Genomic DNA, 144,179 nt, shown 5'->3' with positions numbered 1-144,179 from the left:
ACATCCCCACTGAGAAAGCTAGCAATTCAATATGGGCTATATATGTGTAGTTATGCAAAAGACTTCCATAATAGTCATGTTGTGAAAGACTAAGTATATTTCTCTCCATCCTATCCTGCCCCCTCTTTATTCTACTATCTCTTTGACCTTGTCCCTCCCTTAAAGTGTTTACTTCTAATTACTCCCTCCTCCCATTTGCCCTCCCTTCTATCATTCCCCTCACTTATCCCCTTATCCCCTACTTTCCTGTAGTGTAAGATAGATTTTCATACCAAATTGAATGTGCATGTTATTCCCTCCTTAAGCCAAATGTGGTGAGAGTAAGCTTCACTCTTTCCCTCTCACCTCCCCCCTTTTCTCCTCCACTGAAAAAGCTTTTTCTTGCCTCTTTTATGTGAGATAATTTGCCCCATTCCATTTCTTCCTTTCTCCTCCCAATATATTCCTCTCTCACCCCTTAATTTTATTTTCTTAGATATTATCCCTTCCTGTTCAATTCATCCTGTGCCCTCTGTCTATATGTATATAATCCCTCCAACTACCCAAATACTGAAAAAGTCTCAAGAATTACAAATATTATCTTTCCATGTAGGAATGTAAACAGTTCAACTTTATTAAGTCCCTTATGATTTTTCTTTCCTGTTTACCTTTTTATACTTCTCTTGATTCTTGTGTTTGAAAGTCAGATTTTCTATTCAGCTCTGGTCTTTTCATCAAGAATGCACAAAAGTCCTCTATTTCACAAAATGACCATTTTTTCCCCCTGAAGTATTATACTCAGTTTTGCTGGGTAGGGGATTCTTGGTTTTAATCTTAGTTCCTTTGACTTCTGGAATATCATATTCCAACCCCTTTCATCCCTTAATGTAGAAGCTGCTAGATCTTGTGTTATCCTGATTGTATTCCCACAATACTCAAATTGTTTCTTTCTGGCTGCTTGCAATATTTTCTCCTTGACCTGGGAACTCTGGAATTTGACTACAATATTCCTAGGAGATTTTCTTTTCAGATCTCTTTCCGGAGGTGATTGCTGGATTCTTTCAATATTTGTTTTATCCTCTGGTTCTAGAATATCAGGGCAGTTTTCCTTGATAATTTCATGAAAGATGATGTCTAAGCTCATTTTTTCATCATGGTTTTCAGGTAGTCCATAATTTTTATCCTATCTCTCCTGGGTCTATTTTCCAGGTCAATTGTTTTTCCAGTGAGTTATTTTACATTGTCTTCTATTTTTTTCATTCTTTTGGTTTTATTTTGTAAGTTCTTGGTTTCTCATAAAGTCATTAGCTTCCATCTGCTCCATTCTAATTTTTAAAGAACTATTTTCTTCAGTGGACTTTTGAATCTCCTTTTCCAGTTGGCTAATTCTGCTTTTTAAAGCATTCTTCTCCTCATTGGCTTTTTGGACCTCTTTTGCCATTTGAGTTAGTCTATTTTTAAAGGTGTAGTTTTCTTCAGCATTTTTTTGGGTCTCCTTTAACAAGCCGTTGACTTGCTTTTCATGATTTTCTTGCATTGCTCTCATTTCTCTTCCCAATTTTTCCTCCACTTCTCTTACTTGATTTTCAAAATCCCTTTTGAGTTCTTCCATGGCCTGAGACTATTGTATATTTATTTTGGAGGTCTTGGATGCAGAAGCCTTGACTTTTATGTCTTCCTCTGTTAGTATGCATTGTTCTTCCTCATTTGAAAGGATGTAGGAAAATACCTGTTCACCAAGAAAGTAACCTTCTATAGTCTTTTTTCCCTCCTTTTATGGGCATTTCCCCAGCCAGTTACTTGACTTTTGAGTCCTTTGTCAAGAGGAGGGTATACTGTAGGGACCTGTAAGTTCTCATTTCCTCCAAGGTGGCACAATCAAGGGAGAGGAGTTTAATCCTCTCCTGGTCTGCACTCTGGTCTGGGAGCAACCACAATCATTCTTCTGCCCAGGATCTGCAAGTAGGGTTCCCTCTTCAGAGCCTCCACCATCTCCAACAGCCAGTGCTCCTCCTCACCCCAGGACCAAGTGGCATTTTTTAACATATTTTCTGCAAATCTCTTTAATGTCTAGCTTAATAAAAAACTGATGATATGACTTTTTCAGGAAAAAGTTTGGGGTCATTAAAAGCACCAAAGAATTCCCCAAATGCAATTCAGCCCACTGTTCTCTTCCTGTTCAATTCTGAGCCCAGTTCATTGTCCTTTCACAGTATCTGTCCAATGTACTGATGGACCAATCAATAGGAGCTCTCAAACATCTGCATCCAATCCGTAGCAATATATTGTTTTGGTTGAAATATATGAAGAAAATCCAGCCTCACATAGGCAGATGAAAAAGGGAGCAGTAAGCAAATGACATCTTAGCATTATTCTGAAAGTAGTTTTAACTTTATAGATTCTCTGAAAGGGTCTCAGTACCTCAGGGGTCCTTGGACCACATTTTTGAGAACCTCTATCAGTTTAGAAAACAGACATTATTCACAGTGGCAGCTAGGTGGCGCAGTGGATAGAACACTGGACTTGGAGGCAGGAAGACCAGCCTTCAAATCCTATCTGAGATACCAGCTGTGTAATTCTGGACAAATTTTTTATTCTCTCTGAATCTCACTTGCCTTATAACATGAGGGAGTTCTAATGATTTTCCTCATGTGGACTGGTAAGCTGAAGCATGTTGAGGAATTAAAAGTCTTATTCAGGAGACTAAAAAAGGAGATAAAAAAAGTCTATAGAAGAAACATAAAAACTACTAACCCATATGTCTACCTTCCCTTCTCTATAAAATCTTTTTTAAACTAAATGTTTTGTCAGAAACTTAACATTAAATGTTAATATAAGCAACTGTACTAAGTTGACAACTTTATTTTTGAAATTTTATTTTACTTTTTCAATGAACAAAAATTTATTTTCTCTCCTTTCTATATTCATCCCTCATAACAATGTCTACAGACATCCACCTGTAGCACTTTCCACTCCCTTTGGGCATTTCCCTTGAATGATGGACCATTGGCCTCATGACAATTTAGACAATCATACCTCAAATCAAAATTTAGAATAGTATCAAATTATAGTGCCTGAAGATTTTTACCTTAAATAGCAAAATCTAACTTATCACACTTTAAGACTCAGTTATTTCCCTCACGTTGCAACAACACTTAACAACGAACACATAGAAGGACATCCTATTTACCTTTCATTTATAATTTAAGAATAATTATATTCTGCAGTTTCACCCATATAGTGAATATTTGATAGTTAACTCTAAACCCCAGAAAAAAATGCTAACTGCAGCAAGTCTCTAATCTGTATTTCCTGTTCACCCCTAAGGCTACGGTGAAACCTTTGAACTTAAGGTCTATTGTTATTAAAGTTGGTTCCAAGATGTAACTTCAGTACAGACTTTTTTTTTTCAGACTATTTCTTAACAGATATTACTTCATAATTCTCATAAGTGATAGTCAAATAATCAATAAGATAAAAATCAACTCTACCCTAAGCAAACTAGAATTTCCCCACTTTGTCTGGGTGTGGTCCCTGTTTTTTAAATTTCAGCACTTCAGAATGTTACAATATGTGGTCAGCAGGGCTGATAAGATTTTATGACCTTGTGTAAGTAGAAAGTCCCCAGAAACCTCACAGATTAGGACAACTTAAAGACTTTGCTACTTTTCCTCTCAACAGTAAATTATTGCTTTAAAGCAAATACACCCCATTAAATATTTAAGTTTTCCACACATTTTCACCACATTCTTTTAAAAGCTCAATATAGTCTTAACAGCTTCCAGATTAAAAGAGAAGTTACTTTTCTAACAGCATTTCTGAGACAATGCTTTCCCCAACTTCATAATATAAGAAAAAGTGTTTAGAAACACACCAACAACATACATAATATCATGTATTTAACATATGAAACAAAACTTATTATGAGTCAGGTGACATCAATTCAGTTGAATGCAGTTCCAGATTATTTTATATAGAAAATCATTCATCTTATCACTTTTGACATTCAATATTAATCACATCTACAACCCAATATGGAGTAATACTGTATGAAGTAATTACATTCAAAGAAAGAATTAATAATAATAACCAGTTAACATTGATATAGCATTTACCACATGCCAGACACTGCATTAAGCTCCTCACAATTGTGTAGTCTTCACAACAACCCTGGGAGGTGAGTGCTCTTATTATTATTCTCTTTACAGATTAGGAAACTGAGGTAAATAGAGGTAAAGTAACTTGTTTAAGGTCACACAGCTAATAAATTTCTGAGACCAGATTTTAGTTCAGGTTTTCCTGATCTGTTTATTTTCTAACATATTATTTTAATGTTAAGTAGCAAATGTGGTATTAAGGTCTAATTTTACATAATTATTCTAACAGGAGAATGTGTCTCACTGTAAATGAGAATAAAAATGATTTAGCTTCAGAACAAAATTTCAACCAAATCAAATATAGATTTATAATCATTAATGGTAATATTTAAATCTCAGTTTTCCCAAAGGCCCACTGTTTTCAGTTAGTTCATGTTTGAGACATTTGTGGTGGCACTTCCAGATCCCCACAACTTTTTCTTTATTTCTTTTTAAATCACCCAAAAAACCAAATCAATTACTTTGTGTTCTTAATCCAGCCCGACACTTCACTGAGGTTCTTCAGTTGTAACTCCAGGAAGTTGTCAAAAATGACAGGGCATGTAAACCAAAAAAAAACCCTACTTATTAAAAAAGAAAGAGGATGTTATCCTCAAGTAATTCAAAGGTACAACATATTTCTATATTTTCCATACCATAAAATAACTTAGCAAAGTTTCTTATTTTCTTCTTATCTTAAGGGGATCAAAACCTCTTTCCCCAAACTCCAAAACCCTTTACTTTCAAACCCTTCATTCATACTCAATATAAACAGACTACAACTTTCTTTAGCTTTTCTACCCATTTCTCCTCTTAATATCTACTTCCTAAAACACTCTTTCTTTTCTTTTCACATCCCTCCAGTAGACATTGATTAAAGCCCTTCAAAACTGCATCTCTTTTTTCTTTCCGTATTTTGATTTGACACTTCTCTTACTTTCTTCTAGTTGCTTAATTCCGCTAGTCTTTATTTCCCAATCGTATCCCAGACTATCTATAGAACTAACCTTCACTCTACTGTTTTTTTCTTAAAATTTAGCATGTGTTTTTACTACACAAAACCAATTAATTGCAATACTGTTACTTTTGGGGCTCTGAAAAACTTACAAAAAACATGGTCTATTACAATATCTTTTGGTTGTTTTGCCACTAGTTTAGCTAAACAATTAAGTCTGTTATATATTATTCACCAAAGAAATACAGTGGTGAAACAAAATATTTTTCTAAATAAGATCTTACTTACTTTTATGTTGCTCCTTAAAATAAATAAGCTTCTATAAAAGAGTCAATAATAGGCAGTTTCTAAGTACCAGACACATTTAAAATGCAAGCCTATTTTTTTTTCACTTTGGAACTTCACCAATTCTACTTTCAAATGAGTTTCGGTTCTCTTTCTCTAATCAGTAAAATCACCTTTACCACTTGTACTAAAACAATAAGTCAATCAGCCTCCAGGGAAAGAATATTAGGAGGTCTAACCACTATTTTCATGTAACTTTCACTGAGTTTTGTTCTTATTTTTCCTTAAAAATGAATTCTGCAGAGTGATACCTCAAAATTCACTGAAACATTCCAGAATTTATAGAAACATTTTTTATTTTTATTTTTTTATAATTAATTTTATTTATTTTCAGTGTTGTACAATCATTATCATATAACTTAGATTTTTTCTCCCTCCCTTCTCCTTCTCTCCCCCAGACAGGATACAATTTTATATAGATTGTACACATAAATTCCTATTAAATAAATTTTCACTTATAGTCATGCTGTGTAGAAGAATTAAAATGAATGGGAGAAATCGTATAAGAAACCAAAACGTAATACACAAAAAAAATGATCTGCTATATTCTACAATTGAATTCCATAGTTCTTTCTCTGGATGTGGAAGGCATTTTGCCTTAAAAGACCATTGGAAATTTTTTTAAGTCCTTGCATTGCAATGAAGTTCCAAGTGTACCAGAAAAATCTCTCATACAGTGTGGTCATTGCTGTGCACAAAGTTTTCCTGGTTCTGCTCCTTTCACTCAGCATCAGATCATATAAGTCTTTCGAGGTCTCTCTCAAGTCTTCCTGTTCATCATTTCTTATAGCACAATAGTATTCTATTACATTCATATACCATAATTTATTCAGCCATTCCCCAGTTGATGAGCATCCCTTTAGTTTCCAGTTTTTGGCAGCCATGAAGAGTTCTGCTATAAATATTTTTGTACATGTGGGACCCTTTCCCATTTTTATGATTTCTTAGGAATGCAGTCCTAGAAGCAATATTTCTGGGTCAAACAGTATGCATATTTTTGTAACCCTTTGGGCATAGTTCCAAATTGCTCTCCAGAATGGTTGGATCAGCTCACAGCTCCACCAACAATGAGTTAGTGTTCCAACTCTCCCACATCCTCTTCAACACTTATCATCTTCCTGTTCTGTCATGTTTGCCAGTCTGATAGGTGTGAGGTGCTATCTCAGAGTTGTTTTGATTTGCATCTTTCTAATCAATAGTGATTTAGAGCATTTTTTCATATGACTATAGATATCTTTAATTTCTTTCCCCGAAAATTGCCTGTTCATATCCTTTGACCATTTATCAATTGGGGAATGATTTGTATTTTTGTACATTTGACTCAGTTTTCTATATATTCTAGAAATGAGGCCTTTATCACAGATACTAGCTACAAAAATTCTTTCCCAGTTTTCTGCATCCCTATGTATCTTAGTTGCATTGGGTTTGGTTGTGCAAAAACTTTTCAGTTTAATATAATCAAAATTATCCATCTTGTACTTCAAAATGCTCTCTATCTCTTCTTTAGTAAAAAATTCTTCCCTTCTCCATAAATCTGATAAATATACTATTCCTTGCTCCACCAATTTGTCCATAGTATCAGTCTTTATACCTAGGTCATGTACTCATTTGGACTTTATTCTTGTGTACAATGTCAGGCACTGGTCTTTGCCTAGTTTCTGCCACTCTGTTATCCAGTTTTCCCAGCAATTTTTGTCAAACAGTGAGTTCTTATCCCAGAAGCTGGGGTCCTTGGGTTTATCAAACAGGAGGTTGCTATATTCATTGCCTACTGTGTCTTGAGTACCTAGCTAATTCCACTTGTCTACCCTTCTGTTTCTTAGCCAGTGCCAAGTGGTTTTCAAAAATTGCTGCTTTATAATACAATCTGAGATCTAGTAATGCTAGGCCACCTTCCCTAGCATTTCTTTTCATTAGTCCCTTTGATATTCTGGACCTTTTGTTCTTCCAGATGAATTTTGATATTATTTTATCCAGCTCTAGAAAATGATTATCTGGTAGTTTAATTAATTAGTATGGCACTAAATAAGTACATATATTTTGGTAGAATTGTCATTTTTATTATACTGGCTCAGCCTACCCATGAGCAACTGATGTTTTTCCATTTACTTAGACCTGACTTTATTTGTGCAAAAAGTGTCTTGTAATTGTGTTCATATAGTCCCTGGGTTTGTTTTGGCAGGTACACTCCCAAATATTTTATAGTGTCTACCTTAGCTTTAAGTGGGATTTCTCTTTCTATCTCTTGCTGTTAGGCTTTGTTACTAATATATAGAAATGCAAAAGATTTGTGTGTGTTTATTTTGTAACCTCCAACTTTGCCAATGCTGTTTATTATTTCAAGTAGTTTTTTACTTGAATCTCTGGGATTCTCTAAGTATATCATCATATCATCTGCAAAGTGATAACTTAGTTTCTTCTTTGCCTATTCTAATTCCTTCAGTTTCTTTATCTTGTCTAATTGCTACAGCTAACATTTCTAGTACCTTATTGAATCCTTGTTTCACCCCTGATCTTATTTGAAATGCATTTAGCTTATCTCGATTGCATATAATGCTTGCTGAAGGTTTTAGGTAGATACTGCTTATTGTTTTATGGAAAGTTCCCTTTGTTCCTATGCTCTCCAGTGTTTTTAATAGGAATGGGTGTTGTATTTTGTCCAAAACTTTTTCTGCATCTATTGAGATAATCATGTGGTTTCTGTTAGTTTTGTTGTTGATATGATCAATAGTATGAATAGTTTTCTTAATATTGAAGCAGCCCTGAATTCCTGGTATGAATCCTACCTGATCATAATGTTATAGAAACATTTAAACCACAATTTGGAAATTCATAGTAGGGAAGACAAATTTTGTTTCTAATTAGTTTTACAATGTCATAAATTCCTGCAGACAGGGAATAAATGCACTCTTCCTTCTTATTTGTATAACTTGGTCAGAGTTAGGGAGGCAGAGAGAGAGAGAGACTTGCTTTCTCAAGACTCAGATCAATTTCTCAGAAAAGTTTTCACTTTTTTCATTCTTTTTTCTTTTGTCTAATCAGGCTATATAAAAACACAGAAAATATGACAAGACATACACATCAAAGAAAGTTTAATCAAAAAATCAGGGCATACAATTTTCTAAAAACAATCTCAAAGATGGCAGAAAAAAGATAGGAAGTTGTCTGGAGCTCTCCCTAGTTTCCCTCAAAACAACTTTAAATCAAGCCTCAAATCAAATTCTGGAGTGACAGAACACAAAAGGGCAAACAACTTTCCAGACTTACATAACTTAGAAGGACTTCAGAAAAGGTGTGTTTTACTTGGATAAAAGAGGAGCACAGCATAGTGCAAGTGGTTCCTAACTCCAGCAAAGATCTGCAACTAAGATCTTGGCCCAGTAGGCCAGTAGCACAGTGAGTCAGCAATTAGGCCATCAGTCCCAGGGCAGGAAGTGAACTGCCAGCCCTTGGCACAGGCAACCCCACTGCAGTGGACAAGCCAGCAACACCTAAACCCTGGCACAACAGGTAAGCCACCAGCCCCAGAGGCTCTGGCATAAAAAACCATTGATCAGTCCCCTGGCCCTGGAGCAAGAAGCTTGTAGAGTCCAATTTTAAAATAGGCTGGAAAATGTGAAAAAGAAAAAAAAACAAAGAAAGTCTGACCATAGAAAGCCACTATGTTAATAGGGAATGTTAAAATACATACTTAGAAGAGGACAACAATGTCAAAACGACTATATGAAAGTCTCAGAGAGAAATTCAAATTGGTCTCAAGTCCAAAAATCCCTCCTAGAAGAGCTCAAAAAGGATTTTAAAAATCAAATAAGAAGTAGAAGAAAAATTGGGAAAAAGAAATGAAAGTGATTCAAGAGAATCGTGGGAAAAGAGTCAACAGCTTGGAGAAAGAAAATGACTCTTTAAAAAGTAGAATTGGCCACATGAAAAAGGAAATACAAAAGCTAACTGAAGAAACTAATTCCTTAAAAATAAGGATTGGGCAAGTGGAAGCTAATGATTCTGAGACATTAAGAATCAACCAAACAAAATCAAAAGAATGAAAAAAATAGAAGAAAATGTAAAATACCTCACTAGAAAAAACAGCTATCTGGGAAAATAGATCCACGAGAAATAAGTTAAGAATTATTGGAGTACTTGAAAGCCAGGATAAAAAAAAAAGAGATCCTTGACAGCATCTTTCAAGAATTTATCAGGGAAAACTGCCCCAACATCATAGAACCAGAGAGTAAAACAGAAATTCAAAGAATTCGCCAATCACCTCCTGAAAGTGATTCCAAAATGAAAACTTCCAGAAATATAACAGCTAAATTCCAAGACCCTCAAGTCAAGGAGAAATTATTGTAAGCACCCAGAAAGAAACAATTTAAATATCAAGGAGTCATAGTCAGAATCACACAGGATTTAGTAGTTTTTACATTAAAAGATCAGAGGACTTAGAATATGATATTCCAGAAGACAAAGGGATTTGGATTACAACCAAAAATCAACTACCCAGCAAAATTGAGCATAATCTCTCAGGGGAAAAATGGATATTTAATGAAATAGGGGACTTTCAGACTTTCCTCATGAAAAGACCAAAGTTGGACAGAAAATTTGATTTTCAAATCCAAGACTCAAGAGAAGGATAAAAAGGTAAACAGGAAAAAAACCCCAATATATTTTTCAATAAGGTTAAACTGTTTACATCCCTACATGGGAAGATGATACTTGTATCTCTTAAGAACTGTATCTTTTTCAGGGCAGTTGGAAGGGGTATACAAAGACAAAACATGCTGGCATAAGTTGATTTTGATGGAATGATATAAAAAAACTGAGGGGTGAAAAAGAGGATTGCACTGGGAGAAGAGGGAAGGAAGAGGCAGAATGGGTTAAATTATATCACATGAAGAAGCACAAAAGACCTATTACAGTCAAGGGAAATGGGGGGGGGGGGGCAGTGAGCATTGTTTGAAACTTACTCTCATAGGATTTGGCTCAAAAAGGGAATAACATACATACTCAGAAATCTATCTTACCATATAGGGAAGTAGGAGGGGAGAGGGACAAAAAGTGGGGGAGTTGATAGAAGACAGGGCAGATTGAAGGAGGAGGTGGTCAGAAACAAAACACTGGTAAGGAAGGACAGGATGAAAGAAGAGCACAAGAGAGAAATATAAACAAGGGGGAAATAGGATGGAGGGAATACACAGTTAGTAAATCATAACTGTGAATGTGAATGAGATAAATTCTCACATAAAATGAAAATGAATAGCAGACTGGATTAAAAACCAGAATCCTACAATATGTTGTTTACAAGAAACACATCTGAAGCAGAGAGACACACACAGAGTAAAGGTAAAAGGCTGGAGTAGAATATATTGTACTTCAGCTGAAATTAAAAAAACCCATAATCTCAGAGTAAAAACAAAAATAGAGCTAATTAATAGAGACAAGGAAGGAAACTTTATCTTGCTAAAAAAGGTATCATAGGCAATGAAGTAATACCAATACTAAACATATATGCACCAAATGACAGGGCATCCAAGTTTATTTTTTAAAAATATTTTAATAATATTTTATTTTTTCTAATTACATGTAAAGGCAATTTTCAACATTAATTTTTTGAAAGATTTTGAGTTCTAAATTTTTCTCCCTCCCTTCCACCCTTTCCCTTCCCCAAGATGGCAAGCAATCTGATATAGGTTATACATGTGCAATCATACATAAATATTATATTTGTAATAAAATATAATATATATACATACATAAAATAAAATATAAAAACAAAATATATTTCCACATTAGTCATGTTGTGAAAGAAGAAACAAAAGGAAACACACACACATACACACACACACACACACACACACACACACACATACACACAAAGTGAAAATAGTATGCTTTGATCTGCATTCAGACTCCATCAATTCTTTCTCTGGATATGGATAGCATTTTCCATCATGAGTCTTTTGGAATTGTCTTGGATCATGGTATTACTGAGAAGAGCTAAGTAAATCAATTCATAGTTGATCATCAAACAATGTTTATGCAATGTTCTCCTGGTTCTACTCACTTCACTCAGCATCAGTTCATGTAAGTATTTTTAAGCATAAAGTTCATGTAAGCATAAGTTCATTTGAAATCCACCTGCTCATCATTTCTTATTGTACAATGCATTACATTACATTTATATACCACAACTTGTTCAGTCATTCTTCAGTTGATGAGCATTCCCTTAATTTCAAATTTTTTGCCACCACAAAAGAGCTGCTACAAATATTTTTATACATTCAGGTCCTTTTCCCTTTATTATTTCTTTGAGATACAAAACCTAGTAGTAGTATTGCTGGATCAAAGGGCACAAACACAGTTTGGATGCCCTTTGGGCATAGTTTCAAACCGCTCTCCAGAATGGTTGAACCAGTTCACAACTCCACCAATAATCCATCAGTGTCCTAATTTTCTCATGTCTTCTCCAATATTTATCATTTTTCTTTTCTGTCATATTAGCCAATCTGATAGGTGTGAGGTGTGAGTTGTTTTAATTTGAATTTCTCTAATCAATAGTGATTTAGAGCATTTTTTCATATAACTATAGATAACTTTGATTTCTTCTTCTAAAAACTGCCTGTTCATATCCTTTGACTACTTATCAATTGGGGAATGACTTGTATTCTTATAAATTTGACTCTGTTCTCTATATATTCTAGAAATAAGGTCTTTATTAGAGATATTTGCTGTCTGTTTTTCTTCTAATCTTAGCACTCAAATTTCTAAAGAAGTTACATGAGTTATAGAAGGAAATAGACAGTAAAACTATACTAGTGGGGGACCTCAACTTTCTTCTTTCAGAACTACATAAATTTAGGTGTTTTTTTTGCAAATAATAAATAGTATATGAAATATGAAAAATAATAATTTTATTACAAAATAAACAAGAAAGAAGCTAAGGGAGCAGAATTTTAGAAAAGTTAGACAGGATACACTTCTGGAAAACACTGAATGGGGATAGAAATGAAGATACCTTTTCTCAGTGGTACATGGCACCTGCACAAAAATCCACCACATATTAGGGCATAAAATCTCACAATCAAATGCAGAAAGGCAGAAATATTAAATACATCCTTCTAAGATCATGATGGAATAAAAATTACATTTATAAAGGGTCATGAAAATATAAATTAAAAATTGTTAGGAAACTAAATAATCTAATCCTAAAGAATGGTTAGGTCAAAGAACAAATCATAGAAACAATCAATAATTTCATCAAAGAGAATGACAATAATGAAACAACATGCCAAAATTTATGGTATATAGCCGAAGCAGTACTTAGGGGAAAATTTATATCTCTAAATATTTACATCCATAAAACAGAGAAAGAGCAGATCAATAAATTGGGCATGCAACTAAAAAAAACTAGAAAAAGTACGTATTAAAAGCAATTTTAAAGCCTTTTAATTTGCAGTAGAAAGTTCCTTCTTCAGGTCAAATTTAGGACCCATTGAGTTTTATTTTATATTTTAGACCAATTTTTGCATAATTTGAGAACTCTATTCTTAGTCATCCCCTTCTGAATGGGAGGTTTCCTCTGTCCCAGGCCAAATTTCCATAATGGAGTATCTATCCATTGACTTACTAGAGCTGCTTCCCAATGGCTCCCTCATCAGGGATCACTCATCCAACCTTCTGGATGTTGATTCAGAAGGATGTGGAGGGCCAGGGACAAATGGTCCTTTGCTGAAGAAGTCTATCAGTAGAGGGGACCATCTCCAGTTGTCCTAATCTATATTTTGCCACTGGACCTAGATGGTCCTGGAGGAGAAAGCAAAGCTTGTGACCTTGCACAGCACTCCCTCACTTAAATACTTAAATCCACTTACAAGTCATGGCATCATCTTCTGATGTGATGGTCTTCTTTGAGAATGAAGGACAAATAACAAGCATCAGTAGAAATCTTATTTAGGGTGTTCCTTAAGCAAAAGTTCCATCATTATACAGAGTCTCTCAATATCAATCCCTTCATAGTCACCAAAACCATTATGGTAGAATAAAAAAGTTGAATAATTACATCCGAGCAATGATTTATTTGCATGTGGTTGAAAAACAAACTGGTAGCCAAGGACCCTGAAGCTTAGATTCTCACAGATAATATACAGTTTGGAGGAAGTGAAAAATAGGAAACACAGGGGTTTTGGCATTTGAGAGTGCCACTGACCTTTTGTATTAAAATGCTAGCATTATTAATAAAATTATTAAATTACCTAGAAAACAAAAGAAAAATAGGAAACACAGGGTTATAGAGATTGAGGCATCTGGTTTCTTACTGAGGGAGGCAGGGGTTGGGAGACACTGAAATGAGAGTGAGAGGAATATTTTGACATTCTTTAAGCCAAATGAAAGTGGGGAGGGGAATTACTCTTGTGAAACCTTCTAAATCAGGTGACTTTCATGGAGTTGAAACTTAATTTCACAAAATGGTAGATAAAAGCAAAATGGAGTCATTAATGCTAATTTTAATATAATTCTTTTGGAGGGGTTAACTTTGCAAATTTGATAGGTTTCAGGTGAAACTTTAAAGTTTCTTTAATTTGCTTTTTCTAATTTGGTGCTTGGGAGCATTTTTTCATATGGCTATTGACAACTTAGATTTCTTGCTGCTAAATCCCATTCTAAGTAATTAAAAAATTCATAAAATATTTGAGGGACAATCTACCAAAACCCCCAAAATACTTATATAGATTCAATACAAAATGTTCCCTAAAGAAATAAAGAACAACTTATATAGTTGGAGTAATATTCAGTGTTCATGGTTGAGCTGTGCCAATGTAAGAAAAATGACAATATGAAAAAAATTAATTTTTGTCATATTAATTAATTTGTCATTAATTAATTTAATGAAACTATCAAAGAAGTACTTTATGGAACTTGATAAAACAATAACAATATTAATCTGGGAAAATAAAAAATACAGAATATCAAGGGAAATAACAAAAAGAGGGAGAAATAAATGTAGAAAAACTTCTAGGTTTCCAGCTAAATTATAAAGTAGCAGTCATCAAAGCCATCTAGCATTGGTTAAAAAATAGGTAAGTAATTCATTGGAACAACTCAGACAAGAGATAATCAGAAAAAAATGGAACTCAATAATGAAGTGTTCAACAAACCAGAAAATATAAATTATTTCGGCTAGAATTCTCCATTTGATTAAAAAATTGTTGGAGAAACTGGAAAACAGTTTGACAGAAGTCAGGCTTAGACTAATACCCTATGTCATTTTGTTTACAATACATTCCTAATAGATATGTAAACAATATTAAAGATCATACTATCAAAAAAGAAGCAGATCACATGTCTTTCATAGCTGTGGGTAGGAGATTTATTATTTTTAAATTTTTTTAATTAACTAATTTTTAGTTTCCAACATTCTCTTTTATAAGATTTCAGGTTCTATATTTTCTCCTCTCCCTCCCCTCCATGGTATGCAATCTGATATAGGTTATACATGTGCAATCATATTAAACATATTTTCACATTAGTCATGTGAAAGAACAATCAAAACAAAAGGGGAAAACCACAAGAAAGGAAAAAACAACAACAAAAAAGAGAAAATGGTATGCTTTGATCTGTACTCAAATTCCATAGCTCTTTCCCTGGATGTGGATGACATATTCCATCATGAGTCTTTTGGAATTCATTTAAATTATTACATTGCTGAGAAGAACTAAGTCTGTCAAGGTCAGTTATTGCACAATATTGCTGTTACTGTGTAAAATATTGTCCTTTCACTTAGCATCAATTCATGCAAGTCTTTCTAGGTCTTTCTGAAATCTGCCTGCTCATCATTTCTTATGGTACAATAGTATTGCATTACATTCATATACCACAACTTGTTCAGTCATTCCTCATTTGATGGGCATCCCTTCAATTTACAATTCTTTGCCACCACAAAAAGAGCTGCTATAAATACTTTTTACATATGGGTCCTTTTCTCATTTTTATGATTTCTTTGGGATACAGATCTAATAGTGGTATTGCTTAGGTAGGAAACAAGAGGAAAAGGAAATTTATAATTGATAAAATAGCTAACTTTGATTATATGAAACTTAAAAACTTCTACACAAACAAAATTAATGTACCTAAGATAAAAAAGGATCGTATGGGAAAAAATTTTGTGTCAAATTTTTTTGAAAAAAGTTTGATACCCAAGATATACAAGCAATTAATGTAACATATCTTCATTGTTTTTATCATGCTTACATGTACATGCATGTTTTCCAGTTGTAAAAAATGCATACACACACATCTGCTATTTCCCTGTTAACTCAATTTTTTTTCCTATATTCAACTATATATGTATTCTTCCCTCTTTTGACCAATTCAGATGTGAGATTCAAGTGTTCCCCACTCCTCCATCTCTTCTTCTTTGTATATTTTTCTATTTTTTCACCTGGTTGTGTATGATTTTTTTCCTTTAGTGGATTTCTTTCCCTTTTTCTTTCCTTCTTTTTTTCTTTATGGCATACTATCATGTTTATTTTATGTTACGAGGAAGCTGAGGCAACAAAGAAGGAATTTGCTTAAGTTTATACCATTAGTAAGTAATCAGAAAGTTTTGAATCCAGATCTTTTTATTTACTTCTTTAAAAAATTTTAATAGATTTTTAAAAAATTTCACATTGCCTTTATTTCAAGATATATCCCTCCCCCTTTCCCACTTAGAGAGCCATCCTTTCTAGTAAAAAAAAAAGCAAAACTAACTGATACAACAATTTAGTCCAGTAGTATACACAATGTTCTGTGCCTGTAGTCCCTGGCCTCAACATTTTCTTTCTTCTTTTAAGTCATCAAAGCAAAACAAAATCACTTTCAGACTCTCTGTCTTGTTTGAACTGATGAAATTTGGGTTCTCCCAAAGCTCCCTGAGCTCTACCAAATTTCTCCTCCAAACAACCTTAAAATAAACACTTGAGAAGAAATTCTGGATTGGTAGAACACACAAAAGGATGGAATGAAACAAATCCCCTCTAACACTTGTCATTTTCCTTTTCCTTCATATTTCCCTCATATTAGCCAATCTGATAGGTATGAGGTGGTACCGCAGAGTTGTTCTAATTTGCATTTCTCTAATCAATACTGATTTAGAGCATTTTCTTCATATAACTTGGATAGCTTTGATTTCTTCTTTTGAAAACTGCCTGTTAAAATCCTTTGACCATTTATTAATAGGGGAGTCTCATTTCTTTTCCAATATTTTCCTAGAAACCTCTAATTTTATTCATAAAAACATTTAAAACTTAAAAGGAAAACTCCTGCTTCATCTCAGGAATTGTAGTTGAACTTGTGTCAAAGGTGTTTGTTTTTTTTAATTTGAGGTTTTACTTGTAGATATTTTATAGTCATTCTCTTCTGGGTTTGTGTCTTGTATGTCCCTTTCACTATAATAGCTTTTTGTTTTAGGATTTGTTGTTGTTTTCTTGTTCTTTCAGCCTACTTTTGGACTTCAGACTTTGTTAGGGACAAACACAGCACACTCTGAGGGAGTGTTTGGGTTGATTTCATGTCCTTTAGGTTTCTACTATTGCTCTCTTGGGAGTATTAAGTGACATATTAGACTAGGATCTCAGAGAAATCTCAGACTGGAGACATGTAAGTTTTTAGTACTCCCCAAATGATCTGATCCAGGGAAAAGTATGAACACTATCTTCCCAGTATGAGCTCTGCAAGCTACTGACCTACGTTTGAGTCTGAACCAACACATCTGTGGTTTTGCACAGTAGACTGTTTCTGGACTCAGATACTATTAGCTAGCTAGGAAGCCTGTTCATTCATTTGAAAGAACTGCAGGTTCCCATTTGTTCTAGAATTCTTACTCTCATTATTCCACTTTAGGCTTTTGTTGGAAGATGGAGCTGAGATCTTGCTCTGCTTCTGGGATCAGGAGCAGCTTCTGAACTTCCTCCTTGTGTAGTACACAGTCTATGACCTTGTTCCTCATCCTAGAATGCCATCCTTAGATGCAGGATCCTTCTTCAGTCAGCTCTGGATCTATAATCTGAAATCTGACAGAGCTGCCCATTGGAACGTATTTCTGAATACTGCATAAAGGTAGGTCCCTCGATGTTAGATTTAGAACGTCTTCTTGCCCTGGCACACAGTCTCTCTCTGTACTGGAATGCTTTACATAAGCATTCCTGGCTAGACACCATCACCACCAAACATAGTCCTCTTTCTTTTTCTCCCTATGGAAACTCATGTTGGAAAAAAAAATGACTCGTGATTTTTTTTCTTGAATTTTCCAATCATGTCTCTGTCTGGTGCATTTTCCAAATCTGTTTGGAGGGCTGTTTGGGGATAAAATTTGGCTATATTTCTTTCTTCTATTCTGCCATCTTCGTCCACTTTAATTAATTTCTACATTATACTTTCTGTGTGTTTCTACCAATTCAGACGAGTGAGGTTCCTGAATTGTCCATTTCCCCATCCCTGCCTCTATATTTATATATTTTTCTTCTAATATACAACAATTATGATAAGTTATAATTTCCTTCATATGCTCCTTTTTCTTTATTCTCTTAAACCAAACAAAGCAGTACAAAACTACACCCAAGTCCAGAGATAGTCTTACTTTGTGCTCTCTTTGGATCTTAATCAAGTAAAGGGTTAATTACTGTCTTGTTCTCTTTTAGGATATAAATGCTTATTATCATTTAGTCTTTTCAAATTGCTTGAAGCAATTATTTTTCTAGGTTTTCCTTGTATTTTGAGTTTGCATTGAAAAGTTTCTTACCAGCTCTGGTTCTCTCAATAGGAAGGCTTAATGTATTGTATTATTCTATTACCAAATTTCTCCCCTACTGAATTATACTCATGTAGGATATGCTATTATTGGTTGGAAAACTTTTTTCTCTTACACTTTGATATATCATAATCCAAGACTTCCTTTCTTTTGAAGTAGTTGCTGCTAAATCTTGCAGGATCCTAAGTAAGTTTCCTTAATAGATGATCTTTTTATTCCTGGATGCTTGCAATTTTTAAAAAATTTAATCTGAAAACTCTGGACTTTGGCTATTATATTTTTGGGTGTATTCAATTTGGGATTTCTTTAAAGATATAACTGGTGGATTCTTTCTGTTTTTATCTCAAAATCTAATAGCTCTGGATAGTTTTTAAAAAATTATTTCTTGAAATATGGTATCCAAGTTTTCACTGGATTATAATTTTCCAGGAGTCCAATAATTCTTAGATTTTTCTCCTTTTCTTATTTTCCAGATCATTTGTTTTTGATTATTGATCTCACTCTTTATAACCTTTCAATTCTTTGACTTTGTTCTAGAATTTTTTGTTGCTTCATTAAATTATTTTAAAAATATATTTGCTCTATTCTGTTTCTTTATATGTTGACTACTTAGATAAGATTGCCCATTTATGTTCCAAATGTTTTGTCAGTTAAAAAAAAATCTGTTTTAGTTCTTAATTTATTTTATATATTTTTGGAAAACTTGTGGCCAATATAGTTTTTTTCCTTAACTCTCTGGTTCAGAGTTATTTTCTCCTTTTAAAGATTTATCTTTATTTTATCATAGCATCTCTTTTTTATAAGAGGGTTTTTCTCCTTTGTTTGTTCATATCTATATTGAATTAGGTTTTTGTTTTTGCTAGGGCCAGGCTCTGGCACTGCTTGCAATGTTAGATGAATTGACTAGGCTCACATCCTAACTTTCATTGTAGTCTTAGTGTGGGACAGTGTCATACCAGAGCTAGATCATTCCTCTGCAACAGTCTAGAGGTTGCTCTCTCTGATCTCTGAGTGGAAGGATGCCTGGAGGCAGGGCCTGACTTCTTCCACAAAGCTATTCTGTTATTAATATCCTGGTCTAAGGACAGGAGCTAGATGCACACTCACTCTGATTTCTGGGGCTTCCCCAACTAGTCATTCTGACTTTGTCAATTTCTTTAGGCAGTCATCTACTGGAAATTTATAGCTTTAGGCCTCAAACCTGTTGGTAGCCTGACTCAATTAGCAGGCTTCAGCCTGGTCCCCTGTAGAGTCCCAGGACCCCTAGTTATGCTAGTACTCATAGTTTTCCTGTTTAGTCACCAATCCAGAGGTATGAAGGTTTCAAGCTCTGGCCTGGACCTTAGCAACTGGAGTGGTCTCACCAAAGTTGGTGCTACCTTGAAGCTAATCTCCTAGGGCATCCCCAAATACCAGGCCATAACAATAGGCCAGTTTACCTGAGCTGTTTCCTCTTACAGGTCTCCTGGAGCTGCCTTACTTTAAGTCTTATCTCCTTGTGCTAAACTTTATGGGTTGAAAGACTTCAGTGGGGCTTTTCTTTGGCTTTAAAATTCCATTTGATCAAAACAACTCTGAGGTACCATATCACACTTATGAGATTGGCTAATATGACAAAACAGGAAAATGATAAATGTTGGAGAAAATGTGGGAAAATTGGAACACTAATTCATTGCTGGTAGAGTTGCGTATTGATCCAATCACTCTGGAGAGGAATTTGGAACTATGTCCAAAGAGCTATAAAAATGTGCATGCCCTTTGACCCAGTAATACCACTTCTAAGGCTGTATCCCAAAGACGTTATTAAAATGGGAAAAGGATCGATAGGTACAAAAATATTTATAGCAAATCTTTTTGTGGTAGCCAAGAACTGGAAATTGAGGAGATACCCATCAATTAGGGAATGGCTAAACAAGTTGTGGTATATGAATGTAATGTGGCATATGAATGTATGCTATTGTGCTATAAGAAATTATGAACAGGCAGACTTCAGAAAAACCTGGACTTATATGAATTGATGCTTAGTGAAGTGAGCAAAACCAGGAGAACGCTGTTCACAGTAACAGCCACATTGTGCAATGACTGACTTTGATAGACTTAGCCCTTCTCAGGAATGCAAGGACCTAAAACAATTCCAAAGGTCTTATGATGAAAAATGCCATCCACATCCAGAAAAAGAACTATGGAGTCTGAAGACTATTTTCTTTTTTGTTTTGTTTTTTCTTTCTCATGGTTTCTCTCATTCGTTCTAATTCTTCCATATAACAAGACTAATGTGAAAATATGTCTAATAGAAATATGTATGTAGAGCCCATATCAGATTGCATGCCATCTTAGGGAGGGAGGAGAGGAGAGAGGAGGAGAAAATTGTTTTAAATTTAAATACATTTTATTATGGAAGTGAATGTTGAAAATTAAAAATAAATAAACTTAAAAATAATAAATTTAAAAATAATTAATTTCATTTGGAATATGTTATTTGTTATTAATAGGTGTTTCTAAATAGAGGTAGGGTCAACTTACATACCTCTGAGTAGCCATTTTAACTAGAAGTCTGATTTTTGCATATTTCAAACACTTCCATGTATATATTCTCATTCAATTTTTATAGTATGTTAATATCCTGTATCACCAAGGCAATATTCACAACACCAATGGCAACTATGAATATGCTGATGTAGTTCTGAATCACAAAGTATAACAGACTCTCCATATAGAAGGCAGAAGAAAAACATTTATTTAGACACCATAAAGCCGAATGCCAACACCAGAAAGTCAAATCCATCATAGTTACCAAGAAGTCAATACACATTAGCACAGCTGGGGACATCATTCCCTAGGCTTCTTTCCCCTGCCCCCTCCACTGGGGCCTTCCCACAAACAAACACTCACAATACTAGCTGCCTGCTTGCCTGTGTCCTCTCTCTCTCTCTCTCCCTCCACTCTTAACTGCTCTCACCAACTTCCTTCCACTCTGTTCTAACCTTCCTGTTCCACTCATTCAGCAAGCTCCTCCCACCACATGTGACTTAGGCTTCCATGTTATTAAAGCAGGTCACAAGAGGCCTTTTAATGGATGGGAAAGATCTTCAAATTAAGCAAAAATATATTAACAATACATATCCCTATTTCACAGAGGAAGAAAATGAGAGAGGTTAAGTGACTTGATCAGAGCCATTCAACTAGTTAGTAGCCAAGTGTAGCTTGGAGGATACATCTTCTACTTGCAAGGTTCTTTTTGCTACATTATGTTACTTTTCCTTGTTACATTCTATCAGCACATGCATTCAAGCCTCTATCTTTTTGTTTATGTACTTTTCCTATAGGTAGAATGATGGGGGACTATGTTCTCTCAATATAATCTATATTGTATTTTAAAAGGGGCCTGGAGTCAGGAAAAATTGAGGTCCAATCTGGTCTCAGACACTTACTAAGCTGTGTGATCCTGGGCAAATCACTTAACTTCTGTTTGCCTCAGTTTTTTTACATATAAAATGGAGCTAATAATTGCACCTATCTAAAGTTGTTGTGAGGATCAAATGAGATAGTAATTGCAAAGTATCTAACTGGCACATAGTTGTTCTATGTCCTTTGTTTTTAAAGAATGACATCATGGATGGTGTCTTGACTTACCTGTCAATTGGATTTGTGAGGCAGAGTTGCACAAAGCTATCAAACTTACTCTCTCTTCCAGAGTTATTGAAGTCTAGCACACAGCAAGACAAAAATCAAGATGATTGGCAATAGCCCAGGACATGGTGGATGACCTTGGGTATCTTCAATAGGTTTATGGGGTGCTTAGGGAGGACTAGCACCTTTGGTGTGAGGGGGAGGGCTTTTCTACCTGCTCATCCACCTTTGATATCTACCTGTCACCCAGTTCTCTGTGGCTCCAAGAAGCCGTAGAGTGTGCAGCAGCCATATCCCAGGAAAATTCTCTTGGCAGATGGGCTAAACCAGGTGGAAGGTAACTGACAGGCCTCAAACCCATGGGTGAGTTAGGGCGATGTCTACCTGAGGCATGTGAAGACTTTCCCTGGCAGAATGTGGGATGGGAACAATTTGTTCCAATGCCCATGAAGACAGCTGGCACATGGTAATCACTATTGGCTATTATTAGCTATTGTTATTACTCTTTCCTTTCATCTACTCTGGGGGCTTCAAATATTACCTCTCTATAGTGACACACTGCTTTTATTAATTTCACTTTAATTTTCAATAAGTATTTTGGAAGCACTTACAGTGGATAGCACCATACTAGGATGGTGCTTAAAGCTTAAAAAGTATGCTACCCTTCATGATGCTTAGGGTCTAATAGGGGCAATGCCATTAATCTGCATTATTAAAATTTTCTCCATCACTTTCTTAAGTCTAGAAACCAATAAAACAATAAATCAAACTGTGATTTGTAGCATTTCATGATTTCCAAGGTATAAATGTTCACACAGAAAATTTAACAATTGGCTCTCTTGAACAGATGTGAGCTTATTTCGACACACTCCTGGATGTGGAGACATATCTTTCTCTTGGAGCCTTGAGTCTAGTATGGGAATAGGACACATACAAATAACTATAATATAAAAGAATACATGATATGATAAGTACATTAGAAAGATGCAAGTTATTATGTGAAGTCCAAGGGGAAAGAAAGGGCATTCATTACTTGGACATATCAGTGAAGGTTTCATAGAAGAAATGGTATTTGAATTACTCTTTGAAATGTAACAGGGGATGAGTAGATCTATAATTTTTGCTTATAGCTGATCATATATGCTAGTTCAATGTTTGGTTTCTTTGAGGTTAATGAAGTCTGTGTCTGCTTCTAGAACATCTGAGTCAGAACTGAAGGCCTTGGTTCTTTGCGTATGACAAAGTAATCTCTTTACTAGCCACTGAGAAATAAAAGCCACCTACACAGTGTAGCTTTAAAAGGAAATGACCTGCCCTCAGATGTCTCTTCTCTTTCTGTCTCCAAATCAAGGAAGGATTATTCAAATCTCTTCCTGTGGGGGTGGAAGAGTTCTGGTGCCCTTCTCTCAAATGATGAGAAATGATGCACTCTTAGTACATGGTAGCTAGAGAGGACACTTAGCTAGATGATCTGAACTTAGGCCTTGGTGACCCACACGACTTTCTCCTCTCTGCTCAGTCCCCCACTTTGTATTTCCTTTCCTGGGTACAGATGACTGAACAGTAATCTCAAAGGAGATAGTCAATTTTGGAGGCAATTCTGTGAGTTCAAGAGGTTGGAGATCCTGGGTCTCTTGTTCATATACGATTGACAAGAAGTAGATTATCTGCTCTTGGAGAAGATGAAATATAGCTAGGGGATGAACCCAAGTCTTTTATCTTCCAAATATGTGGACATTAAGGACAACAGTGTAAAGTTAAGGTGAAATGCAAAATGTCTATTCAGTAGTCATGAAAACTTCATATTCTGAAGTTTAAGTTCCCCTCCCCTAAAGAATACAACTAATTATTATTCCTGTTTGTTTAAGTTTCTTTCAGTGTCTGCTGAACATAGTAGTAATTATGATACTGAATTCTGTTTTAAATCCTTTGATCAATTTGTGCTTGTGAGCCATCTGTATGTTAAGTGTTTCTTTCATGTGGAGGAAATAAATATCTATCCCCAATTTGATTTACATTATATGCTAGTACTTTTCTACTTCCCCTTTTGGCAAGACCCTAGACATGGCAAACTTTAAAGTAATTCTTTCCTGGGGAGCTGGGGTGGGAATGTGACAAGCCCAAGAGTTTTAGAAAATGAATCTGACCCTTCTTCTAGGGTCAACTTTCCCCAGGACTGAATCTAATCCAGACTACATGTGTGGTTCTAGAACAGAGTAGTCAAGTGTCTTTAGAGACTATCTCCCCATACTCAGCAGCAGTTGTAAAAGGATTAGAAAAGGATAGTTGGGAGTTTGATAGGCATAAGGAGTGGTTCAAGAAAGTCACAGTGGTAAGAAAATACATATGGGGACAAAGAGTACTTCACTTTGTCTTATAGAGCACTTGGAGGAGTATAATATGAAATAAAGCTGAAAAGACAGAGTTATTTCAGATTGCAGAGGCACTTTAATGACAAGCAAAAGAATATGAACTGTGCACAGAGGGCAATCAGTAGTCTCTGAAAAGTTTTAAACAGGGGCATGACAATGTTTCTCCTTTCAGTCTTGACTCCTTAGTTAAGCCTTTCAGTACTACACTACCCTATACTCCTGAGATTGTGGCCCTCTTATCTTACTGCCAGTCTTCTTGTTGTTAGTTACAAAAACCATTATGGGGGTTTTCTTAGCATGGATATTGGAGTGATCTTTCTCATTTCCTGCTCCAGCTCATTTAAGAGATGACGAACTGAGGCAAACAGGGGTAAGTGACTTGCCCACTTACGTAGCTAGTAAGTGTTGATTCTCATTCCTTGCTAGATCTCAGCCCTGGGTTATTTCCATCATCTACTTACTCTACTCTTATTTGCATGTTGCTGAATGGAACTGGAAGAAGTCAAGCCACCTAGCTGACTGGGTCCACTACAAATCTGTTATCTAATTTAATTGACCTTCACTGCTGTAAGGCAATCATTTTACTTTTTCCTATTTGATTGTCTAGCACAATCCCCATGGTATCCATCGATGCTATTTTTATCCCCATTTTGCTGATGAAGAAACTAAGGCAGACAATGGTTAAGTGACTTGCTTGGGGTTACACAAATTTTAAGTGTCTTCCAACTTCAGTTCTAGTGTTCCATACACTATACATACCTAACTGGTTATTTTCTTCCTCCCTTCCTTTTCTCCTTTCCTTCCTTCCCTTTTCTCTCTTAATTTTTCTTTCTTTCTCCTTCTATCTTTCCTTTCTTCTTTCCTTTTTACTATTTACTCCTATTTTTTAAAATTAAATTTCTTTTTTTAATAAAAATACACTTTTTCTTTTATTTCTTCTCTTGTCTTCACTGAGTAAGAGAGAAAAACAAACTCCCTGTTAAAAAACATATATGCATAGTCAAGCAAAACAAATTCCCCAAAATGGCCTTGGCCACCTCCTCCCCAAATACCTCAGTCTATACTATGATTCTATTGTCTTCTCTCAGGAGGTAGGTAACTTGCTTTATTATGAGTCCTCTGGAATCATGGGTGGTCATTGCATTGATCAGAATTCCCAAGTTTTTCAAAGTTGTCTTAGCAATATTATTGTTATTGTATAAATTATTCTTTGGTTCTGCTCACTCAATGCTGCATCAGTTCATACAACTCTTCCCAGATTTCTCTGAACTGTTCCTTTCATTTCTTATAACATGACAGTAGTCTATCACATTCACATAGCATAATTTGTTCAACTATTCTCCAATTGATAGGCAGCCCCTCAATTTCCAGTTCTTGGCCACCATAAAAAGAGTTACTATAAACATTTTTACTGCCTGCTTCTTTCAACTAGTGCTTATATACTATGGACTCACTGCCTTTCACCATTCTGGTTGCCCTTCTCAGGATACTCTCAAGCTCATATTGAGCTTGCAGTCCACTAGAACCCTCAGATCTTTTTTTTAACTGCCATCTAACAATACTTCCTTAATCTTATACTTCTGAGGTTGATTTTTTTGTACCCAAGTATAACACTACATTCATCTCTATTGAATTTTATCTTTTTAGATCCAACTCAATGTTCTAGGTATCAAGATCCTATTGTATTCTGACTCCATCATCCACCGTTAGCTATCCCTCTTAGCTTTGTATCATCTGAAAATTTGATGAGCATGTCATCTATACCTTTATCCAAGTCACTGACAGAAATGTTAAACAACACACAGCCAAGGACAGATCCTTAGGGTACTGCATTGTAGATCTACCATGTTGACAATAAATCATTAACAGTTACTCTTTGACTCTGTCCATCTGACTAGTTCTGAAGCCATCTGATTTTGTTATCATCTAACTCATATCTCAATCTTTTCCACAAGAATAATATATCTTTTTTTTAATCAAAAACTTCACTAAAACTTTGGTAAGCTATATCTACAACAGCGCTCTCATCTACCAGTTTATTAACGCTGTCAAAATTTTAAATGTGATTAGTACAGCATGACCTGTTCTTGATGAAGCCATGTTGACTCTTTGTAATCACTGCTTTCTTAGCTATTGACCTACCATCTCTTTAATGATCTGTTCTACAATTTTCTAAGGAAATTTTCAGATTCAGTCTCTCTCCTGAGTGATATTTCCACATCAATTACCTGTTGGGCATTCCAAAATGGATAACTCACAGATACTCAAACTCCTCTATCCAAATGATTTACCAGTTACATACTCCCCTGATTACAATTACCCAGATTCAGTCTGGTCTCATGGTTCAGGTTTGAAATAGAATGAAATAAGCCAACTGTATACCATCTAACTTTTTTTTTTTTTTTACCACCTAACATTTAACAAAAAGGAAATTCAATGAACAGTAGCATGGAAAGAATATTCAGAAAGTATGCAAAACACTGGTTCAGCTAGATTTAGCCCTACCTTGTCTCTATTAAAAAGGTTTCTGCTCAGAAGAATGTGTTGACTCTCCTGGCAAAGGGAAATCTTTAAAGCAACCTGCATGTGTTAACCAGTTCTTTCAACCAATCCTCATGTTATGGACTCAAACAACTTCATGGGCACCAATTTCTCAGAGGCATCACTCTCTTACTCAATAAATTTCACCAACTCTCCATTATGTCTAGGGTCAAATATAACTTCTCAGTTTGACATTTAAAGCTGTTTATAACCTAACTCCAACCTCTTTTTCTAGTCTTAATATACATTAATTCATGAACCATACCTTTTGATGCATCTAAACTGGCCTTCTTACTGTTCAGCAGTTGGAGAATGAATTCAGGAGAGTTCAAGGCATAGCTGAGAGAATACACACACACACACACACACACACACACACACACACACACACACACATACTTCAGGTAGTCACAGAGAGACTGCTTTCAGGAAGCTTTATGGAGTGGGACCTCTAGTAGCCCATCTGCCCATATCCAACAGAAACACAGTACCCAGGGAGGACCTTCCAGAAGATTCTACAAGCAGAGGAAGGACATTAAAGCTCCTAAGAGCCAAAGGCAAGAGTTACTTTGGCCACATATTTTCTTTGTACATAGCCTCGCTTGTTGTTTTTTGTCCATTTTTAAAGAGGAGCCAATGACATCACAGGTAGTCTTGACTTGCACATGAATTGAATTGAAGTGAGACAGAGTTGCACAAAGTTATCAGTCTGACTCCTTCTTCCAGTGTCATAGAAATCCGGTGGCAAGATAAAACTCAAGGTGACTACCGATGGCCTGAGATGCAGGGAGTGACCTTGGCTTCTTTGCTGTCTGACTAAGCTCTAAGCACTTCACCTGTTTTGGCCACCTTTGTGGTAGTTGGAATGAATTGTTTTCATCTACCCATTCCATGGGGATGGGAGGAAGCTTTCACAGGCTTTGGTTAGCTATCCCCCTAGCTTACCAACTGATTTGAGGTTCGTTGGTTACTCTCAACCTCATTTAGCCTATCTGCAAGATAGTCTTCCTGGGATGTCAATGCTGTACATGCTACAGATTTTTTGAGACACAGGTGAGAATTCGATGACATGTGGATACTAAAGGTTCATGAGCAGCCTTGAAAAGGACTGAGCAAGCCCTCACATACTCCATACTCCCCCCATACCATATATAGGCTCACTCATCCCATTAACACTGAGTATATGTTCGGGAGGGTACACCCCAGCTTTACTGAAGAAAATGTTTTATAGATAATGTACATAATCCGGCTCCTTCCTGCCTTTCCAGTGTTTTACCCTTTACTTCTTTCTACAATCTAGTAACATTGAACTCTTTGCTCTTCCTCACATAAGACACTATATTTCTGACTAGATATTTTCACTGTTCCATGCCTAGAATTTTCTCTATTCTTACTCTGGCCTCCCGGCTTTCTTAAACTCAGCCTAAAATCCCATGTTCTGTAAGAAGCCTTTTCTGGTCCCCTTTAATGCTAATGCCTTCCCTCTATGATTTCCTCCAATCTATCCAGTATATATCTTGTTTGTAGATAGTCATTTGCATGCGGTCTCCCCCATTAGATTGTGAACTTCCAGGCAGGAACTGTTTTGGGATCTTAATTTTTCTTTGTAAGCCTAGATCTTGGCTCAGTACCTGGAACATAGTAGCTACTTAATAAATTAATGCTTATTGACTGGACTATGGTATCTTAGGCATTTAAACCTTTGCTAAGGGCTAATTATGTCAGTTAACTAATTGTTAATGGTAAGCACACCAGTGGAGGTTCTAGAATTGTAGTTGTAGGAGTAGGTACCCACAGTCTGTACTCTATAACTTGAGAGTACCAGCTATCCTTTGGGGACCCCAATCTCAAGTATGAATGCAAATTGGGGGATACTCCAGAGAGGATGTTACATAAATAATATTGTAAACCCAATTATTTACAAATTGTCTAAAAAGTTGTATACTTTAACAATATAATAACAAAAACGTCCTTTTTTGTTTCTATTTCTCCTTCTGAATCATTTTTTTCTCTTTAGTAATTTTTAGGCGTTTGCTTTTAGGCGTTTTGACTCTTTTTCCTTCACTCACTTTGTATCTGCCAATATTTTAAAAAATGTATAATTCCATGATGTTCCTGTACCACGATTTATTCAGTCATTCCCACATCTTTAGACATGTGTTATTTCCAGGTTCTCTTTTTTCCGATGAAGGATGATACTGGTATGCCCTTTTTTGGTACAGAGAAGCCTTTTTCCCCTATCTTATCTCTTACCATCCTTAGGGTATTCTCATAGTGGGCGATGTGTTTCTCTTTTCATCTTTTACAATTTCTAGTTGGGGCGATGTCAGGAAAAGGGGAAGGGGAAACGATCAAGGGTAGGAAAGAGTTACAAACCACCTCGAGAAGGCGAGAGGGAAGTCTGGAGGGCAGGAGGTGGCGTCTTTGCTCTGGTTCTGAAAACAGTTACAGCTTCCTTTAGGAGGTGGGGGAAGGGTGGATGCCTGACGGCCTGCCCCATGACACCTGCTCGGAGGCGGGCCGGGGGCCAGCGCCCGCGTGTGCGCCTGCGCAAAGGGAGACTCCGAGAAGGTTTCCCCCACCTGCTGGGCAGGGCCGGGGAATGAACGCTTGCGCTCTGGGGCCCCTTTTACTGGGTGGCGGGGGGAGGGGGAGAAGGAGAGGAAGAGGGAAGTCTCCCGGGGGGGCGGGGCCTGGCCGGGCCGACGGAGGAGAGGAAGTTCTCGCGGGAGTACAGCGGAGGAGCGGAAGCGAGGCGGCTCTGGTGCTGCGGCTACCGGGCGGCGGCGGGCGCTGCTCTGCGGGGAGCGCCGGGATCTCGGCGGCCGCTCGCTGCGGGTGGACGGGCCGGCGGGGCGGAGAGCGGGAGCTCAGCGCCACTGTGAGTGCGGGGCGGCGGGCGGGGAAGCTAGGGCAGGGCCCGACTCTTTCCCCACCCCCCCACTCCTTTTTCTTCCCTTTCCTCGGGGAGGCGGCCCTGAGGGGGAGGCCGGGTCCTGAGCTTCGGGGCCGCCTCGGGCTGTGGGGCTGTGGCACCTCTGCTGGGGGTGAAGGAAGAGCCGGTGCCTCCGTCCCTTCACCCCACCCACCCGATCCGGGAGGCAGCAGTCCCTACCTGCACTGACACCTCCCTTCGAGACGCCCCCTCCACGGGGGGGCTCTGTTCCGAGTGACCCACTCTTTGAGAACCATCCCCCCAGTCTAGTCCTTAGGGACCTCCCCTCCTCCAGCGCCCTCTCTCTCCCATGCTGGGACCCCCAGAGAAGAGGCTGTGCAGCTCCCCTGCTGGGGGATTCTTGATTTCATTTTGTGTCTGTCTTTGGCTTGAGCGTTTGGAGACCCAGGCCGGGGAGAAGCAGAAATCGTTTACTGTATTCTGGTAACTACTAAGGCAAATGACTAATAATTCTCTGTGTCAGACTTAATGCAGGAAGCAGGGGATTCAGAAGAGACTGCCAGGGCGGTGGGGATGTCCCTTCTCTGACATGCTCGGCACTCACCTCTGTGTCAGCTGCTGTCTGTCTGGTGTCAGGAAAGATTTTGATTTTTTATTTTTCCTCAACTTCGGAGAACTCACCACAAAGCCTGCATTTTTCTAGGAAGAGAGGATAAGGGAACCATTTGAAGTGCATTTGTTTCTGTTATTTTTTTAAACTAGCATCACGGTGGGGGGGAAGTATTTGGTGTGATTGAAGCAAGGAAGTGGGACGTGTAGGGAGAATAAAATCAATTACTAGAAATTTTCTTTGGAAAGCTTTTAATGTAAAACTGATTTAAACCATGTCCTGTTTAGAAAATAATTCTGGACATCTTCATCTATGGTAGTAATTTGAAATTCAGTTTGAAGAAGAGATTATGGAGTATGCATTAGAGCTTGGTTTCAGGTATTACTTAGTTTTAAATTGAAAAGAATTGACCAGGCATGTTAGAAAAGGAATTTCTAGGTTTTGTTATTTCAATTTTTATGAGTACCGCCTTTCCAAACAAACCCTTTACAGGCTGATTCCTCCCTACCTACACCTGTATCATGTAAATAATTTTGGTTATCCTCTCATCTTTAACTCATTTCTATTCAGTGCCCAATGGATATCTGTATTTCATCATTAACAGATTTCTTTTTGTTTATGTGCATCATCAATTTTCTGCTTGCTTGAGTTTTTTTTCTTTAGAAAATGGTCAAATTTTAACTTTGTTGTTCCTGTTCTTTCACCTATATTCAGTGTAGCAGTAACTGTCTTTCAGTTTGAGAAGGACCAAGCCAGATGCTATATACATTCCACTATATTTTTTCATTCAACCAGAAGGGTTGCCAGAGATGCATGTGAGACTCGGGCTCCCCTCTGGGGATTTAGTGGACTCAAAGGATTGAATTCATCCCTAAGTAATTGACACTGCCGTAGGTCATAAGTGTAGTTCTCTCATGTCATTTGTATTGATTTTCTTCTAATCTCTTTCACTGTAGCTTGGGCCTTTGTGTTTGCTGTACCCTGTAGGGGCCTTTCTCTATGCCTGTGTCAGACACCATTATATTAAGGATTATATTATTCTAGGGTTTCTGAGAGTGATATGGATTTAGACAGATTCAGCTGTGAATTTTTAAAAATGAAGGCTTGAGTTGAGGTTCTTCTGGGTCCACTTCAGTTGTAAAATCACTTATTAGAACTTATTGAAAACCTTAGTAGAAAATAACTTCCTTAGCCCAATGGTGAATCAATTAAAGTGTACCCCTTGGTAGTTATATTCGTTTATTTACTGTGATTAGGTCCTCTCTCTTCATATTATCATTATTTTCTTTGTCTTGTTCTTGAGAATCCTCTAGTCAGTCCTAGACAAGAAAAGAAATCCTGGAGAAACATTAGCTTTCTCTTTTGGAGCCGTAGTGTTCAAATCTTAAGATCTTTTGATTTGTGTACCAGATACCAGGACAAAGCATTTGTGGTTTCTGATCAAGGTCTAAAAATTGTGTCTTATGATCCATCTGAGGCTTTAAGATTTCATTGTAATACATGTATTTTTACTTAGTAATTGTAATTGTATTTAAATTAATTTCATGATACAAAGTATTATAATTTTTTCATTTGCTTCCTCTGTCTTCATCAGGATTCTTTGTCCATCATTCTCATTCACTTGTATGGTTGTGGTTGGTGTGTACTCCATTTTTCTGTTAACTTATGTATCTTGACCTACTACAAAATGCCTACCTTCCTAGGAGACAGGTTCTGCTATTAAAAATGCATGTATTTCACCTCCTTCATTTCATGAAAGAGGTTGAGGTGATAGTGGTTATGGGTATGGAATATTGCATATACTGTCAGGTGGATGAATTTTTGTTTAATTTTTTTCTTTAGATATGTTTTAAAACAAGGCATGCAGGGTAGGAAAAGAGTAGAAAAATACATTTGGAAATGAATGTGATATAAAAGCAAAAGGCATCAATAAAAAGGGATTTGTTAAAAATAATGTTAAAGCTGCCATTGCAACCTCTTTCTTCCCCTTACACCTTGGGGTCACCACTAGCCTTATAGCCAATCCCAGTTCTGGTTAGGACTATTTACATATCATTTTCATTGTTTCTTTTCTCTTGTTTTTAGATAACCAAGCACCAATAAGATGCTAATTGAGTTATGAAATAGAATTCCTTCCCATTGCTTTTTTGGTCTTAGGGCACAGATTGGGAAAGAAGAAAACTATTAACTTGGGAGAGAAAAAATGATTCAGAGTAGAGGTCTGATTTTCCTGTGGGACAAATTTAATCTCATTATTTACTTAATTCATAATAATTTTCTAGGAATGGACTTCTGCATAGGTTACATGAGATTCCTCATTTTTTCTTATAGCTGCTTTGGTATTTCTCATTTTTGACAACTAATGTGAAGATATGCACTATTTTTTTTGTCATGTAACACTTGCAGTACTTCATTAAGAGTGGGAGTTTTAAAATCTGCTTAAGGCATCCATATTAACTACCATAAATTATAAAGTCATTAAAAACTCTCCTGTGGAAATCAGCTTCATTATTTGGAATTTACAGTTCCTCCGTATTTGGAAATATTTTGAAACCTACTTGGTGTTTTTTCATTATTATGCATGATTACCTTTTGTACATTTAAATATTTCTTTGACCCTGTTACTACAGTGATGTGTTTTTTTTTTAATGCTTCTTAGTTTTTTTACTTAATTGTTATTTTTTTGCTAGTTAGGATTTTATGTTGTTTTTAACAAAAAACGAGGCTTCATCAAGGACCCAGGAACACTCAGATAAGGGATACGTTGACTCTTATAGGATATTTACTCATGGTGAATTGGACCTGATCATGGTACACGCTAAGCTCCAGGGATTTCCTTTCTTGTGAATTTGCAAGAGAAGGGAATGAAAGAAGGAAAAATTCAGCAAAAACAATTATGTGAACTTCTTTTGAAAACATTAACTGTATAATCATGTAATTGTACATGAATAAAAGTAATGAAACATTATTGTTTACTATGGTATAGGTAAGGTCAGTTTCAGAAGTATGTTTAATGTAATTATTAAGAGCTTAGAATTTAGTCTTATGTGTTATATCCATTTCCCAGGAAAATGGAATGATGATATTACAGTTAGGAAAATATTTCTCATTTAAGTCTTATTTAGATTCTAAGTCTTAGATTTCAGATTGCATCTATTTAGTTATTTAAAATTTTCTTTTTGCTTAATTGGGGGTGGAATTTTCCTTCCCATCTTCAGAAGGACACACCCTTTTGAATCTTTTTTAGCCAAGGAAAATTGGCTTACATTAGACAAATGTGGTATCATGTTGTTTACGGTGAATGTTCTAATAACCTTCACTAAACTTATCATTGTAAGGACCACACCCAGGACACTTCTCTAAATTTCATATATGGCATATACATTTTTCTTTGGCACATCAACATTAATGCTAATTGGGTTTGGTATCTTGTTTTTGTATCAGTCAAACCATATTTTACATAGTAACAATTGCTGGTCTAATTTGTGGCTTTTACAGTCTGCTAAAACCTTCAGGTAATTCAGACTAGGTAATCAGAACCAAAAATCAATGTCAGAAAGCAGGAAGAACAATTTCATGCTGGTCAAAGTGCATTGCAAACCTTAAAGCCCCATACAAATGTTAGCGATTATTGTTGTTTTTAGTCTTGAAATACTTTTAAATATGGATAACATTGTAGCATGCCCTTTGTTAAATACAGGCCCTTTGTTAGGTCTGGAATAGAACAGAGTGCTGGACTGGACTCAGGTTCTAGTCCTAGCTCTGTTGCTAACTAGTATCACTTTGGATAAATCACTTTATTAATCTGGGGTCTGTAATTTCTAAAATGAAGAGGTCAGACTAACTCTTTGAGGTTTCTTCCAGCTGCAGCATTCTTTGATGAATCAATTAGGGTTGGTTAGCTAGGCATGTATAATGTAGCCTTGAATTAGAGGTTGCCCTCCCAACTCAGGGTTGGAAATTATTCTTGAGGTCATTGGAGTAAATTGTCAGGTGTCTAGAAGAGGTAGATAAGCCCATTGCTCTGTTTACTGTGTGCAGTTATAGCATTGGTCTTTTGTTTTCTCCAAAATAATGCCTGTTTTCTAGGTCCTTGGGATCTTAACTTGGATCCATTTTTTAAGAAAAACTTTTAATTGAGCAAATCTTCCTAATATTAGCTTTTTTGGTGATGATTAGAACTCTTGCTTTTTAATTCCAATTCAATATAATCCTCCCTTCGCAGGCTCCATCTTTGTCATTTCCCTGCTTCTGTAAAAATTTCTTTATTACATGCAGCACAAGGTCTTTAGAACCCCCAGATTTTTATTTCAAGTTGACTCAGGCCTTCCTGATAACTTCTTCCATTTGTAAAATCCGTGGCCCAACCTTAACCCTATGTTAATATTCCCCCTTGGCGGGACTAGGCCAATTGTAACTGTGTCAGTCAGAATAATGTTCTAATTGCTAACTTGTAGGAGAACAAAAGAATAATAATCATCTTTGCCCCTCCTAAGAGCTCTCAGGGGTGCTTGTTATCTGATCTAGGTGTCACTATAAATATCTGTCCCTATTATAATTGTGGCAATGCCACGTGCTTTTTTTTTCTTTGTTATGAGCATAGTGACTGAGCAAGAATGAGAATTACGGTGTAAAAGGAAGCTTGTATTCTCCCCTGATCTCACAAAAGCTAAATTTTTATAGTGTATTAACTTAGCTGAGATTCACTTTCTCCTTAGAGGTGATATTCTAAAGTCCTTTCTACACTTGCTGTGGCAAAAGAACTGAGTCACTTGTTTAACTGCTAATTATAGTAACTATTTTATGCCTCCTTGCTCTGGGAAAAAAGCTTCTTTCTATTGGGACAATCCTGTGTGAGGATCTGATGCTTGGCCTTCTTCCACATTTACTCCTCCAGATGCCTGGAACCTCCAGTTTTGAAAGAAATCCATTTTGAATGTCAGTGGCAGCACCACTTACCCAGTACTCCAGGTTTGAAACCTTACCTTTCATACGTTTCCCTCATCTTTAATGGCCAAAGCGCATCACTTGGTCTTATCTTCTAATTTGATAATATCTCTCACCCTCTTCCTAGGCACACTGCTGCCACCTCTGTATAAGCCCACTTGTAGTAGGCTAATAGGCCTTCCCTTTTAACTTTCACCCACCTCATTACTGATAATTAATGTTATGTATCTGCAATCATGTCACTCTTTTAAACATCTTTCAGTAGTTTCCTACTGTCTTTTAAGTTTAAATTGATCTTCAGTAACACATTTTTATAGTTTTAAAGTTTGCAAATTGCTTATTTCAGAAATATCCTATGAATTGGATAGTAAGTATTATTTAGAAAGGTCTTTTGCAGTCTTCCCCTCATCCTGTTCCTTCTGCCCCCATGTTTTCTTTTGATGTTTTTTCACTATTCCTAGAGTATCCTCTCCCTTACTTTAATTTCCTGCCCAATTCAATCAGTATGTCTTTCATAAAGCCTTCCTTGTTCTCTTCTCTCCATCCCTCTCCCTTAGTTACTTTATACCTCTCATATGAGACACCTATGTGTTCTCTCTTCTAGAATGGAAACTCCATGGGGCAGGAATCTTATCTTTTGTGTCTTGTCTAACCTTTGTCTTCCCTAGTAGTTATCGCAGTACGCTATACATAGTAGGCACTTAAACAGTTGAATTTGGGTATTAGTCTATGTGGTCAGTTAGACATGATTCATTCCTTTTTTTTTTTTTTTTTTTTTTGGCAAGACAAGGTTAAGTGACTTGCCTCGGGTCACACAGCTAGTAAGTGACAAGTGTTGGAGGCTGTATTTGAACTCAGGTCCTCTTGACTCCAGGGCTGGTGCTTTAACTGCACCACCTGGCTGCCCTTAGACATGATTCATTCTTGCCAAGGAACATATTGTTTTCTTTAGGATGTTGATCCATAGCTGATTTTCTCAAAATGGCGGGTAAGAGGTACCTTGTAGTGGATGTAGTGGAAAGAGCATGGTAGTCAGAGTCAAAGAACCTGAATTGGAATTGCATCCCTGCTACTTACTTATTAGCTCTCCAGTATTATGCAAGTCACTTAACCTTTCTAGGTCCCTGCTTTCTCAGCTCCAAAATGAGAGGTTTGCAGTTAATGATCTCTCAGGTCCCTTTCACCTCCAAACAGGTGATCCTTTGAGAGAAGGACCCCAATCTCTATGGGTATTTTTTTTTGTTAAGGGAGAAGTGGGATGTTGTTCTGACTGTAGGTAAGAAATGGTACCAGGAAAGCAGTCTCTTGAAGTACCTTTTCTTTTAAACTTATTTAGGGTAAACTTCTTATTCAGTCTTCTTTCTTCACTTTCCAGTTTTTGAAGATAAGCTTAGCCCCTTCCTGTGGGGGAATGGGAGTGAAATAAGAAAAGCATTTTAAGTTTGAAATTTATTCTCTAATCTGGGTGTTGAGAAACAGTACCCAGCCAATCTTAGGTTCCTATGAGGTCTCACAGCTGGTTGAAATGAAGGAAGAGACAGTTTTGGAGAACAGACTCAGCTTGGGGATTGCTATTTCTTCTCTCATGGGAAGTTATTCATGTTCTAAATTTTAGGTGGGAAGTGGGATAGAGAAGGAGGAAGACTTGATCAAGGTTCCTAGTTATGTACACACCCAGCCATTTAAGAAGCAAGTCTGGTAAGGAGTAGTTTTAACAGATACTGCCATTGGCCACCTTATTGTCAATTGGGGCCCTAGGACTGAGGCTGAAAAGGAGGGGAATTGGAGTTTCAGTCTGGAGGGTCAAGTCAGAGGATCTGAAGGCTCAGTATAGTCTAGTGTATTGTCAGGTTGGGTCTACCATTGATGGGGGCCATTCTTGACTCTCACTTGTTGTCTTTTATCCTTCTTTCAGGGCAGAATCTTACATCTTCTCTACAGGCAGTTCCAGCGAATCAGATCTCAGGGAGGGAGGAGAGTCTGAGCCCAGATAGTTGGGCTGCTGCAGCAGGGAGGTCTCCATTCCCTCCTGCCCCAAGCTGCTGAGCATTTATAGCAGCTCTCAGCATGGAAGCCATTGCCAAATACGACTTCAAAGCCACTGCAGATGATGAGTTGAGCTTCAAAAGGGGTGACATCCTCAAGGTAAGGATTGATGCTCAATGCTAGTCTCTTCTCTAGCCTTCCAATCTTTCTTACCCAGAGATTCAAAGAAGCGTTGCTTGTTTTTGTTTTTTTTTTATTTTCACAGTATATTCATTTTTAATCTGGATAGATGGAGATAACTGCTGAATGAAATGTTTATTATCACTTTGAAGGTGGTACAATATGTTGTTTTTTTAAATTGCCTTGATTACTTCAGTCAGTTGATAAGCATTTATTCTAACTTTCTTATGTTGATATACGTGGATTTGACATCAGCAATTTCTCTAAGTGAAATCAAAGCAGTGTGATTGAGTAAATTGATTGTACTAGTAAAAATGGAAACATTTTTCACAGGTGCCTTAGAAAGATTTTAGTGGCCTAGGTTTGGAGGATTGATATCAAACTGAATTGTGCAGAAGCATCAAGTTAGCATCATCTTATATGATAGTCATAAACTTTGCTTTTCCATGGTACTGAAGTTTCAAGTACCAAGGAAAGCCTTTCCACTTGAGAAATTGTTTGTTCCCAGATTTTATGAAGGTTAGAATGCATGGCAGACCTTGATAAAAGAGTATTGACTGTGTATTTTCATCCCTTTAAGAGAATCGTCATCTTGAAGGGTAAATAATAAGGTAGTTAACGTATTCTTGCAGAAGTCAGATTTTTATTTTCTTGAAAGAAACTTGGGAAGCAATTACCCCATAATATACTGTAATTGCAGAAAAGAAACTTGCTGACAGTTTAAAAATAAGCTTCTACACGTTTGCAACTCATTTTGAGCCCCACTATTTACACTAGGATTTTCTTTCCACCTGGCACATGTTAATTATATTGTTTACACAATTGACTTTAGCAGCTTTGCCCTTTTAGATATATAATTTACTTTTACAGCTGTGGGTGTATAGAACAGTGTGTCACCTTTAAATGGAGAGATTTTTAAAGTTTAGTGTTTGGTCATTTGAGGGGGTTTTTTTTTTTTTACGTTTACTATATGTAATTTTTACTTCTGCTTATCTGAACTGTAGTCTTGTGCCTTGAGTGTTACTGGGAACTTGCCTCTCTCTACTGTGACTGAAAGAAACTCATGAAATTTTCTAAACAGGAAGAAAGTGATGATGCAGAAACATAGCCTCTTGTAAAAGTGCTTCAGGCTTTTTCAGTCCTGTGTGATTGTGGTTAAAATGATCTATTTTTCCCAATGTTCTCATTAGTCTAGATGTAAGGTTGAGCTTTGAGGTGGTCCTCACAACTAAGTTTTTCTTAGTTTTAAAAAAGTTAGGTTCAAATTCCATAGGAGCTTGTCCTTTAAAAAAGGAAGAAACAAAATTCTGAGAATAGGTTTTTTAAAAGTTCTTGTGAAATTGAACTCCTTGACGTAATTTAAATGATCTGCAACAAATAGCACTGCTACTAGAATTTAGAGTGACATAGATCTTTACCTTTTAGAGTAATAATTTTTTAAAGTCACTGAAAGTATCAGAACAGGCTTCAAACATTTATAAAGTAATTACTGATTTCAACAGATAACTTGTTTGTTAACTCAGTATCGTTAACTTCTTAAAACCAGCATTTCAGATTTGACAAAAATCTCTTTTGGTCTTTGGTTTTATTTATGTAAACTGTTAGATTTCTCAATGAAAACTTATTCTCAAGACTTAAACATGATTATCTGACATTCTGGATTACTGTCTAGATTCTGCTTGTTGCACATTCAGCACCGAGAATCAAAGAACTTGAGTCCTGTTTATCCAGAAAGTTTCTGAAAAGTTACATGTAATGACCTCAGCCATGAGTCAGAAGCATTTTGTTAACCTAGATGATCTATGTATCCCAAAGCAAGTGTTTAATTATTTGACCCTCTTAAAAGAGCAGCAGACTGATTAAAAAAGACAATGCTAGGGGCAGGTAGGTGGCACAGTGAATAGGGCACCAGCCCTGGAGTCAGGAGGCCCTGGAGTGCAGGAGGGCCAAGCACTTGACACTTACTAGCTATGTGACCTTGGGCAAGTCACTTAACCCCAGTAGCCTTGCCTTCCCCTCTCCAAAATAATAAAAAAAAAAAAACCCAATGTTGTTTGACATTACCCCAAGAGCATATATATAGAGTGTTTTCAAAGAGCTAAATAAACTTTTCAGAGAAATGTGTTTGGTATTAAAAAAGGTTAATCAAAATGTGTTAACTTTTTTCTTTCTCAAAGTACAAAAGTAAAAGATTCACATATTGTTTGTCATTTCAGTAGATAATTTGAATATGAAGTCATAGTGCCATTACTGCATAGCCACATACTCTAGTCTCAATTGAATAGCAGTTTGTTAGTAATCTTGTGGCTTAACTCCAAAAATGAATGAAGATGGTTGCCTCTTGACTCATAACTCTCTAACACAGCTGAAGAAGAAAATTACTCTCTCTTCTTTGGGAGCAATTAGTAAAAAGCATATAGTTTTTCTTTTAATTATTAAAAAATAAGTAGATCCATTTTAGCCATTTGGCTTTTTTTGTGACTTTAGCTTTTTAAAGATGTTTGGGACATAAAACAGTAGCTGGAATTCTTTGTGTACATATTGAAATCAGCATCTGTATGAACTTTGCTAGTAAATGTTGGGTGATCATATTTGATGAAATATGGAAGACCTTGGAGTTAGTAGTTGCTAACTGGACCTGAGAAGATAGAACTCCTGTCTATTATTTCTCGCCAGCTACCTCAGAGAATAATCTTGATTGTTTTTTCCTGTGCAATAGGACATCTTTATATACACTTATTTGGTGGACTATACTGCTCCATAAATGTCTTTTCAGAAGAGATAACCTTGATTTTGTGGAATTAATCCTGGCCTAGAGCTGGAAGACATATTACATATTCCTAGCTTTCTCACCAGGCTAGTTGTGTGACCTTAGTCAAATCATTTCACCTCTCTGGGGTCCAGTATTCACATCTGTCCGAAGGAATTAGATGATTTTTGAGTCTGTGAGGAGAAATGTGCCAACTCCCTGTCTCTCCCTGAAGGGTAGCCCCACTTGGTATGTATAAGAATGAAGGAAATTTATCTTACTCAGACTAGTTATAAACCCAGGCTTGGAAGATTACCAGGAAGCTGGAGAAATTTGGGTTTCTTTCCTCAGTCCTTCATAAGGTAGGCTCTGGATGGTCCCATAGCGTTTATATTAAATGAACCCTGGAGCAGATCCACATGTAGAACCTAAAAATTGTTTCTTTCTTCTAGGGATAGAGGAATGACACAGAATTAGGCTAGACTTCCTGGAACTACTTTAGATTCGAATTCTTCCATCCTGTTAAACTATTCCTTATAAAGTCATTAGCGATCTCCTGTTTGTTGAATCCAGTAGCCTTTTCTGTCTTCATTTTCTTTGATTTTTCAATAGCATTTAACACTCTCATTCTTTCCTTGATGATTTCTTCTCCCTTTAGTCTCTGTGACTCTCCTAGGTTCTCTTCCTCTTTGATCACTTCTGTCTTTTTCATTGGTTTGTCTTCTTCCTTTTTAACCTTAACTGTATGTATTTGTCAAAGTCTGATCCTTGGCCTTTCCCTGCTGGTATGGTAATCTACTTCTATGGCTTCAGATGTCACTAAATTCTAAACTTCTTTACTGGGTTTTAGTCCCTTTACTCATGCATACATGTATGCACAATTTTTGTTTGTGTGTGGGTAGGCTTTTTCTTGAATCTGATAGTGACACAACTGTAGTTTTTCTTTTAGTTGATATCTTTTGTTTTTATATCACCTTCATTTATCAATATATTCCTCCTTTCCTTTCCTCTCAGCGAACTATTTCTTTTAACAAAGAAGAAAAGAGGGAAGAAAAATCAGCTCAGCAAAAGTAACCAATACTTTATTCAAGTCTCAGAGCAAGCTGCGTTCCACCTCTGTATTCCTTTATCTTTACAAAGAAAGAAGAGTATACTCTTTTCTTTTGGGCTATACTTGGTCATTATACTTCCACAGCGTTCAGTTTCTCTTATTATAGTTATTATTGTTCTTTTCATTTGCATTTTTGTAGTTGTTGCAAATAGTTTTCTGCTACCTGTAGAACATTTCTAGGATTTAAAATTCAAAGTGAGAAGGGACTGCCAAGGCCATCCAGCTCACTCCTTTCATTTTATAGATAAAGACACTGAGAACCAGAGAAGTGAAATAACTTGATCAAAGATGCAAAGAACCTGTTGGAAGCAGCATTTGAATTTAAGTTTTCTCACTCCAAAATTTAGAGTTTTTTCCATTTTTATTATAAAACCTCACATTCAGCTTGTTCAAAGTTAAGTTTAATTTGCTTCCCTTCAACTTGCTTCCTTCACATTCAAATTTTCTTATTTCTATTAGTGATATTACCACTTTAAACTTTAAACATTAAAACTTTAAAGCCATTTTTGATATTTCCCTTGCTCTCAATCTTTGCCAAATCCTGTTTTTGTCTCTTCAATACTTCTTAGCTATCTCTTCTCTCTACCCAAGTTTAAACCCCTTTTCTCCTGCTTAGATATAGCAGCCCTCTAACTGATATGCCTACCTACAGTCTTTCCTTTCTCTAATGTGCCTTTCAAACTGCTGCCAAAGTAATGCCCAAATCTGATTAGTTCATTTTCCTGCTCAAAAATCTTCAAGAATTTTCCAATGCTTATTGGGTAAACTAAAACTTAAACTGGAATTCAGATAATTTTTCAATCAGGATCTACCCTATCCTTCTAGCTTTATTTTATTCTACCTCTCTTCATGTAGTCTGTGATCTAAACAAATTGGACTATTTAGTCTTTTCTAACCTCTTTTGATATCATAAGTTTGCTTATATCCTTCTCTGTGCCCTTGTGTACTACTTACTCCATTAAGCCCTCTCATCTCTGTATGTAAAACCTCTCTACCCTCCAGCCAAAAGGCATTCTTCCATCCTGAAGTCTTTCTGCCATTTTTCTTTCACTGCTATCAAATGTTAACAAGTTAGTTAACTAACTTGTATTAATAGTTATCTTCCAGGTAAATGACTTACATGAAGGCAGAGGATATGTAGTCTTTTGCTTATTTTTGTATTTGCAGTGCCTTGCTTATAGAAGGTACCAAGTGGGTTACTAGGCCTATGTTCATTTGGACTCAGAATTTTGACCTGAATTGTGGAGCAGAGGGCCAGTCACATACAATCTACTCTACCCAACATCACCTATTACCTAATCTCTATAAAGGTGATAGAATAAAATTTAGGAGTTCATGTACTTACAGTGACTTCTTCTTTCAGAGATATAGACTCTTTCAATCAATGACACATTTATGGAACACCTACTATGTGTCAAGTACTGTGCCTTAGTACTATGAATATGAAAGATATAAAAAGTGTCAGGCTTTTTTCCTAACTTTATGGGACTTAGGATCTCTGTGGGGGTAGGAGACAAAGCTAACATCAAAGATAGTATGTCATGAAATACTGAAATGTTTGGTAAAGACTTCTAAGAGGAGTTTCATAAACTTGAGGTCTGTGGAGGAGCTGAGACTTGAGGTGGGCTTTGATGGAAGACACTTAAGGAGTGTCTGTGGGGGTGTTTTGGCAAGAATGTGAACATATGCATGCTATGAAGAGACTAGCCTGATTGGATCTAAGGGTTTATGTTAGGGAATAGTGGGAAATGAAGTTGAATTAGAAGATGAAGATGGATTTATAGAGACTCTGAAAAATTAGACAAGCTGACAGAGGAGATAAGAATGGACGTGTAGGACTAGAGTGTAATTGAAGGATTTCTGAGCTGGAAGTGAGGAATGTGATTAATTCAGCAAATAATGACTGCTGTGTCTGGATACCTGTGCTAGATGCTAGAGAAAATTCCAAGTTTTTAGATAACTCATGCCCTGCCCTCATTTAATTTACTGCTTAATGGATGAAATTGGTGATTAAGGAAGGTTAGTATAGATTAGTAGGATTTAGATTGGAGGGAGGGAAGTCTGTAATCAGGGAAGTTAGCTTCAAAATTATAATCAGGTGAATGAAATTTTGAACTGGCACGGTGATGGTAAGCATAGAGAGGTAGAAGAAATATCTTTAGGAAAAAATTGATGGGACTTTTGACAGCTTTTTCTTAATTTCATGTTCAAATGAATATCTTCCTGAAAAATAGGAGCTCCTTTGTGACATATATATACCTGATATATGGGCTGATGATTGCTTAGAAAAGATGGAGAGTCGAAAATTTGATCTTAAGATTTGACTGGTCAGAATTTTTTGTAGTTGTGGTTCTTGAAATTCAGCGAAGGCTTCTAATTTCAGGTGATTGCAAGGATGAATTACAAACTGAAACGAAAGGATTTGATATGAACACGCTACTGTTGAGGTTTCAGGTACTTTGTCCTGATATATACACTTGTAGAGGGATTTCTTTGTTCATAGAAGATGAATTCTTGGTTTTCTTCTATGTTGATTAAATGCCAGAGCTGAAAGACTGCATTGAATCCTTATGTATGGAGGAAAGTTCCTTGTTTGGGTTCTCTAATTTCAAATTACTTGTTTTCCTTTTACTGTGCTCATTTTTTCCTGTCAGCTGAATAGATTGTTTCCAAATAGCAGGTGCTGAGAATGTACTTTCAGTTCCTACACAGCACTGGGGGAAGGGGGGTGGGGTGTAGGGTGGCTGTGTAAGAGTATAAGGAAATGACTCTACCTCAGGGTGACACTGGTGCTGCTATGTTGCCACTTAGGCACATTGATGTTGGCAGTCTATTTCCCAGATATATGCAGCATATTTCCTTCTCTTCTTTCTTCTTCAAAGGTTCTACCTTTACTACTTACTTTTCCCTTCATAACCCTACTAGATGAACTTGGAACTAAATAGGTTACTCTCATATGTTCTGTGTCAGCTCTAATGATCACACTACCCAGGGATTCTTGAAAGCCTACAAAAGGGGTGTGACTCGTTGGTACAAGCTCTTCACTTAGATCCCAGATCCCACCAACACTGTTGGCATTCCTGTCTTTTTATTCCTTGTTTTCTCCTCTACTAAAATCTCTTTCTTTTTCTCAGTCTAAAAAGTAAGTTCAGATGATAAACCTAATCATTATTTTAAGAGTTGTCCTGTGGAAGTAGGATTAGACTTTCCTGCTTTTAGCCTTGGAGAGCCGAACTGGAAGCAGTTAGGTGGTTGTTTAAAGAGAATCTTGGCTTGATGTCAGAAAAAAGTGTCCTAACAATTAGAGCTGTCCAGAAGTGGAATGGGCTGCTTTGAGGGAGACAGTAAAATCTCTCCCTCACACTCCTCCCCCACCTTGCATGGAGGTCTACAAGCAGAGACTTGATGACCATCTTTTGGGAATAGTGTAGAGAGAGAGGAGTTTTATGCTGGCGAGACTAGATGGCCCCTGCAATTTTTGCAGCTCATAGTATGTAAAACAGATTCCCTTACATGCTGTAGCCATAGCACTTGTATTCAGTTAGTTAATAAGAATAATAAGTTAATTTTACAGTTGCTGGTAACTACTTTATAATTACTTGGTTTGGTTTTTTTCCTCATCAACTAGATTGTAAGATCCTAGAGAAAACTCAGATTTCTGTTTATGTGTCTGCCAACCTCTTATAGTTGTGCTATGTACACTGGTGTTCAGAAATACTTTATATGTCATTTATGTCAATCTCACTGTCTGAAAGGGTCATGTGTTTATTTTGAGAGAGGAATGTCATGGTAAACATTGGGATCTATTGTTTTAGGATAAAGTATGCATTCGTTGCAATGTTTCTTCTAATAATAGATACTGATTATAATACTTAATTACTGTAGAGATCCATGGCTTTGTCAGTGTGAGTTGTCTTGCAGATTGCAACTTCATTGCAACTTGATAAAACCGTTTTGCAGAATTGTTGTAGCCAAACAATTAATCACTCTTCAGTCTGGTGAGTTGCCATTCTTAAGGAACAGTTTATCTAGTCTTTTATCCTTCTTATACTTGAAGCCTTTCCAGCTTGGATGCAGATTTGCCAGAGTTTAGGATCTGAGCTCTGGTGACATAACTGTACAGAAGCTACAGGCACCCCCATCACATGATGAGGCATCATTTGGATTTTAATGGAAGACTAATTATAAACCAGACATAAATTACTGAAGGTTTTTCAGATTTTATTGTATTTTTCAGTTAAAATTAAGTAATCTTTAATCCATTAAATTTTAGTCATTAAATTTTAGTGAAATGATGGGATATAATTGTCTTTCAAGAACAAATGTAACTAAATGAAAACAGCTGCTTATCAATTTTCTGTGGTCTCATAATGATATTTTAAAAGCTTCAAAGCTGAATTGAGAAATACCAGTAAACATTTGGGACCTTTATACTCTGCCTTTGTAAAATGAATTGAGGGAGCACAGAAGAGAAGGTACTCTTGAATATCTGTTCTAATTCTTAATGCTAATTCCTTATAACCTTTCTGATGCAATAACATAAGTGGAATCGATAACATACATACTTTTATATTGTAAAGGGAGTTCCAGGAGAAAAATAGATCATTAAACCTGGTTGCTTTTCATTGCAATAGTCTCCTGTGCTATAATTGACCTTGTGTCTAAAGGTAAAATGGTTTCATGCTCCTGTGTCTTCTGACTTGGAATAACAGCACAGCTCAGTTTTTGTTTCTTTCATACATTTGTCTGTGTTATTTAACTCTGGAATATTAAAATGTTAAATTCAGAATTGACTCCCTACCTCTTTAGCATGAAAGTTGCTTGACAAAATATTTTTTTAGAGGCAAATCTTAGGTTATTGTTGTGTCCATTAATTGCTTTAATCTTTAGTAGCTAAGAATAAAATAGTATGATGAACTTAGTTTTACCACGATCTTTTGAACATTTATTGAAAAAGCCAAAATTGAGGCTATATTTAGTAGTGTGTCTTGCCATTCTACCTCTAGAGGTTAAATTAGTCCCATCCAAAGGAGAGTATTTTAACATTACTTCAGAAAGCAGTTAAGGGAAAGTCAGGGTTTCTTTGATTTATTTTGTTCTTGTTTTTTTAACTGAGATTTGTTTTATTCCAAGAATCTCAACCTTCAAGCCAGGAACATCACTTCTTGGGAGTTTCAGAGAGGGACAAAGGCATTTGACTTATTCAAACATGTGAGTTCACAGGGTTTGCAACAGATAAAAATGCATATGGCTTCACAGATGATTATCCTGATTATAGCTGTGTGTTGCTGGCTAAGCTTTTGCAAATCACCAGGCAACAAGGATGACTTTTAGTGTCTAATTTTTTCAATTCAGTAGATATTTATTTAATGCCTAACTGTACTATTTTACAAGAGAGAGAAACACATCCAATTTCAGAAATAAAAAGTTTTATTTTACTGCAATTATCTAGTAACACTATAAGCTTTATATTAAAGTATATTAGAATAAATTAGAAACATGTCCAGTCTTTTTCTTTGCAGATTTAACTGTGGTGCTATGTCTTGAATTGTTATTGATAATGTATTCTTTTTTCAGCTCTTAATGTAAAAATGGTGTTCTGTGCTCTCATTTCATCCTTCAGCTGGCTTTGTAAATGCGGTGAACTCCATTTTCCCATCCTCTTTCCTTTTAGTTTTTTGGCTATTTGATTGTTTGAGATTAAAAAAAAAGACAAATCAAACTTTAAAAAGTCAGTTTTCCTTTATGTAGCCCTTTAGTTTCAACTTTCACCACCCGTGTGTTATAAATTCTTTGAGAAAATTGCACATTAAAGAAAAGATATTCTGTGGGGAATTTTTTTCAGGTACCTAAGAAGATAAATATATTTTGTTTCCTAATGAGTCCATGGCAGATTTTAATTAGCTCCAAGACTTTTTTTATTACCAAAATCCTGTACTTAAAATTTATGAACTCATATTTATTCCCCTCCCTTGTGTTTCCTGTTCCCCATTCTATCAGAGTACATTTAGTGCTAAGAAAGGTAGAGGTTCACAAGACAGAATTTAAATACTGTGATCCTCAGTAGAGTTTGTGTTGGCGAATGGCCCTGTATAACTTTGTTTCACAATGTCATTAATACATTATAGCTAAAACCCACCACGATGTTCTAAAACCCCCACTATGTAGCTTCTTTCAGTCAGGCCTCTATTTATAACATTGTTATATATCTACCTGCCTTCTGTAACCTAATTTCTCCTAATGTAGTTTTTTTTAAAGTGTCTTATTGATACTTTATGTCTTTATATTTAAGTCATTTTACAGGTCCCTCCCTTTCCCTTATATCAGAAACAATCAAGCAAAAAATAATCTGATTATGGTAACCATATTTGACATTGTATATTATATTCAGTTCTATTGGTTCATTTTGTCTCCCCATTTAGTTGTGAGCTGGGTGGGAAGAGGGATGTGTGGGACGATCTCTTTTCTGAGTCCTTCATTGGTTTTTCGATTTACAGGTATACCTGGGAAATATCGTGCATTCGGTTCCAGACCACTGCAATAAAGTGAATACCACAATAAAGCGGAGTCATGCAAATTTTTTTGTTTCCTGGTGCATATAAAAGTTAATGTTTTTTCCTCAGTTAGCTTTTATACTTCCTTTTCCATTTGGCCAATTCTACTATTTAAGCAGTTGTTTTCTTTTCCCACGCTGTTGGCTTTTTTTCATAATTCTCTTGCATCACTTTTGTTTTTTTTCTTCAATTTTTCTTCTACCTCTCTTATGCTTTTTAACTCCTTTTTGAGATCTTTCATGAGTTCTTTCTGGGCTTGAGACCACTTCCCATTTTTCTTTGGGGTTTTGCCCATAGGTGTTTTGACATTGTTGTCCTCTTCTGAGTTTGTGTCTTGATCACTGTCACTATAATAACTTTCTACGGTCAGATTCTCTTTGTTGTTGTTTTTTGGCCTTTTTCCTTTCTTTTAAATTTGAATTCTGCTTCCAGGATAGAAGGGGCACTGTTTGTTTCACACTCCTTGTGCCAGGGTCTTCAGGCGCTGGTTGTTTATCTGATTCTACACTGATGTTGCCCTGAGACCCACAGGGGACCCTTGGTGTCTGGTTCTGTGCTGAGGGGATATGGTGGAGAAGTAGTTGATGCTGCTGGAGGTCATAAGGTTTAGGGCATAGCTTACCTGGTGCTGAACGAGGGTCCTGCTTCTGTTCAGACAATCTCTGACCTCAAGAAGCTTTGTCTGTTGAGAGAGTCAGGAATATAAATAAGGATGCAAAAAAAAGGAATTTGTGGGGAGGGAATGCACAGGCTGCTGGAGAAATCAGGAAAGGCTTTATGTAGAAGGTGCCATTTGAAATGAGTTCTGAAATTCTAGGGACCACTGATGTCGGGAGGGTGATAGAATGTTTTGAGGAGTAAAGATCATCTTGGAGAAAGAAAGTTAGGAACAATAATATGAGGGGATTTTTCTTCTTTCCACCTTTCCTTCTCTCCTTTAGCCTTTTTCACTACTAATTTCCACCACTGCCTGGTACCATGTAAAGTAAAAGGGAGGTGAAGAGGAAGCTGTTTGCCATGAAAGAGAGGTCTATAAGTTAGTCGTATGTAAACTGGAATATGCCTATATTCTAATTTGGGATTCTTGTGTCAGTGGCTGTGTAATGTGGTTTTGAACTAATTGCATATAAAGCCCAGCAGCTGAAGCACTTGCAAGGAGAAAAGACAACTTCTTTCAGTTCAGCAAAACCATAATTATTACATAGTCTTTTCAGAGACCTCTTTAAGTAAATAGTCTTGGGAGAATTCTCACCCTTGTTGTAGACTCAAGCTGCTTTTTATTCTAAAATTGCAGCAAAATTATTCAGGTTTAGTTGCTCTCACTCTGAAAGCAACCAATATTCATTTAACAAGCACTTTCTTTGGAAATACATGTTGAAGTCTCAGTGTTGACTATTGATATAGAATTAGAATCAGTCAGTAGCTCTCAGTTCCTTTACAGTCAAACTGATGACATGGTGAGTTGATACTGTATTTCTAGTAGAGTTCCAGTTTAATTCTTATATGGCTTAGACTCTGTAGATTATAAATTTTGAGGCTCTGGTTATATAGCCTTCCGTTCTCTACTAGGTCATGTGACCTGAATAAATTTTAAAAGAAACCATATTACAGGATTGAGACTTTGTATCACCAACTGGAAAAGGAATTGTTTGATATTTTAGCTCTCTTACCTAAGCTTTTTCTTTGGGCTTTTTTAACTTTTTTTATTTTCAAAATTTTCTTTTTTATTATGAACTTAATTAGCATCAATAAAAATGGCCTTTTCAATATACAGAGATTATATTTTGCTCTCTTCTTCTTCCCCCAATAACAGTAACTTGGGTTTGGGTTTTTCTGAGGGGGAGAGGAAGTATAGTTCAAATTTAACATGGTGGATTCAACACTGCCTAGTTTGCCTTTTTCCCCTTCTGAACTTTCTACCACTGTGTTTGACTTATTTTAAAATTTTTAATAGATACTTTTTTCTTTTTCTGGTAACCTTATCAACATACTCCTCATTCCTGCTCCAAAATCTTCCTCCCCAAAATAAAAATAAAAGTCCTTCCTTATAATATAAGTATCATCACACAAAATAAATGCACACTGACTTTAAAATATAAATGTTCCCTTACGAAATGCAAAATGGATAATTTTGATTACATTAAACTAAAAAGGTTTTGCACATACAAAGCCAATGCAACCAAGGGAAGCAGAGAGCTGGGAAACAATTTTTACAGCCAGTGTCTCTGATAAAGGCCTCATTTCTAAAATTATATATTTTATATAGAGAACTGAGTCAAATCGATAAGAATACAAGTCAGTCAAAGGACATGAACAATCAGTTTTCAGATGAAGAAATTAAAGCTATCTATAGGCATGAAAAAAGCTCTAAATCGCTATTGATTAGAAAAAATGCAAATTAAAACAACTTTGAGGTACCATTATCACACCTATCATAACATAACAAAACAGGAAAATCATAAATGTTGGAGATATGGATTGGAACACTAATGCATTGTTGGTGGAATTGTGAACTGATCCCAAACATTCTGAAGAACAATTTGGAACTATGCCCAAAGGGCTACAAACCTGTGCATACCCTTTGATCCAGTAATACCACTACTAGGTCTGTATCCCAGAGAAATAAAAAAAGGGAAAAAGGCCCACATGTACAAAAATATTTATAGCAGCTCTTTTTGTGGTGGCCAAGAATTGGAAATTGAAGGGATGTCCACCAATTGGGGAGTGACTAAACAAGTTGTGGTATATGAATGTAATGGAATACAGAAATGATGAGCAGGCAGATTTCAGAAAAAACTGGAAAGACTTATGTGAACTGATGTTGAGTGAAAGGAGAATATTGTACACAGTAACAGCAATATTGTGCAATGACCGACCTTGATAGACATAGCTCTTTCAAGCAATGCAGTGATCTAAGTTCCAAAAGACTCATGATGGAAAATGCTATCCACATCCAGAGAAAGAACTGTGGAGTCTGAATGCGGATCAGAGCATTCTATTTTCTCATTTTTTTGCTGTTTTTTTCCTGATGGTTTTTCCTTTTATTGATTCGTCTTTCACAGCATGATGTGGAAATGTTTAATGTGATCATACATGTATAGCCTATATATCAGATTGCATGCTGTCTTGGGAAGGGGAGAATGGAAGGAGGGAGGACAACTTAGAGCTCAAAATCTTATAAAAGAGAATGTTGAAAACTAAAAATAACTGTATTTTTTTTTAAAAAAGAAAAGATATCTTCTCTAGACCATCCTTTTTTTTAAGTGTTGGGAAGCATGATTCATTGTAAGTCTTCTAGAGTCACATAGTTCTTAATATTTTCACAGTTGCTTTCTATATAATATTATAGTCATTATATAAATAGATATACTGCATAAATTAAGTCAAGTTTTCCCTGAATCTGTCCTGTCTCATTTCTTATAGCATAATAACATTTTATTATATTAATAAAATAGTAACCAAAATTTTTGTAGCATTTTAAAGTTTTCAAAATGCTTTATATATGCTATCTCATTTGATCCTCACAATAGGTAGATGCTGTTATTATCCCCATTTTGAATAAATGAATGAGTAAAGCTGGGAATACAAAAGAAAACACTCCTGCTTTCAAGGAGCTCACATTCTAATGGGGGAGACTTTTTTTTGTCTCTAAAGTAACCCTTTTATTGAAATTACTATGGAACTGAATTTGTAAATTCATTTTGATAATATTGTCATTTTTATTATACTGTCAGGGCCCAACTATAAGCAGGTAACATTTCCAATTATGGGATTTTTCTTTCTCTTCCTCTTTGGTTTTATTGGTTATACACAGAAAAGTCAATGATCTTTTTGGCTTTATGTTATATATTGCTACTTCATTGAAGTTAGCAAATGTTTTGATCAGTTTTTTAGTTTATTTTATAGCATTACCTGGGGCAGCTTGATGGTGCAGTGGATAGAGAGGTGACCTTGGAGTCAGGAACATCTGAGTTCAGATTTCTTATCAGACACTAGCTATAGGACCCTGGGCAAGTCACTTAACTCTTTTTCTTCAGTTTCCTCATTTATAAAATGAACTGGAGAAAGAAACAGCAAACCACTCCAGCATTTCTGCCAAGAAAATTCCCTATGGGCTCACAAATTGTCAGACGCAACTAATGAACAACAACAAAAAGTTATCTAAACAAACTATCTTGTCGTTTGTGAGAAGTGATCACTTTGTTTTCTTTTTACTTCTATACTTGGTGTCTTCATTTCCTTTCTCTTATTCCTATGGGTAGCATTTCTAGAGCCATTTTAAATAATATTAGTAATGATGGTTATGCTTGCTCTATTTCAGATAATTTTAACTCTTGGTTTTACAATAAATTATTTACCATATTAAGGAACAATACATTTATTACTATTTGAATTTTTTTAAAATGAGTGTTGTATTTGGTTAAAGAATTATCTATACCTATTGATATCATGTGATTTTTTAAAAAGTTTTTGTTGTTAGTAAGGGACAGTGATTGTACCTATGATTTCTTTAGAGAACTCCTAATGCAGGTACCTTTTCTGCAATTTAGTTTTAGATGTTAAGGTTGAGGGTTGAGGTTCATATGGCCATTAGAGTTAAAGTTGGGACTTGTACCTAGGTCTTCTAGGCCAGCTCTCCGTCCACTAGTGGCACCACACTGTCTCTGCCTTTGTTATTAATATGATCTGTTATGTTTAGGTTTCCTAATATAGAGCCCACCCTGCATTACTAGTGTAAATCCAAACTGGTCATAGTGCATAGTGCTCTTAACATGTTGATATAACCTCTTTACTCATACTTTATTCAAAATTTTTGCATTGGTGCTCATTAGGGATATAGTATACAGTTTTTTTCTCTTCATTTCTTCCTGGTTTAGGATTCAAGATTATATTTATTTCATGGAAGGATTTTAGTAGGATTCCCTCTTGATTTTTTCTGAAGCACTTTATATATTATTAAAATTTTTCATTGAATGTTGGCTAGGATTCACTTCTAAAAGTCTAGGACTTTTGTGAGGACTTTTGGAGGGGAGTTAATTTGTGCTTTGTTCAGTTTTTTTTATATTGGATCATTTTTATTGCCTATTTTTTTCAGTTAATCTAAGTATTTTGCATTTTTGTATATATCTTTAATTTAAGTATCTTTTTGTTGACATATAATTGAACAAAATAGTTCTTAATAATTTCCTTTACTTCATCTTCATTTACTTGGAACCTTAGACTTAATTTAGACTGATTATAGGAAACTGAAGGCTACAAAAGTTGTGATTTGCTCAGGGTTTCCCAAATAGTCAGTAATATTTGTGAAGGATGGTGGTGGGAAATAAATAAGGGTGGAAAGGAATATTGGGATCAAAATTTGAAAGGTTTTAAATTCTGGCATTTATTTATTTAGTAGGCACTAGGGAGCCATTGAAAGTTTGAGTGATGACATCAGAACTGGGCTTTTCAAGTACTAAAGTGAGGGCAGTATACAGGATATTTGCTTTCTTACTGCAGAGGAAGTTGACTGAAGTAAGAAATCTGCTTTTTGCTTTTCTGATTCTTTGAAAGACCTAATTTGTTAACATTTGGTTGAAACCTAATTGGATTCCCTGTGTTTCCAAGGAAACTTTCATGCTCCATTTTAGTATCTTTGCAGTAAATCAACTTGAACCAGATGGCATCCTGTTATGGTGACAAAGATAGATATATCTAACCTGGATTATACCCAAACTTAGTTAAATATTAGAGTCAACAAGAGCAATGGTATAAAAACTTTTGCCTTTCAGTTATGTGTAGTATCTTGATCCTTATACTTAATGCAGAGGAGAGGCTTTTAGAGATATGCCCAGAGTGACATTTGATCTCCAGTAATATCAAAGGTTTTTACTTATTCAGAAGTCATGATTATGTAAAGGCCCTTGAGGATTACATGACAACTTTCTCTAAGTTAGACAGCTAGATGTCAGGCACTACCAGTCCTGTTTGCAATGGTTTTGAAGTCCAGAAAGGACAACACCTCCTTTTGTTCTAGCTAAGGATGGGCTTGCTGATCCCCTGTTACATCTCAGTATTGTCAGTTTCTCTTCTCCCTTGCTTGGCTTTCTAGAGAGCCTTCTGTATTACAGCAGTACCAACACACTGCTGCTTCTGATAATTGACTGTGCCAAGGGTCAGATAAAAACCTCAAACCTACCTTCATCAATCACCTACCTTCATCAGTAGTGCTTTTTTTTTTCACAAAATGGTTAGCATTCTCCCACTGACTCTGACTCTTCAACCAAGTGATACTTAATCTTAGACTGTCAAAAAAGTACCTCTTCACTCCAGCTTCTGCTAACCACTCCCTCATTTCCATCAGCTTCAACCTTCCTCTCTCCAACCCCACCCCATGTTCCGTTCCTTGTGCCCTCTAAAATTCCTACATAATAACAAAGGAACTTCCATTCATTTTTCTTCCTCTTAAGCTCCTTCTGTCATCTGGTACTGTTCAAAGATGTAGCTCCACATCCTGATACTAAACCCTTCACTATTCTTTTCAGTATAGTCAGTTCTGCCATATTATATGTTTTGAAAGCTCATATTTGTTCCAACACATTTTGAGCTTAACTCAAATTTTGAATTTGTTAAACAGTGAGGCTGCAGAAAACTACACCATCTCACAATAACTCACAAGTTACAACCCTTCAGATGCCTACTTCCACAAGCAAAACTTCAGGTCTTTGTCCAGGTAAATTGCTCTGTTTATTGTATGAATTGTGAGCAATAGAAGACTGGTTAGAACCACTCTCTTTCCCCATGGTCTCCTTCCTGCCTGAGATGAGGAGTTGTGATCTGCCCTGCCTGAGATGAGGAGTTGTGATCTGCCCAATACCTCATTTGGCCTGGAGGACAGGACCATGTTTGCTATTTACTGTAATTTTCATATCATTCCTTAACAGTTTAACTTGAGTGAAACTGTTTTAACATTTTTATTAAGTTCCTATCTTTTTTTGTATCATTGATGAAGCTTTTGAATGTTGCATCCTAATCCCACTTTCCCTACAAGCTAATTGGTTTTTATTTCATAATTTTATATATAGTAGAACTAACTGTACTTGTTGCACCTTTTCTCATATCTCTGACATACTAGACGCAGTGGGAGAGTTGGAGTTGTTACACTCCTTTCTTCTTTCCATTGCCCTTGTTAGTTTATTCCTTTCTGGAGCTTCTGCTCTGTTGAGGTTAATCTTATTCATATTTATCATACATTCCAGATCCTGGTAGCTGTTACTTACCAATGCCTAATTCATTCTCCCTCCTTTCTCAGAGTTCATTGCTTTGCTTTGCTTTCCTCTTTCTACCGAAATTCTTGCTTTCATACTAAGGTACTTCTGCATATGCAGTGATATTCCTTCAGATATCCTAACTGCATACTTCCCCAGCCTACTTCCCCAATCTACTCTACTCCTATGACTTCATCCATCCATATCAAACAAGCTCATACCTTGCCATAGTTAAGAGGTTGTGACTCACATACAGATCCAGGAAAATGTCCTGAGGCATAGTTAGACAGGGACAGGGGAAGGAAGACAGTAGTGTTACTAAAGCCCAGAGAGTAGAAAGTATCCAGGAGAAGGTGGTCAGCAGTATTAAATGCTTCAGAGAAGTCAAGGAGGACAAAGACTGAAAACTGGAGAGAGATTAGTTTCAGTTGATTGATGAAGTCAGAAGCCAGAATGCCAGGCTTAGTAGAGGATGAGAGGAGATGAAGTATTATGTGGCTTTTTTCAAGGGGTTTAAGCTGAGAAAGGGCGGAAGGATGCAGCATTATTGCTACTGGGTATGGTAGTCTCTAGTGAAGGTTTAATTTAAACTAAGAATTGAGAAGACTAGAGTATTTTTGTGAGCAACAGAAAAAGAATCAGTACTCAGGGAAAAATTGAGGGAATTTTCTTAAAGCACAGGTTTGACCATTTCACACCAGTGGCTACTTATTTCCTCTAGGATCAAATATATCTCTTCATATTTAACCCTTTTTACAACCTGCCCCTAATTTAGTTTTCCAGTCTTCTTTAACATTATTTTTCAACAATTCTGAAGGATTCATGATGAAAAAATGCTGTCCTCCTCCAAAGAGATAACTGATCAGCTCTGAGTACAAATTAAAGTATGCTTTTCTCACTTTCTTTATTTTGCTTGTTTTTGTAAAAATAGCTAATATGGAAATGTTTTGCATGATTTCACATATATAATTGATATCATATTGCTTGCATTCTCAGTGAGTTGTGGAAGGGAGTGAGAAGCAGGGAGAAAATTTGGAACTCAAAATTTAAAAAGAATGCTAAAAATAAATAATAAATAAATTTTTAGAAAGCCACATTATTCCTCTCCACACACTCTGAGGTCCAACCATACTAGCCTACTTGTTGTTCATCATACATGAAGACTTGTACTCTGGCTGTCCCTCATATCTAGCATGCTCTCCCTTCTCATCTCTGCCTCTTGGAATCCCTTGAATTCCTTAAGAATCAGTTCAAGCACCACCTGTTGCAGGAGTTCTCTCCTGATCCCAACTGAGTGATAGTCTCCCCATTAAAGTTACATTTTATCTACTTTGTATATATTTTGTACATCTCTAAATATGTACTTGTCTCTTGTGTTCATCCTTCATTGCTGAAGAAGACCATGCCATCAGAGAAATGATGACATGACCTGCACTTGACTTTGTTTTGAGTGAGAGAGATCTGTATAAGGTCACCAGCCTCCCTTCTCCTCCAGAGCCATCTGAATCTAGTGACCTCATATCCTTCAGAATGACTGGAGATGGCCAAGAATGTTTGGTTGTGTGTATTTTATGTCAGGGACCGTTTCTGCTTTTGTTTTTGTATTTCCAGTACTTGGAAAGTAGTAAGTATTTAGTAAATGCTTGTTGATTGATTTCTGAAGACGTATGAGGTAGTAGCACACTGGATGTCTTTACTCTGACCAAAAATATATTCATGTCAACATAGACATATATTGACATGTTGTAGATGTTGATTGTGAGGAAAGTATTGATATGCTTCTCCACTGAAACCTGTCTTTTCATCAGTTTTATCAAATGCTAACTCAAACCTTCACTTACTCCCAACAAGGCTATTGTTTTGAATGCCTACTCTTTATTATTAACATTATAGTTATCTTCATGAATTAGATGAAATAATATCCTTTGCATAAAAAGAAGGTACTGCAATCTTTGTGACTTTCTTTACCTTTAGAATTCATCTGTGCCTTAGTATAAGCTCTGTTTTTGTAAAGGATACTATGTGATGCTGAGAAATACATATTCTTATTCAAAAGATAACTTAAATCTTTCACCTCCAAATTCTCCAATGTTTTGTTTATTTCTATATTTTCATTTTTGTTTTTCTATTCCATTTGTACAGTCTCCTAACTTTGTGCTATCTGTATTTTGGTGGTTTAGTTAAGTTTTCCATTTGAATTTAGATACCATTCCAGTTGGTGACTATATTGCTTAGTATTGATTTTGGTTCATTGTCTGTAGTTCCCTTAGGTGGTTTGCTTCTTTATCTCTTGCTTTTGTTCATTTTTATTTTTGTTTTGTTTTGGCTATTTTGGATTCACCTAATGTGTAGTAGATTTTGTTTTATTCTCATTTTTATTCTCTTTTTCAGTATGTTTTTTGCATGCAACAAATTGTTGAATTGTGTCACTTTATTCACATTTTGTTAGATTGTTTAATCCATTAAAGTTAAAATTTTGATAGGGTTTTGTTTTCCTCCAATTTAAATGAAAATTCAGTAAAGGAAACTGAGAAGTTGTGGTCAGACAGGTGTGAGAAGAACCAGGAGAGAGCCCTGTCATAAAAAACTGGAGAGGAGAGAGCATACAGGAGAAAAAGAGACATTGGAAAATAGAAAAAAAACATATATCATTAGTATGTTACATATTATTATATGTTTTATATATATGTATATATACAATATATATTAGGTATATATCATTAGATGTTACAAAGCCTCTTCCTTTCCCTTCTAAAAATGTCAAAATTTAAATTGTCCTTCCTTAAATCTGTGTAAGTTTAAAGAAATACTCTCATACTCTGTGTCTGAATAATCATCTTAGGGGCATACATGAAGCATTATTACTTAATAGCAGTACAAATGGCAATACTACAATTGCCTCATTTCAATATATGCTAAATTGATTACCAACTAATAAATATTTCATACATCTAAAGTGAAACTTGTCTGATCTTTCCTATTAGAAATATCTTTCTTCGTTTTCAGACTTCAATCTGAATTTTTCATTTCCTTATAAAATTTTTTTCTTTTTAAAAAAATGTAACGTTTCATATCAACTTTTCACAATTTTAGGGTTAGTTGCTTCCTGAATTCATAAAACATACCACCCTCAGAAAGTGTTCATTATTTCTTATCATAAATCCTGTTTTGACTTTTAGGATAACCTTCTTTTGACTAACTTCCCATTGAAGATATTCTTAAATACTGATTTCCGTTAGAAGTCATTCAGAGCATCAGAATTACTCTTTAGTATTGTCAAATGGTTTGAATGCTGAGGCAACTTTTTGAAAATCCCTAATAACCTTAATATTTTTACAGGTTAGAAATTACTTTGGAAAACAAAACATTTTTAGTGGTCCTGATTCACAGCAGTTTTGCTTTTAAAGCACAGATCTTTAATTCAAACGGTTTTTGTTGAAACTGCTTTTATTTGATGACTATTTCAGACCCTGAAGTCTCGGTAACAATCACACAATAAAACTTTTAACATTTTCCTTCAAAGAAAGTTTGCTATTTTTGGTTGATACTAGGTTAATGAATATGACAGAACTGCTCAGCTTACTAAATGCTCATCAGATGATAGGAAGTCATATTGACAAACTGACAAGACCTCAAGGTTTCAGTACCAAGACTTGAGTAATTTTCTTAGTTTCTGTCATTTAATGATTTTCAAAGTAGAAAGTCAAGAAGAATTTTTTTGCTTAATTTTACTGAGGCAGAGTAATACGTTAGAGTTTCTGTTAAGTAAATTGTTTTCAGATCTTTAGTGATGCTCTTCAGAAGAAGCATGCTAATCAGTTTTTTCAAAGTGATGATCTTTGTACCACTCATTGACTTTCCACTATTTTTCTGTAGTCCCCTCTCCTAGAATTGTAGTTTTGCCTGTACCCATACTTGGCCTCTAGATATTCCTATCTGTACTGTTTGGTGCAGCATAATGCTTTGGGAAGAATGTTGACTCTGTAGTTGAGGACCTCAATGCAATTTCCATTTCTAGTGTTTACTACTTTGTGCTCTTGGGCAAATGATTTCATCTCTTTTGAGTTTCAATTTCCTTATTGTAAAGTGAAGGAGTTAGAAGGGTTTGGAATACCTGGGGTGGGAGCACTGACCCTCTGGGAATCTTGACAAGAATGCAGTTGGACTAGTTGACCCCTGAAGTCTCTTATCATCTATGATCCTTAGATCTTTGAAACCTTTCTTCCAGTCTTTGTCAATAATTTGTTAACATGTGTCACATGACATTTTCCTTTTTTCTCTTAATTTATTGATGTCTTGTTTCCATATCACCTATATTTTCCTTTCCCCTTCTCCCTGAGATACATTCCATATAACAAAGAAGGGAGAAAAACAGACAAAAATAATTAATATATTGAAAAATCTGACATTATTTAGTCAGGGGACCTCTCCTACCTGGGAAATCTCTAAGACTGTCCCCATTTGAACAGCGTCTCTTCTACCTCCTCTTCCACCTACCCTTCCAAAAAAGAAGAGACAAAGCCAGTGAACCTTACTTGTCCTTGGTTGGAACTCTCTGTCCCTGCCTTGTAATTTTGGCCTATCACTATGATTTGTGCCAACCTGGGATCCTACTTAATTGACCCCTCTTTCTCCCTTGGGATCCAGGGCTACCTGTCCCCAGACAAGTCTCACTTTCACCCTATAGACCTAGTCAGGACAGTAATGGGACCAAGTGGACACTATCTCCTGTGCCTCTCTTTCTCTCTCTCTGCCTCCTTACTTGGTTGCTATCAGTTTCTTGGTTTAGTGTCACAAACTTTTGAGGTCCTCAGTAACAGGTTTGGAATAACCTGGCTACTTCTTATCAGATTGGGGAAATAAAACTCTAAATGTAGACAAAGAAACAAACAAAATCTGATCAGTATTCCACATCCATACTCCTCCACTTCTGCAAAAAAAGGAGAGGAAGGTGCCTTCTCATATCTCTTTCTTGGGATTAAGTTTGATTATTTTTCAACTTTCAGTTTCAGTTGTTTTGTTATCTCCATTTACATGGTTGGAGCCGTTGTGTATGTTTTCTTGGTTCTGCTCACTTTGTTTTGCATTAATTCATAATTGCATAGCATTTTCAGCATCTGTTCTGGAGTAGAATTCAATAAAACAGAGTCTACGAGCTGTTTTATTCATTTTTTCTAGGACTATAAGGATTTTCTTTTGTCACTACTTTAACCAGAGGTTATAAAGCTGTTTCTTGGTTGTAGAAAAGGAAAGATTTCCAACATACAAGGTATGGATTTTCTTTGGTAGATTTTTTCCCTGGTAAGTACTGGTTGCCCACTCAGCAACCTAGTGACAGGAGCTGTGGGGCCAAAGTCACAGACCTTCCACAAACCTTGATAAGAACTTATTTACATTATGCTTATGACGTCTTTGATTGACTCGAATCTTTTCTACCAAGATCAACAATACCTTATTACTACAAATAATTCACATTTTTATCCAATGGCCTTTTTAAAAAAAAAAAAATTCTCATTCTCCTTGACCTCTTTGTAGCTTTTGCTATTCTTGACAACTCCTTCCTATAATAGATGTTTTGTTTTTCAGAGATAGTACCTCCTTCAGGTTCCTTGCTTATCTCTTTTGTTCCTCTTCTCTTTTTTGGACCCTTTATGCTGTATATTAGCCCAGACTGTTCTAGGTGTAGTCTTTAATCCACTTTCTCTCTTGGTATTTATATTTGCCACCAAACTTTAAAGCTGATATCTCTGCTTAGAAGACTCTTATATTTGTCTTTTCTTCTGATCTCCAGACTAGATCTACGTGTCTGCCTCCAGGTCATCGTCTCTTAAATGTCCTCAGAATCATCTTCTGAGCATGAGCATTATCTTTATTCCTAAATCTGAATATTCTTTGACATCCTCATTTAACTGTTTTTGTCTCTGGCTCCCATTTTTATAACTTTAGAGGTTATTTTACTTTTCTTTCAACTTCCTCCCATATCTTATTTCCATATATTCAGTTACTAGTTTCTGTGGACTGAATCTCTTTGACAGTCTATTGAATCCATCCCCTTCATTTCCATTCCCACTACTTTCACTCTCAGACCCCTATTATCACCAATCTGGTCTACTATAGTAATCTCCTAACAAGTGTTTCCACCTGCATTCTATCTTTATGCCTCCACCAGAATAATTTTTCTCACACAGGTTACTCCTATCATTGGCATGCAAGGTACTTTACAACTTGATGCCACTTAACTTTACCAGTCTTGTGTCATGTTATTTCTCTCCCTAAACTCTTTGTTGTCCTCTTCAGAAATCTTGGGCTTTCCTTGTTCCGTACCTAGAATGGCTACTCTATTGTACTCCCCCTCCTATCTTTTCATGTCCATTTTAAATGTTGTCTCAGACACTTGTTAGATTTCTAACCTCTGCCTCAATTTCCCCATCTGTAAAATGAGAATAATAATAGCACTTACCTCTGAAGGTTGTTGTGAGGGTAACAGTAGGTAATATTTGTAAAAGCACTTTATAAATCTCACAGCAAGACATAAATGCTAGCTGTTGCTTCTTCCTTCTTCCTTTTACATCTCCTCTATGAAACCTACTTGTTCACTGTGGTTGGTAATAAACTTCTCCAAAAGACTTGACCTGGAACTTTGTTTTTACATCTCTGCTAGCCCTATGAACTACTGTTACTGTGATGACTGTGTTTGGTGTCTTACCCTCCTACTATCCTGTAAGTTCTCTGCCTGCAGGGACCACACTGAATACTAAAATATTAAAGTTAGTATTGTTTCCTGTGCCTAGCTTAGTTTTCAGCACATTCCAGGGAAGAAGATCAGGTAGGAGGCTACTATAGAGGCACCTGTTGGTAAATTAAGATAGAAGCAGTCTAAATGGAAAGAGAAAAATAGTATTGGAAGTAAGTGTTGCAAAGGAGGAACCAATAGGAGTTTGACTGATTTGGAGAGAGCTGAGCCAGGTGACTCCAAGGTTTCAACATCTGCTAGAATAATGGGAACATTAAATGAAATGGAGCTTCTTGAAAGGGCAAATCTTAGTTTTCGAATGCTAAATAAAAATTAAAAAAAGATAATTCTTGCAAAAATACTTTTGGCCACTGCCATGTGTAAAGCACAGTAAAAGAACTACAAGTCTGTTTAGTACTCATGGGATGACAGTGATTCAACTTGGTAAAGTTTGCAGTGTATGCCACAGGAAGTGGGACATCAGTAATGAGTATGAGTCTGTAAGGAATGAGTGAGGCTGAATTTGAACCCAGGGATTTCCTAATATACTGTCACATTGCCTCAGGCATAGTTTATGCATATTTATTGATTAGCACTACTGCCGACAGCTAGGAGGCATAGTGAAAGGAGCACTAGTCCTGGAGTCCAGACGATCTGAGTTTAAATTCAGCCTCAAGACATTACCAGTTGTGTGACCCTGGATAAGTCACTTAATCTGTTTGCCTCAGTTTCCTCATCTGTAAAATGAGATAATAATTGTAAAGTGCTTGGCACATAGTCAATGTTATATATTAACCATCATTATTATTATTGCTAGGTTGAAATGGTTTTTAGAGAAATGGAGCTGGTTTCTATAAAATGGATGAGGAAACAAGATCATATCATTCAAGAATTCTAGTAGAAAGAGTAATCAGTTCATTTTTATTTACTTCACATTACCTAAGTATTTTTTTCTGAATTAGATTCATAAACCTGAAGTCCCAAATAAATGACTTGGAAAAGTCATATGAAATTTCAGATGAAGGACCAGTCTGATCTAGAAAAATCTGAAAGTGGATTCAACTTGCCTTAGCAGAATTTAGGTGGATAGCAGGGAAGGGACGAGTGTGAGTAAAAGCTAGAAGCTAGGCCTGAATGTGGAATTGTAATAGGATAGTAAAGACAGAAGTTTGCCTGTGCTGGAGGTTTATTCATCTATTTACAATACATAAGATAGTTTAGAGGGACAAAAAACCCCAGCAGGCCTTGGATTAGTGTAATGATATTTGAGAAAAATGCTGTACGTAGATGAATTAAAAGGAATAATTTTTGAGAGAAAAGAGTAGCAAGTATACCCCTTACCTTTGTAAAAGAGGTGAGAGAGGAACCATAGATATGTAATAATGGATATACTATGAGATAAGGTTGCTTTATCATTTGAATTTTGCTTTTGTTTTGTTTTTGTTATTGTTGCAAGGGAAGATTGAGTGGAGGAATTGATGTGTGTGGGGGGCATGGTTATTGGGAAACTCTGATATCTTTTTTAAAGCATAAATTAAAGTTATTCACTAGGAAAATAAGAAAAACATAAACTTTATAAAATGTCTCCAAAGAATTAAGAGAAAAGGTATAATAAGATAAGCTACAGATGTGTAGAATTAAGATTGTAGAGGCATTAAGGCCTACAGTTAACACTGTCTCAGTTCTCTGATCCACTTCCCTTTCTAAGTTGGTGGTCTGGAATATTCATTAGACCTGGTTCCTGTTTTGGTTTTGAACAGTTTGGATTGCAGTTCTTTTCTCTGGCTCTTCATTCATCCCATTTGCCCATGAGTACTTCTTGGTTTGTTCCTTATTTACTCTTATTGGTACTCCTGTTGTAGCATGGTCTTATAAAATATCTGATACTACTGATTTGCTCTTCTTATTCTGTCCCTTGCAGTCTACATTTGTGTGTGGAATATGACCAAAAAAAAAATTTACTCTTTTGTTTTTGGATGGCAGATTGATTTGACTGGCAAGGGCAGATGAGGTGCAGCAACTATAGTTACTTAAGGTCAGTCTTGGTGGTGGGGAATTTGACCAAGAAAACTTAATTTTCATTAATTTCTGTAAAAATGTAGGATTGTATCATTTGGAATAAAGTAGTAATTAATATTATTAGGAGGTAGGGATCAGAGAAGTCATTTAGTTAGACTGTGAAGGGAAATAGTGAATGGTAGTTCAGAGCCAAACTCTGAAGGCATTTAAATGACAATCAAGAGTTCATATTTTATCCTGGAGCAGAAGTTCTTAACCCAGGGTCCATGGAGTTCATGGATAGATTTAAGGAGGTCTCTGAGGTTGAATGAAGGGAAAAAAAATTACATTTCTTTTCAATGACTTCTGAAATTCATCTTATCTTTTCTCAGAACCACAGTTTTGAGGAGTCTAAAGGCTTCATCAGACTGCCATATAGGTCCATGACTTTAAAAAGATTAATGATAATAGCTAGGATTTATATAACCCTTGAAGATCTGCAAAGCACTTTACAGATATCTTATTTGATCTTCATAATAATCCTGGGGAGGTACTATTATTTTTCTCATTTTTCAAATGAGAAAATTGAGGCAGACAGGTTAAGTGACTTGCCCAGAGTCACACAGCTAGTAAGTGGCAGGATATAGACTCTGAACTTCCTGAGTCCATGTCCAGCCCTCCATCCTAATCTAGTTGCATTTGTCTACAATCTCTGTCCTGGAGGCAATAGTGGTGGTAGTAATGTTGGTGGTGGTAGTGGTAATACTTAGCATTTACATAGTGCTATACAAATATTATCTAATTTTTAATCCCACAAAAAACTTGTCATGTAGTTACTATTATTATCCTCATTTTACAGATGGGGAAACCAAGGCTAAGTGAAGTTAAGTGAGTTGCCCCCAGTCACACAGCTAGCAAGTGTTCTGCAGCTTAATTGATGTTTACTGATTGATCAACTAAAGAAACAATAAGTTCTTACTATATGTTAGACACTGTGCTAAGCTCTGAGATGCACAGAAAGGCAAAAAGAGCCCCAGCTCTGAGGGAGTGTAATTTAATGGGGGAGACAACATGCAAACAATTATGTACGAACAAAATATATAGAAGACATATACGAGGGAATCTCAGAGTAAAGGTATTAGCATTAAGGGGAACTAGGGAAGGCTTCTTGCAGAAAGTGGGATTTTACCTGGGACTTGAATGAAGCCAGAAGGTGGAAGTGAGGAGAAAGAGCATTCCAGATGCAAGGGACTGTCCCTAAAAAGGCATAGAATAGGAAAATGGAATGTCTTGTGCAAGGCATAGCAAGGAATCCAGTTTCACTAGATATAGTATAGTGTATAGGGAGAGGGAATAAACTGTAAGAAGACAGGAAAGGCAGAAAGGAGCCAGATTGTAAAAAGTATTAAAAACCAAAAGGGAGATTTTATATTTGATTTTGGAGAAAATAGGGAGCCACTGAAGTTTACTGAATAGGGAATTATATAGTTAGATTTGTACTCAAGTCTCTGGCTCATTGGAGAGGGAGCAGACTTGAAGAAGGGAGACCAATAAGAAAGTTATTGCAAATATTCTGGGCTCATAGGTCATGGGGTGATGAGAGCTTGCATTGTGGGAGTAGGAGTGGCAGCGTCAGAGGAGAGAAGAAAAGAGGTTGTATATGAAATGTTAAGAATATACAGTGACCCAGAACTTGGCCAAAAATTGGATATTGGGAGTAAGAGTGGGAAGTCAAGGATGACACAAAGGTTGAAAACCTAGGTAATAGGGAAGATGGTGGTGCCCTTGGCAGTAATAGAGAAGTTTGGAAGAGGGGAAGGCTGGGGGAAGGTGCAAAAGACAGTGAATTCAGTTTTAGACATGTTGAGTTTAAGATGGTTGTGGTGTGTTGACTTCAAGATATCTAATAAACCAAGCCAGGGTCAGGACCTCTGCATACTGATTACTTCTCTGTAAGCATGCCCAGCTCTCTCCCATCCTTTAAAAACAAAAATGTAGTCCCCCTAATGCCACTCCCTCTTCACTTGATCCTCAAGATATGATCCCCAGATCCTCCTCCATTTCACTATCAAACTCATAGAAAAAGCTGTCTTCTTCTACCTCATTTACCATTCACTTCAAGCCCTTATAATTGGTTTCTGGTACTGTCCTGAAAGTGTTCTTGCTGGAGTTGGCCATATCACTTTCTTTTTTTTTTTTTTTTTTTGGCCTGGATCAGCCATTTCATTGATGTAGGGAACTTCCAGTGAGAAAAGTCCCTCTACCAATACAGGTCAGCAACTTCTCTGCAAATTAAAGTATTGAAAGAGTTGTCTCAGGCACTGAGAGATTAAGTGACTTTCTGAGGATAACACAATTACTATATATCTGAGGAAGACTAGTATCTCTTAAGTGTTTAAACAGATGGATAGCTTTTTGCTCAGTCCTCATCCTTTTCTATCTTTCAGAAGGTTTTGTTACTGTTGACCAGCTTTGCTTCCTTCATGCTCTATTTTCCCAGGGCTTTTGTGACACTGTTCTCACCTGGTTCTATTCTTGACCTTTGCTAAATAAGAAATGGCATTAAAGTTAACTGGTCAAAAATCAGCTGTGTGACCTTGGGCAAATCACTTACTCTTGTTTGCCTCAGTGAGTAAAGTGAGGCCAGAGGAGGAGTGATGGATTAGAATTTGAGAGAAAGGTGAACTAGAAGATTAAGTTTAGGAAAAATGAGTCAGATGGAAGGATAGGAGGCTATGGTCAAAGAATTTTCTCTGTTCTGGATCATTGAGGTAACACAGTTATAAGTGATAGTGAGATCAAGAGTATGGCATTTTGGTGAGAGACTGAGATGTAATGAAGGTATGTAAGTAATGGGAGATGAGGACATTGATGAGCTGGGAAGCTAGAGTGTTTGGCACATGGATATTATGCTGAAGTCCTTAAGTATGAGAACAGATGGGGATGAGAAAAAAACTATTGCTTCAATATGGAACTGTAAAGAAGGAGGGAAATGAACTGGACCACAACAAGGATGTGCATAGTATGATAAAAATGGATAGAGTGAAATTCAAAAAACAGGCTGCTGACTGATGATGGCAAAGGTAGGCTCTAGAAGTAGTGAAGAGCAAGATGTGTGCCTCCTCTTCCTGGAGGAATGAATGAATTAGGAAGAGGGGTGGGGAGAAGAAAGAATGTAAGAAAAAGGAAAGTCTTTACAGGATAAAATGGAGCTTCCAGAGAACACAGTGTAAAGGGGGCGCAGCATAGGATAAGGACTCGGGAGAAATCAAACTAAATATGTTTGGAAAGGAACCAGTACATAGGAATAAGCTGAAGCATGTGCTAGGTATTATATTAAGCACTTCGCAGGTATCATTTAATTTGATCCTCACCACCAATCTGTGTGGTAGGTGCTATTAATATCTCCATTTTACGATTGGGGAAAGGAGAAAGAGGTTAGATTTTGCCCAGGGTCACACAGCTAGTACTGGTCTGAGGCAGAATTTGTACTCATGGAAGAGATAGAAATTGAAAGGGGAGGTCTCAAGGGAGATGGTGATTGGTGGGTGGGATTAAGGGCACAAATAGAGTTAGCCCAGGTGAGAAGAGTTATTTTTTTGAGATTAGTGCAAAGGAGGAGAAGTGAAGATGATATGGAATACGAAAGATGAGGAAGTTCCCTAATATGTGGCTTCTATCTTAACAAACTAGAAAGTGTGGCCATGTGCTGTGGGTGGGACAAAGTAGGATGGGAGTGGCATTGGAGGCTTGGAGTGAGATTGGAGTCTAGCCTTTCTGGGAAATGTGGTAAGAGTGTAAGGGGCAAAGACTAAGGATTATTGAGGAATCTGACTGAGATTAGGTAGCTTTCATTTGTAATGGATCCAATTAGCATATTTACCTGTCTTCCTGCCTAATGACTCAAAAAGGTAGAGGTGGCCCTGGGTTTGAATACTGACTGGCTGTGTGCCTGGTTAAGTGACTTGCCCAGAGTCACACAGCTAGTAAGTGGCAGGATATAGACTCTGGTCTTCCTGACTCCATGTCCAGCCCTCCATCCTCATCTAGTTGCATCTGTCTACAATCTCTGTCTTAGAGTCAATAGTGGTAGTAGTAATGGTGGTGGTGGGTAGTGGTCATACTTAGCTTGTAATACTGGTTAGGACCATGGAACAAAAACCTAGAATTGAGTCTGGGAAAAAAGAGAAAAAGTTAGACGACAGCAGGACTTTTTAACCTTTTCTGTGTGTTATGGACTATTTTGATACTCTGGTAAAACTTACTGACCTCTTCCCAAAAAATATTTTTAGATGCATAAAATTTACAGGATTACAAAAGAAACCAATTATATTAAAATGTAGCTGTCAAAGAAAAATCTCTTTAAGTTCAAGGATAACAGGTTAAGAATCCCTTGACTAGAACAAAAGTAGTAGATTTCTGAGAGAGTTGAATGGATCAGAAGGCTATAGTTAAGGTAACAATTAGGTTTAGGAGGATTGAGACAAAGAGAAATGGAAGAACAGATGATAATGATCATAAAGTGTGGTTGGAAATTCTGTGGTATAAGCCAAGAAAATAAATAGTCTTGATGCAAAGCAAACATTTATATATTTTTGTGGGAAAGCTAGAATAGGGAAAACATTCAGTTTTTCTAACACTTGAATCTCTTCTTCCTCTCCCCTCCTTCAGACTTAAAAGCTCAGAGAAGAGCTTAGAGAAGCAGCACAATAAGTCACTTGACACTAGTTGTCAGGTAAAGTAACCTAGAAATAGAGACAACTCCACAGGTGGGAAAAATGGAGCTCAACTTTCTGCCCCTTCTTTGTATAAATTGGGATTCTGGGCTAAATTCTCTAGATAAGGAACATTGCTGATATTAGACCCAGCTCTCAGTGTGATTAGAAAGAATTCTTTTGAGGGTTGAACTCAGTAATATATTTTTAGGTGTTAACCATACTCTCTCTGACTTGAAATGAAGAGGTTCCTTGATTCAAGCTACTTGTTTGTAAAATAGTTTTGGTTAATCCTTATTCTGATCTTTTTATCCTTAATATCTTCAGCCTGAAATACTGATTTGAAATCTAAGTAACACCTGGTTGGGAGTATTGTACAAGTTGAACTAGATGGCCCACTTAGGCCCCTTCTAACTGAGAATTGGTTATTTCTTCTGCAATAGCAAAAGCAAAAAATGTTAACAGAAGTTTCATTATATTTTTGGAGTGTTTCACATTACTTTCGCATCCACTAGAGCTACTGAACTTCATAAATAGTGGAAATTTCAGCAGCAGCTGCTTGATGCCTTTTGTCTTGTGAAGACAAAATAGTACAACATTCATTTCAGATTTCTTTTCTCCTTAAAAAAGCGAACCTGATTCTTAATTCCAAAATGTTTTTTAAAAAGTACTAAGGTTTGAATAAAGGAGTAGAGAGAAAATGTACCAACCGCTCATCTGTTTCTCTCTGATCTTAAATTTATCTGCTTTAGGAATAAACAAAGCAAAAATCGACATTTTTGGTTTCATAAGAATGAATGTTGTAAAGCACTCTGCAAAAAATATTGAACTATAGAAATAGTATATAAATGATAGAGAAATTTTAATATTAAATACTGGGCCTCCTAAAATTCTCTGCTCCCAACTAGTTGAACAAAATGGATTTTATGGCCCTATTGAAGAACTTTGATCTGGAAGTGTGCTGTAAGTGGTCCTGAAAGCAAAGACTGAGAGGGAGATGTTACATCATAGTAGATAACTTTAAAGAAACAGAAGTAACAGCTGATAATTGTACTAAAAGGAGATAAGCACAAGAACTAATTAATTAGCACAGATGAAGTTCTGTGTGTGAGATATTTTAAAAGGATGCTTTAGTTGAAACATTTAAAGCTTTAGTTGAAAGCAAATGAGAGGAAAAGAACCACCTTGTTCAACCCTCAGAAAATATATAGAGGCACATGCTAGCAGGGAATAGATATTCAAACTTCATCATCCAGGACTAATGAAAATCTTTTGGACTTCACCTCAAAAAAAGCATGTAACCAAAGAATAATAGATTGTTTAAAGATAATCTTTACTTCATTTCCTTCAGCTTGCTAGACTGTCCAGACAGGCTGATCTTAATGCCTGAAAGAAGAGGGGAAAAGTGGGAGACATGTTTAAGCTTTTAGTTCCAGTGTTTCTCTGATAGATATATTAGAACCCAGTCACACTAGTTGACTGCATGATTGGGGAAGGAAGGATTTTCTCCTGCCCTTTTTGAGCATTTTGAACAAGTACATCATTATACTTACCAGCATACTTAACCTAATGGCAGAGGCAAGCTGGCAAACAGTTAAATGCAAGGCAAGGCATGGTGGGTAGGGGCATAGAGCTTTGAAATTTACAAGCCCAAAGAAAAGTCTGCTTACAAGACCAATACGAGTTGGGTGAATTTTTTGGCACATTTGGTTTCAGCTTTTTTTTCACAATGTAATTAGCATTGTAGCTGAGTTCAAGTCATGCTACTGTTGTATACTAGTTCTATGACTCCAGCAATTTCGATATGCTAGAGTCTAGACAACCAGAGGGAGTTTACTCAGTTCCCTCCCCTCAAAAGAACAACAACCACCTATAGTTGCTGGTTCTGGAGTCAGGAAGACTTAAGTTCAAATCTGGTTTCAGACACTAACTGTAATTCTGCACAAGTCACTTAAACCTGTTTGCCTCAATTTCCCGAATTGTGAAAAGGTAATAATAGTAAGACCTACCACTAAGAGTTTTTGTAAGGATCAAGTGAAATAATATTTGTAGAAAGCACTCAGCACTGTGCCTGGTGCATAATAAATACTATATAAATGCTTGTTCACTTCCTCCTTCCCCCTACAAGAGCAAAACAAAAAAATTAGCAATACAAAAACACCATTGCTTGATAAAACAGAAGATATTATGGGAAATATTCCCACGGTCACTACTTAATGGTAAATTCAACATGTTTAAATATTTCTGTTCCTTAGTTTAACCTTAATTCATTACTTTTCTGTGTCTGGGTATGCTGCCTGATTCAGTTGAATAAAGTCAGTTATTGTCTTCTCTTTACTTTTTTTCATCTGTAAGGTGAAGCTAATGGATCTGGACTACTATTCAACATGGAAGGCCATAGAAGTACTTTTGAGTACTATGAGAGTTAATGGTAATAGCAAAATAAACTTTGAGTGTGATAGAGTGGCCCTTCCTGTTAGAAGTGGGGTGATTCTCCTTTCCATTGTCACCCTGAGCAGTTAATGGGAACTTGAAAGACAAGCACATGGTAATATGTATAGGCTTTTTTTTTTAGCCAGTTGACCTTGAGGTCATTGAATTTCAAATTCCAAAAGCCTTTAACTTTTGTTTCCTTTTCTAAGCACAAATAAGAAACCAGCATTCTTGAGAGCAGTCTTTTCTTCTCCAGATAGCTAGAATATTGTTAGTTCCTAAGGAACAAGGGTAGACCTGTACTTCTTCCACATGATGCAAGAGAACAGAGATACTGACAGTGGACTTCCCAGCTTTACAGAACCTAGTGGGTTCTCCCAAATCTTGACGTTCCCTAGTCCAAGAATTCAGCTCTTAAAGGGAGATTTACTCAACACCATGTTTCTTGGAAGAATAAAAGTATAGCCAACATGACCTATAGATCAGGAAGAATGGAACCCCATCCTTGTCAGAGGCTGAGTAGTTAATTTGGACCTTGCCAACCCTCAAGAAAGCCTCAAGAAAATTGCCATCCTTTTTTTGCCTCCAGGAAGAGTGCTGGTTTTTTCCTCCCCTTTCTTCTTTAAGCAACTTACCACTGTCATATTTCTTCCACCAAATATATTGATTCCTTACAGCAGAGCATGAAATTTGGTTCAATTTGTCTTTTATTTCTAATCTTCTGATGCTTTAAGTTTAATAGAATTAGAGACTGAGCCCTGGAAGGGACCTTCACATTTATAGTTGAAGAGCCCCCAAGTTAACTGACTTAACAGCAAGTGGCAGAGAGCCAGGATTTAAACCTGAGTTCTTTGATTTCAGAGCTTTTTCCAGTATACTAATTTCTCTCTGTTCTTTCTTAGGGGGAGCTAGGTGGCACAGTGAATAAAATGCTGGACCTGGAGTCAGAAAGACTTGAGTTAAAATAGGATGTTAGACACTTAACTAGCTGTGTGATCCTGGGCAAGTCATTTAACCTCTATCTATCTCTTGAGATAATAATAACATTCACCTCCTAGGGCTGTTGTGAGGATCAAATGAGATAATAATTAAAAAGCACTTAGCACAGTACCTGTCACATAATTAGCACTACAGAAATGTTAGCTGTTGATCTTCTTGTTAACTATTATTTATTTATTTGTTGTTCAATATAACAACTTTTCTTTTAAAAACAATAGTCTGAAAACCTGAGGGAAGTGGTTTCATTAATTGTGTTTCTTGATAATTATTTATATTTTTAGTGTCGCTGTTTGGAGTGTTTGAAGTTAAATGTATTGCTAGACTTCATATTTTGTTTGGTAGGGATGTCTCTAATGTTTGTTAAAAGCTCATCTTTTTTCATTGATTTGGCTCAGCTTTACAGATTTTATCAGTTGGAATTGGATCTTGTACTCTTTTGGTGGGGGGGAAGAATATTCTCTTGTATTTGTTGTCTATGATTTCTTTTAGCTGTAGAGTAATCCTTAGTGATTCTAGCTGACAATCCTTGTTAGCTAAAGTCCTTAGCATAGCAGCTTGCAAAATTTTTTGATATTGAAACTGTAGCATTTGCTTAGTATATACATTGAGGTTTCAAAGTAGGAGTCTTCCCCTGGTGGCAGTCTATGAATTTTGGTCAGACCTTACTTTGTTGTCCCTTTGGGGCAGTTTTATTCTGCAGTATAGCATTCATTTGCAGGGGGAGGCTGGGTGTCAAAAAAAAAATAATCTCATCCTGGGAGACTTATGATCCTGTAAGATAGCTGCCCATATCTTGTCTTTTAAGATCAGTCTCATTGGCTTCCTTTAAAGTTATTGTCTTTGGCTTTTCATATGCAAAACTTCCTTATACTTTGTGTGTTTTTTTAGTTCTAGTTCTGTCATATTCTCTTTCTGAGCCTCTGCTTTAGAGAGATTCTCCCTCATGTTTTTGAAGTTCCATACTAAGTTGTTTGACTTCTTTAGCCTTGTATGGAAATTTGATTTCCATCCCGATATGTTCTTAAACTTTTTTTAACTATTCTGGAATTTCTTCTTTTTTCTTGGTCTTAAGAAACTCCATAGAATTCTCACTACATATTGTTGGTTCATTTTCTTTCATGCTATAAACTTGTTCAGTGGGCTATGGTCTCTTACTTTGTGCTCATTTTCATTTCTTTCTATCTTTGAACATCTCTGTTTTTCTTTTGGGGAGCTAGACTTATACCTGGGGTTTCATTCCTAGATTTTTTTCTTTTTAATCTTTTTCTTGTATTCCTAGAATTCATTTCTGATTTCTTTCTTATCCTTTTATCCCTTACTTTTTCTGGTGTTTCAAGGCCCCGCAGTGTTGCCTCCTCATGTTGGCTCATTTCCTGACAATAGTTAATGTGGGTATTGGGGGAGGCAAGAGACGGAAGTCAACTAGTTTCTGATTTAGAAGCCAGAGACCATAGGTGTTCCCTTCTAGTTAGTTTTGTGGTATTGTCTTCCACTCCCTATATTGTTGCTCTTCTTTGCTTCTTGTGCTAAAAAGGAGCATTGTCTTCCAGTTTTTTATGGGATATTTTTGGAGGGGTCCTTCCTGAGTCATTGCTGTGTGAGAAGCGGACAGATTCCATGCCTCCTTAAAACTAGACTGTGAGATCATATATGCATTGTATCCAGCACTGGGATGGGGTGTGTGTGAAAGGGAGGTTTACGGATGATGCTGAAAGGAGGTTTTCCACATTTCATTTTTCTGTTATTTCATGAGGCTTATACTTTGTGATAATTCTGTTTTATTATCTTGTGGATTCAGCTTTAATTATTCCCTATCTCGCTGTATTTACTTGTTTTTTTTGAGATTTTTAGACATTTTGTTGATCATGTGATCAGATTAGTTATATTTTAACAAACTACTCATTTTTTTTAAAAAGTCTTATGATTTTCTTTTATGATAAATCTAAGATTTTACCTGTTATTCAGTGTCTCTTTGTTCTATCTGGTACACAGTAGACAGATACATGTTGATTAGAAAATTTGTTCTGCTTTACTATTTAGAATTTATTTTAAAGATTACTGTATAAGAAAGGTATACTTCTTTCTCTATTTTGTAAGCTTTTTGTTAAATTTTCACATTAGCCATGTTGTAAAGAAGTATTAGAATCGATGGGAGAAACCACAAGAAAGAAGAAACAAAACCAAAAAAGAAATCAAATAGTATGCTTCAATCTACATTCAGACTCTGTAGTTCTTTCTCTGGATGTGGATAGCATTTTCCATTATGAGTCTTTTGGAGTTAGTTGTCTTAGATCTTGTATTGCTGAGAAGAGTCAAATCTATAAAAGTTAGTCATTGCACAGTGTGGCCCAATGTTGTTCTGGTTCTGCTTACTTTGTTCAGCATCAGTTCATATAAGTCTTTTCAGCAAACTAGTTATTTTTGAAGGAGTTTTATGGTATAAATAGCTGTCTGTTCAGTCATACTACCAATATGTTAGAGCAAAAATGAAAAAAAAATTTTGGGAGAAAAAATGAAAATTGAGAAATTATTGATGTAGGAAAGCAGAATATTTATGTAAGCAAGGGCTTAAAACACAGACTATACTCTTTACTCTGCAAATACTTGGTATTTGTAATACTTTGTAATTTGCCAAGTGGAGAGATGTATAGAAGATGTGTAGAAGAAAAAAGTCTGCTTCTGCATTTTAGCCAAATTTGTGAAAAATTAATTTACTGTTGTGTGTACTTTGTTAAATTTGTGGAGTGCAATGTTGGAGACAAGAAATGGACAGATTTAAGAGTGTGCCCAGTTCAGATTGTATTTTGCTGAGAGTGAACCTCTTGCAGATTTGAGGAAAAATTTGAACCGTCATTTGTACTTTGAGTATTTCTTCTGCATATGAAAAATCTAGGTAAGGTGCCTTCTGACCCCAGTGCATGATTTGCCTCTCTGCCTTTTTTCTACACATTTATTTGCTGAAAGAAATGGGAGAGGCCTGGATTTTTTTAACTTTCAAACTGAATCCCCAGAGATATTTGACCTTGAATTTGTTGTTATTTATTCATTTCAGTTGTGTCTAACTCTTCGTACCCCATTTAGGATTTTCTTGGCAAAGATGCTAAAGTGCCACTTCCTTCTCCAGCACATTTTGTAGATGAGTTACTGAGGCAGACAGGGTAAGTGACTTACTCTGGGTCACAAGGCTAGTAAGAGATTGAGGTCAGACTTGAACTCTAGAAGGTGTCTTCCTGATTCCAGGGCACTCTGTCCTTTGTGCCATCTAGTTGCCCTAAGGCCTTGTATAAAGAAATTAGCAGCAGTAGCAGCTGCAACAGCTGCAGCAACAATTAGCATATTTACAGTGATTTAGAATTTGCAGAGCTCTGTAGTTAGAATGAGTTAGGGTGAAATCTTTCGATTGAAAGGACTCTTTCCTGTACCAAAAAGAGTATGGTGGCTAGGGGTTTTTGCTTCTCAGCTGTTCTTTGACCTCCTCCCATGGAGGTAGCAAACCTCAAAACTGAGGCCCAGCTTGAACTGAACTGGGAAAACTTTTGCAAGTGTTAGAGTAAGGGTCCCTGTTCTTTCTGAAGGAGTACAGTTGAACTTGAAGCTAGAGGCAGGGGAAATTGTAGCTGCCCAGAACAAATGCCCAATGGGGAACATGATGAGCATATCAAAGGTATAAATATCACATGAATAAACATCTGTTTGGAGAGATTGATATACACCAGAAACAACTTTTTTCAAAATTAGAAATGATCTCTTAACTGTGAAATCTGTGAAAGAAAATCCTTTTCTCAGTTTTCAGTCCTTGATCTCTCTGCAGCTTTTGTTTTGACACTGTTGATCTCCTGCTTTTCCTTGATACTCTCTTTTGGTTTTAGTGACACTGCTGTCTCCTGGTTCTCTTTCTCCCTGTTTTGACTACTTCTCAGTCACCTTTGCTTGATCTTCATCTCAGTCACACCACCTAACTATGTACCCCCAAGGCTTTGTTCTGGACCCTCTTTTCTTCTCCCTTTATGCTACTTGGATTTCATCAGCTGTCAGCAAATTTATGTATTCAGTTATCTCTCTGCACATAATTCTCAGATCTCTTTCTTTAACCAAAAGCTCTTTCCAGACTTCCAGTCTTTCATCTGCAACTGTCTTTGGGATATCTTAAACTCAGTGTGTTCAAAAATGAAATTATCTATTATTCCTTCTTTTAATTTCCCATTTACTGCTGAGGACACTATAAATCTCCCATTCACCCAGGTTCACAACCTCGGTGTTATGCTCAACTCCTCACTGCTTCTCACTTTATCTTCTCTCCTCCCCTCCCCCATATCCAGTCAGTTGTCAAGTGCTATTATTACTTTAACCTTTTTGACATCTCTTATACATCTCCTTTCTTCTGACACTGCTCTTGCTGTAATGCAGGCTGTAATCACCTCACACCTGAACAATTGAAATAGCTTTCTGGTTGGTGTCCCTGCCTCATGTCTCTCCTCAATCTAATCCATCTTTCACTCAGCTGTGAAAGTGATCTTTCTGAAGTGCTGCTCTGACCACATTATTTCCGTGTTAAATAGACTTCAGTTGCTCCCTATCATCTCCAGGATCAAATATAAAATCCCCTGCTAGGAAATCAGTAGCCTTTATAACAGTCTTCTTATACCTTATGCCCTACTGTATGCTCTGCAATCAAATAATACTGACTTCTTTTCTGTTCCTTGTGCAAGACATTTCATCTCCCAATTTTATGCCTTTTTACTGCTCAATAAATGTTTATTGATTGATTGGCTGTCCCCTTTGTTTGGATTTCTCTCTATATCTGTAATTATATATTTATGTATGTATTTCCATTCAGGACCCAGCTAAAATTTTACTTTCTACAAGAAACTTTTCTCTATCCCTCTTAATGCTAGTGCTTTTCTTGTAAGATCACTTTCAATATATCCTGTATATATCTTTTTTTTTTGTACATAGTTATTTGCATGCCATCTCCTTCATTAGACTAAGCTTCTCAAGAGCAGGGACTGTTGTTTACTTTTTAAAAATTTTTTAGATTTTTATTTTTTAGTTATCTTCTTAAATTTGTATTCAGTGTTCTACAATCACTTCCATATATTTTAGATTTTTTCACCTCCCTCCCCCTCCTTCCCCATTCCCTTCCTGAAATGGCATGCAATCTTATATAGGTTCTACACATACATTTCTATTAAATACGTTTTTACCTTAGTCATGTTGAACAGATGAATTATAATGAATAGAAGAAACCATAAAACAAAACAGAACATAATACAAAAGAAAATGCTCTGCTTCATTCTGCAGTCCAATTCCATAGTTCTTTCTCTGGCTGTGGAAGGTGTTTTCCCTCAAAAGTCCATTGGGAGTTTTTTAGGTTCTTGCATTGCTGTGAAGGACTAAGTCTACCAGAAAAATTCCTCACACACTGTGGTTGTTGCTGTGTGCAAAGTTCTCCTGGTTCTGCTCCTTTACTCAGCATCAGTTCATATAAGTCCTTCCAGGCCTCTCTGAAGTCTTCCTGTTCATCATTTTTTATAGCACAATAGTATTCCATTGCATTCATATACCACAACTTGTTCAGCCATTCCCCAGTTGATGAGCATCCCCTTGATTTCCAGTTTTTGGCCACCACAAAGAGAGCTGCTGTAAGTATTTTTGTATATGTGGGGTTGTTCCCATTTTTATGAACTCTTTGGGATACAGTCCTAGAAGCGATATTGCTGGGTCAAAGGGTATGCACATTTTTGTAGCCCTTTGGGCATAGTTCAAAATTGCTCTCCAGAATGGTTGGATCAGCTCACAGCTCCACCAACAATGAATTTTTACTTTTTTTTATATCCCATGCTTAGTGAAATTTTTGACACATAGTAAGTACTTAATAAATGCTTATTGACTTGACCAAGCTTCCTTGTAAATCAGAAAAGACTTTCCCCTCTCCAAGTAATTTATTATTTTATATGATATATAAAGTCATATATCATTGTAACTGTAAAACAAAAATACACAGTTCCAGTTAAGGTTTTTAGAACTACTAAAAGAAATATATATATTAATGTCTCCTGGAAACTATTTCCTTGACTGTACTCTTTGATATGCAAAAGATAAGTCCTCTTCATTTAACGAAAAGACTTCCCACCCTTTCCTTGGCCTCTTGTAAACTCTAATGATCAAATTCTGCCCTCTTTAAGGAATTTAAAACTTTTTCTGTTTTGATTTTTGTTCTCTTTTAGGGAGACTTAGGTCTTCCTTTGATGGAGCTTATATACTTCAGAACACAACTTTAATCTTTATGATAGGACTCAGATCTCAGTGTAGTTTGCTTCCACATTTGGAAACCAAAGACTGGGAACATAAACATTTTTGTAAAATCTTGCAGAGAGAGAGAAGCAACTTGACGTAGCAGATAGTGAGAGCTAGCCTTAGCATTTTGCAAGACCAGGATTCAAGTCCTACCTCTGACACATAGTGGATTTGTGATCCCTGGCAAATTCCACAGTGTTGTCCATTCTTAACATAGCTGTCAGATTGATTTTCATAAATTGCAAATCAGACCATTTCACTCTGCCACTCAATAAATTCCTGCTGTTCCTTTTATTTCTCTGTAAGACTATAATTTGTTTAGGTCTTGACTGGTATTAATAGAGGTCTTTGCTTACATAGAGCTTCCTATTTAGATGAAATCACAGGTCTTGTACAAAAATTATTAAAGAAGAATGATGATATATAATGAGAAGTATTACTTCAAACAAATAGATCCTTAAAATGAGTTTTAAAGAAACCTTTGAAAGAGACCCAGCTAAGCAGAATAAGTCCAAGGACATGTAAAGATTGAAAATGGAAGGAAGGGAACAGTCAGTCAGAAAGCCTTTATTAAGCATTTACTATGTCCCAGGCACTGTTCTGGGTAAACAAAAAAATAAAGGCAAAAACAGTCTTGCCCTCAACAAGTTCAAATCCTCATTAAGGGAAACAACATTCAAAAAATGTACATATATTTAAAATGTAAGTAGAAAGTAAGGAAAGGGGATGGGGTGGGAGAAGAGACTGCAAAAAAAAGGAAAGAAAAAACCAACCCTTGCAGCAAGTAAAAATGAAAGCAAAATTGTTTTTAAATTCCAGTTTTTACAGATTTTGTTTGTTTTTACATCACCTTCATTCTCCAGTGTATCTTTCCTTTCCCCTCCCCACCTTCACTGCCAAGCCATCCTTTTTAATGGAATAAAAAAAGAAAGGAAAAAATAGTTCAGCAAAGACAGTATACTCATAGTTCCAGATTGCTTTCCAGAAGGGTTGGATCAGTTCAAAACTCCACCAACAGTGCTTTAGTGTCCCAGTTTTCCCACATCCACTCGAACATTTGTCATGTTCTTTTTCTGTCATATTAACTAATTTGATTACTGAACATTTTTGAACTGTATGTACCACAAACATATCAATGTGTCCAAAACTGAGATTAATCTTTTCTCTCAAACTCACAACTCCCCCCCCCCACCTTTTAAATTTCCTACTTCAGTCAGGGTTCCTCCACAACCTTCCAGTCAGCTAGGACAATAACTTCTGTGTTAGCCTTGGTTCCTCATTTTCTCTATGTATCTATTCAGTTCTGAGCCTTGTCTACCTCGATAGCACCTTTTTCAGTCTCTTATTTTCTCTCTGCTCAAATGTTCACCATTTGCTTGTGGCTTTCATACCCCCTGACCTTCCTAATTAGTTTCCTTACTTCAATTCTCTCTATTTTCCTTTCTATGTTTCATACAGCTGCTAGATTGGTTTTCCTAAAAAAACCAATGCTGACAGTGTCACTCCCCTCCCTCAATAAGCTCAACTAGTTCTAGTGGTTCCTTTTTGCCTCCAGGAACAAATATGAACTCCTGTGTTGGACAGTTAAAATCTTTCAAAATTTGACCCCAGTCTGTCTTTCTATGTAAACTTATCTTCTTGCTGTTTTTCATACATGGCATTCACATTACTTGCATGCCTAAGATGCATTCTGTTCTAACTGTACCTCTTTTTCTCAGAATCCCTAGTTTCTTTCAAGACTCACTTCAAGCATCACTTTCAACATCAGGCTTTTCTTTATGTCCAAAATTGTTAATGCTTTCCCATCAAAATCTATTTCATTTACATCTTTATTTGTATCTCCACAAAGTACTTTGTATATAATAGCAACTTAATAAATGCTTGTTGAGTAATTGTACATATTCTTTCCTTTTTCTACTTATGTTATGGTCCATCAGTTTATATATATTTCCATTCTTTTCTGAATTCTTAATAGTCATTGTTTATTGAAATGCAATAATATTCTTTTACATTATTATACCACACCTTGTTTAGCTATTTCATAATTGATAGGCATCTACTTTTTTCTCCCCCTCCCCCCCTTTTCTTGGTATTACAAAGAATGTTCCTATAAGCATTTGCCGTACGTGAACTTTGCTGTTATCATTGACTTTCTTGAAATGTATAGGAAGCAATGGGTTCTTTGGATCAAAGTCTTGGACATTTTGGTCACTTGGATAGCAAAGTTAAAAATTTCTTTCTAGAATGGTTAAACCAGCTCCACAGTAGTGTGCTAGTATGTTTTTCTTCTCACAGTCCTTCCAACATTGATTAGTTCTTTCTTTTGCCATTTTTGCTTTGTGTGATATGAAACCCAGAGTTAATTTTTTGTTTCTCTTATTAGTTACTTGGACCAATCTTTCATGTAGTTAGTAGTTTCATAGATTTTTATAGTAAACTTTCATCACCAAGGACAGAAAGGGCATATTTAAGTCTTGAGATATGGTTATAGAATAGTTAGAGAACAGGCATTATGGAGAACAAAAATGAGAAAAGCAGTTGGAGTAGACCAAATGTATATAGAGGAGTTCAGTGATGGAGATAATAGAGTTGTGGGGGCCTTGAACAACTGATTTGTAAGGTAACTGAAGGGAGAAGATAAAATATGGGGGGAAAATCTAATACCTTATTAATATCCAAAAAGAGATAAACAAGAAAACATTGATGTACTACTTTCCTGTCTATATAAATATTTTAATAAGAATTATCTATACACTAATAAAGGGTATCCTTGATAAAGGTTTCAGTAGGAAATAGTATTTCACAAATTATTTCATAGTATATCACATAATAGGACCACATCTGTACCATGAGAATACAGGATCCCACTATGCTTATTTTTTGAGAAAGCATCTGATTTGGTAAAGCAAAATGCTACCTTAAAGGCCCTCTTCCTCCCATTAGTACTTGCAAATTTATTTAAAAATCCTTGAAAGCTCTAATAGAGAAGTTGTTTAACTTTCTGATCATTAGTATCAGCTCAGTTAGAAAACAGGAATATGTATCCAAAAGTATTTGCATTGTAGGGTGTGAAGATGTTTTTCTTTCCTCCATTCCTTCCCCTTTCTGTTTGGGCATGACATTGTGGTCTTCATTGTATCGAGCATTTTAACATTTCAAAGACTCCTGGGAGAGATCTGTAACTGCTCGAAAAATTTTGACTTAATTATCCATGTGGGAAAAATCAAATAAATAGAGGCTTATTGTCCAGATTATAATAGAAAAGCATGATATTAGATCTTGTCCATCAGAGTATATGGATAGCACAAATGTACTGTGGTTTGAACCCAGAATTAAACTAGGGAAATAGAGTTGAATTGCCTTTAGAAGGTTGTAAAGCCATTTAAATGACCCCAGATTTCTCCTAGAATAAAGGCCTCCTTTTTTTTTAAACAATAATTCTACTAGTGCTATAATGCTAGGAATCGTGTAACCCCACAGTCTCCAAAATAATAAAAATGAGTGTCAGAGACTAATGGAGAGGAAAATGGATGGTGTAAGCAGAATCTAGCATGTGAAAGATGAGGAGCTAATAATACATATGGCAGCCAAGTCATTAAAGGAATGTTTGATCTAAAAGAAGATGGCCTAGTCTTTTTATGAGAGTCAGGGATTATCTCCAAACAGCTCATGTGCTCCTTTGGTATGCTGGAGGTATCAGGAAAAAACAAAACAAAGCAAAAAAAAAACCCCTTATCGATTGGATGGTAGGCCCCCTGTGGCAAAATATAGAAAGACATGAAAAAAGTCATATCCTTTTCACCATTTCCACTGTGCCTCTCCTACCCTCTCCCTTCCTTCAAAAAATACATGGGGTGTATTACTCATTGCTGGAGGAATACACACACACACACAGACACACACACACACATACTCACACTGATTTTATTAGGTCCATTTGATTTTTTTTTTTTTAGTTTAATCTAAATTATTAATATTTTGTTCATTATTTTCTTTTTTTTAGTTTAATTTATTTTTTTTAATGTTCTACAATCACTACCATAAAATTTAGGTTTTAACCCCCCCCACACACCTACCCCCCACCACCCCCCTCCCTCCCCAGGACGGCATACAATTCTATGTAGGATCTACATATACTTTCCTATTGAATATGTTTTCACTATACTCATGCTATGTAGACGAACTAAAATAAATGGAAGAAATCATATAACAAATCATAACATAATACACAAAAACACACACACACACAGACAAACATGATCTGCTACATTCTGCGAATGACTTCCATAGTTCTTTCTCTGAGTGTGAAAGGCATTTTGCCTTAGAAAACCATTGGGATTTTTTTCTTTTTAAGTTCTTGCGTTATTATGAAATTCCAAGTCTACCAGAAAAAACTCTCGCACACTGTGGTCGTTGCTGTGCACAAAGTTCTCCCAGTTCTGTTCCTTTCACTCAGCATCAGATCATATAAGTCCTTCCAGGCCTCCCTGAAGTCTTCTTGTTCATCATTTCTTATGGCGCAATAGTACTCCATTACGTTTATATACCATAATTTATTCAGCCATTTCCCAATTTATGGGCATCCCCTTGACTTCCAGTTTTTGGCAACTACAAAGAGTGCTGCTATAAATATTTTTGTACATGTGGGACCTTTTCCCATTTTTGTGCTCTCTTGGGGATACAGTCCTAGAAGCGATATTGCTGGGTCAAAGGGTATGCATATTTTTGTAGCCCTTTGGGCATAGTTCCAAATTGTTCTCCAGAATGGTTGGATGAGCTCACAGCTCTACCAGCAATGAATTAGTATTCCAGCTCTCTCACATCCTCTCCAGCATTTATCATTTTCTTGTTCTGTCATGTTTGCCAGTCTGATAAGTATGACATGGTACCTCAGAGCTGCTTTGATTTGCATCTCTCTAATCAATAGTGATTTAGAGCATTTTTTCATATGACTATAGATATCTTTAATTTCTTCCTCTGAAAATTGCCTGTTCATATCCTTTGACCATTTATCAATTAGGGAATGACTTGTATAGTTATACATTTGAGTCAGTTCCCTATATATTCTCGAAATGAGGCCTTTATTCCCAAGATTAGCTGTAAAAATTCTTTCTCAATTTACTACATCCCTCTGAATTTTGGTTGCATTGGGTTTGGTTATGCAAAAACTTTTCAGTTTAATGTAATCAAAATTATCCATCTTGCATTTCATAATGCTTTCTGTCTCTTCTTTAGTAAAAAATTCTTCCCTTCTCCATAAATCTGATAAATACACTATTCCTTGCTCCTCCAGTTTGCCCATGGTATCAATCTTTATACCTCGATCATGTACCCATTTGGACTTTATTCTTGTGTATGGTGTCAGGCATGGGTCTATGCCTAGTTTCCGCCACACTGTTATCCAGTTTTTCCAGTAATTTTTGTCAAACAGTGAGTTCTTATCCCAGAAGCTGGGGTCCTTGGGTTTATCAAACAGGAGGTTGCTATATTCCTTGGCCTACTGTGTCTTGAGTGCTAAGTCTATTCCACTTGTCTACCCTTCTGTTTCTTATTCAATACCAAGTGGTTTTGATAATTGCTGCTTTATAGTACAATTTGAGGTCTGGTAGTGCTAGGCCACCTTCCCTAGCATTTCTTTTCATTAGTCCCTTTGATATTCTGGACCTTTTGTTCTTCCAGATGAATTTTGATATTATTTTATCCAGCTCTAGAAAATAATTATCTGATAGTTTAATTGGTATGGCACTAAATAAGTAAATTAATTTAGGTAGAATTGTCATTTTTATTATATTAGCTTGGCCTACCCATGAGCAATTGATGTTTTTCCACTTACTTAAATCTGACTTTATTTGTGCAAAAAGTGTCTTGTAATTGTGTTCATATAGTCCCTTGGTTTGGCAGGTAAACTCCCAAGTATTTTATAGTGTCTACCCTAGCTTTAAATGGGATTTCTCTTTTTATCTCTTGCTGTTGGACTTTGTTGCTAATATATAGGAATGTAGAAGATTTGTGTGGGTTTATTTTGTAACCAGCAACTTTGCCAAAGTTGTTTATTATTTCAAGTAGTTTTTTACTTGAGTCTCTGGGATTCTGTAAGTATATCATCATATCATCTGCAAAGAGTGATAACTTAGTTTCTTCCTTGCCTATTCTTATTCCTTCAATTTCTTTATCTTGTCTAATTGCTACAGCTAACATTTCTAGTACCATATTGAATAATAGTGGTGATAATGGGCATCCTTGTTTCACCCTGATCTTATTGGAAATGCATCTAGCTTATCCCCATTGCATATAATGCTTGCTGAAGGTTTTAGGTAGATACTGCTTATTATTTTATGGAACGTTTCCTTTATTCCTATGTTCCCTTTGATTTTTTTAATTATTTTTTTTTCGCTTTTGTCATTTCTGTTGCCACTTTTTTTTTACGTTTCCTTTTCATTCACAGAGAGAGCCATCAGCCTTGTTCAGGCTTTCATCACTTTTCACTTTAATTACTGGAATAGCTTCTTAGTTGATCTCTACCTCTAGTCTTTCCTATATCAATTCATCCTTCAAAATAGCAAAATGATTTTTTCCTAAAGTGCAAGTCTGGTCATATCATTCCCTACTTAGTAAGTTTTAGTGGCTTTTTATACCTCCAGGATCAAATATCTCTGGCTTTAAAGCTTTTTACAGCCTGTTCCTATCCTGCCTTTCCTTGCTTCTTACACCTTATTCTCCTCCATGCACAGTATGGTCAGACCATCTTGGTCTTAATCTTCCTTGTACATGAAACTACCTATCTCTGTGCCTTTGCATTAGCTGTCTCCCATACCCACAATGCTATGTCTTCTCACCTCTACCTCTGGTAATACCTGGTTTCCTTCCACTTTGTACATAAGCATTTTCCTAACATTTTCCTTCTGCTTCAAGTGCTTTCACTTCCAAGATTATGTATCTTTGTTGTCTCCATGTTAGAAGGTAAGCTTTTTGAAAACCAGGACCAGTTTCCCTTTTGTCATTGTATTATGAGCCCACAGTATGGTGCCTGGCGCTTAGGGAGCATTTAATAAAATGTTTGAGTATTTATAGCCCTAGAGTTACTTTTTAAAGCTTAGTTACATATAAATGAATTAATAGGTATAAAACTTGGTTTACTTAGGAAATTGCTATACTTGGTACATTGGTGATTTGAAAGCTCAGAAAAATCCTTTTCCCTATTTCCATCACAACTTCCCCTCATTCCTCTTCCTCCCCCAATATTTTAGATTTACCATTGTACATCAGGTACTTCTTTAAAGGAAGTCTGAATTTTTTGAGGTCAGCTTGAACAGTATAGCTGTGTAACTTAGGTAGCTAGGTAGTACAGAGGATAGAGTACTGGGCTTGGAATCAAGAGGACTTGGGTTCAAATCTAGCCTCAGACATTTCCTAGCTTTGTGACCCTAAACAAATCACTTCACCTTTGACTGTCTCTGTTTCCTCAGTTGTAAAATGGAAATAATAATAGCACTTACCTCTCATAGTTATTGTGAATATGAAATGAGATATTTGTAAAGGGCTTAATGCAGTTCCTGGCAATTGTTGGTTTTTGTCCTTTGTTATTGAAGAGGACCATGGCATCAGGAAGATGATGTCATAACTTGTAAGTAAAATGGATTTAAGTGAGGCAGGGCTTTGTAAAGTCAGAGTCTTACTCTCTCCTCTTGAACCATCTAAATCCAGTAGCACAATACAGATCAGGATGACTGGACATGGTTTGGAGCCAGTGGGAGATCTTGACCTTTTTAAGCTAAGGTCTTTCCCAGGCAGCCCGGCAGTATTAGGTGCTTAATAAATCTTCACCTTTGGAACATAAGTAAGGAGCTGGAGCACACAAGCAGAGACAAAGTGGGGAAGGGATATTGCCGGGTCACTGCCCCCTCTCCCCCAGTCAAAGTAATGTGAATTATGTAAAGCGAATATTGTCTTATATTAGAAAAGAATTGTAGGGGTGGAGCCAAGATGGCGGAGTAGAAGGGCAGACCTGCTCTAACTCTACCCCCCCATGGCCCATAAAATGCCTGTAAAAAATGACTAAACAAATTCTAGAGCAGCAGAAGCCACAAAACGACAGAGTGAAAGAGATTTCCATTCCAAGACAGCCTGGATATCTGGCAGAAAAGGTCTATCACACCCGGCAGCAAGGACAGGAAGGGAACAGGCTTCAGGGCATGGAATCATGGGTAGCAGCTGCTGTTCCCAGATTTCTCAACCCACAAACAACAAAAACATCTTCAAAAATCAATGAGAAAGTGTTCTCACCTGAGTGAGAAGGGAACACAGTCTGGCCCCCTGCCCAAGGGTGGCTGCAGTCACTGCAGGGGCAGTGTCCACTTTTGGAGCCCTCAGCCTAAAGACCCTGAGGAATGGGGTACCTGATCTGGGTCTCAGCCCTGAATGGTATCCCTGGGATAAGGAGGAGCACTGCTGTGCTGGACCAGGTTGTGGCTGTGGAGACAGAATTCTACCCACAGATCCTGGGCAGAAAAACTTGTATGGTTGCTTACAGACCAGAGTACAGGCCAGGAAAGGCGTTTGCTCTCTTGATTGCACCACCTTGGAGGAACTGAGAACTTAAACAGCTCCCTAGAGTATACCCTGCACTTGACAAAGGACTCAGAGAAGTCAAGTAACTTGCTGAGAAAATGCCCAAAAAGGGGGGAAAAATAAGACTATAGAAGATTACTTTCTTGGTGAACAGGTATTTTCCTCCATCCTTTCAAATGAGGAAGAATAATGCATACTATCAGAGGAAGACATAAAAGTCAAGGCTTTTGCATCCAAGACCTCCAAAATAAATATACAATAGTCTCAGGCCATGGAAGAACTCAAAAGGGATTTTGAAAATCAAGTAAGAGAAGTGGAGGAAAAATTGGGAAGAGAAATGAGAGCAATGCAAGAAAATCATGAAAAGCAAGTCAACAGCTTGTTAAAGGAGACCCAAAAAATGCTGAAGAAAATAACACCTTTAAAAATAGACTAACCCAAATGGCAAAAGAGGTTCAAAAGCCAATGAGGAGAAGAATGCTTTAAAAAGCAGAATTAGCCAAATGGAAAAGGAGGTTCAAAGGCTTACTGAAGAAAATAGTTCCTTAAAAATTAGAATGGAACAGATCGAAGCTAATGACTTTATGAGAAGCCAAGAAATTACAAAACAAAACCAAAAGAATGAAAAAAAATAGAAGACAGTGTGAAATATCTCATTGGAAAAACAACTGACCTGGAAAATAGACCCAGGAGAGATAATTTAAAAGTTATGGGACTACCTGAAAGCCATGATCAAAAGAAGAGCCTAGATATCATCTTTCATGAAATTATCAAGGAAAACTGCCCTGATATTTTAGAACCAGAGGATAAAATAAACATTAAAGAATCCACTGATCACATCCTGAAAGAGATCTGAAAAAAAAAACTCCTAGGAATATGGTAGCCAAATTCCAGAGTTCCCAGGTCAAGGAGAAAATATTGCAAGCAGCCAGAAAGAAACAATTTGAGTATTGTGGAAATACAATCAGGATAACACAAGATCTGGCAGCCTCTACATTAAATGATGAAAGGGCTTAGAATATGATGTTCCAGAAGTCAAAAGACTTTCAAGCATTTGTGATGAAAAGACAAGAGTTAAATAGAAAATTTGACTTTCAAACACAAGAATCAAGAGAAGCATGAAAAGGTAAACAAGAAAGAGAAATCATAAAGGATTTACTAAAGTTGAACTGTTTATGTTCCTACATGGAAAGATAATATTTGTAACTCTTCAGACTTTTCTCAATATTTGGGTGGTTGGAGGAATTATGTACATATATATAGACAGAGGGCACAGGGTGAGTTGAATAAGAAGGGATGATATCTAAAAAAAAAATGAAGGGGTGAGAGAGGAATATATTGAGAGGAGAAAGGGAAAAATGGAATGGGGCAAATTATCTCTCATAAAAGGCAAGAAAAAGCTTTTTCAATGGAGGGGAAAAGGGGATAGGTAAGAGGGAAAAAGTGAAGCTTACTCTCATCACATTTAGCTTAAGGAGGGAATAACATGCACACTCAATTTGGTATGAAAATCTATCTTGCATTATAGGAAAGGAGGGAATAAGTGGGGTGTGGGGGGGAATGATGGAAGGGCAAATGGAAGGAAGGAGTAATTAGAAGTAAACACTTTTGGGGAGGGACAAGATCAAAAGAGAATAGAATAATGGGGGGCAGGAAGGATGGAGGGAAATATAGTCTTTCACAGCATGACTATTATGGAAGTCTTTTGCATAACTACACATGTGTAGCTTAAATTGAATTGCTTGCCTTCTCAGTGTAGATGGGTAGGGAGGGAGGAAGGGAGAGAAGTTGGAACTCAAAGTTTTAGAAATGAATGTTGAGAATTGTTTTTGCATGCAACTGAGAAATAAGAAATACAGGTAATGGGGCATAGAAATCTATCTTGCCCTGCATGAAAAGAGAGAAGATGGGTTTAAGGGAAGGGAAGGGTGTGATAGAAAAGAGGGCAGATTGGGGAAAGGGGTAATCAGAACGCATGGTGTCTTGGGCGGGGGGAGATGCAGAGAAAACTTAGAACTCAAAATCTTGTGGAAATAAATGTTGAAAACTAAAAATAAATAAGTTTTTAAAAATCAACATTTAAAAAAAGAAAAAAGAACCACAAAAAAGAAAGAAAAGAATTGTAATAGTATTTGCTGATAAAGTAGCTACTTTATACAAAGCATTTTACTCTTTACTGAGTAAGCTCACAACCTGGTAGTGGGTAGAAATATTTTCATATCTAGAATACACAGTAAACTTGGTTGAGAGATAATGGATTTTTTAATGACTTAAAAATCATTTCAGTTCTCCAAGTATGATAGCACAGTAGAAAAAGTACAGTATTTGTAGTCATCAGGTCTACTACATGTGGGATCTGTGGCAAATAATTTCATTAAGTGGCCTGTTTCCTTATCTGTGAAATGATAAAAGACTATCTAAAAAACTTCTCCCCCTTAGTCTATTAATGACCCCAGCAGGGGCTTTTCTGCCTCATGTTCTCTTCCATTCTGCAATAAAAGCTGGATTTGGAGTCTAGACCTCCTTCAAGAAAAAAAAGGATAAAGGACTGGATAAAGTACTTTTGCCATTCTAAATCCTATGATTACAATACCACAGGGAAAAATTCCTTAATGCTGACCATTATGAAATTTAAAACCATCTGCTACAGACAAATCTTTGGCATCATGCTACCTCCTGGGAGAAAACAGCCTGCTTCTTCCTTCCATATAGTTTTTTTTAATTATTATTTTATTTGTTTTCAGTGTTCTACAATCACTACAATATATCTTAGATTTTTCCCCTCCCTCACCCCCTTGTCCCCTACCTCCCCACTCCCTCCCTGATACAGCATACAGTTTTATATAGGTTCTACATGTAGGTGCCTATTAAATACATTTTCACCTTAGTCATGTTGCATAGAAGAGTTAAAATAAATGGGAGAAATCATAAAACAAACCAAAACAAAATACAAAAGAAAATGATCTCCTTCATCCTGCGATTGAATTCCGTAGTTCTTTCCCTGGATGTGGAAGGCATTTTGCCTTAAGAGACCATTGGGGATTATTTAAGTTCTTGCATTGTGATGAAGTACTAAGTCTTCCAGAAAAATTCCTAGCACACTGTGGTTGTTGCTGTATACAGAGTTATCCTGGTTCTGCACCTTTCACTCAGCATCAGTTCATATAAGTCTTTCCAGGACTATCTGAAGTCTTCCTGTTAATCATTTCTTATAGCACAATAGTATTCCATTACACTTATATACCATAATTTATTCAACCATTCCCCAATTGATGGGCATCCCCTTGATTTCCAGTTTTTGACCACTACAAAGAGAGCTGCTATAAATATTTTTGTACATGTGGTACCCTTTCCCATTTTTATGATATCTTGAGGATACAGGCCTAGAAGAGGTATTGCTGGGTCTTCCATATAGTTTTTACCCACTTTTATTTTTAACTTCTAACTTGAAAGCAGTAGAAGTGCTAGCTCATAGAATGTTAGACCTTAGAGACTACAGAAATCATCTAACTACCTCATTTTACAGAGGACACTGAGACTCTGATAAGCAATTTGCCTAAGGTCACATAGCTAGTTAATAGCAGAGTGGAGTTAGAATCTAGACCTTCTGAGTTCATTACTATTTCTTCTATATCATCCTGATTTTTCTTAAAATGCTTCCATCATAGTGTTGGTTTTGAAAAAATCATGATTGAAAAGTTTTTAATTAATTATAAAAGATTTACTTGTGGGGAAGAATAAGTAAATATTACCTGTAAGTTGATAGTTTTCTTAAGGATGTTACCTGGACATCTATAAATAGAATAGTTATCAATCTTCCCAGGTAGATTTACTTGTCCTCTTTGTGAGCAGGACTATAGGCTAGAATCTAGTCACTGCCTCAGTCTGTTTGTCTATCTATTTATCTATCCACTCTGTATATAGAGAGATAGACAGACAGACACCCCATATGGGGTGTCAACCCACAGCTTAAGAAGTGCTGAAGGGGTTTCGAGTGCAAAAAGTTTAAAAAGCCCTGAACTCGATGATCTCTGATAATCTCTATGGCCCTTTCCTTCTGAGTGTTAAGGCATAATGATAATAATAGCAATAACAAGATTAATAACAGTATTTATATAGCTCTTTAAAATTTGCTAAATACTTTACAGTCTCATTTGATTCTCACAACAGCCCTGTGTGATAGGTGCTGTTGTTTTCTCCATTTTACAGTTGAGGAAACTGAAGCAGACAGAGAGATTAAGTAATTTGCTCTAGAACACACAGCTATTAAATGTCTGAGGTTAGATTTGAAACCAAATCTTCTGACTCTCGATGTTAAGATCTAAGATGATAGAAAAACTAGTTGCCATCTGCTGAAACCATATTTTTAATGTCAAACATGTTTAGTATTTGTTTATGGTATATTCCATTCCTCTGGAAGGACTGGGGGGAGGGTGGTATATGAAACAGTTAATCACATAACATTTGAGAGGTAACCACCTTCTTCATGAAGAGGACTCAAGGATCTTATAGACTACATTATCCAGAATATCTTTTTTTAATTTCAAAGCAAATAAACAAACTGGCTCCCCAACTTTGACATCATCTCTTTTTATACCAGACTTATTGTTGGTCGTAGTTAAGAACCTGATAAATATTTTTTAAAATTAATTTTGTTTATTTTCAATGTTGTACAGTCACTACCATATAACTTAGATTTTTTGCCCTCTCCCCTGTCTCTCCCCTCCCTCCCCAAGACAGGATACAATTTTATAGAAGTTCTATACATACCTTCCTATTAAATTCATTTTCACTATAGTCATGCTGTATAGAAGAATTAAAGTGAATGGGACAAATCATATAACAAACCAAAAGATAATACACACACACAAAAAAATGATCTGCTACATTCTACGATTGACTTCCATAGTTCTTTCTCTGGAGGTGGAAGGCATTTTGTCTTAAAAGACCATTGGGAATTTTTTTAAGTCCTTGCATTACAATGAAGTTCCAAGTCTACCAGAAAAAACTCACACACTGTGGTTGTTGCTATGCACAAAGTTTTCCTGGTTCTGCTCCTTTCACTCAGCATCAGATCATATAAATCCTTCCAGGCCTCTCTGAAGTCTTCCTGTTCATCATTTTTTATAGCAAAATAGTATTCCATTGCATTCACATACCACAACTTGTTGAGCCATTCCCCAATTGATGGGCATCCTCTTGATTTCCAGTTTTTGGCCACCACAAAGAGTGCTACTATAAATATTTTTGTACATGTGGGATTTTTTCCGATTTTTATGATCTCTTTGGGATACAGTCCTAGAAGCGATATTGCTGGGTAAAGGGTATGCATATTTTTGTAGCCCTTTGGGTATAGTTCCAAATTGTTCTCCAGAATGGTTGGATGAGCTCACAGCTCCACCAACAACGAATTAGTGTTCCAACTCTCCCTCATCCTCTCCAACTTATATCATCTTCCTGTTCTGTCATGTTTGCCAGTCTGATAAGTATGATGTGGTACCTCAGAGCTGTTCTGATTTGCATCTCTCTAATCAATAGTGATTTAGAGCATTTTTTCATGACTATAGACGTCTTTAATTTCTTCTTCCGAAAACTGCCTCTATTCATATCCTTTGACCATTTATCAATTGGGGAATTCATAAACATTTTGAACAGATGTTTTGCTGTAGTGATTTTTAACTAATAATATCTCCTCTCAGGAGTTGACCCTGAGTTTTGGTGGTAGCCTTAGATGCTTTTTTGTAAGGAACTAGGATTGGGAGGTGAAGAAAGCATCCTGCTGAGAGATTTCAAAGAGATAGAAAAAGTTGGAGTTCAGTTTAAAGGTAAAAGCTTAAACAAAACTTAGTGGATTGAAGGTCTGTGAAACTGTATGGATTCCAGAATTGCATTTTGCATGAAGCATTGGGGACTTTGCTCCCGTTTAACAGAGTTTAAGATTTAATGCCCATTATCTAGCATCTCCAACAATATGACTGCTATTTTTAGGTCAAACCTATAGATTGTAGCTTTCTTCATTACCGTTGTTGTTTTGTGTGTGTGTTTAATTTTATTGATTCCTTTTGTTTTTATTTCACCTTCATTTTTCAAATGCATTCCTCTCCCTTTCCTCTACTCAGCAGTGCACTGTAGTTTTGAAATTTCTTTTATATCATGAACTTAATAATTAATATATTTCATTATTCAAACCAAAAAGATTGTATATGAACTGTTATGTACAGTTTTTTAAAAGCATATATTAAAATTAACAAGGTATTAACAAAATTGCCATATTTGTGCCACCCTCTGAATGTCTTTTTGTTTTTTTCTGCGTATTTTAATGTTGTATTGATGCTCTTTTCTTTTTTCTTTTTTCTTTTTCTTTTTTCTTCTTTCTTTCTTTCTTTTTTTTTTTTTTACATCTCTGCCACTACCCTCTAACTCATACCACCCCACCCCCAGCTCTCTCCATTGTTCATCTGCAGGTGTGCTCACTCCCACCTATCCCTTTCCACTGTCAGCTTACCCATTGTCTTAGCCTACGAAATGGTAGAACTGTTCAAAAGTCCCAGGCAATGGCTTTGCTACTATAGCTAAATTAGCTTCTGAAACGTTGAAGTGTCAGCTGAGCTATCACTCTAAAGGCTTCCTTTGTGGTAAGTTATTTTTTCTTTTTTTTTTAAGTACTTAAAAGCTTTTATGCCATTTCTTTTTTTCTTTTTAATGGCTGGAGCCTTGTTCAATTTTTTTTTAAGTTTTCAATTATGAACTTGATAACTATTAACAGACAAATAATGAAATAAAAATAGTTATAGATTTAAGAAAATAGAACCACATGCATTAATAGACAGTGCATTTTCTGTGTTTCTCTTTCCAAGTCAGGATGCAATTCCGATACCCTATTTTTCCTCCTTTCATTTAATTTTATATGGTTGTGAATAATTTAGTTCTGGTGAGTGCACTTAGGATCATAGTGTTCATGATGAATGAACAAGCACTTAACCAAGCACCAACTGTGTTTCAGGCACATTGCTGGTTAGGGAAGCAGGAAATACACATGGTAGACAACCCCTGTCTTCAGAGTTTGCTTACATTGTGTTGAAGATGTATGTATATATAAATATATGCAGAATAAATACAAAGTAATGAGGGAGGCAGGAAACAAGGACCGTTAACAACAGTAACGGCTTGGTGCTAAAGCTGGCACTTGAGCTGAATCTTGAAGGGAAACACGGTATTCTGAGAGACAGTAGCTATATTAGCTGAGTGAATGCAGAGGCAGAGAGATGAGAGTATTTTGTAATTGGCTGGAACACTAAGTTGGGGCCAGATTGTGTCTGGTTTTAAATGATAAAGAGAGGAATTTATATTTGATTCTTGGGCCATTAAGAGGCCACTGGAATTTAATGAAAAGGAAAGTGACATAGTCAAACCTGGACTTTTAGAAAATCATTTTGGCATCACGTCTGGAGGATGGTTTGGAGAGAAGAAGGTTTTCTAGAGAAAGGTCAGTTAAGAAGCTATTGTCTAGGTGAAGGGTGATGAGAGCCTGAAGTAGTGTGGTGACATGTGTGAGTAATGAGAAGGGGACAAGTGAGAAAGATATTGTAGAGGTAGAAATGTCAAAGTTTGGCAACTGAATGGATATGTGGGATGTTGTGGATAACACTAAGGTCACAAACTCAGGCGATTGGAAGGATGGTGGTGGTGTCCTTGACCAAAATAGAGAAGGTCTCAAAAGGTAGGTGGTAAATAATAAGTTTGCTTTGGACATATTCAAGGTGTCTATTGAACATTCATTTGAAGATATCCAATAGACAGTTTATTATGCAAAACTGGAGCTTGAAGGGAGATAACAGCTAGACAGATAAATCAGGAAATCACCTGCATAAAGATGACAGTCAAACCCTTTGAAGCTAATGAAGTCATCAAGTGAGACAGTATTGTGAGAGAAGTGAAGAAGACCTTGGAAAAAATCTGGAAGTACAACATTTAGGGGGTATGATACAAATGGCAGTCCATTGAGGGAGACTAAGAAGGGGAGTGAATAATTGAGCAGGTTCTTCTGCCTAGAGATCAAAAGTGAGCAGTATCATGAAAGCTGTAAGAGAAAAGTGTACCCAGGAGGAGAATAATCAACAGTGTCAGATGCTGAAGAAATATGAGATTTGGGGGAAAAAGGCCAAAAGATCGAAGAACTAAAGGACCATTGGTAACTTGAGAACTGGATGAAACCTTAGATGTTATCTAGTCCAACTCTTTCCTTTTATAGATGAGGAAACATGATGACCTGTCATTGTCAACTACAACTTGTCTAGGTCACAGGTATTCAATGGCAGTTCGTATAGGCAAAACAAAACACAACCCAATGCCTGTGGTATTCACTCTCTCTTTCTAAAGGAGCCCCTAGCTTTGAATCCATGCTAATCAGGTTCAGTCCTGGGAGAGTCTGCCACTCGATAAAGAGCTGGTAATCTTGTTTGCTTGAGTTCTCTAGATCTTTACACTTACATTACAGAGCCTTAGGCAGAATCACTTAAAGCTGCTCATGATTAGAAAGTCCCCAAAGAGGGAATGGGAAAGGAATAATGATTTATATAGTGCCTGCAATGTGCTGGGCACTGTGTTAAGCACTTTTACAAATATTGTCTCATTTGATCTTCACAACAACCTTACAAGGTAGGTGCTATTATTATCTCTATTTTACATCTGAGGAAACTGAGGCAGACAGCATAAGTATGTGAGGCTGAATTTGAACTCAGGTCTTCTTTACTCCATTCTGTTTCCTGGGCCACCAGTAAGAAACTAAGGAGAAAGGTAAACTAAGTTTGCCAAATTAATAGGACAGCTATTTATTTCCTTAACACAGACAAAATGTTTAAGCCACAAAAGACTCACAAATGCCCATTGCAAAATACTTAAATATGCCAGTAACTATTAACTACACTTTTAGTTTCCTAGGAAATTGATACTTAAAACCTCAAAATCAGAAATGTTTTGTGACTGCTGAATTGGCTTTTCACTTTGGCCTTATTGGTATAGCTCCTTCAAGTCTTCTGGCAAGCAAAGCTTGGGTCCCTCCTCCTGTCACTAGTCATCTTCTCTAAGAAGCACTAGTATAGCTACCCAGTGGGCTCCTCTGAACTGCACCTGGCCCTTACTAAGAAACTATGAACTCTGGAGGTAGCCAGAAACTCCTCAAAAGTCCATCTTTCATAATTGCTATTTGGTCACCTATGCTCAGATACAGAAACACAAAGCAGAAAAAGCAGCTTGATACCAGGTCCAGAATTAAACTTGGCCCAGCAGCCCATGTATTCAAAACTGCAAAGGGTACCCCTCCTCAACCCCCCAAAAAAGAAACTGGTTGGAAAGGGGTGGGGGAGGAAGAGGGAGATTGTACATTCTGAATCATGTTTTCCAACATGTTTCAGTGATAGGAAATAAAGGAGTCCCAGTCTTCCTGATGCAGCCACTAGTCTCAATGATACATCTTAGCGTTCTTTCCTTTCACCTCGCCCTCCCACCCCCAACTACACAGCATCTATCATGAGAGAACAGTCTGGGACATCATCCTAGAGAGATAAACCCCTTCAGTAGTATGTTAAACCACATATGGGCCACCCAGAATAACTCAGGGTTCTGCAGGTGGGATTGCAGATAGGAGTGGTAGGATACATGCCTGTTTGTCTCCATTACGTAGGTTATTTCCATAATTCCTTGTATTCTTCATATTTTTAATAGCATTTTAGTCATTAACTCTCTACAACTAGGGACATCACAGTTATAACATAATATAACATCTGTAAGAGCCATTCTCCAGAATTTGAACATTTCCAGGGGTGTGTGTGTGCGTGCATGTGTACATGTGTGTACACGTGCACATTGTTGGTGGTCATGGTGGTGTGGGGCTTTTTTGCTATTACACATTAAAAGTCATGAATATTAATATGTGTGTGTATATATACGTATTTAGAAAAATACATATATACACATAGGTATACACACACCCCTCCCTTCTTTTGATTGGTTGTTCTTTCAATTTACATTGTTACAGCAATTATTTTTGTTATTTTCCTGGTACTACTTACTTTATTTTGCATCAGTTCATATAAATCTTTTCATGAATCTCTTTATTATTCCTATTCTATTACATTCATTCCATTTTATTTATTAACTATAGAGAAGTGGGGGGAGAGAGAAGGATGGAGACCTCGTCTTCCTTTGACTTTCTTGAGGTCTATGTCTAGCAGTAGAATCAAAGTTATGAACTTTTAAATCACTTTTTTAGCATAATTCTAAATTTCTTTATAGAATTATTAGACCATTTCTCCTCCCCCCTCTCTCAACATTGCCTGTATCTCCAGAGTCTCACTAGTATTTACTATCTCTGTCTTTTGTCATTGTTGCCAGTTTGGTTAGTATGAGGCAAAACTTCAGAATTGTTCTAATTTTCATTTTGCTTATTAATTATTCTGTATGGTTATTTATAATTTGCAGTTCTTTTGAGAACTTTGCATTCTTTGACATTGTATACATTTGATATCTTGATCTTAATTATTTTTGATAGTTTTCTCTATATTTTGTATATGAGACTGACACTTATTAGAAATATTTGATATAAAATTTTCTTCACTGTCAAATGCTTTCCTAGTTATGTTTATTTTTGTTCTTTCAGAAGTTTCTCAATTTGATGTATTGGAAGTTCTCTATTTTATCTTTTTTATTGCCTTTATCCTTAAATTGGTTACAATTTGTCACTAGTTATAGCTGTAAAAAAATAGTCTGCTATTTTATGTTGTGATTTTGAATGATTTATGTCCATTTTTAGTTTATGTGTGTTATGAGATGTAAGACACTGGTATAAACCTAATTTCTGCCAGACTGATTTCCAGTTTTCCCAGCAGTTCTTATTAGTCAGGGAAATTTTCTCAAAGTCATTTGAGTTCTCTGCTTTGCTGAATACTAGGTTACTGAGTTCAACCTATTGTTTCTGACTCTTTGGTTTTGTTTTTTTTTTTTAGTCTTTATCCTTTTGAACCTTTCTGAAACATTTAACATCATAGAAGAGACCCTCTCTTTGTTGGGTTTTCATGACATTATTCTGTCTTGGTTCTCTTCCTGACTCTGTCTTTCTTCTCAGTCTCTTTTCTTTTTTGGTTCCTCCATCAAATGATATACCTTAACTGGGATGTACCTCAACTTTTGTTCTAGGCCCTCTTTTCTTTTTACTCTGTACTCTTTAACTGGGGTGATCATATCATCCATGGATTTAATTCTCATCTTTATGCAGATGATACTCTGTGCCCAGCCCTATTCTTCCTATGAACTCCAGTCCACAGTTCTATCTGCTTCTTAGTCATTTCTAGTTCTATATCTCATTGGTTCCTCAAATTCAGCGTATCCAAAATATAACTCATCTTTCCTACAAACCTCTTTTCCAAATTTTCCTGTTTCTATTGAGGGCACCATCATTCTTGTAGTTTTCTAGGTTTGCAACCTCAACATTATACTCAACTACTGACCCTCACTCTGCATAGCCAGTCAGTTGTCAGATTTTCACATTTTTATCACTACAATATCATTTATTTTCTCTCTGATATCACAGCTACCACCCTAGCTCAAATCCCTTACCACTTCTCACCTAGACTGTTTTGGTGACCTTGAAATTGGTCTCCCTCCCTTTTTCCTCCTTACTATATCTTCCAAGTTTCCAAATTGATTTTCCTAATGTCCAAATCTGCTTATGCCATTTCCTTGATCAATAAAATCCACTGATTCACTGTAACTTCTATAACTCCTCTTATCTTTATAACCCAGCACCAATTTACACATCACTGTTTCACACAGTCCAAGGTCTTGTTATTCTATATATGATACACTTCCTATCTCTGTCTTTCACTTTCCCCATTTCTTCAATGCACTCTTTGCTCATCTTTCTCCTCTTACTATCCTCTTTTTTTCCCTTCAACATTCAGCTCAAAAACCAACTTTCTACACTAATCATACCCACCAGCTGTTAGTGCCCTCCTTGAAAAAAAAATTCTTATATTTACTTTATACATGCCTATTGGTGTTTATTTTCCCCCTCAATGTAGAATGTCAGTTCCTTGAGGTCAGGGACTTTTTCACTTTTATTCTTGTATCCCAGTATTTAACAGAGTACCTGATACATAGTAGACTTTTTAATGCCTTAAATCTCTAAATTTATTTAGATAGTACTCTATTGACCTGTCTCAATCAGTAACAGTGACTGTTACTGTAATTATTTGAGTCTTCCTGGTAGATTCTGGTCTTTGAAGAGATGAAAAAAAAAATGTGCCTCCCTTACATCATGGGAGAAGTGGAAGGTTGGTGGGGGATACATTGTATTTATTGTCAGACCCAGTTAATTTGATAGTTTTACTGAACTGCTTTCTTTCTTTTTTTTTCTTTTTTTGTTTTTTAACAAGGACTGGTTTACTGGGTAGAGGAGGTGGAATATATTTGGAATAAAGGCAAAAATGAAAGATAGTAATAAGAACTAAAACTTAATAAGAATGGATGTTAAATTTAATATTCAGCCTCCATGTAGATAATAGCTGTAGATTGTCTAAGAATTCTGGGAGGTCAGGTTTTTTGTTGTTGTTGTTGTTTTCTCTCTTACAAAAGGCTCTTAGAAACTTTGGCTGTTGTCTTTGTAACAGAAATACCTTTATAGCAAGGCTTTCTCAACACTTTGTCAGCATTCTCCTTAACGGTCATCTTTACTAGGCAGTGAGAAAATTTCATGTGTGACATGAGGTGTGAACAATAAGCAAAACTTGGGAAGTGTCCTTTAAATATTGGTTTTCTAAACTCTTATTGAACATGTAAAACCGGTATAGTTTCATGGATTAGCAGAAACTGTAAATACTGGTGGGGGAAATGGACTTTATTTTATAAGTGGGGTTATACCCCATCACATAATAGAGATTTAAGAACTTTGATAGTACTTTGCTGTAACCTATCTTCTTTGTTATTGTGAAGTCATAAAAGTGTTCATAAAAGATAAGAACTAAATATTTGTATTTTAATGTCTACATAATTTTCTCTACTCACACCTGGAGTATATATTTTTTTATAATTCTGATGTTAGTAACTTAGAATGACTAGAATGTACCTCACCCTTCCTTCCCCAAAGTGTTTCTTAGCCTATATTTTTTGTTTTGGGAAAGGGTAGAGTATTTGATACCCAAAGGCTTTATAATAGCTGCTACCCAATGCTTGCTTTCCATCCCAAGGCAGTGTACCTTAAGAAGTCATCTTGGAATTATTTCACCAGAAAGAATTTTACAATTGGGGTTACTCTCATGCTTTCACGTTTTCAGTAGTCAGATATCTGATAGATTGGGTTATTAGGGGTTTTTTTCCCCTGTGGAAAGGGGTTTTTCAAATTTTAAATATTTTCCATAAATTCAGAGTTCTTTTGAAATGCTCGATAAATAAGGTTCTCCATTTTATCTATAATGATAAAATCCATAAAGATTCACTTGAGGATTTTTAATAGAACCAACAGCCAAAGGAAGGAACACTGACCATTTTTCTCTAAACTTACTTTATTTGCTTTGTGGCATCTGTTCCTGAACAGGTTTGAAAGTTCAGGTAGAATCAATTTGCTTATTCAGAGAATGACTGGAATTCTGTTATCTTTCCCATATCCTTTGTTCAAGGTCTTTTAGTCAAGAAGGCTTCGGTAATGGCCAACAACTAGGATCTCCATCAAAAAATTAAATTGAACAAACTTCTACTGTTTTTAGTTCAACTTTCCTAAATTTTTTGGGAGAGGAAACATTTATGTTTTAGCCTGGTGGCTTTTAGCAGAAGCATTGGAGAAAATTAGGTTTGGGGAGACATTCAGGGTTGACTGTTGGATAGGCAACTGAGATCTGAAATCAAAGTAGTTTCCTATCTGTACAAGAGAAGACGGAAAGAAACAAGCATTATATAACTGAAGAAGTATTTATATATCTTGCTGTCAATGTCCTATATATTTTGGTGCCTTCGTGAATGTTCCATTTATTTGTGGTTTCTGCTATTTAATACCTAAAGGAATTTTTGTGTGTGTGATAATCAGGGAGAATAACTTTTTTTTTCTACATCCTTGATAGACTATTGAAGGATTTCTTACTTTTCTCCTTCTACAATTCCCTGTGGCTGAGCTAGAGATTAAAGAAAGATGTTTCATCTTCTGTGACCTTGATAGTGACAACTGTAGTTGACGCCACAAGTTTAGGCTGCTTACTGACTCTGGGGAAAGATGGAATAACCACAGTATTTGCCTTTACTTTTTTTAGTACTATTTGAAAGCAGCCACTCATGGAGTATTGTGTATGGGAGCCAGCCTGTGGGAAAAGCAGCTACAGTGGAGAGAGCCTTATTTGCACAACAACTTATTTAATCTTAGAATTTTTACCACTTTTTACATCAACACAAACTGATTCTTCATAATTATTGAGCCAGGGATAGTGGAAACATCCCCAAGTGCAGAGGTATTTGAGGGCATTTCCCAGTAGTGTATATGACTGGTTGTTATTGACTAGACCTGGACCCCATTGGAATAAAGATAATTTAGTGGTTTCCTTTAAAGTATGCCACAGGGTATTGTTGAGTGACACAATAACAATAAATTGTTTTGTTTTTTGGCTTTTTTTTTTTAATGAACTAGAACGCTGATTCTGACTCTAGCTGAAAAATCACTTAAGTTCCCCAGTTAATGTAGTGATCACTTTGGGGCACATCAGCATATCAGAACAATCCAGCTATTGAAACACACTTTCTCCTTTTCCTCAGTCTTTTTCTTTTTACATTATAAACATTTTTTTGTTTGTCATTGCTTGCAGTGAGTAAATTAAAGATTAGAGGTCCGTGGTAGGAGGGCATGGATGGGCAAAGGTAAAAAATATGGTTGTTGGGGTTTTTTGTTTCTTTTTTGGTTTTTTGTTTGTTTTTTGAGGAAGGAGCTAGTTGGCATATAATGAACTAGTTAAAAAGGAGTTGTGATTGACTGGAAATTCTTTATACCCCCTTAAATAGAAATGGTTGTTTCAGGGATTGCATAAGCAGCTAAATTTCACTGACTCGAGATTGGATGGAGCAATAGTAGGTAGATTAAACCATCTTCCTGTTTTATTAAAATATCATGAGCAACTTTTTACTATGATCTTTTAGCAAGTCATACTGACTGAACCTAGAGATATATTGGGAAATGTTCTTAGAGGTCAAATATTCCAGCCTCTTAATTTTATTGATAAGAAAGGAAAGAAGCCCAGGGAGAAGTTAACTTGCCCAACATCATGCAGGTTTTGCTAAGTATTGGAACCAGGATTCAAACTCAGGCCCTATTACTGTAAATCCTGCACTCAGCTCTGTACCATTGGTCCTTAATCTTTTTGTGTGTGTTATAGGCCTCTTTTGAACCTGGTGAAGACTCTTATTTGTTTCTCAGAATAATGTTTTTAAATGCATAATATAAAATATATAAGATGACCAAAGAAACCAATTATTTTGAAATGGTTACCAAGATAATTTCGTAGAAAAGGTTTTTAGGTCTCAGATTAATAACCTCTACTTATATATTCTTCCTTTCACTTTCTTTCATGCTTACTTCCTATGTATTCCTATATACTTTTAGTATATAAAACCTTATTTAGATTATCATTAAGTCTTAAAGTTCTTCCCATGAAGACTTCCCTCTGTGCATTACTTTCTAGCTCAGTTTTGTAACTTTCTAGCTCAGTTTTGTAATATCTTAAACATTAACACTTACCTGAATGATTCTTGTGACTGGTCTTAACCATCCCCACTCCCCCCCACCAATTTAGTTTTTACTCTTGGAAAGGGTGTGTGTGTGTATGTGTGTGTGTGTAGTTTAAAGATGACCTCTACCTAGTGTGGTGCTCTTTATTTTTATTTTTCCTATAAGAGCTAGATAATCTTACAGTTGGGAAGCAGCTGTGGGATACAGTGGAAAGTATGCTGGATTTAGAGTCACAGGGCTTGGTGCAGATCTGGGCTCTGCCACTTTCTAAGTTTGTGACCTTGGGGAAAGTCACTGAATCACTCTGATCTTCATTGCCTTCCTCTATAAAATAAGCAGATTGAACTAGATGTTCTGTAAGGCACCATCCTACCTTAAACCTATGCTGCTGTGATCTGTAGAACCAGCATGGCTTTGTTTAGTACAGGCCCCCATTGCTCAGTTGCAACTGACCAGTCTTTTTTTGTTTGTTTTTATGATGAACTTAGCAAATATCAATGAATATGAACATTTCAACAAAAGAATAGAAAATAAACTTGTGTATGAAACTGAACTACTTTTACAATTTGAATTCAGCATATAGTACCAAAACTGCCCTTTGTCCCCTTCTGAAATTTCTTTAACTTGCCTGTTTGTTTTAAATGTTTCATTGATGCTTCCCAGTTCTGTTTTCTTCTTTTCTTCCCGTCACACTCATCTATCACCACCACCACCACCACCACCACCACCACCCCTGCTTGCCAGTGTCTTCTCTTGTAACCAGTAAGTATAGCTAAAAGCAAAATAAATCCACACATTGGGTATTGTAACCTCTCTATAAAGAGGTACAAACCATGTTTTGTCATCAGTCTTTCAAAGTCATAATTAATTACTGCATCAGTGAGAGCTTTGAAGCCTTTCAAAGTTATTTTCCTTTACCTTATTGTGGTGATGAATTCCCTTGGTGTAGTAGACCCTTGGTGTAATAGACCATCATTGGTGCCTCTCTCTTGAAACAATGGCTAAGGAGATTTGGTGACTCACCATGACTGATAAGAAACCTAAGGAAGGATTTAAGACTGAAAATAACAACACATTGATTTGAACATGGCAAAGCAAGATGGTTCTGTGGTGCAATTTAAGAGGCACACATCACTTAGCAAATTACTAACAAGGTTTGTGGGTAAGCCTAATAGTAATAATAGCCGACATTTATATCATGTGTTGAGGTTTTCAAAATGCTTTACAAATATTTTAACTTCACAACAACCCTGGAGATAGGTGCTATTGTGATCCCCATTTTACAGTTGAGGAGACTGAGCCAGACAGGTTAAATGACTTGCCCATGATCATACAGGTAGTTGTCTGATGGCAATGTGAACTTAGGTCTTCTTTAAATTAGAAGACAGTACATTAGATGGGCAGCCAGACAGTGAGACAGATGTAACTATACAGTTGGAAATGGAAGATGAAGATAAAACTGATATGTTCCCAAGGAAAACAGTGCATTTAAAATTAAAAAACTGAAAGTTGGTTAATCTGGATCCTGTTGCAGTATAGTTTTCTCTCTTCTTAGATTTCCATCTTCACATATTCTTTTATTGGTATGCAAAGTAACTGGTGTATGTGCACAGGTGTAAAGTGTTACTGTCACCTTTGTTTGCCCTTGACCAGTTGTTCAGACCTGGACTGGGTAAAGGAAACTAATGGTGTTTTAATCTGAAATTATTATTGAATTTTAATTCATCCAACACTTTTCATTTTTATGAAGGTATTTCTAATGGAAGCTGAACTTGGCTGGAAGCTTCCATGGCTTTTTGCCAGTACACACCAGAGATGGCTCTTCCCACAGTTGATAAGAAGAGAATATAGGCAAAAGTCAGTTACCACAGGTTGTAGAAAGTGGACATAGACCTTAGAGATCATCTGCTAGTCAGTACTTAACAAACATTTATTAAGCACTGCTATATACCAATCACTGTGCTAATTGTTTGGGATACAAATACAAAAAGACTTGGCTTCCCTCTAGGAGTTTACGATCTAATTGAGGAAGACAACACAAAAGGAAGTTGATGAGTAGGACAGGTATCCATGCGGAAGCACAATGGAGGAGTCAGTCAGAAAGGTCCAAAAGTAGTGCAGCCAGGTAAGGAGTAAAAAGACTTCTGAGCTGAATTCTTTCCTGGAAGAATGGAGATTTGACTGTCTTAGCCCCACCCTCCAAGAGGCAGGGGGTAGTGATGAGATGGCGTACAAAGGCTGAGGACATCTTACAGGATAATGAAATATCCTAATAATTAGCTTCCTGAAGCATGGTGAAGAAATCCCAAAGTAGTAAAGCCAGGTAAGAAATGTAGAACCTTCAGCCACCTGATTTTGGGGATGATAATACTGAGGTCTAGAGAAATTGTGAATTGTCTGAAGTCTGTACAGTGATCACATACTTTTCCCCACACCCCCTATACAACACTGTCAGATTTCCCTACTACCCAATTTCATTCCATCACCAAACAAGCAGTCCTTTATCTTAACCTTGCTTCTAAGGATCTTACTCTGGGGAGATTCTTGTAACTTATGTTTAACTTCAATGTGTGTTCATCCTTCGTTGGAAGAAGACCATGCCATCAGAGAAATAATGACATGACTTGCACTTGACTTTGTTTTGGGTGAGGGAGGGCTGTGCAGGTCACCAGCCTCACTTCTCCTCCAGAGCCATCTGAATCCAGTGACCAGATATTCATCAGGATGACTGGAGATGATCCAGGATGAGGCATTTGGGGTTAAGTGACTTACCCAAGGTCACACAGCTAGTGAGTGTCAAAGTGTCTGAGGTGAGACTTGAACTCAGGTCCTCCTGACTCCTGCACTGGTGCTCTATCCACTGTACCACCTAGGTGCCCTATGTTTAACTTACAGGAAGGATGACGGCCTAATTCTATTACTTTGCTCTTGTTGCCCATTCTTCCTTTGGAGGAAAAAACTTCCAGGAAGCTAAGGGAAACTGAATAATCAATAGAAAAATTCTTTTTAGAGAAAAATTTTTTAAAGATTTCTGAGGCTTGATGAGTGGGTCTAGTAAAGAATGTACATTTCTCAGCACCATATGGCACTTTTACAAAAATTGACTATGTATTTGGCAGAGAGGAATTGCAAGCAAATGTAAAAAGGCAGAAATACCAAACACCCTTTACATTCCATAATGCAAGTAAAATAATAAGGCAATGATCGTGACAACACAACATACCAAAATTTCTGAATTGTACCTAAAGCAGTTCATAGCATAACAGTTATATCCAAAAAAACATACATGAAGAAAATAGAAAAGGAGAGGATTAATGAGTTGAATATGCTTTTTGAAATAGTCATAATTAAATATTTATTTTTTACTCCCTCCCAACTTCCCCACCTTTAAAAAAAGGGAAGGGGGCCCTGAAACTAATATGGATGGTCAAGCACAACAAATAGCCACATTGGCTTTTAAAAATAACTGTGTATCATTTTACATCTTTGTATCATTGAGTCTACCAGCTCTCTTTCAGGAGGTGAATAACATTCTTCATCATTGGTACTCTGAAGTTATGGCTAGTTATTGCAATGATCAGAGTTTTTAAGTCTTTCTATAATATTGAGGTTAGGTAGAAATTGTTCTGCTGGTTATGCTCACTTCATTCTTCATTAGTTCATACAGTTCTTCTCAGGTTTTTCTAATTTTGTATCTAATACCATAATGGAGTTCCATTATGTTAATATGCCACAATTTGTTTAGCTATTCCTTCATTTGAACAGTATCCCTTTAGTTTCCATTTCTTTGCTACTACAGAAAGAACTGCTATAAATATTTGTTTCTATTAGTTATTTTTCTGTTTCTCTCTTTGGGAGTAAATGCATAGTAATGTTATCACTGGGCAGCTAAGTGGTGCACAGTGGGTAGAGTGGGCCTTGGAGGCAGGAAGACTTATCTCCCTAAGTTCAGATCTCGCCTCAGAAACTTAATATTTGTGTGACTATGGGCAAGTCACTTAACCCTGTTGCCGTGGTTTCCTCATTTTAAAATGGGTTGGAGAAAGAAATGGCAAAACCATTCCAGTATTGCTGCCAAGAAAACCCCAAGTGGGGTCATGAAGAGTTGGACATGACTGAAAAAACTACTGAACAGCTTCAACAATAAGAACAGTGGTATCATTGGGTAAAAGAGTAAGCACAAGTTAGGTTTTAGGGCATAGTTCCAAATTACTTTCCAGATAGCCTGGACCTTCATAGTTCCTAACGTGCATTAAATATACTTGTTTTCCCTTAGCCCATCCAGTATTTGCCATTTACTTTTTTTTTCAATTTGGTTAATCTGATGGATCTTTCTCTAATTATTAGTGATTTGAAGGATTTTTTTTCTTATATCTTGGATTTTTTCCCCCTTGGGAACTACCCATTCATATCTTTGACCATTTGTCAATTGGTGGTGACTCTTTTTCTTACAAATGTGAATTGGTGAACATATCTTGCAAATAAGACCTTGAACAGAAAAACTTCCTTGTAAAGATTCTTCCTCCATCCCCCTATCTATTTCCTTTCTGATTTTAGTTTGCATTGGTTTTAATAGTACAAAATTTTTTAAATTTGATATAGTTAATCAGTTTTGTCTTCTGTGATCCTGTGCATTCCTTGTCTTTTGTCATGTATTTTTTCCCCTTATTGATAGATCTAAAAGGTTGTTTCTTTACTCCTAATTTATGATATGACTTTTTATATCTACGTCATGTCTCCATTTGGAGCTTGTCTTGCCAGCCCACTATCCAGTTTTCTACGCAGTGAGTTCTTACCCAGTAACTAGGGTCTTTAGAGTTTATCATTAGTAGGCTAGTTCATTTACTTTTCTATGTTGTGTATCTAATCTGTTTCACTGGTTGACTTCACTATTCCTAAACCAATATCAAATCATTATAATGCTTTGTAATTTAGCTTAAGATCTGATACTGCTGGGCCCCCTTCTTTTCCACTATTTTTTCCCAGTATTTCTCTTGAGATATTTGAATTTTTTGTTCCTCCTGATGACTTTTGTTCAAACTAGATAGAGTAACTCTTTGATATTTTGTTGGTTTGGCACTGATAAGTAAATTAATTTAAGCAGGATTGTTTTTTAAATTATATTGTCTCTGCCTATCCATGAGCAATTAATATTTATCTAGTTGTTTAGCTCTGTCTTTACTTCTATATAGTGTTTTGTAGTTATATTCGTATAGTTCCTATGTATAACTTGATAGGCAGACTCCCAAGTATTTTATACATCCTGTACTTGTTTTAAATGGAATTTTTCTTTCTGACTATGTTTTTTTAAATTAACCAACAAATAAACAAACTGGAAATATGCATTAAAAAGGACCTCTTAAAAATTAGAGGAAAAATAAATAAATTGGAGACAAAAAAGACTTTAGGGCTAATAAAACTGAAAGATTGTGTTTTGAGAAGACCAACAAAAACTTTGGCCAACCAATCTGAAGAAGACTGAAAATGAAACCAACAAAATAAAAAATGAACGAGATGAATTCACAAACAACCAGAAGAAATAAGTAATCAGAACCTGCTATGACAGTTACATGCCAGCAAACTGAGAACACAAAAGAAATATAAAATACACAAAGAAAACACCAAAAAGAGTCCTAAATAATCTAGTCACAAAAAAGCCATGGAACTAGCTGTAAGGGAATTATGGAAGAAAAGTACTACCTGATCCTGATTGATTCACAAAAGAATTGTTTCAAATTTCAAAGAAAAATTCATATCTATACTATGCAAACTATTCTCAAAAATTGAGATAGAAAATACTATATCATACTCCTTTTATGTGAGATGAAGTCCTAAACCAGGGAATAATAAATCAGTGAAAGAAAACTATAGACTAATATCATTCGTGAATATTGATTTGATTTTTTTAGAATAATAATGCTGTCAAATAGATTATAGGAATTTAATAACAATCACACTAGCACACAGGGTGGGCTACTAGCTCAGATTCTTTGACCTGTTTTCCTAAAGGAAAGACAACTTTAAAAGGATCAACAATCTTACTTTCATTACAGATAAGTAGAAAAAAGTGAGTATAGAAAATACAAGCAGAAAAATTATCATAGAAATTGAATAGACAGGGCTCCAACTGTTTGAACAGAATAGTACAGTCACTTACATACACCACCAGACTGGGAGCACACCAACATCTAAGTAGTTGGGGGGGGCTCTTAACAAATTGCTACCCAGAGTTCAGTCCAGGGAATCAAAAGGTCCTTCTCATGAGCGAGCTCCCAAAGCAAAATGCCAACCTCCCAGAATATATAGCAAAGACTTGACTCAGCACAGCTGTGAATTACTGGGGTTCAAAAGAGATTGATCCTTCAAATGTTTACAATATAACCTGAGCCTGGGAAACTGAACTCCAGGAAAAAAAATTTTAAATCCCACTTTGTTTACACTTACAGGAATTTATCCAAAAAAAATTATTCACTATGACCAAGTTGGATTTGTACCAGGGATTCAAGAGTAGTTTGACATTAGGAAAACAATCAGCATAATTAATCATATTGACAATAAAACCCCCAAAATGATAATTTTCTCAGATGCAGAAGAAACTTTTGATTAACTATAATGCTCATGCTAAAAAACAACCCTACAGAACATAGGCACAGAAGGATCTTTTTTTTTTTTTTTAATATGAGAAAAGTATACATCTGAAAGCTTGGTGAATTTAAATTTACTTTTTTATTTTTTTCATATCTCATTGACCTTTTATATTCTTTTGTTTGTTTTGCATTATTGTTATCATCAACTTGTTTCTCTGTTTCCCCCACCCCATGAAACTCTCTCTTGTAACAAATAAAAATAAATCTATGCATTGGTTATTTTTTAAAATGTATGTCTTGTTCTGTACCTCTTGTGTATTACCTCCTTGTCAAGAAGTGAAGCATTCTTTTCAGCAAGAGATTTGGTCTGCTGTATTTGTCCAGATTGTGTGGCCTCAAAGGATGGACAACAGATAGAAGAAATAGCACACAATTGTTCTATTCATTTGAAAATAAACACAGTTTGACATATACTATAAAAGATTAGCCAAAGAGAGAGAAAATTGCAATGTAGGGTAAATCCAGTAAGAACCTGTGAAAAAGGTGGTATTTGAGCAGAGTCTTAAAGGATGCAAAGATTTGAAATAAATTGAAAAGAGAGAAGACAGCATTTTAGGTAATAGAATGCTGTCCACAAAAGTGCAGATGCAGACTCTTCGGGAGAGAGTGAATACACCATTTTTGCTCGGTGGACATAATAGGATATAGGGAAATTGGGAAAATGATAGGCAGAGACAAAATCATGCAGGTCTGGGCAAAGCATTTTGGATATTTTTCTGTGGGTAATGAAGAGACAGTCAAGGTTTTTGATCCAGGGGAATAACATGATATAACCACTACTCTAGTTCATTCCCTCATTACTTCTCACATAGGCTAGTCCAGTAACTTCCCACTTGGTTGCTTTGACTCTAGTGTCTCCCCACTCCAGTTGTTTAGCTCCATTCTTTATATAGGTATCAAAATGATTTTCCTAAAGCGCAACTTAGACTATGTTACTACTCCCCTACTCAATAAATTCCAGTGATTCCGTGATACCTCTGGGTTCAACTATAAAGTACTCTTCTGTTTGGTATTTATAGTTCTTTACAACTTGTCTTGATACTGTCTTTCTAGTTTATTACATAATAATAACAACAACAACTTTTATACAACGCTTACTACATGCCCGACACCATGCTGAGTACTTTACAGTTATTATTTCATTTAATCTTCACAACAACCCTGGGAGGTAGGTGCTATTATTCTCATTTTACAGATAACGAAACTGAGGCAAACAGGGGTTAAGACTTGCCCAAGGTCACACGGCTAGCAGACCTCTGAGGCTAGATTTGAACTCAGATCTTTCTGACTCCAAGTATGCCTAAAAAGGTCTAGGGCCAGGTCTCCATCCACTGCACCACCCAGCTGCCATATTATATTTTATGTACTGTATTTCACCAGTTGGGATGGATTATAGAGTGGTACCTGCATAGTGAAGTTAGGGTGATAGATTTGGGCCAAGTTGTGACAGGCTTTAAAAACTAAGCAGATCTGATTCTGGAGGCAATGAGAAGTCAGTGGTGTTTATTACAATAAGAAAGTAGCTATGATAACATGGATATGAGCACAGATCTCTCTACTGAACACCAGAACTAACATTCCTGTGCTCACCATTTCCATCTCTGAACCATCAGATCGTTGAAAATTCTGAGATGAGACATTCTTCTAGTCAACTGTCTTTAATCCTGTGGGATCCAGTCAATAAGTAAGGTGATCCATTTGTTATTTCTCTCCTACTATATGACCAATGATAAATACCATCCCAGTTGTTTGTGCCAACAACAAAATCAATAGTAGGCAAGGCAAGGTAGGTAGCCAATTAGGGAGCATTATGAAGGAGGCGGGGGGGAAGGGGACCTACAACAAATTATTCTTTTCATTACTCCTTTTTATAAATGTACATTTTTAGTGCCAAAAAATGCTATGTGCCAGGCCCTGTAGTTGTTTGATGTCGTTACATGTGTTATATTGAAGGCTCAAAACCTAGTCATCAAAGCACAAGTTGCTGTACGTAGTTTTGTTTTGTTTTTTATTTTGTCTGACACAACTTTTTCAATTAAGATACATGCAAGACTCTAGGGATAAAAAGACAAATGAAAAGGTTGCCTCTTTCAGGAAATGAGATTAAAGTGCTTAGATCATTGTATGTAGAATGGTGGAATTGAGTGCCTCATTTTCTCAACATTGTAGACCAACCCTGTTCTATCCTAACATTGCATGTCCTCCAAAATGTTCTGCCTTGGAACCTCTTCTCTTTTTTGTGTTGTCACTCTTAGTGAATTTATGAACTACCATGGATTCAGTTACCATCTCTATGAAGATGACTTCCAGATCTATACATCCAGTCCCAGTGTCCTGAGTTTCATTCCTACATCACTAATTCCGTTTTGTAATCTCTACCTGAATGTCCCATAGCCATTTTAGACTCAAATGTTCAAAGTGAAACTCATTATTCCCTTCACAACCAAACAAAAAGTCAACAATACTCCTCCATATATTCCGATTTCTTTTAAGAGTAACACTGTCCTTGTTTCTGATAGACTTAGGTCTTCATAGCAATACAAGGACCTAAAACATTCCCAAAGGACTCTTGATTCCAAGTGCCCGCCACATCCAGAGAAAGAACTGTGGAATCAGAACACAGAATGAAGCAGATTATTTTCACTTGTGTTATTTTTGTTTTGGTTTGGTTTTTTCATGGTTTCTCCCATTCGTTTTAAGTCTTCTATATAACATGACTAATGGGATAATGTGTTTAATAAAGAATGTATGTGTAGAACCCATATAAGATTGCATGCTGTCTTGGGGAGGAACGGGGAGAAAATTTAAAACTACTGGAAGTGGTTGTTAAAAACAAATTAATTTTTAAAAAGTACCACTGTCCTTCTATTTATCTAAAATCACAACCTCAGTTATCCTTGATTCATTCTTCTCTTTCATCTGCCAGCCATGTGCAGTCACTTGCTAAGTCTTGTCATTTTTGTCTCAGCATATGTTAATATGCATATAACTGTAACCTTAAACTGAATGAAAAGTTCTTTAAATTATTGAGAATCCTAAGTATGTTTCTTCAAGCTACTCTTGACAAAAACTGTCTAACTGCCTTTATCTAAATATATTCTTGACATTTAGCCCATGCATCAAAGTTTAATTGAACACAACCATTGTTAAAAAAAAAAAAAAATCAGCTCTCTCCACACCCTCCCCTTGCCTGCCAGGTGGCTGAAACTAATAACTTGCTAATGCATATACACCTTATACAAAGGAAGAAACAATTGTTCAGGAGACTAGTCTAATAATGACCTTAAAGATCAGAGTTTCAGATCTATAATTTCAAGATTTTTAAACTATCTTTGAGAAATGTCTCTCAATGTGAACTGAGATATCTCATTTGTATAGAGGAGAAAAGTTTTTTGCATTTCAGGGAACATAGGATATTGTCTTGATCAGATATTGAAAAGTGGGAAATGTTTAATGTTGTTCGTTGTCAGAAATGTGAATTTTATTTCTGGAAAAGGATTTCCTCTTTGCATAGTGACAGGAAATAGTTAATGGTTAAAATCCATGAAGTACATTTGTGTCATTGCATGTTTTTCTTCCTTCCTCTACGTTTTTCAATAATGTGAAAAGATTGTTAAGGACCTGGAGGACTTCTCATGTGAAGTTATCATAATGTTAATCTTTTTTTTAATAGTAAGGTAGATTTGATGCTCCTATAATTTAATATTTTTCCTTCTCTGCAGATATAAATCTTTTTTGGTTTATGATCCACTGCTGACTGCTTTAATCATTACCTGCAGAATGGCTAGAGCTTTTTCTTACCCTCATGTCTTAATCAAACAGCTTTTTATTTGATTGAGGGCTGTGATTAACCAGTACTTAAGTAACTTTAGCAAAACTTGGGGGTGGAGTAGAAAATACAAGTCTGGCATATTAACCAAAAATATTCCTTACAGTTTGTATAAATGAGTGAAAATTTGTTTGCTAATCTAGACCATCCATCCATAAAACAGTGGTAGGTAAGTGGGTGGTCCATAAATTGCTTTCTGTTGCAAGAAAGTTTGCTTCAGAGTAAGAAAGACCTGGCCTTATGTCTTGCATCTGATATATATTAGTTATATGACTCTGGGCAAGTCACCGAATTTCTTAGTTGTTATAGGCAATTCTCTAAGACTGTATGTTGCTGAACATGAGTGGAGAGTGTTTCCTTTCCCTCCACACACAAAATCACAGCTCCAGACTAAAAAAGGAAAAAAGAAAAAAAGGAGCACCTATGTGTACTTTAAAAGCATTATCTTATTTAAGTTTCACAACTACCCTGTAAGGTAAGCGTTTATTATTATCTACATTTTACAAATCAGAAAAATGAGGTAAACAGAGGTTTAAGTGACTTGCTCAGTGTGGTTACACAACTAGTATCTAGATTTAAACTCAGTTTTCCTCACTTCAGGAGCAGTGCTTCATCCACTGCACCACCTAGCTCCCTCTTTGTTATTTAACAGAGATGTAAAATGGCTTCTTGACTTTTTCAGTGCCAGCACTGTCATAATTTGCTTCCTTGAGTAACTTGAAAAAAACAGTCCCAGGAAGGCAGAATGTTGCATATGTTATCAGGCATAGGTGATTTTTAAAGACTATTTTCTTCATTCCTTAGGGAGGTATGTTCAGAAATTGTTATGGTGTGAAAACAAAAAGGTTGCAATGAAGCCTTAGTAGGATGTGGGTATGGGGTTCTCATGTAGGAAATTTAGCTCCCACATGTCACAAGTTAGGGTGAGGCAGCATGTGTATATGGACCTTTGCAAATGAGGTACAGAGTTTAGCTGTAAGTGCTGGAAGAACTGTTAGTCACCAGCCACAGTAAACTTCAGCCAAGCTGCCTCAGTGCCTATAACAGCCATAGTGCCAGTGCTGCAGATTAAAGCAGCAGCAAAAAACCCCAGCACCTGGGGCAAAGCTGAAAACAACACTCACCCTCAACAACTTCAGTGACAACATCCCTAGCCCTTATTCCAAGGGAGACTTTCTCTGTGTAGCTTGTAATTAATTGCCTTAGAGGTTTTACTTGTGGGTGTTAGGATGGTCATAATAATCTTTTGTTCTCTTCCATGGAAATCAGGGGACCCTTCCTCTCCATCACACTTTTCAGCTGAGAAATGTAATGTTTCCTGCCTCTTTAAAGGCAAAAACTTTGTCCTCAGATATTATCATTAAATCACTACAGTAAGGATTCTGTGACCACTACACTTTTATTTGTATCAAAGGGAATAAATTGATAGCAGTGAAAAGGACAGTGAGTAGTACATTTCTTCTGGATCAGTGTAACCCTAATGAGACAGAAGAGACTTCTCCTTTTTTCTTTTTCCTTCTCCTGAAAGGGATGAAGTGGCAAAAGTTAGTGGTTTGAGCAGTTAAAGGGTAAGGGCAACAAGCTGCCCTTTCACCTGAAATACAGAAAGGTAAGGGGGGGGAGGGGTCCGCACAGGCTCATTTTATTGTGTCTTTTGTCTCTCTCACCAGCAGACCCAGACAACTTCAGATTGTCTCTGAATTGTATCTGACCGACCATTAGCTCCTACTTTTTATTGACACCATTGTTGTTGTCTTCATTATCATCATCATCATTATCATTGTGCTAATGTTTATATAGCACTGTTCTAGTGTTTGGGTTGGGGGGAGCGGAGAGGAAAAATCTTCCGAGCAAGATGCTTTTTATTTTCATTTTAATTTTCCCTGCCTTCCTCTTGGTTCTGCCAGGTGGATTCTTGGCCTTTGCAGAAATTCTCCCACTCAGGTCAAATGTTACTATTTCCGTGATATGGGGTGAAAATGTGCTGGTAACTATAAGCATCCCAGTGTTCTGAGCTTCTAGTCCTGTCTACCCTCAGAGTTGTTACAGTATTTTGTAAAATAAAAGGCACTATATAAATACGAGCTTTTATATAGATGAACATTTTACTATTCAATCAACTTTTTTTCTGTGTTCCCTAATTTCAGCAACTTTCTTAAATTTCTGACCTTTGCATGGGGTCTGATTAATTCTCCAAGTTTCCTGATAAATCCATCTTTGCTTTACTCCTGTACTATTTAAGGAACTTTTTAGAGTTTCCATATTATACATAATGCTAACACTTGAATTTCAGATACTTTTGTCATATTTAAGAAAAAAGATCCTTTGTGCCTTTGCTTTGTAGGGTTTTCTTTTTTCTTTTTTTTTTTTTTTTTTTAGTACAAATGTGTATTGTACTTAGACAAAAGCTTTTTTTGTAGCAGTTGATATTGTGTGGTCTGGGATACTTTCATCACTTTATAAATTTAGTACTATACTACTCAGAATTGCTAATAAACTACTTTTAAAAAGAGCTATAATAATTCATTTAGATAAAAGATCTAACATGTCAAGGAAAACAGTGAAAAAAGGCAAGAATGAAGGGTAACAGATAACACAGAGTTCAAACTTTATTGTAAAGCAGTAACCAGATTAGTGGGCAAGGAAGAATCAAAAATTGATTTCAACAACCCAGTGTTCCTTAAACTAGGAAATATAAACATGAATTATAAATTATTCCCTATTTCACAAGAATTCCTGGGAAAACTAAGAAAGCAGTCTGACAGAAATTAGGTTTAGACCAATATGTCTTAAACCATATACCACAATAAATTCAAAGTGGATACATGACCTGAAAACTAAGTATATCATTTTAAAAATCAGAATAGAATCAGATCATTTATCTTTCACAGCTATGAGAAGAGAATAAATTATCTCAAAAAAAGGAATAGAAGTCATTATAAAAGAGGGTCACAGAAGATTATAATAAGCAATACAAGGATTATGAAAAGGTAAAAATCCAATCATTCTGTGAAGCAATTGATAATTATGCTAAGAAAGTGGTAAAATGCTAAGATATCTGTATCCCTTTACCCAGAGATTCATTACTAGCTTATTCCCCAAGGAGGTCAGTGACAAAAAAGCCACCTACACACTAAAACATTTATAACATCATTTTTTTGGTATATCTTGCTAGTTAGAGCTCCTTTGGGAGGAGGAAGGGGGGAGCGTGAGTAAAGTAATCACAGTATGTTAGGCATAAACTTGTTATTGCTGTCTGCTCAGAGACTATTGCTCCACTACCACACTGGACTAGTTGAGTCTTGGAACTCTGACTGCTGGTTAACTGGAATGGTACTGTGACTACTAACTCAACAGCTAGCACTTTCTGTGAAGGAAGCCAAATGTCCATGTTGTCTCCAAAGCTACCAGTTTTGAAATAGGATCATATGACTGATCTGGTGCTATGTCTTATTCTTTTTCAGGTGTTGAATGAAGAATGTGATCAAAATTGGTATAAGGCAGAACTCAACGGAAAAGACGGCTTCATTCCCAAGAACTACATAGAAATGAAACCACATCCGTAAGTTAAGTTCCACTAATTTCTAGTGTCAGATTGGCTTACTTTCACAAGAGTGGTTCCCTTTGGATAATAGGCATGTATTTGTCCTTCGTTGCCAAAGACCATGCTATCAGAGAAATGATGACATGACTTGCACTTGACTTTGTTTTGAGTGAGTAAGGGCTGTGCAGGTCACTAGCCTCACTTCTCCTCCAGAGCCATCTGAATCCAGTGACCAGATATTCATCAAGATGACTGGAGATGATCCAGGATGAGGCAGTTGGGGTTAAATGACTTGCCCAAGGTCAGACAGTGAGTGTCAAGTGTCTGAGGTGAGATCTGAACTTAGGTCCTCCTGACTCCTACACTGGTGCTCTATCCACTGCACCACCTAGCTGCCCCTTGCATAGTAGGTACTCAGGTATTTAAGAAACGAGTATGGAAGAATCAAAGTTTCTGAGTTAAAGTTTGTACCAAATAGCTAAATATTTACAGAAACTGAAAGAATTTCTTCCACATTTGACTTCTAAAAAAATTTCAACCATCTCCTAGGTTCTTGTCACTTAATCAGACTAATAATTTCTTTCACTTTGAGAACTCCTCTTCTTGAGTTACTAAAAGATGCAAGTGGTGATAACAAGCCCACAAGAAGAGGAGCAGGATGCTGGTAGCAGATAAATTTTTTGCAGCTATTTATCTGTTAAGTGAAAAAGTATTTATTTTGGTTTGGAGGGAGGGAACAGAAGGAACCGTTGGTGAAGATGAAAACAGGCCTTCCAAAATTGGGCCTACAACCTTGTGGAAGAAGAGGTCATTTGAAGACTTCCCAGAGAGAGTAGAATTAGTTGAGTAAGTTTTTACAGCGAGGGTTTGGGAATGATGGTAGAAAGATTGGGTCAACTAATGAATCTGTCTGCAGGGTTGATCAGATATACACTAAATAGGTGATGCATACAACCTTCTTCATCTCATATCATCCTCAAAAGAAATCATAAGTTTAGACTATTGTTTGATCAAAAGTTCTTTGTCATTGTGGTTTTAGAACTTAAAAGGAACAAGTAAAAGGAGATATGGTAGTTTATTAAACTAGAAAACATTGCATTAACTGAAGTGTGCATGACTGTAAAGCCTGATTCTACTTGAGATTATTTCAAACTGGATGGATATTTTAAATCATAACATTTAGAGAAGACAAGAAAGGCCATATCATTTCAGAAGTTGCAGTTACTCATAAAAAATTGTCCTTTATGCTTGTTGGAGAGAATCATTTAATTCTAATCAGTTTTTAAAATATTACATTTCTAAGAAATTTGAAGACAAATTCAAGTTTTTGACTATAAGGCATCATGCGTCTGTCTCATCTGACAAAGTAACTGAGAATATTGCGCATGTTCAGCAACTTTTGAGCTCTGAAGAGTGAAAATTAAGGCCAGCTGCTAAAGCAGCGGCTAGAGAGAGCACTAGGCCTCAAGAAATTAAGACTTGAGTTTCATATCTGGCCTCAGACACTTCCTAACTTTGTCACAACCTGGGCAAGTCAATTAGCTTCTGTCTGCCTCAGTTTCCTCATCTATAAATTGGGAATAACAGCACTTCCCTCCCAGAGTTGTTGTGAGGGTAACATGAGATAATAATTGTAAATTGCTTAGTATAGTGTTGCTGCCCAAAATAATAATAGATTTATCATGTTCTTTTTAAAAAAAAAAAAACAACAACATACTTATGCTTCAGTAGTGTGGTATTTCATGCATGTTTCACATTGCAAGACAGTTTCTATGACGAAAGAGCTTTATAAACACAGGATCTTTGGTAGTTTCTGGGCTGTGATGGAGCATTATGTTCTAGATTTTCTTTCCTTCTTTCTCTTAGAAAGGAAGGGGGGATTTGATTGCATGGCTTTTAGAGTTACAAGTTAAACACAGTTTAATTCAACAAATAAGTTGTGTCCTTTATGCCCACGAGGAAGGTACTAAATGCACATGGGAAAGTGTAATGTAAGTTAGAAAATGAATGATGGGAAGCAAGAGAGATGTCCATACCAAATGCTTTTAGAGTATGTGAGAACACAGTCACAGAATAGAGGCCAGCTCTCTCATTTTGCTGATGAGGAAACTAAGGCCTAGAAAGGTGAAGTGACTTGCAGGTCACTTTGGGAGAAAAGGGATCCAGGGAAGTAGATTGACTATAGTGAAAGGGGAATTGAGAAGGGAGTTGCAGATGCCCAGAAGTAGGAGATGGAATGTACTTCATGGAGCAGCCATCAGTCTAATTTGGTTACAACATGGAATATGTGAAAAAGATTAATGTGAAATAAGACTGGAAAGGGCAAGTTGGAACCAGGTTATGAAGTCCTTTAAATGCCAAGCTAAGTAGTTTGTATTTTAGCTCAGAAGCATTAGGGAATCCACTGAAGATTTGGGGGCAGGGCAGGCATATTTTGCCTGGACAGTCCTGTGCCCAGAGAAGGTTGTTCTACACCTATGTTGTAATGGATAGACTGGAAAGGGAGAGACTGTAAGTAGAGAGACCAGTGAAGAGACAGTCCTGAATGGTTGTAGTTGCTATGTGATTGAAAAGAAGAGGATAGATACTAAAGGTGTTAGGGAGGTAGAATTGACAAAACTTAGCAACTAATTGGGTGTGGGGAGTAAAGAGAGGAAAAGTCAAAGATGACTGTAAGGTTTGTTCCTGGGTGACCTGGAACAGAAAGAAAAAGTTTGAAGGAACAGGTTCAGAAAAGGAATATATTATTTTATGGTGCTTGGAAAATAATTTTGATTTTGACATGTTGATTTTGAGGTGCCTTTGGGAAATCCAGGTGGAGATTTTATCAGTCACTTAGCAATTATAGAGCATAAGTTAGGGGATAGATTTTAGAGTAATCTACTTAGAGAAGCTAATTGTGTAGGTGATTAAAAAAAAAAAAAGCCAAAGATAAAGCCTTGGGGCTGGCTACCTCTACTAGTGGGGAAGATGAATGAGAAGTCAAACAGTCTCAAGGAGGAAGTAGTCAGGTCAGGGAGGAGAGACCATAACACTCATGCTTCTTGGGAACATCAGTCTGAACCTCAGCTTGCAGGAATCTTAATAACCAATTCATCCAACTCAGTTTCATAGGTGAGAAACTGAGACCTAGAGAGGTTAAATGACTTGCTCAAGGTCACACAGGTACTAACAGGTGGTTCAGTGAATAGAGTACCAGGCCTCGAGTCAGGAAGGCTCCTCTTTGGAAGTTCAAAGCTAGCCTCAAAACACTTAACTAGCTGTGTGATTCTGGATGAGTCTCTTTAACTCTGTTTGCCTCAGCCCCTTATTTGTAAAATGAACTGGAGAAGGAAATGGCAAACCATTCCAGTTGCCAAGAAAACCCCAAATGGGCTCCCAAGGAGTCAGACATGACTGAAAAATGGCTCAACAACAAAAGTGGATTGAGAGCTACTTAATAGCTAGGGAGACCCAAGTTCAGGCCCTATCTCTGATTCATACTGGCTGTGTGAGTCAAAGGCAAGTAACTTAACCTCTCAGTGCTCTCAGTAGTAACTCTTTAAAACTGTAAAGTTACAGAGAAGCATACTTAGGATTCTCAATAAATATGAAGAATTTTGAATGCTAATCAAAGCATTTTGTACTGGATCCTGTAGACATTATTGGATCTCTGCTTTAGAAAAGTCACTTTACTGGTTGAATTGGAGATGGATTGGAGTAGGGAGAGACTTAAGGCAGGCAGATCCACCAACAGGTTATTGCAATAGTTCAGGTGTAAGATGAGGAGGGCCTGCACTATAGTGGTGGTAATATCAGAGGAGAGACAGATTCAAGAGATGTTGTAAAAGTGAAATTGACAGGCCTTGGCAACAAATTGGCTATGGGAGATGAGAGATAGTGAGGAATACAGGATGACTCCTAGAATGTGAGCCTGAGGAACTAGAAGGATAATGTTGCCCTCAGCAGTAGGGAAGGTTAAAAGGGGAAAATAGTTTAGGAGGAAAGATAATGAGTTCTGTTTTGGACATCTTTAGCTTAAGATGTCTACTGGATATCTAGTTCAAGATATGCGAAAGACAGTTGGAGATTTGAGATTGGAGGTCAGCTGAGAGTTTAGGGAAGGATAGGTATATTTGAGAGTCACCAGCTTAGAGATGGTAGTTAAATCCATGGAACCTAGTGAGATCACCAAGTAAAGTCATGTAGAGGGAAAACAGGACCCAGAACAGACCCTGAGAGATATCTAGGATTAGAGAGTATGTTCTGAATGAGGATCCAGCAAAAGGGACTGAGAAATAGCTTTCAGATGTTTAGGAGGAAAACCAGGAGAGAGTAGTTTCCCAAAAACTTAGAAGAAAGTATCAAGGAGGGGATAGGGTAATCAAAAATGTCAGAGGCTTCAAAGAGTTCAAGGAAAATGAGGATAGGGAAAAGACAATTGGATTTGGCAGCTAAGAAGTCATTGGTAACTTTGAAGAGAGTAGTTTTGATTGAATGTTAAGGCTGGAAGCCAGATTGTAGAGGGGTGGGGAGGCTAAGAAGATAACGAGAGGAGAGAAAGCAGAGGCAGGTATTGTAGATGGTCTTTTTCTAAAATTTTAGCTACAAAGGACAGAAGAGATACAGGATGATATTGGGGCTGGAAGACATGCACTTCTTTGTATATAGTAAGGAATGAGCCAGTAGAAAGGGAGAAATTGAAAATAACTGATAGAGTGGGGATGACACAGGAGTCTTTTCGAGGAGATATGCTGGAATAGGATCCCTGGAAAAGATAGAGGGCTTAGGTTGTTAAGGAATAAGGTCACTTCTTCATGTGAAACAGGAGTGAAGGAGAAGATAGTGACAAAAGGCACCTGAGTGATAGGAAAAGAGGAAGGGAAAAGAGAGAGCTCACAGCAAATAGCCTCAGTGTTTTCTGTAAAACATAAGGTAAAGATCTCAGTTGAGAGGTTGAGGGGAGAGAGGAAGCCATAGGAGATTTGAGGAGGTGGTGAAAAGGTTTGGAAGAACCCACTGTGTGGAGTGGAGCAGTGAATTGACAAGGCAGGGATCATAGGATTGCCAAACAGCAGTTAGGGCCCAGTTGAGGTTGTGTAACAAATTTATAATGAATCCAGTCAGAAATGTTGCATGATTTTCTCCAGTTTCATTCAGCAGCATGTGTGTAGATGAGAAGGTGGCAAATGATGGAAGTGATCCAAGGCTAAGGCTTGACAGGGAGTAATCATCAAAATGATGAGGGCTAGTGATTCAAGAGATGAGTACAGTCTGGAATTTAATTGGATTCACCCAGGGGTCAATATGGAGAGAAGAGGAAAGGGTGACTAGTGCAGGGGAGATGGCCTTGGAGAGAAGTGAGGGGTCAAGGGATTGAAAGTCATAGTGTGGATACAAGAGAAGACTGAGAGGTGAAAAATCAGTACATTATGGTCAGATTAAGGGATTTCAGGAATTTGTGGAGGTAGTACCTTTGTGGATGATGGCAAGATCAGGGGTATGACTATTTTTGTGTGTGGAGGTGGGGTGGAGAAGTAGGTCATGGGAAACTAGTAGGTTGAGGAACTGAGTGATTAGGGAGTTTAAAGTGGTTTTGTGAGGTAAATCTGCTGTGGCCTCCTGAGTAGCTAAAATCATTAGGAAGATGGGAACAGGAAAAGGAAGAAAAGATTGGGGCGGGGGGAGGGAAGAGGAGAGAAGTGTCTGTAATAGAAATCACATTTTCTGAACTGACTTCTGTATTTTGAATCTAGTTCCTTTCAAATGTTATTTCCCTTATATGGTAGGTTTTCATTGAGGAACTGAGGCAAACAGGGTTAAACAACTCACCCAGGGTCACACAACTAGTTAAGTGTCTGAGGACAGATTTGAGCTCATAAAGATGAGTCTTTCTCACTCCAGGGTCAGCACTCTAGCCACTTAGCTGCCACAGGCCATCTCAGTCATCTCGGTCTATATCTGGTCACTGGACCCCAGTGGCTCTAGAGGAAAAAGTGAGACTGGTGACTTTGCACAGCCCTTCCTCACACAAATCCAATTCAGTTGCAAGTCATGTTGTCATCTCCCTGATGTAAAAGTCCTCTTCGAGAATGAAGGACAAACCACACACACACAAAGTTCTCATTAGAGAACTTATGTTTGAATTGCATGTAGATATATGGAATGGTACTAACTTGTGAAGTGCAAAACCCAGAAATATGCTTTAAGGATACTGTTGAAGATTTGCCCATATTCTCTGTAGAAGTAGATTTCTCCTGCAAATTAAGTAGTCTGTTATTTTATTCTGGAAAAGAAACTTCTTCCCATAAAGTTAAGAAGTACTCTAGCTGTTAATATAGCATTGTTGGTTGGTGTGAATTTTCTAGAAGTTAACATTTCTTAGATTTATAACTTAATGATTATGCATTATGAAACAAACAGATCTAGCAGAGAATGTGTGTAGGTAGACAGATATAGAAATGTAGCTAGAGCACTTATTAAATACCACGTACTATGCTAAGCTTGGGTATTCAAATACAAGTAAGCAAGATAGTCCTTGCTTACATTCCGAGGGAAGACGACACAAAAAGAGAGAATAGCATAGTTGGGTATTGAATGCAAGAGACCAGGGTTAGCTGGTGATATGATCATAGATGTAGAGTTGTAACTGACCTTAAAGATTATCAAGTCAAATGCCTTCATTTTACACGTGAAGAAACTGAGGCACCAAGAAGTTAAGTGGTAGAGCCAGCATTAAAATCTAGATTATTTGACTCCAAATCTAGCATTTTTTCTAATTATATATGGTCTTTGAAAATGTTACATTTTTAAGTGGTTTATTTTTTGGGAGGTGGGGAGAGAATTAAGTACCTTACCTCTAAATACCTCCTCCCCCCAAATAAAAACACAACTTCATAGCAACTAATTGGTAGGTCTACTTAATAATTAGTCCAGCTTTGTGTTCTGCCTAGAGTAGCTAGGCAGCTGGGCAGAACACAGCTTCACTTCCTCCAATATTCAGGGTTGGTGGTGTATTATGATAAAAGAAGGGGATATAAGTCTTTCCTAAAGGGAAAACACAAACTCTCAGCTAAGTTAATTACTTAGGTGGATTCTCTTTATTTCTGCTACTAGCTTAGTAAGATTATTCTCCATCCTTCTGGCAAGAATAGCATTACATTTTAACATGCTTTTTGCCAAAAGACTGGAGCTTTTGCCTTTGGGGCCGTTTCCATGGCAAAGTTTTCTTCTGGCCACCCACCTCACTCCCCACTCCCACCCCAACCCAATCCTATTTTTCTTGGTAGCAAGGTAATATGAATAGCAAATGACTACATAAAGTAGGCCTCTTTTTCCTTATTTGATTAATTCTGTACATTTTTCACGTTTATGTAACTTGGGGCTTCCCCAAGTATCTCTCTAGTGAGTAAGAAGCTAAATTTGTGGTCTTTGACTTATCTGGAAGATTTTTAAGTGTCTATCCATATAGAAACCATTTAATGCTGTAATGAGTCACTTTCCTAGCTGGGGGGTGGCCGGGGAAAGGAGCCTCGAGGTTGAATTATTTAAATCACTTACCGAACCCTTAACAGTAGTGAGTTAACCTAATTGTTGAGTATATTGATACCGAAGGGTGGATATTTGCTTCCTTTACCCTTCTAGATAGGGGAGTCATCTTTTTGCTAACACTTCAAGAGCCTAAACATCTTTTTTTTTCATGTGGGGGAGCAGACTTTGACTGGGTTACTTTGTTCTGTAGGTGGTTTTTTGGCAAAATCCCCAGAGCAAAGGCAGAAGAAATGCTTGGCAAACAGCGACATGATGGTGCCTTTCTTATCCGGGAGAGTGAGAGTGCACCCGGGGACTTCTCCCTCTCTGTCAAGTGAGTCTTTCTCTGATTACTTTCCCTCTTGCCCACCTGCAAGCTAACTTAAGATGCTAGCAGAGGCCAGGTTTTTTATTCTACAACCTGGCAAATTCAGAACCTCAGCTATTTTGGAATCATGAAGAGTAAAAATCTGATGACAAAAATGGAAAATGACAAATGTTGGAAGAGCTGTGGAAAAATAAGCATATTTGTGCACTGTGTAGGTTGAATTAGGAGAGCTTTTTTGGAAATAAGTTTGGAACTATACACAAAAAGTCACCAAATGTCAATGCCCTTTGAACTCCCTGAGGCCACTACTAGGCCTATTCCTCAAGGAAATCAGAGAAAAAGGAAAATAACCTACAGGTACAAAAATACTTATAGCAGCTCTTTTTGTAGTGGTAAAGAAGTGGAAACTAAGGAAATACCTGTTTGTTGAGAAATGGCTGAACAAATCATGATAAATGAATACAATAGAATATTGTGCTGGGTGAAAAAAGTATGGCTTCAGAAAAACCTAAGAAGACATATATGAACTGTTGCATTTTGAAGTGAACAGAACCAGGAAACAATTTATGTAACAACAACATTGTGAAACAAACCACTTTGAAAGACTTTAGAACTTTGATCAACATAAGCCAAACATGATTCCAGGGGACCAATGATGAAGAATGTTACCAACTTCATAGCAGAGAGATGACTCGGGATACAGAATGAGGCATATTTTTGGTCATGGTCAAATGAATTTGTTTAGCTTGACTATATTTGTTACAAGGTTTTGATTTTCTTGGGGTTTTTTCCCCAAGCTTGGGGGAGAAGATGAGACAGAGAGCAAATAATTTTTTTATTAAGTGATAAAAAAGGAAAAAAATTAAAATCTGAGCTAGTAGAATTCTGGTTGATTTGAAAGTCTCAGTTTCTTTCTCTATAAAATGGAGGACACAAAGCAGGAAGAAAAGAGGATGGACTGAATGATGTCCAGTGTCACTAATTGCATTTAAAATTCCAATTAGTCTTATGATCCTCAGTGTATCATCTTTAGGCTTGCTTATGGGCACGTATTCCTGCCTATTGGTGGCAAGCATTAGATTGCTTGTATGCTCTTAGTTTTTGGGGTTTTTTTTTTGGCAACTCAGTGCTGCCACCTGATGGGTCATTTTTATGGAGAACTGTTTGGGGAGAAAGTAGCTATGGAGAGAATTTTAAAGAGAAAGCTATTTGTATCCTTTTGGCTGTTATTAGGAGGCAGCAACTTTGTAATTCGGTGTTCTGCCTTTGCCAACCAAATCTAAACTGTATATAAAGGGAAATGTGCAACTGATTTTGAATTATAATGGGACTTAATTTCTTTGGTACTTGAATCTACTTTTTCTTTATATTTTCCCTGGAGTTCATCTGATCTGAGTGGAAAGGAAAATGAGAAACCACTAGCAGTGAGCTGTTCATTTATTATGCAGAGTATCAGCCATTCTTTTGGAGAATTACTCTGCTTTTCTTTTAACTTATATGTGTTAATCACTAAATGAAATTCTATTTGATTTGATAAGAGATTGGCATGTTCCCCATTTTCCTAGTAGATTTGAAATCTATATTCTTGTTCTTGCCTGATACCTTTGTTGTAATGTCATGTCTACTTATAGCAGAACTGTGTAGACAAATGTGTTCACTACAATGGGAGCAAGAGCTAGTTTCCTTGTATTTGACAAGAATTCTTTATGTATACCTAAGAGGTATGCTAATCAGGAGGGACTAGAGACCTCTGGTTTAAAGATCTAACCCATAAATGTTAACCATTAACGTTAACTGGGAACTCATATAGTTGAATGCCTGTGTTCTTCCCAACAAGGGCATCTTATTATTCCATTCCTTGTTCTTTGAACCACAGCATAAGTATCTGATACCTTAGGCTGGGAGAAACATTAACAGATTATTGTCTTTCTTTCCTATTAAACTGCTTTTTGTAGTAAGAGATGTTCTAACTAAATTTAGAGAAAGAATTATTTGACTACCTAACATATATCCTCTGATGTTTCCCAGGTTTGGAAATGATGTGCAGCATTTCAAGGTGCTCCGAGATGGGGCTGGGAAGTATTTCCTTTGGGTGGTAAAGTTCAATTCTTTAAATGAGCTGGTAGATTATCACAGATCCACCTCGGTTTCCAGAAACCAGCAAATATTTTTGCGGGACATAGAACAGGTGCCACAGGTAAGTACATAAGAAAAGCATCAGTACTACTTAATACACCAAGACTTGCTTCTTACCAAATTAACATAAGGAAAGTCCTTGTGGTATTGGCTCAACATTCATTCTTTAATATATTTTTTTTGTGCTACATTAACAGTGTATATGAAATAAAATATGTTCTAGCATTCAGAAAAATTATAAATTAGGGATGTCACTGAAAAATTTTCATTTTCTTTTTACATGCTTCCTCCATGGAGACCTGTCTTTGCATTTTATCTTAAAAATAATGCTATACAGCCAAAGCAGTACTTAGGGGAAAACTTATATCTCTAAACACTTATAAGAGAGAAAGAGCAGGTCAATGAATTGGGCATGCAATTAAAAAAATTAGGGAAAAAAAACAAATTTAAAGCCCCCAATTAAAACTAAAATTAAAAATCCTAAAAATCAAAGGAGAGATTAGCAAAATCAGAAGTAAAAAAAAAAATTTTTTTTTTTTAATTCTCAACCTTTTATTAATCAATGTTATTGGTCATAGGAAAGCCTTTTGGATGAGGGGAAGAAATGATGGAACCACTAATGACTGGTCAGGGCTCAAGATAGGTGGACAGGATGCTTTCAGTTTCTCCCCTGGCCTTTAGGTGGTGGTGGACTAAGGAAAGAACACTGGGAGGCAGCTCGTGGAAGGAGAAGTGGTAGTTGGACTGATCTGGTAGTCAGGTGAAGTGATTGAGAGTGGGGTTCAGGGAGAAGAAAGGTTAAGACAAAGGTCTTTCAATGAAATCTCCAAGTAGAAGTGATCTCTTCATCCTTAAATTTCTCACAGCATTCTTGTTTGTCTTTGTAATGATAGTTGTTTGTGAATGTCTTCTGTTAAGTTGTATGACTGTTGAGGGTAAGGACTGTTCTTTATTTCTTTTTTATAGCCCAAACACCTAGAAGGAGCCTAACAAACATTTGTTGAACTGAAATATTTATTGAAATTCAACAATACCTAAAAAACAACTCTCAAACCCTTTTGTCAACTAGCCTGTCTCAGAAATGCCAGAATATGGCATTTCAATTTACCAATACCCAAGTACCTTTTTTTTTTTTTTTTTTTTTTTTTTTTTTTTTTTTTGCAAAAAAGGATTACTGTAGTTTTATACTTCAACCAATCAATTAATAAGCATTTATTAACTACCTAGTATGTGCTGGGCACTAGTGGGGAAGGAAGGGGAAATAAGATGGGGAGGGACAACACATGATGGGACATACAGATAAAATAGAGACAAAAATAAAACAGTCCTTGCTCTCAAGGAGCTTACATTCTGTCAGATGAATTTAAATAGAATCTTAGATTGAGGCTTTTCTGTATTTACATAAATTTAAGAGAACATTAACTTATAGCATATAATAAACTTATATTTATTGATACTCTCTCACACATCTGTACTTCATATAAGTTGCTTATACTCATGCAAATGAAATTGTATCCAGATTTAAAACACCAAAAGGATAATGACCTGGGTGAAACTCCTGATTCAGTGAAGACACAGAAATCATCTCCATCATCCCAGATTTTACTTGAGCCTTTTCTGCTACCACTGGTTTGAGATTTATTAGCATGACTCTTGGCACCTTGTCCTCCTCCACCTTTTCCACCACCTCGGCCACCTCCTTTGTTTGGCTTTCCTTTTCTTCTCACAAAAGACCTCATTTTTACCCTCCTGATGGTCAAGGCAGTTAAGACTAGGAGTCAGTCTGCATTGGTAGAAGGAGTTTCCTCATGTGGGAGGAAATCATTTGATTGATTCTATAACTCACTGAATAAAGTGAGTAAATCAGGGTATAGAGCATCTTGTTAGTGGAATTAATTGAAGTTGTGAGGTGCCACACTCTTCTTACACTGTATACAACTCTCGCCACACATGAGCTTCTCACATCATTCCTAGACTCGACCCAGGAGAGAGGGAGGAGGTTGACAACCCGATCTTGGAGGCTGTCCAGGGCCAGGACCGGCCTCAGATAGGCCACTCTCCCCAGGCGGTGCTGGTCCGGCCCCTAAAAAATTTTTTAATAAATCTAGGAGCTGTTTTCTAAATCAATGAAATAGATTAAACCATGATTTTTTTTATTTTTTTAAAAAAGAAAACCAAATTACTAGTATGCAAAATGAAATGGTTGAATTTAGAACCAATGAAGATGGAAAAAAAAGTATTTATTAGGAGCTGTTTTGTCCAGCTTACATGCTAACAAAACTAACAATCTGAATGAAATGGATGAATACCTACAAAAAATATAAACTGCCTGGATTAACAGAACAAGAAATAGAATATTTAAATAACCCTGCCTTGGGTGGAGGGGAGGGGGATTGAATTCCTAAGAAAAAAATCCCAGGACCAGATAGATTTACAAGTGAATTCTATCATTTAAAGAATAATTAATTCCAGTACTACATAATAAACTGAAAAAATTGGTAAAGGAGTCCCACATATTGCTTCTGTGACACAAATGTGGTCTTGATACCTAAGCCAAGGAAAGTCAACCTAGAGAAAGAATACTATAGACCAATTTCCTTAATGAATGTTCATGCAAAAATTGTAAATAAAGTACTGACAAGGAAAGTAAAACAAGATATAAAAAATTCTACATTATGACCAGACTGGATCTGTGCCGGAAATTTGGGTTGTTTTGATATTATGGAAACTATAACAATAACAACAACAAAAGTCATGTCATGGTAGATGCAAAAAAAAAAAAGTTTTTGATAGACTGCAACATCCATTCTTCTTAAACACACTGGAAAGCACAGGAATAAATGGAACTTTCCTATCTAAAACCAGGCTCAAGCATTATCTATAGTACTGATAACTTGAAGCCTTTCCAGTAAGATCAAGGCTGAAGTAAGGATGTCCATTATCTTTAATACTCTTCGGTATTATGCTGGAGATGCTAGCTATAGTGGTAGTACAAGATGAAGGAATAAGCTGGGGCAAAGAACAGACAAAAGTATTGCTTTTTTGCAGATGATATGATGGTTTAAAAAACCCTCATTAAAAAAACTAATCAAAACAATGAAAAACTTCAGCAAAATTACAGGATATAAAAGAAAGCCACACGAATCATCAGCATTTCTCCATATTACAATAAAACCCTGCAAGAAGAGGTAGAAAGAGAAATTCCATTTAAAATGACATTAGATTGTCTAAAATAATTGGAGTCCACCTGCCAAGATACATATAGGAATATTAATATATACATATAAATATGGGTATGCATATATATATGTATATATAGATGTGCGTGTATACATATACATACACACAGTTACAAAACATTCTTGCCGTAAATACAGTTCTAAATACCTGGAAAAATATTAATTGTTCATGGGTAGTTGGAGCATCAACACAATTAAAATGACAATACTACCTAAACTGATTTACTTATGCAATATCATTTCAACCAGACTACCAAAGAAGTACTTTTTTGAGCTAGAAAATATAACCACTCATCTGGAGTTGTACAAAACACCAAATTATCAAGCAAATCAGTGAACCAATATATGAAGGAGAGAGGCCAAGCAGTCCTAGAACTCAAAGTGTACTAGAAAGCTATGATTCTCAAAATAGTTTAGTACTAGATAAAAAATTGGTCAGTAGAACAGATCAGATACATAATACACAGTTGTAAATGAGCACAGTAACCTAGTGTTTAATAACCCAAAGATCCCAGTTCTTGGGATAAGAACTCACTATTTGACAAAAATTGAGAAAGCTAGAACGTAGTCTGGTAGAAAGTAGACATAGACTAACATCTCACACCATAAACCAAGATAAACTTAAAATGGGTTCATGATTTAGACGTAAAGGGTGATCTCATAAGCAAATTAGTGGAACAAGGAAGAAATTACTTATCAGATTTATGGTTAGAGGAAGAGTTCATGACTAAAGAAGATAGAGGTTCACAAGAGGTAAAATGGCTGATTTTGATTACATAAAATTAAGAAGTTTTTGCACCCAAAAAAAATGCAACTAAAATTAGAAGAAAAATGGGAAAGTAGGGGAGGGGAAGAACTTGTGCAACAAGTTTCTCTGGCAAAGGTCTCATTTCTAAAATATATAAGGATGTGAACCAAATTTGTAAGAATAAGAGCCTTTCCCCAACTCATCAAAAGTTATGAATGGGTAGTTTTCAGAGGAAGAAATCAGAGCTAGCAATAATCATATTTTTAAAAATGTTCTAAATCATTAATAATTTAGAGAAATGAAAGTTAAAACAACTCTGAGGTACTACCTCATACCCATCAGATTAGCTAAGATGACAAACGAAAAATTACAAATGCTGGAAGGGCTGTGGGAAAACATACAATAATGCACTGTTGGTAGAGCTGTGAACTAGTTTGAACTCTTCTGAAGAACAATTTGGAACTATGTCCTAAGGGCTTTATACTGTTCATGCCCTTTGGAAAAGCAATACTACTACTAGCTTTAAATATCACAAGAAGATAAAAGAGGAAAAGGACTCGTGTACAAAAAGTAACACAGCAGTTCTTTTTGTGATGGCAAAGAATTGGAAACTGATGAGGTACCCATCAGCTGGGGAACGGCTGAGCGAGTTACAGTATGCTATGAGAAATGACGGCAGGATGGTTTCAGAAAGGTTAGGAAGACTTAAATGAACTGATGCAAAGTGAAATGAGCAGAACCAGGGGAATCGTGTGCATAGTAACAGCAGTATTATAGCTATTATAATAGTAATCAACTGTGAAAGATTAACTTTTATCAAAACTGTGATCGATCTCAATTCCAGAGGACTCATAATGAAACTTACTGTCTGCCTCCAGAGAGAACTGATGGACTTGGAGTGCAGATTGAAGCATATTCTTTTCTCTTTTTCTTGCCTTTAAAAAAAAAAAACAAAAAACATGGCTATATGACAATAGATATTTGTAATAGGTTTTGTTTTTCTCTCTTTCTCAGGAGGGGGAGGGGGAGGGGAAGGCAGAGAATTTTTTAAAAGAATACTAGTATAGGTGCTAGCCTCAGAGGCAGGATTACCCTGCTTCATGTTCTACTTCTGACACATCCTGAAATTGTCAGCCTGAGCAAGTCACTGAATCTCTGAGTAAGACATCAACTCTCTTAGGGTCTAAATTGCAGAATAATTGTCAATCTTCCTTGCTAGAGTTCCCTCCACCAGTGGAACCATAGGTCTGATCTTTTCCTTCCCCCTACATCAAAAAAGAATAAGTAAATTAAAGTTTTCTCTGTGCTGCTACCAAATTTCCCCTGCTATAAGTATAGAAGAAAAGAGCTAAGATGCTTTTGAGGGGTAGGAGGGAAGGAACAGTAGCTTCCTTCAGCCCCATAAGCTTCCTCTTCATTCTTGATCAGATTTGGTACTGTAATAATGATATACTGTTCCTTCTTATCACCATTACCCACCTTTCTGACAGGCCTGGGACCTAAAAGTAAAATATGTTCAACACCTTTAGTTTGAGCAGTGTCTCAGCTGCGATTTTCCACCCTTCTCATGAACACTAGGTTTTGCTGTTCTCAGCATGTAGGTGTATTCCACCTCATGTCATTCGTTGATTCTTTTAAAAAGATGGCATTAAGTGAAACAGTTGGGAGAGACAGGAATGAACTAGTCAGTTTTCCTCTTAAGCACTCATTTGGACATTTTTAAATCAAGAATTTTGCTGTATATACAGTGGGGTTTGGGTAGAATGTTACTGTCGTTATCATGAAATTATATTAGGGCAACATTATGTAGGATATAACTAGCCTGAGAGGATGATGTTATCAATAGAGCATTTATCTGAACTGTTTATCTCAAATGATGTAATAGGCTGTACCTAGTCACTTAAAACTTTAGACTATTTTTCTCTCTATGGCACACATTTGAAAACCAAGACTATTTGTGACATAAATTTTTTATCTCTCAATAGTGTAACAAGTGAACAACTTAATTCTCTTTCTTTTTCAGCAACCAACATATGTCCAGGCCCTCTTTGACTTTGACCCCCAAGAAGATGGAGAGCTGGGCTTCCGTCGCGGAGATTTCATACAGGTCCTTGATAACTCAGACCCCAACTGGTGGAAAGGAGCCTGCCATGGGCAGACCGGCATGTTTCCACGTAACTACGTCACCCCAGTGAACCGGAGCATCTAAGAATCAATAAGAAATTATTTAAGGAAGCGTGAAAATTTTAAAATATACACACATACAAAAGTAAAATCCACATGCTGCATCTAACAGCAGCCAGTGAGGGAGCTCTGAGCATCTGGCCATAAGACCTAAGTCACCAGACCCTCTCTCACTCTGGATGGAACTTTGATGAGGGAGGGGTGGGAAAGGGAGTTGGATATAAAATGCCAAAACTTACCTTTAAATTAAGAAAAGATCATTTTTATTACAGATTTTCGCAGGTGTACCTATTTCCCTTCCTTTATCCCTTCCCCCTACCCCCGCCATTCTTTCTCTTCTGTCCATCAGTGCATGACATTAAATGACACACCTAATCTTAACTGATGCAGATAATAAAAGATAAGAAACCAAGTGGACTGGTATTTTCTCTATGCAGAATGTCTGTTTTAGATAGAATGAGCAACTTGAAAGAATATACTTTGTTGTCCTTGTCTTAGAAAAAAAAAAGAGAGGACTCCTGACATGTTCAGAATTCAGATCGTTTTGCTTTGAGAAAGTATTTGTGGGTTTGGGTAAACCTTGTATTTGTCAATTGGGGAGCAAAGTAGAGTGAGTGAAAGATATTTTGTCAATACTTGGACCATCTTGCAAAATTCTAAATAACAGAAGCTTGGGGTTTTTTTTTTCCCACCATGTTATTTTCTAAATGGTGTGTTGTTGAACATTTTTTATAGTGCCTTTTCCATTATTTTCAGGGGTTTTTTGTTGTAATTTTTAAGTTAAAGACAGTCCAGAACTTTTCAGCCAATTTGTCTCCTCTTATATGTGTAATTATGTATTTGTCAGGGAGGGAGACAGGGAGTCAAACAGGGAGAAGTTCTAAGTTCTTATTTGTCTCTTTGAAGCCAGAAGTCTTTTAAGGATTAAGCTTTAATATTGATGAACAAGTACATATTTCCAGAGGTAATGCATGCAGGACCTAGAGATGCTGCCAGTAGCAGTGCAGTATGGTAGACACCCCATGGAAGCAGGGAAGAGTTGTAGCCCTTCCTGTATTTGATTCAGTCTGGTAAAAAGAAAGCTGAAGGTCTCAGGTGATCTCTGGTTCCCTCTTGACTGCTGGGAGACAGTAATTCTCACATGTACCTCCCTATGGCCAGAAAATGTCCAACTACAAGGAAACCAAAAGAGAAAAATAGGTGAACTTTAAACTATCATTCTTGAATCTTAAAACATAATCCTGTATTCCTACACTGGTGTAGGAATGTAACTATTTATATTGTCTTGCTCTTAAAAATAGGGGATATCTTCTTGGAACTTTGGCGTGCGTGTGCATGTGGTGTGTGTGTGCGTGCGTGCGCGTATGTGTGTGTCTGGCTCCTGACCTGCTTAATTGAGCATTCAAGAAGCAAGTATCTTCTCTTCCTAGTTAACAGCAGGCTGTTTATGGCTACTCTGTCGCACCCTACCCCTAACTGGCCCTACAAAACTTCCGAAGCAGAAAGAGTATTTAAGGGAAATGATTTTTAACTGAAGGGAGACTACTTTAACAGCCACTTAGAGCCAATCTCTGATTACTTTACTGTTTTTCCAGGAACCACATTATTTTTATGCCCCATCCCCTTAAAATAAACAAATGAGACCTTCATTTTTTCTTTGAGTGTCTTTTTGGTTTTTCTGAAACTTTCTTTGGGCACTTCTAGAGATGAATGCTGCCTTTCACACTCACATTCATTAAGAGGTAAGCAATTCTCCAAGCGGAGCATTTCTTGAGTTCTCCGCTTGCTGTTTGGTTCTGTTTCTTCTTCCATCAGTAATGAAAAAAGGAAACTATGGCATTCGACACCTGGACCATTTGATTGTTTATTTTGGAATTGGTGTATATCACGAAGCCTTGCTGAACTGTTTTGTGTATATATATTAAAAAAAAAAAAAAAAGAAATCAGTGTTTAAGAAGACCTATGTACTTAATCCTTTAACTCTGCAACAGCATTTGGTAGGTAGTAATTAACTGTGAATAATAAACATACAATGTATTCTTCACTCTGCATCTGTATTTATTTCTACTTACCCTTAAATGCAACTTAAGTACCATGTTTTGGAAGCCAGAACTCCTGTGCTCTTACTTCAGCTTGTTTTCTGACTTGATGTATGATCTTAAGAAAGTCATTTGTTATCATTACATATCTAACCCTGGAAGATCTTTGCTAGAATAGAAGGATGGAAGCCAGCCCCTTGAAGACAGAGTCAGTATCTTACTCACTGTTCTGTCCTTCAGAGCAATCTGAATGAATAAAAAACAAAATGATCTTTGTAGATAAAGCAACTTCAACATGGTAAAGCGTAAGTTTCTTGAAACATATTTGTAGGTTGCTTTGAGAATAAGAACAGGCTGGTGTCAACAGCACAGCCTGAGGTCCTATAGACCTCTGTTCCTCCATTATAAATTACAATGGACTGATCTGAATTTCGGCCAGTTCTACTCCTACCAGAAAAAGAAGCTCTTCTGTGATGTCCCAGTAGAGCACTAGGGCAGGAGTCAGGAGGACCTGAGTTCAAATCTTGCCTCAGACACTTGACACTCACTAGCTGTGTGCCCTTGGGCAAGTGCAAGTCATGTCATTATTTCTCTGATGGCATGGTCTTCTTTGGCATCAAAGGATGAACACACAACTAGTCAGCCTGAAGGATTCCAGGAAACGTATGCTCTCTTCTCAGATAACTTCTCACTTTTGTAGGTTTCTGACTGTTGGAAAGTTATTCCTTCCATTCAGCCTAAATCTGTCTCTTCATCTTCCCCTCATTGCTCCTAGTTCTGTCTTCCAAGGTCAAGCAAAGCATGTCTGATTCTTCTTGAACATAACACTTCAAGTGTTTAAAGCCAGCTTTCATCATGTCTGCCCAGCACTTCTAGCTAAATTACCCCTTAGCCTAATATTGATTGTATAAAGTGTTAAGACTAGAAGAAGTATGTAGAACTAAGCTTAGAATTGTAGAATCCAAGCTGACAGATGATTGAAAGGTCATCCACATACACCCCTGCCTAAATAAGAATACTCTTGATAATACTCCCTCCCCAAATATTCATCCTGCCTCCACTTCTGTAATTAGGATCTTACTCCTTCCCCAGCGGCCCATTCCACTTTCATCAGCTCTAATTATCAGCAAGTTCTTCCTGATATGATGCCTCCACCATAATCTATTAATCCTGAGCATATCTTTAGGAGCTCTCAACATGCCTCTTGATCCCTTCTGGTTAGTAAAGATCCCCTCACCAAAGGCTATTCAAAATCAAAGACTTCTGATTGGTCCCTATTTGCTTTCCCCTACCCTCGTGACAGAGTGTTGCCTCAAAGAGGATTGACCACCTAACAGCAAGAGCTGCCCACTTGGTAGACCTTAAAGGGAAGGGCAACTTCTTTGCTCTTCTGATTATGTGATTTAGCTCTTGGGCTTCCTATGAAAGAATTCCTCACTCTCTCACCCACCACCACTCCATAGGCAGCTTTGGCAGTTGCTCACAAATGGTAATGAAAGCATGTTTGCCCAGTTGAGGCTGAGACTACATACTGCCTTATCTGTATTTTCTGATTTTTTTTCTTTTCCTAAACATAACCAACCACATAGTCCTCAGATGGATGTTTATAACTGCCTCACTGACTCAGGGTTTGCAGTCATTGAGAGGTTTGGATGACTGGCTGGAAGAGGTGTTCCCTGCATCTTCTACAACACATTTCAAAGGAGAAGATGAACCCAAGCCTTGCCCTGACTTACCAAAAGATAACAAATCTTGAAATTTCTTTGGACAGTGCAGAGCAGAGGTGAAGGTGAAATGGCTCTTCAGCAATCCCATGAAATGTTTTAATGTTTGAGTATTAACGTCCCAGGATGGTATACTAAAAGATATGTGTTTCCATTCCTTTTTTTTTTTAAGTCTTTACTGAATTTCAAACATTTCTTTTTATGTGGAGGAAATAGTTGTCCTATACATGATGCACTGAAAACCTTTCCATAAAGGACCATCATAATTCCTTTTGGGAAGACTCTAAACATGAGAGTTTCTGGGTTGGGGGTTTAAAGAAGCAGACAGGTTAAAAAAAAAAAAAAGCCTGGCACCTCTTTTTAGAGGGCATACCCCATTTTACTTGAGTCCAGAGCTAGGGTTCTGTCACAGGACAAACCACCTCAGCCCTTTGGGCCTGTGGGATATTACATTTAAATGAAACAAAAATCTGCCTCCCAGAAACTTCCACTTACTGCTCTGAGTTCTGTCCCCTGATGTCACACAGCACAAATGTAATCCTATTCCATCCCCACATGAGAGTGTAACTAGATCTTTAAGATATTTCTGTCCTAATCTAACTACAAAATAAAGATATTTCTGTCCTATTTCTCTACAACACCTTTTCCAGAACAGGGCAAAACTGGAAGACTCAAAACATAAAATGTCAGAATTGAAGGGTCCTTAGCATTTATCCTAGTCCCCATATTTTACAGATGAGGAAACAGACCACCAAGATGAGGCAGAGCTGGAACCCGTCTTGAGGCTCCTATGCATTATTTATTTCACTCTACCATTTCTCAGGGGTAGCATAAGGGCACTAGGCTCAAGTACGAGATGTGAGATTATGTAAAAGTATCTAGGAAGACCTGAGTCTTAGTAATGTAATTATTAGCATAGTGATATAATATATTAGCATGTAATATAATTCTTATTCTGCCACAGACATTTAAGCCTGACTATTGATTCTTTCTAACAAAACTACTTTTCTGTCCCGTTGGTGGGATGTAGCTTGTCCTGTATCTCTTACTTTCAATTTAAATCTTACTTCCTTACTAAAAAACTGTTGACCTCCAGGGATGCCAAACTGTATATTTTATTTAAACCTTACAAATAGGGGCAGATAAAGTGTTTTCAGAGAATATATTCCTCATTCATAGGGAAACAAAACTAATCAGCAGGAGCTGATCTGAGGACTTGGAGCTGTTGGGACAAAATAGTACTACTAGACTGTACAATCCTAGCTTAAGAATTTGGGTGTCTAATAGACCAAGAAATAAGTCATAACCCAGTTAAAGTGACAGGTTAAAGAGCAATGAAAAGAAAGCCAGCCCCTTGAGGGAACTTAAAAGTTATATGTTAAATGGAATGAGAGCAGATCAGTTACAGATCATGCTCCTGTCTACCTTTTTCTATGTAAACATGGGGGTAAAGAGAGGTGAAGAGTCTTTGAAAGAGGAAAAATGCTTAACTATCATAACTGAATATGAATGAGATGAACTTGCCCATAAAATGGAAGAGGATAGCAGAATGGATTAGAAAGTAGAAACAAACTGTTTTTGAAACATCAAGATCCACGCAAAATTAAAGGGTCCAGAGCAGAATTTATTTTAGTGAACTTGGAATAATCAGCATAGCAATAAAATAAACATGGTTAAAAGAGATGAGTAAATTATATTATTTTTAAAGGAACTATAGGAAATGAAAATATCAATAAGACTTTGGGAATCCCCTTTATGTGTGTGGCATAGTATCTAATTACTTAAAAGAAAAAAAATCAGACTTGTTGCAAGAAATAACAAAACTATAATAGGTAGGGATCTCAAGGTACCCCTTTTAGACCTAGGTAAATCTATCATAAGTTATCTAGCATAAAAAGTTACAGGTCTAAATGGCATTTTAGCAAAGTTAGATTTCTGGTGATTATTAAATGGAAACAAAGGAGAATACATATCTCAGATTTGCACAAGATCTTTACAAAATTTGACCATGTGCCAAGCCATAAAAATCTCAAACAGATGCAGACAAGGAGAAATATCAAATATATCATTTATTGACCACATCATAAAACTCATAATCAACAAAGGACCTTTAGAGAAAGTATTCAAACATGGAGAATAAATAATTGGTGCGTCAATAGCAAATCATAGAACTGATAGATAATTTCATCAAAGAAAATGACAACAGACTGTATACTCAAACAGGGGATATAGACAAAACAATGCCAAAGGGAAAATTTGGATCTCTCAACACTTTCATTAATGACAGAGAATAGACAGATCAATGAATTAGGCACTCAGCTTTAAAATTAAAAAAACAACTAAGCACAAACATAAATTTGTAAAATCAAGACTTTTTAAAAATTAAAAACAAAAACATTTACTTGATAAATAAAATTAAGAGCTGTATTTTTGAAAATTAGGTAAACCATTAGCTAAGGCAGCTCGATGGTACAGTGGATGGAGTGCTGGGCCTACAGTCAGAAAGACGTAAGTTCAAATCCAGCCTTAGACACTAACTCTGTTACCATGAAGTCATTTAACCCTTATTTCCTCAGTTATCTCATCTGTAAAATGAGCTGGAGATGATGGAACTAAGATGGTGGAGTAGAAGGATAGACTTACTCTAGCTCTACTCCCATAGCCCATAACATACCTGTAAAAAAATGACTCAAAACAAATTCTAGAGCAGCAGAATCCACAAATGACAGAGTGAAAGAGATTTCCAGCCCAAGACAACCTGGAAGGCAGATCAGAAAGGTCTATCACACTGGGCTCAGAACAGAGCGCAGCCCAGCCTTGGCCTTGCTGCAACAGTGACCAGGCTGGAGCAGGCTTCAGGGCATGGAATCACTGGCAGCTGTTGCGGTTCTCAGATTTCTCAACCCACAAACACCAATTACATCTTCAAAGGTCAGTGAGAAAACTTTCACCTGGGTGAGAAACAGAGTCCAGCCCTAGCCCTGGCCCCAGGATGGCAAGAAGCCACTGCGGCAGCATAGCCCTCAGCCTAAAGACCCTGGGGGAATCGAACAGCTGATCTGAATCTCAACTCTGAATGGCATCCCTGGGGTGAAGAAAAGCTCTGGTGTTGTGGAGCTGGTGGTGACTGTGGAGAGGGAACCCTACTCACAGATCCTGTCCAGAATAGAGTGCTTGCAATTGCTCACAGACAAGAGCACAGGCTAGGAGAGGAGTAACTCCTCTCTCTTGATTGTGCCACCTTGGAGGAACTGAGAACTTACCGGTGCCTAGAGTATACCCTCCACTTGACAAAGGACTCAAAAATCAAGTAACGAGCTGGGAAAATGCCCAAAAAAGGGGGGAAAGAATAAGACTATAGAAGATTACTTTCTTGGTGAAAAGGTATTTTCCTCCATCCTTTTGGATGAGGAAACACAAAGTATACCATCAGAGGAAGACATAAAAGTCAAGGCTTCTGCATCCAAAACCTCCAAAAAAAAATGCAATGGTCTCAGGCCATGGAAGAGCTCAAAAAGGATTTTGAAAATCAAGTAAGAGAAGTGGAGGGAAAATTGGGAAAAGAAATGAGAGCAATGCAAGAAAATCATGAAAAGTGAATAAACAGCTTGCTAAAGGAGATCCAAAAAAATGCTGATGGAAATAACACCTTTAAAAATAAACTAACTCAAATGGCAAAAGAGGTCCAAAAAGCCAATGAGGAGAAGAACGCTTTGAAAAGCAGAATGGGCCAAATGTTAAAGGAGGTTCAAAAGCTCACTGAAGAAAACAGTTTTTTTCAAAAATTAGAATGGAGCAGATGGAAGCTAATGACTTTATGAGAAACCAAGAAATTACAAAACAAAACCAAAAGAATGAAAAAATAGAAGACAATGTGAAATATCTCATTGGAAAAACATCTGACCTGGAAAATAGATCCAGGAGAGATCATTTAAAAATTATCGGTCTACCTGAAAACCAAGATGAAACAAAGAGCCTAGACATCATATTCCAAGAAATTATCAAGGAAAACTGCCTTGATATTCTAGAACCAGAGGGTAAAATAAAAATAGAAAGAATTAACCCATCACCTCCTGAAAAAGATCCCAGAAGGAAAACTCCTAGGATTTGTAGCCAAATTCCAGAGTTGTCAGGTCAAGGAGAAAATATTACAAGCAGCCAAAAAGAAGCAATTAAAATATTGTGGAAACACAATCAGGATAACACAGGATTCAGCAGCTTCTACACTAAGGGATCAAAAGGCTTAGAACATGATATTCCAGAGGTCAAAGGAGATAGGATTAAAACCAAGAATCACCTACCCAGCAAAACTGAATATAATACTTCAGGGGAAAAAATGGAAATTCAATAAAATAGAGGACTTCCAAGCATTCTTGTTGAAAAGACCAGTGCTGAATAGAAAATTTGACTTTCAAATACAAGAATCAAGAGAAACATGCAAAGGTAAACAGAAAAGAGAAGGCTTAAGGAACTCATTAAAGTTGAACTGTTTACATTCCTACATGGAAAGATATTATTTGTATATCTGCACAGACAAAGGGCACAGGGTGAGCTGAATATGAAGAAAGGATACCTAAAAAAAACAAAATTTACTGTTAAATGGAATGTACTAGGAGTAAGAGAAAGGGAGAGGTAGAATGTAGAAAATCATCTCACATAAAAGAGGGAAGAAAGAGCTTTTACAATGGAGGGGAAGAGTGGAGGAGATAAAAGGAAATAATTGACTCTTACTTTCATGAGTTTTGGTTTAAGGAGGGAATAACACACATTCAATTGGATATGGAAATCTATTTTATCCTGCAGAAAGGCAAAGAGGAAGGGGATAGGAGAGGAAAGATAATAGAAGGGACAGCAAATTGAGGAAAAGGATAATCAGAAACAAACACTATTGTGAGAGGACAGGTCAAGGGAGAGAATGGAATAAATGAAGAGCAGGATAGGGGAGAGAGAAATGTGGTTAGTCTTTTACAATATGACTACTATGGAAGTGCTTTGCATTGTTACACATGTATGACCTATATTGAATTGCTTGTTTTCTCAATGAAGGTAGGTGGGGAGGGAGGGAGAGAATATGGAACTCAAACCTTTAAGAATCAATGTTAAAAATTGTTTTATCATGCAACTGGAAATTAAGCTATACAGGCAATGGAGTATACAAACCTATTCTGCCCTACAGGAAAATAGAGGAGAAGGGGGAATGGAAGAAGGTGGGTAATAGAAAGGAGGACAGACTGGAGAAAGGGGTGGATGGGATGCATGCTTTCCTGGGGTGGGGGATGGGAAGAGATGGGGAGAAAATTTTAAATTCAAATTCTTGTGGAAGTGAATGTTACGAATTGAAAATAAATAAGTTATATATTTTTTAAAAAGCAATTTAAAATTTTTTTTAAATCTTTCTTCACCTTAATTCCATCATCCCTTTGTCAAGAGGTGTGTAACCTGATTAGTGATAGGTCCTCTGTCATGATGAGTTACATTGCGTTGATCATAATTCTTAAATCTCTCAAAATTGTTTTTTCTTTTTAAACAAAATTTTATGTTGTTTTCAGTGAGCAAAAATCTGTCTTTTTTCCCTCCTTCCACCCAAATGAGAACAAAAGAAAACCAGAACCCCTTTTACAAATACGTATAGCCAAGCAAAACAAATGTTGACATTGACCATGTTCAAAATATATATATATATATATATATATGGCCCATTCTGTACTCTGAGACCTTCATCTCCCTGGAGGTGGGTAGCATGCTTTATCATTAGTCCTCTGAAATTATGGTTGGTGGGTTACATTGATTAGGATTCCTAATACTTTCAGCATTCCTTATCTTTGCCATACTGCTCTTACATAAATTGTCTCCTGATTCTGTTCACTCAGGATAATATGAATTTTTTGGGTTTCTCTGAAACTGTCCCCTTAATCATTTCTTACAGCAAAATAGTATTACCTCATATTTATATTTCATAACTTGTTCAGCAGTTCCTCAATTTATGACCACTGCCTCAGATTCCCGTTTTTTGCCACCACAAAAAGAGGTATAAACATTTTTGCATTTCCTTAGACTTTGTTTTGCTTAAAACTGATCCCTCTCTTAATCTACTCTTCCTCTAATTCTCCTTCCTCCCCTTTCCTTCCTATTTCCATACTGAGTAAGATGTATTTTTGTATCTAACTGTATTTGTGTATATGTGTGTATTTTCCCCTCCTTTGACCAGTTCAGATAAGAATGAGATTCAAATGTAACCAGTTGGTTTTGCAATGAGATAGCTTACATTTTCTTCTGTTTTTCAGTATTTTTGCTTTGTTTTAATATTTCATGTTTCATGGAGTCATTGGCTTCAAATTAGTCCATTCTAATTTTCAGGGAGTTCATTGTTTAGGCAAGGTTCATAATCCAATGTGCCAAGCTGTGAATTCCCTTTCCAATTATTTGCTTTTCCAATTTTTTTCCTCAAGTGCTTTCACTTCATTGACAAAAGCATTTTTTAACTCATACTTCATTTCATCATCTTCCAGGAATTCTAGTTAAATTTGTGTCCAAGCTATGCTTTTCTCTGGGGCTTTGCTTGTAGCTGTTTTGGAGTCATTCTCTTCTTCTGGGTTTGTGTCTTGATTGTCCCTGTCCCCATAATAGCTTTTTATGGCAGGTTTTTTGTTTGTTTGTTTGCTTGCTTGCTTGCTTATTCTTCCATTATACTTCCTGACTTCTGACTTAATGTTAGGACCTGGTTCCTCTGGATGAAAACTCTGATCTGGTTCTGTTGCTAAGTTCCTGAGAATGTTGAGTTTTGTATTGTTAGAGGATCTCAGACACAGCTCAGACCAGGGATCTATAAGTTTTCAGTGTTCCCAAAGTGGTCTAATCCAGGGTAAAGTCCAATTGTTATCCCCCTGGTCTGATCTCTGCAAGTTCCTGACCTGGGCTTGTGTGTGAGCTACCCCTAGAAACATGTCCCATTCATAGTCGACCCTGGATCCATGACCCAGAATTGAGTATAGGACAACAAAGCTGCCAGTTGGTACCTGTCTTTACTGAAGTGTTTGGGAGTACCCTATTATGGATCTAGGACAGACTCACACAACTTGGCAGTAGGTAGGGGCCAAAATTAAAAGAGGCTGAATTTCTTCAGGCCACAGAGAGGTTCTTAAAAGCTCACTTTCCAAGTAAAGGTATAATAAATGATTAAACTATTTTGCAAATAAACCATATTTTTTTTAAAAAAGGGAAATTTCAATTAATATCAATTAATTGCACTTATTAAAGATTTTTATTCATCATGAAATCACAATGTTTTAAAAAAATTACTGTGCTAAATGGTACAAGTTTTAATAAACTTTTCAGGTTTTCTTACTATTTACATTTAGTTAATGGAATATATTACACTTCTTGTCAACAATCAATTTCTTTAGAAATCCAAAAACTAACCTTAGTAGCTGCCTCATTTTCTGAGTGTACTTCCTTGAAAAAACATTGTGCCCCACTGAGATTTTTCAACAATTAGGATGCTTTAATTTGTTTTTTATTGATGTCCAATTTGCTTAAGTCAGGATGTTTTTTTTTGAATGGCGACGAAGATTGTACTCCTTCAGAATGGCTATTACTTCTCAACAAACAATGCACAAAATTTTGTCTCCCATATAAGTAAACAAGTATCTATTTGTCCACTCCAGATTAAACACTCTATATTCTGATTTAATTTTTCATTTCTTTTTATCACCCATCTTACAAAGTCACCCCAA

General features: G+C 36.6%; 1 protein-coding gene and 1 long non-coding RNA gene across 3 annotated transcripts; both read left to right on the top strand.

The window, feature by feature from the left end:
- The first annotated feature begins 29,307 nt into the window (after positions 1 to 29,307).
- Positions 29,308 to 133,095, top strand: GRB2 (growth factor receptor bound protein 2). 2 transcript variants are annotated; one of them, XM_072645676.1, is made up of 7 exons: positions 29,497 to 29,620; positions 35,143 to 35,216; positions 37,108 to 37,337; positions 116,460 to 116,557; positions 124,260 to 124,382; positions 126,405 to 126,573; positions 132,523 to 133,095. In XM_072645676.1, exons 3-7 carry the CDS (start codon positions 37,260 to 37,262, stop codon positions 132,706 to 132,708), a joined length of 654 nt encoding a protein of 217 aa, XP_072501777.1. In that variant the 5' UTR covers positions 29,497 to 29,620; positions 35,143 to 35,216; positions 37,108 to 37,259; the 3' UTR covers positions 132,709 to 133,095. The 2 variants fall into 2 exon arrangements, with proteins under 2 accessions (XP_072501776.1, XP_072501777.1); XM_072645675.1 differs by lacking the exon at positions 35,143 to 35,216 and having other exon boundaries at positions 29,308 to 29,620.
- On the top strand, positions 44,255 to 47,780 carry LOC140528143 (uncharacterized). The gene is made up of 4 exons (XR_011975088.1): positions 44,255 to 44,360; positions 45,104 to 45,216; positions 46,352 to 46,429; positions 47,716 to 47,780. It is a non-coding gene; the product is annotated as an uncharacterized lncRNA (long non-coding RNA).
- Positions 133,096 to 144,179: the final 11,084 nt, after the last annotated feature.

This window comes from Notamacropus eugenii, chromosome 2, assembly GCF_028372415.1.
Source record: "Notamacropus eugenii isolate mMacEug1 chromosome 2, mMacEug1.pri_v2, whole genome shotgun sequence".
Lineage (NCBI taxonomy): Eukaryota > Metazoa > Chordata > Mammalia > Diprotodontia > Macropodidae > Notamacropus > Notamacropus eugenii.
Note: the sequence above shows the minus strand (reverse complement) of the source record. Positions and strands in the feature narration are given on the sequence as shown.

What these genes read in the sequence shown, in the direction of transcription:
- GRB2 (XM_072645675.1), top strand. Translation starts at nt 37,260, where the DNA reads ATGGAAGCCATTGCCAAATACGACTTCAAAGCCACTGCAGATGATGAG. An exon ending in ATAGAAATGAAACCACATCC is followed by an intron (nt 116,558 to 124,259) that starts GTAAGTTAAGTT and finishes TTTGTTCTGTAG; the next exon opens with GTGGTTTTTTGGCAAAATCC. An exon ending in ACATAGAACAGGTGCCACAG is followed by an intron (nt 126,574 to 132,522) that starts GTAAGTACATAA and finishes TTTCTTTTTCAG; the next exon opens with CAACCAACATATGTCCAGGC.